At 41.5% G+C, this 121,896-nt stretch overlaps 1 protein-coding gene across 4 annotated transcripts; it reads right to left on the minus strand.

Moving 5' to 3' along the window:
• Positions 1-62,032: 62,032 nt before the first annotated feature.
• Positions 62,033-120,817, minus strand: OPA1 (OPA1 mitochondrial dynamin like GTPase). 4 transcript variants are annotated; one of them, XM_059822977.1, is made up of 31 exons: positions 120,789-120,817; positions 117,406-117,724; positions 117,003-117,099; positions 115,694-115,801; positions 114,422-114,475; positions 113,711-113,778; positions 108,511-108,621; positions 103,760-103,813; positions 101,028-101,132; positions 99,963-100,049; positions 98,936-99,049; positions 98,525-98,605; positions 98,044-98,118; positions 97,641-97,712; positions 97,394-97,493; positions 96,736-96,866; positions 96,121-96,193; positions 95,957-96,029; positions 95,076-95,191; positions 94,407-94,471; positions 93,701-93,777; positions 90,686-90,851; positions 90,023-90,175; positions 89,290-89,398; positions 88,574-88,653; positions 87,259-87,399; positions 85,773-85,889; positions 83,814-83,907; positions 82,388-82,498; positions 64,499-64,576; positions 62,033-63,971 (listed from the first exon to the last, which is right to left on the minus strand). In XM_059822977.1, the coding sequence occupies exons 1-30, from the start codon at positions 120,815-120,817 to the stop codon at positions 64,512-64,514; spliced, it is 3,045 nt and encodes a 1,014-aa protein (XP_059678960.1). In that variant the 3' UTR covers positions 62,033-63,971; positions 64,499-64,511. The 4 variants fall into 4 exon arrangements, with proteins under 4 accessions (XP_059678960.1, XP_059678961.1, XP_059678962.1 ...); XM_059822978.1 differs by lacking the exon at positions 114,422-114,475; XM_059822979.1 differs by lacking the exon at positions 108,511-108,621.
• Positions 120,818-121,896: the final 1,079 nt, after the last annotated feature.

Here is a 121,896-nt window from a genome sequence, read left to right on the forward strand (position 1 = left end):
TTTCCCTCTCCCCTAGAAATTATTAAATCATTAAAATGATTAAAAAAATACCAAGGCAGATGTCTGGCCCGTTTGATCTTGAGCCTGAATATGGAAGAAAAAGGAGTCAAGACTCTGATTATGGAAAAAAAAGTAGAAGAGAGAAAAAAAAAAATTGTAACAGGAAAGTCATGAAGGAGAAGATTTGGCTTTGATCTCCACAACGCACCGGCTTCGCTGAGCGGGGGGGCTCTGCTCAGCAAAGCTGGGCTGTTGTGCGACTGCTTCGCAGGATCACAGGGGCAACACTTTACACCATCTACTCAAAGGAAAACAAGTCACTCTGAGCGAAGTTGCCATCCTTCAGGTATGAGAAAGCAAGCAAAATATGGATTTGATGTGTGTAGAATGAAGATAGACCTCAAATCAGGGGTGCTGTTTTGACTTCTATGCAACTGGCCTCCTTCAGCTGAAGGAGACTGATTAACAGGCTGCCAGCCTTGGCTGGCTCATTCGGTTTAATTCCTAATTTGTATACCCGCCTATTTGCCTTGCTGCAGGGAATCCAGAGCTTAGGAAATGGCCATTAAAAATTGGAGCAACAGCAGCAGAGAGCATTAGCAGGCATGCAAAGCTAACCTGCTCACACCACTCTCGGTAATTTTCAACAGTAAAAAGCAAGCTGGGAATGACAAGGAGTTTTTCTCATGTACTCGCTGCTAGCACAGTCTCTAGGTATGTTGGAGGAAGATTGAGATTTCGCCTGTTTACATTTTCACCAGAACTCCGTTGGTCCTTTGCCTTTGTGGACTTGCCATTTAAATCACAGTCTCCAAAGGCTGTTTCAGTTGCTTTCTAGCTTGAGGGAAAATGATAAATCCTAAAGATGGCCTGGGAGCAGGATGTATTACTCAAATCCCTCCAGAATTTGGCATTTCTGATAAAAATATGAAGCGGTACCATGGTGTGTTTGGGATTGCAAGTTCCCCCCATACCTCCAACCTCAAAGCACCACCAACGCACTCCAGCCCTTTCCTTAGAGAGACAGGGTGACCCTGGCCAGAAAGCCAGGACAGGAACTATTCCCTGGACCTGTTTTCTGTTTGTCTGAGAAGCAGTTATAATCAGAGGAGACTGTAGTGAAAATAGTCCAATCTTATCACACTTACTCCTTCCTGGACTAGGGGTTTTACCTGCTGCTTGCAGACATCTCCCATGCAGGTCAGGCCCACAGCTTGCCCTCTGAGAGCCCAGCTCAGATGTTTCAGGAGAAAAAAGTCTCACAAAATGTGGAGGTGAGGAAATCTACCACACACAGATCCCGCCTGAATTACTGGCAGTGACTGACTCAAGCTGTGAGGCATGTAGCTTCATATGTCTTCAAGGCATCTTTTAGGATTAAGCAGGTTGAAGTCTACATGGCTGAAAACAGTGGATTTCTTCTCTGCCCGGACATCAAGGCAGCTCCAGGGGACACAGGAGCATGCTGTGATGTCCTGGTCACCAACACCCTACTGAACTTGTTTCTGACAGCAAAACTTCTGTGGGTGGTGACTATAGAAAGAGCTATGGGTGTCTGCATCCATGCAGGACTCCTAGAGAAAAATTCTTCTTTTCAAACACTTGTGTTGAGCCAGTTGCCAGGAGATGATGCTATGGAAGAATAATCCTCCAGCGGGATCCACGTTACCCAAACTGTTCTGCCCTTCGGGTGTTGGATGCAAGCAGCTCCACGCTAGCTGTCCCACCAGCCGTGGCTGCCTCTCTGCATGTTGGAAAATTTGCCCTTAGGAGTTTGAATGGGAACAGACCTGGCCTGAAAATCTGCCATTTGGAGTATACCAGGCATCTCATTTTCCAACTGGAAAAGTGTTTTACTTTAGCCCTGCTGATGAAAATTAATTGAAGACACATGTTCACAAGACCCAGAGGACATCTGTGTAAGCATTCAGTGAGAAGATCAAGACTAACTCACACCAAGAAGTCATGTGCTTAACCAGCATCACCTGTACTGCTGACTGCAGACATGTAGGAGGTGGCCTTGGGGTGCCAGGACACTCAGCTTTCATCTTACCCGTGCGGGGAACAGCCATGACTGTCCTCGGGTACGTTTTCAGCCGTCATCTCCGTTGACGGGCAGCCACCCCGGAGCAGACAGTGGCACTTGCTGAACAGCAGAAGCAGCCCCCGAGCGGAGAGGGAGCCCATATCTACTGGGATAGGCAATGAGATGAGCAGGATTCAAAAGCAGGCAGCCAATACAAAAGATGAGCAAAGCACACAATAATTACAGCTATGCAGAGCTGTAGTGGCTGGGAGACATTTCCAGGCTCGATGTAGACTGTGGTGAGACTTTCAGAGAGATGACACATGGCAGCCAGCTCCCTTTCCCCTGACCGCGTGTCCCAGCCGCAGCTGCAGCGGGAGGGTCCTACAGCCGAGCATCGGCCGGGGCAGTGCTGATACCCCCTGCAAGGCGGCAGCCATGTAAAGGGCCCCTCCAGAAGGTCAGAGTAGGGGCAGATGGGAAACGATCATTTTTAGCTTGGAAATCTTTCCTTTTGGGTGGATCTAACATAAAGGTGGGGTGTTTTTTTTTTTTTTACTGCTTTCCAAAACAAGGCAGCAAACAGAACAAAACTAAAGTAAGAAAACCACAATCACACCTGGTCAAACAGGACATTAAACTCAATCCAAGAGAAAAGATTTTGTTTCCCTTTCATGTGTTTCACTTACGCTTTTTTTTTTTAAATAGTAAGCTCATTCATTCATTCAAAAATAGTAAATTCGACATTTCACAGTGGAACAGCAATCAATAGAACTTTCTTGATTCAAAGTATGTTTGTTATACTCTTTTTTTACTTCTATTCTCCATCTTTTTTCCTCCCAAATTACCCACTGAATGTGATCCCAGCTCATAAAAGGTTTCAGCCGCTGCGAGCTTTGGCTATGCTGCCTTTCCACTGAATCAACGACCAGCTCACAATGTCAACCAGCACTACTGCTGCCGCTGAGAAAAAGTATCCTCTTATATTTCATCAGCATTTCTGACACCATCTGAGAAGTTTGCCTACTGCCATGCCCAAGGTGAGACCAAATTTTTCAAACCTGAGGGCCCCAAATCAGGCTTTTGGGTAGAGTTTTGGGCAGCTGAAGAGAACATCCTACAGCCAGGGCTGTGAGGGCGGATGAGCAAGCGCTGACGTGCTGCGGCAGCCTCGGTCCTGCTGGTGGGTGCTTCCCACGAGGGGAAAGAGCAGGTAGAAAACACAGAGTTTGCCCCATCAAGGCTCACCAGAGCTCATCTGGAGGCATCCTTGAGCAGTCTGAAGGACCTGTCTACTTCGAGCTAGTTTGCATGTGGAAGTTAAAGCAAGTTAAGTCCAAGTGTCAATTTAAAGCGCAGTTGATCAAAGAACAAAAACGCAATGCGGCATTATTCCTAGCTAAGAATTTACCCGCTGTCAAGTGTCCTCCCCAGCACCTCTCCCCGGCACTGTGATCTTTCCGTGGTTGTCACCAGCCGAGAGCCAGAGCACGGAGGGGATCTTCCACTGACAGCGAGTTGAGCACACACTGGTGCTACGAGCATAAGCGAGTCTGAAAATGGAGAAGGCTAGGAGGGAGCACTGGGCAGATCACCCAGCCCTCCTCGCCTCTCGGGCGGCGGGAGCAGCGCTCCTTGCTGCTGCGGGGAACATGTGCTGCACAGACCTGGCTGAAAAATGTGGTGAGAATTCATCCAAAAACTCAGTGCAGAATGGACTGCTTTAAAACTGAGATTTTAAGGGAGTAGTTTCATTGCTTGAAAAGCTTCTAGCCCCGAAACAAGACTTATTGCTCAGTTTTTGTAGGAGAAAGCAGTAAAAGCATTTCTGTGGACAAATCCCAAATGTAGGCTTCATCCAACTATGTTTCTGTAGAAAGTGCTTCTCACTCTCTTGTCTGTTTTGATGTTGAAAATACCTGGTCTTGCTCACTGACAAAACTGCACCTCATGGACCCCCTCTCACTTCCAAGGAAAGCAGCATTTGATACTCAGCCAGGGAGTATCTTAGCACCTCTGTCTCCTGTGGATTTTGCTGCTGGCGTTAAGGGAAGCAAGACCCAGCCCACAGCCCCCAGCACAAGCATTTGGAACCAGTTTGCTCTGCATCCCGCTCCTCACTTGTTAGGGAATAAGAAAGAGAGGCATTTAAAGCTATGGGCCGGTGGGATGAGCTGGGGCTGTCTCTGGGGCGCAGGCAGGAGCGGCTGCAGGCAGCGCGGGGAAGGCAGCCCGGGGAAGGCAGCCCGGCTCTGCAGCACAGCGGGCAGACAGCAGCACTGTCCCTGCCAGCTCTGCGTCCCGCAGCGTGACACTACCCTCTTCTCCCAGGGGTTTATCCTCCAGCTTGGCCTCCAGAAGCCTCCTCTGTGTGCAGGAGGCACCTCTGCCCTGGGGCCATGGGCAGCACAGCCCTTACTTTGGAAAGGAAAGCCCTTACTGTGCCGGCTGGTTTAATGCACGAGAGCCTGCATTTCATGCTACAAAGCTTCTGCTTGAAGGCCTGTTTAATACACTTACATCAACAGCTTTCTCTTGGTTCTCATAGATGCAAGTGATGTAAATGCAGCCCAGCCCAAGGCACAGGAGGGTGTTCTCGGGCCAGAGCAGCTGCGAGTGGTCTCCCAATGCACAGATAAAGCCTGAACCACTTGGACCTCATAGCTGGACCAAAGCCATAAGCAGTTTGGGAAGACCTCAATATCGATGCTTACAGCTGGGCCAAAAGTATGGCAACAGCGTGCTCCTGGCCATGTCCCAAGCAGCACCTTTCCTGAGCAGGGTGAAGGGGCATGGGGCAACATCTCTGTGGAGCTTTGATGGGTGCGCTGGGTGCATTGCAGGCTGGGTGGGAGGTGGTGCTCGGGGCTGCAAGGGTGACTTCTCCTCTCCACAGCGCTTGCCTCCCTTTGGGACCGGAGAACGAGAACTAGGTCCGTCTGTCCACATGCTCCTGCTCCTTCCTCACCTGCTAGCAACCATTCTGCTGTTCAAGGTGGCTTCTGAGCCTGCTTCAGAGCAGAAGCAGAGGCACATGAAAGCTGAGTTATGGAGAGACTCCTGACAGGCTGGCAGCAGTCTCAGTGACTCACTAACTTGTGATTTCCTCCGTGGTGGTTTTCCAGCACAGCTGCTCCCGGCCGCAGCACATGGCGAGCGCTGGCGGAGTGAGCACTGTGTCATTTCTCAGAAGGCCAGGCTATGTGGGCAACCTGCGCGTCGCTCATGCAGATCCCCACAACAAACCCCAGTAATTGCCTTGGAGGATAACAGACCGTAAATCTGGGCAGCTGTACATGTGAGGCACGCATGGTCTGGCTCCTGGAATCAAAGTGCGTGTGTTTTTGCTGTTTGCAGTGGCTGAATGTGTTTCTCATTCTGGATTCCCCTTTTCAGAGGAAACTCCCTCCATCCCCCTCACTTCTCTCATCCTCTTTACAAGAGGACCCCAGGCACTCTGGAAACGTGGGAGAGGTTTATACCACTCCTGTGAGATGTCTTGCAACTGCTTAGTGCCACTTGACACACGAGGGAACTGCACACAGAGCAATGGTGTCATTTTCTACACAGAGCTTGCAGGAGATGCTGGAGTAAATTGTAATTCTCTGGCTTCCCAGCCCCATCTTTTTTCTCTAGGTTTGAAATCAGAGCAGTTTTGTTGTCCGCAAATTTGATTACAAAATGCCCAGACTGCTTGGGTTACAGGTTTATTTGCAAACCTGAAACTTAGCTCTAGGGCCACAGACCTATTTTGCGCCAACTCAAGGCTAAGGTTTGAGCAAAAGAAGAAAGAAATCTTTTTCTTCATAACTCCATGGAGGAAAAAAAAAGAAATTTAAAGAGGCTTTGTCAAACAAAACATTACCTGTCCGGTCCAGGTACCCCACACAAAGGGGCATTGTGCTCTGCTTGAGAAATAGCGAGTCCAGTCTGTCAAGACTATGTCCTATGCTGCCAGCGAGTTCAAGAAAGCTGCACTCGGGTAGCCAAATAACCTGATGACTTCATGTCTGAGAGCTGGGTAAAAAGCATCTTCCTGCCTCCCTTCCCTTCCCTTCCCACTTCTTTATGGAAGGAACTCGGTGGGACAGATCAGACTGCAAACACAGCTGGTAGGAGCACGAGGGAAAACAGACTTAGGGGAGCACAGCCAAGAACAAACCCAGCTAGTGGGACTGATCAGCAGTGAAACTGCTGTCGGGGGGGACCTGCTTACCCACAGGTATGACCAACTATGAACATGGGGAGCAGGAGCAATCAGAAAAAAAAGCACGGTTGTTGAGATCGGCAACTGAGAGCAACAAATGCACTGGGATGCCTCTATCCAGCGGCAGAGCAGCCCAAAGCTGCAATACACCGTCGTGCCCCAGGAGCCATCCCTAGGGTGGGCACTCGGAGGTGTCCAGCTTGCTGCTCCTAGGAGTGCGGGCAGACCAGGGTGAGCAAGGTGCAAGCGAGGGGAGCTGAGCATGACTGCCTGGGCTGTTGTTCACAGCTGCCAGCGGCAGCACGCTCAGGGAGTACTGCCTGTGCACTCTGGAGGATGCCACTCTTATTTCTGAAGGACTACTAATCTTTCCTGACTTCATATGCTATTGCATTGCCCTCTCTCCCCAACATCTAGCAATACATGCTGTTGCAGCTCATATATTTCATCTGCTGCCTGAGAGTAGAGGGCACTGTTCACTGAGAACCCAGAAAACACTGATCAGTTCGCCAGGTCTCTTAGTGGGGGCTTGCATATAAGTGCCTTAATAAGGAGCCCTAGGAGTGGACTCTGCCCCTTGGAAGCAAATCAGCGCCTGTTCCCATTTGACAGCGAAACCAAACCAGAGCAAACAAAAGCAGCGGCTCAGATCCCGATGCAGCATGTCTGCACATCACCTGTATGGCATCCATACAGTCTCTTACCAGCATCCCGGGAACCTGCAGTGGGCAAAGGGCTGCCAGCATCAAGATTTCTCAGTCCAGCCCATTGCAAAGACCCTCAAGCAAAACAAGTGATCTCCCAGAGCTGCAAGCGGCATGTGGTCTGGTCTCTCTCACCCACCGTGCTGATTTCCCATAACATACCTGAGACTTCAAGCCATGCTTCAAAAAAAACCAGCTGTTTTGACCACATACAAGGAGGCAGGGAACCCAGACACACTTTTCCAGCCGTGGAAACCACATGAAAAGCTCTGCAAGCAACTTTCTCCAGCATTCCCACTCTCCTTCATACAGGCCAATCCCAAGGATGGCTTGGCCAGAAAAAGGAGATTTGCAGAGCTGCATGTCATAAATCCAGGGTTTCACTAACATTCGCCAAAGGATTTTCTCTCTTCTAGGAGGATGCCTGAATCATCCTTGATGTGGGGTTAGGGAACAAAAAAGACCAGGTCTTTATAGGCAACAGTATTTCTTTTCTGTTTCTCCCTGATGAAACTGTTAGTTGGATTTCCAAATCCCTCAGAGGAAGATGCGTCCTTTAGTGCATTTGTCTAAACCCCTCCTATCCCTTACTTTTCATTCTTTCTGGTATTCTTCCCCTTTTGTTTTCAGCTTTTCTTTTGCATTTTACTGCTGTCAAGCACAGCAGAAATACCATTTCATTTATAGCTATAATTACCTCTCTGGTGTCTATAAGAGACTGTTGATCTAGTCTAATTTGTAGTCTGTGAGAAGTCCCCCTAGAACATAGCAGGATGAAACCTGCAGGTTGTACAGGAATGATTTTAACTGTCTAAACAGCTAAACAGTAAACAAAGCCTTTTCTACCAGGTTTTAGAAAAAAAAGCTGCAGCTTTAACAGGGAATTCCATCTCCGTGGATGAATTCATAGGTTGCTTTAAAAATATTATAGGAAAGTAAGCACTCCCTGCTTGGTGTTCCCTGGAATTGAAAGCACTCCCACCACAACCATTTCTCTTACAACTGAGCAAATATTATGGAACTGAAAATCAAGGGCAACTTGTCTGGTCTGGGATATTAACAGGATTAAGGTTTGGGGCTGCAGCAAAACCTGCTGAGAAGATCCTGTATCGTAGCACAAGTAGGGTGGCTATGCAAGACAGAGCTGTGCTGCCAAAGTAACCTCCAGAAGTTTTGGGAAAAAGAACTGGGAGTATGGGCAGGCCAGAGATGGGCTTTCTGGGCTTGATGGGGTGAGGGCACAAGCCACCTGCGCAGCTGAGCAGCATCAGGGCTCGAGAAGAGGTATGGGCTTGATCCCTGGGGGTTTCTCGCGTGGCCCTGGAGGACCCTGGGATGGTGATGCAGATGAAATGCTGCCCTGGTTTTAGCCCCTTGGGAGACCTGCCAAAATGAGAGGCCTCCTCAAGCTTCAGCCTGCGAAGCTTATTGGTGCCTTCTGGAAGACATGGGTCTGCTTCCATCAGGCAAGAGAAGAAAAACAAACAGGCAAGCTAAAGAGATTTCCTCCTGGATGAAGATTTCTCAGAAAGACCTGAAATGATGCTGTGTAGCAAAATATTATCTGCTTAGAGAAGACTTTTGTGCGTCTGGTGAAAATACTGTGTGAGGACTTTCGAACACCCAGCTTAAGAGCTGGCAGGCACTGAGAGGCAGGTGAATATGTGGCAGAAGTTTCCCTTCAGCTAGAAAAAACACAATCTCTTGCAGCTCTGACTCAGCCTTGATTACAAGAACCTGCAGATGGTGCCGGGGATCGTCACCCTCCTCCAGTTCGCTCACCCCTGCCCGTGGGGAGTGGCTGGCAAACTTTTGCTGTGTCCTGGCCCGTACCATGGCTGTTTCCAAAGCCATCTGCGACCTTCGTAAAGGACCTGGATGGACCCATGTAGTCTGGGGGACTTCATTTTGTACCACGCAGGAGGTGGGAAGGACAGCTTTTGTTCAGGCAGCTGGGCTGGCTGGGCATGTGGGTCACACTGTGAGAATGGTGGGCTGCAGGTTGCTGTGCCCTCCCAGGTACCACTCACCTCTCCCATATCAGCCTCCTTGCCACCTGTGCAAAAAAAAAAAAAAAAAAAATCCACCTGTAAAAACCATCCTTTGCTGCTTTAACAAGGCCATTACAGAATAGTTTATTTACTTCATTATGCCCCACTTGCCTTCTCCCTTGCTTTTGGACTGCATTAGTAATTTTTCTCCCTCTGGATTAAAAAGATTTTTCTGGTAGATGCAGAAAAAATGCATTTTGTTCCCACTCTATTATCTGGGCTTCCCATTTGCCATTAAGACTGTTTATCACTTTTAATGGCTGTTCCTTTCTCTCTGCACAACACGACAGATGAGGAGTACTGCCATATCCTGAGCAATTCTGCAGACCAGCAGAGACCCTCCTCTCAGAGCTGTTCCCAGGCCAGGGCTCATCAATAGCTGCCACACTGTGATTGCTGCTCTGTGTCAGCTCATTTCCCCCCTCTTGTGTGTTCAGCCCCTTTCCTACAGCACAGCAGTGCCCTTGGTATCTCTGCTAATACATCCAGGGCTAAAACCCTTCCTTTTTTGCCCCAAACTGGTATTACACAAAGCTGATTCCATGTTTGGATGCAAAACTCATATTCTTCTCCTTGTATTTAAGCTCAGCTGTAAGAAAAGCCTGTAGAAGGTGAATGGGAAAGTGTGACAGCAGTCAGAGTTGCATCCCCTTCAGAAAACCTGGCTTCAGTGTGGTCTCAAGCAGGGCTCAGCCCCCTGCAGTGAGTTGCTCTGCCAGGGCTGGCTTAAAGGATAGACCAAGCAGGCGTCTACCCACCCCCAGGAAAAGCTTGGGCTGCTAGAAAGCAAGCTTGCTGAAGTAAAATATTTATTCTCAATTTCCTGTTAAGTTTGGCAGGAACAATGAATTTTTTCTTGTAGTATTTTATTAGGAGATAGGGATTTAATGGGAAAACGCAGCAAAACATAATCTGCCTTCCCTAGCAAACAGAGTAAGTCCAGGGCCACGTGTCCCTCTCCCAGCTTTAACAAGGACATAGCCCTTGGCTTTACCCTTGGACATTGCAGAGAAACCTCTGATCTGGTGGCTGGAGGCACGACTTCACAGCCAGCAGGTCATTAGCAACAAGCCCCTCAAAAATACCTTGAGGAATGGCATTTAGGGAAATTAACTGCCCCTGGCAAGAGCAGCCGCAGCGCTAAGGTCACCACGTAAGCCAGCTTGCCTGGCGCTGCTCTGGCCTTTGCCAAGCAAGCCAGACTCGCAGCCAAGCTTTCAGACAGCAGCGCAGAAGCAGTCCTGAAACAGCTTCTGGCTCGCGGCAGGCAAAGAGGGCAAAACGCAGTGGCTTATCTTCTAGTTAGAAAAAAGCTAGAGTAAAATACCTTTATGCTGATTTGACAGAACTGGTCAAGTTATTTCTTTTCCCTACTTTCCTTTAAAGCACCAGAATCAAGTTATAGTACAAATGTGCATCAGTGACCTGAGCGCAACAATAGACACTACAGACCTCCCCACTTAGGCTTGGTTGTAAACCTAGTGCTTCATATGAAATATTAGAGTGATTAATCACAGGGTAATTAGGCTTTAATCCAACTGCAGATTTATCCACTCAATGATTAAACCTGTCCTGGTTGCTAAAGACCTCCTAATAACAGAGGCACTGGTGTTTTGCTCTAATTTAGAACATTTAAGTCCCATATCAGGCTATTAACATGAATTGAAGATTGTTTTTTTAAAATAGGGAAATGATATAAAGCTATCAGCATTCAATTTGCATTAGGCAGTGTGAAATCTGTCACATTTACCACCTTGCATGATAGGTCAGCCAAGCACAGAAACTGTGTGCACCCACCAGAACATGGTTCACCTCAGGAAAGCTTTTGATAGCTCCCTGCCTCCTCTTTTCATCCAAGCACATCACCTTCCCCAAACCTTTCTCCTCAGAGCCTTTTCTCTAGGAGGACAAGATTATTTGCAGCACGAGAGGGCCGCGAGCTAGAGGCTCTGTATCTCCAGAGGCACCCGTGAGTCAGTCCTAGGCCAGATGCCACCCATGTAGGTTTATCTCCATTATTCTATTTGGAGCCTCTCATTAGAGTCCATCACTTTTCTGTTGCCCTAAGCCTGACCTCAAAGACTCTCTTCTCACCTGCCTTTCTTCTCAACCCTAACACAGAAGCTCCCATCCCCAGAAGAGCCTTCCTGCCTCAGAGCACCCCATCTCCATCTCCCTTCCAGGCTGCTCCCCCGTCAGCTTTTATAGCCAGGACAGTTGTGTAACTCACCCATCTCAGGTGAGCTCATTTCCCCTTAACGTGACACACTACTGGACCTTGTTTTCCAGCTGCAGTCTCTCTTCTTGGTTTAAATGTAGCCTTACACAGCAGGCACAGCCGAAGGCCAGCAAGATCTGTGCATCCTGTGCTTTCCCAGCACCGAGTGAACCAAGAGCACTGCATGTCTATAAACAGTCACCATGCAGGAGCTCACCGTGCTTACACCATGCAAACACTTTTTCTGCACTAATGGAAAGCTTATTATAGCTTTCCTCAAAAGATCCCACCTTTGAGTTCAGCGTGCAGAGGATGAATGCGGTGAACACAGAGCCCTTTTAGCAAGCAGCCTTATGAATACTGTGGATCCTGCAGAAAATTTGGGGAGCACTGGCAGACGCACAGCACAGGGGGACCAGGATTTACTCGGGAAATGAGCGCCCAGCCCTTCAGCAACCCAGGGGCTGCCAAATACAAGCTCCCTCCACTACCAGGAAAGCAGCTGGCTTGCGCGCAAGGGAGGAAACCTGCTACCTGTGAGCTTTCCGCTCCCTGCTGGGGAAAGCAGCCAGGGCTTTGCACACAGCAAGCCAGACTGTCACTGGGCTCTCTCCTGAATTTCCAGCTGGCATGACCTGAGCCAACATAACTCCATGCCCAGAGCAGCGTGCCTCTGCGGGCAGACTAGCAAGGTCAGGCTGTGCCACCCCTTGCTGGCATCTCTCCTGCCCCTGGGCTCCAGCTCCGGCGAGGAGCAGGGCTGTCTGTGCCCCGGGGTGCCAGTGCCCATGGAGTCAGCTCTCACGGACAGGATTTTTTCACCTTGGATTAGTTTGCCCAAAACCGATCGTGAATACAATGGAAAGTTTCATGCTGTGCAAAAAGCTCCTTCCCATAAAGCAAACATCTACAGATGGAAAGTTTTCATCCAGTCTAATGCCAGAGCTGGGACAGCAGGTCTGCGCAGCCGCACCAGGAAAGAAAACCCTACAAATTGCTGTGCCCTCGATGCAGGGGAGAGGAGGAGACAGTTATATGGGAAGCAAACAAGTGTGGTGGACAGAGACCATCCTACAAAAGTCCCATTTACTCTTGTCATCCAGTACACCCTTACACAGTTCAAAGTGCAGATCTCGGTCTGTGTAACCTGCACGGGCTGATAATATGCCTCCATTTGAAAGGACCCCCCCTTTTCAACTCCATCCATTTTGTGTATTTAATGGCTTCAAAGACACTTGGCTAAATCTTACCTAGTGAACAAGATAACCATCGCTGTGCACCAAAGCCTGCAACAAAGTCAATATTGACAGAGCTGCCCTGGCTGCATCCTGCCTGGCTGGGACTCCCAGGTTTGCAGCGAGGTTCTCCTCCGGGAACCGCTCAGGTGGGGACCAGCGGAGATTAAAAAACAGGAGCCGCAGAGCATGTTAGACAGGAACAGTGACAGCAACATGGGGTTCCGCAGTTCCTCAGACACGAGCAGTTCTGTCAGCTACCAACATATAGGAAAAGTTGTGCGTGTAAATCACTTTCAGGCCAATGTATGCATTATTGGTTTTGGTAATCAGATGCAAATGGAAAGAGCGATCCACTAATTATCCCCATGTTACAAAAAACCACACATAAGCCATAGGACATGACAACTCTGCTGATGGAAGCAGCCTGTAGCTTTATTTTCTCTCTCTGGCTCATGCTATTTTTCACTTGTACCTCTATCCCAAACATATGTTCACCTTCCAAGTGCTCTGAGCCTTTCTTTGCAAAACTCCCAGGCTGAAAGGCAAGTCCCCAGGGGCGCGGACAGTCCCACTAGAGCTGGTATCAGCCCCCAACCTGAACATCACACTTGGCTGTGGTTCACCTCTCACTAGTCACTCAGCACACTGCTCATAGGCGGTGCTTAAGGGCTTGTGGTCCTGAAGCACGCTGGAAATTCTACGCCAGGGTCAGACATGAAACAACTACAAACAGGAGCTCTGGGGTCAACCCCAGCTCTCCCAGAAGCGTGTTGTGTGGTGCAGGGGTCTCGTGCACAGTCAGAAAGGAAGGACAATGTCGGGTGGTTTAAGTGAGGGATTACACACTGCAAATACCAAACTTCCAGAAAAGCAGCTGCTACAAATAGTTTGCAAGCAGCTTCTGCACTGAAACAGCACTTGAGCAGTCCCGAATGATAAATGTTGAAAGGAAAAGTCAGTTCAAAGAGAAACACTGATCCTCCCACAGGAATAAAAACCCTGGGGGGGAAAGAGAGATAAAGATCAGAAACAATTAAAGAGCAATGGTTATTGAATACACTACCCCTGTGATTAGGGCTCCTGAATCTGTTTATCAGGAGTGGGATGGGTGCAATGAATACGGCATAGCCAGAAGCACCCAAACTGCTCTGTCAAAATGGCACTTGTCTACAAATGGAAATCCTGGTGTCCCTATCATTATTTGCTGCTCCAAACAGGAACCCTTTAGTGTGAATTTCATGGTAAACATCTATCTCCAGCATTTAGTTCTGGCCTTCAGAGTGAAGACAGGAGAAGTGAGTTTGTTCAGCCAGAGCCTTTTCTGAGTCCACTGTGGAGAACAGGATTTGTGATGAGATCTGTTTTCAGGCTGGACTCAATGGTTAACCAGTCAGATTAATAAATGCCAGAAGGAGGAAATAACAGGCAAGTTAAACAGAGGAAAAAAATGTCTCCCCACCTGGCTAGATAGCAAAAGTTTACAAGAATTCTGTGCCTTATGGATAATTCTCCCCAGCTCTTATTTAACATTGTTTTAGAAGAGGCGATCGCAGCATCTTTCCAGTACTAAGGTGGTGGGGTTTTCCGTGTCAGTATGTTCCTGGAGGATCCCAGCCATTTCCTTCTCTCTCCCCACTTCCTGGTGGAAATGAAAGATGGGACACATGCCAGCTGGCAGGAGCTCTTACTTCAGCAGTATTATCTGATGAAGGATGGTTGGTTATAAAATAACATTTCTTTGTTTCATGCGTAAGTATTATATTTTTATCTACTTCTTGTTGAAATTTTGAAAATCTTTTAAGTATTTCACAACTTCTCATGGGAAATATCTCCCGTTTTTTCAGCTGCTGCAGAACAGAGGTACCTGAGCACTTGTCTGGGTTTGTAAGGCGCTGGAGAGCTGTGTCCTGCAGAAAGGAAGGGCGATTCTATGTACGTGCAAGAAAACCAGTGGAACATCCAGTGGATGGAGGGTTAGGGGAAGCTTTTTGTTCCTGTGATCCACACTAACCCGTCTGCTGCCTTTATGTGAGGATGCATTTGAGTATTTAGATAATAAAACCTCTGTTCTTCACGCTTGGGAACAGAGGCCAAAATAGTTACGCAGAGCATGCCTACGCTGAAGCTGACTACATGACTATGTGGCGATGCAGGGACACTCATGATGCTGTCAAACTCCCTAGCTCAGATATCACCAGGGACAGATGAAGGTCCTCCTGGGCCATCTGTACTGGTAATTACCTTGTGTTTTGGGAGCACGGTGCTGTGCTCTGTGCTGCAGTGACAGGCCCACTAACAGCAGTTCCCCATTTCAAGCTATCCAGTGTATTCACACACACTGCCGTCACAGCACTGCCTACAACACAGAGCATAAAGATTTAGTGACACTGTTAATCAGGTTAAAGTCATGCAGGTAAACAGTGATTTAGTTCTTACACATATATACCATCTTTCAATTTTGTTGCAAGAGTCTCTGTATAAAAAGCTGGAAAAGCAAGAGACTAACATGAAACTGAGCCTGTTCCTGCTAAAATTCCTGGTGAGTTTAGACTAGTGGAAATGTGAAAATATGCTCCATGAAATGGAAAAAAAATCTGCTACTTTCTAGAGATTATTCTCCCTACACTGCCTACTTTTGAGTATTTCAGTCTTCTCTCCCAGGCCAGACTAACAGATGGCTTCTAAGACACATTGCTGACTCTACCCACCGAGCTACTGAAACTGATGAACCAAAGGAAAGCCAGTGGGAAGTAATTCTGGGACTCTGTGGGCTATTTCTGCTACACAAAAGCCTATTGCTCCAGCTCCATCCTTAACACAAACGCAGCATGCCCCATCCCTGCATCCAGCAGCCGCCACGTGCTCTCCCCACACAGAGGATGATGGCTTGTGCCCGGCGGGTGCAGGGGGGACAGGCTCCTTGCTGGGACAGGCTCAATAAGGCTCTTGTCTTATTCAGGCTTGTGCTCAGTTGTGTCCTGGAGGTCTGGAGCCCTCTGCTTACCCTGACACAAACCTGGGAATTAAAAAAGATGACAAGGACATTTTTCTGTATGAGCAGAAAGGATGTGGGGATTATACTATGCTCTTCCAGCTCAGAGAAAGCTGCTAAGAAGTGAAAGGATAGAAAGTGTTTAATAACTGCTCTTTACTGAGGCCCCAAATATATAACAATAAACTCAACAGTAAAGGCAAAAAGGCAAAACTCAAGGTATGTTACCTGCACTATCAGCTGTTACAGCACATAGAGAGACAACGCTGGGTGTTTTAACAGGGAGATGATGCTGACCTTTAATGCTGCTGAAAAAAGTGATTGTTCCATAAATAAGAAAGCTGCTGAGTAAAATTTTCAGTGATTTTTTTTCTCTTTTCCTCTTAATGTATGTAAACAGATTTTGATTTTTTTTTTGTGCATCTATTTGAAATATTTCTGTAGTCTGACTGAGCCTCGGTTTGGAAACAGTTTTTCAAGTTCAGTGCAAACACTGAATTCAAAATTGGAGCAGCCTGGTTATGTTGGATTGGTCACATAAGTCAGGTATCATGATTTCTTTGGCCACATGAATGCAAATCTTGGAAACACTTCAAATAGTCTTTTTTGTAGGTTTCAAACTCACTTTAGGTAAACATTTGCTAATGACTTCAAATTGACCATGCCGGTAAGCTCATTTGCTAAAACTGCAACAGAAAATAAATACAAAAAGACTGCAAGTACTGCAGTCGGCTGAAATGCAGACCTGAGCAGACTTTGACACTATGAAGATCTCTGTCTGGCTGCACAAAAATTCAAGAGTGTCCTTTCAACAGGACTCATGGTTTCCTTAGCCTGTCATTGCCACAATGTGCTGAAATCTGCAGCGTGTCTAAGTCACACAGCTCTGAGTGTTGTGCAGCTCTATCATCACATACTGTTATCACATTGGATGTACCAAGCAACAGTGAAAATGCATAGGGCCTGCAACAGGAAGGTAGTCCTGCATCAGAGTGTGCTCGCGAACTCATCTTTTCTTTCAAACAGATTAATCCAAAGTATTAGTCACTCTTGCCAAAGTATCGATCTGCTCTGCTACTGGTGACACGCATATGCTTGGGAAGCATGAACTCCAGTCCTGCAGTAGTGCCTGGATATCACCTTGCAGGCTGCAGCTCTTCCATGTTATCCAGAAATTTTGCTCACTGTAGCTATAGGCACCTTGCCTGCCTTTCATTTCAGTGACAGCACCTACCTCACTAATGCTCCACATCGCTATACCCCTCACCCAGTCCTATGGCTGAACAGGACCTACACCAGCAATGAACCATGAGCCAGGAGTTACAGAGGTACTCATACAGTGAATGAACATTTTACATTTTCAGCCTAAAAATATATTTGTGCCAAAGTCCCTTTGAGGCTCTTTTCCATAAGCACTGTTTGCTCCCCATTGCCTGGCTGGAAGGGAAGGAGGGGAAGCTCATGCAAACATGAGATGACAGGATCTACTATGCTCATGCAGTGCTGCAGCTCTTTCCATAAGCACCAAAAAACCCACGGACAATCTGTAGGAACTTTCCAATGACAGAAAATAAAGGAGCAAAACTGCAAGAGCAATGAAAAGCTGCAAGATCTCTGAAGGAAAAAAGCCTGCCCTCCTCAGAGCCTCCGTCCTAAACTGCCCATGTCCTCCGCAACCCCTCAGTGCTGGTCCCTAGCAGCTGAGCACATCAGTGCAAGGGAGAACAGTTCCTCATAAGAAAGGGACTGTAGCCTGGCCCCGGCTGTCACCCCTCATCCAGAAGGGTGATGCTCAGGGCCCAGATGGCTCCATTCATACAGCCCCTGGCTGGCCCTTAGTGACATACAGGGCCAGACGCATCAGGGAGAGGACCTGTAGGTGCGGCAAAGGCCACATTTGTAATAAAATCTTCTAAGCACACATTTTATCTCTCAGTCATAACAACAAGCTCCTTTCCTTAGACACCTACTTTTTTTTTTTTCAGTCTATCTGTAAAAACATGAAGTCTTTTTTGTGACACAGTGGAAACGAAAGCACAGACCCTGATATTTAAAGGTTAAGATATATTGGCTTAATCCTGTCAGAACTTTAATGTAGATTATATAGGGACAAGCAATGAGCAGAGGGAGGGAGAGAGGTGTAAATAATCCAGAGGAGTGTGGACTTGTTGGCAGGGTGGATTTATGCCCTGTCTTAATAAAGTGCCCTTTCATCTCTGGAACCTGGGCTCAGAAGCCAGTCTAGACAGGAATTAATGGGGCTCCTTCTGCACTTACAGTTCTCAAGGTTTCCCAACACCCAGTGTTCTCAAATACAGCAGGGAAGCGCAGATTTAAAGGATACACCGTGAGCTCAATCAGCCATGGATACTACTTTTTGCAGTGAGCTTTTAAACACAAGCTCTGACCATTCACCCAAGAGGGTCTGCTGCTATGCCAGGAGACAAATGAAATCCACTTACTACGGCCTCTTCATGTGATTGCCGCCCTAAGATAAAGCCAAGCAATTGGGAGCCTGTTGTAAAGAGATGGACTAGGGCATGCCAAGAAAAGAAAATACTAGTGTGCATTGCTTGGGATCAGGATTTGGTTCTGCCTGGACACCATGCCTAGGAACATGAGTTACTCAAGGCAATACAGCACTAGGGCCTGCAGATGCAGAATTGTATAAAGCCTCCTGTGATGAAGGAAAATCGCTGACTTCTTTTCCGCTTGCAGTGAACCTTCCCTTCTGTTTGCTTGTCCCCTTTAGGAGTCCAAAAGTGTAGGTGGGGATGGAGCATTCACAAGCATTTCTCAGTGAAGGATCTGGGATTTCGCTGGAGTGTCCAGTCAAAAGAAGCAAGGAGAGCTATGAGCAAAAATGCAGACATCCAGTGTGATTTAAAGTATTTAAGCAAAATTCTTTGGAGAAAGGTTTGTTAGGGATTATCATTTTTTGAACTCTTCAGTCGCTATTCCTGCAGAAAGGGCACATCTTAAACTCTCATCTCCAGCTATGCACAAGGACCCCCAGATGCAGAGACATTCAGCTCCTAATTTTACATCTGTTTAATTTTCAGCAACAGGAGACAGGGAGCAGCAGGATGCACTGCCGGCTATTAGGAAGCCCTTTTATTATGCAAAATTTGCATCTTGTCTAAGTACAAGGACTCCAACAAGTAAAGACAGAGCCAGTTAAAGAAAAGGAATTGGAGAACAAAGTGGTCTCTAAAGGCACAGCAAGAGGTAAGAGCCTGCTGTATTCAGTGGTGGACAGTGTGACAGGTTCTCTTCCCAGGGTATTTCTCCTACAGACATTTGGACAGTACAGATGGAGGTGGCCAAAGAACTTACTTCTAGGAACTCAGTAGCTGTCTGCTAGGCAGAAAGGCTAGCCCAGGACTATGTGATTCGTAAACTCTTAAATTAAGACATGCAAAAGTCACAGGCACTATATAAGCACTCCGCTGCATGATATTTTACTCTGTCTATGAAGCCTGGCACTCAGATTGAAAAAACATTGACCTTCCTTAGTGATAGGTGCCCTGGGCTGCCCAGCATCATACCCAGGGCAGCAGGAGCCCTCTTCTTCCTTTTCTCTTCCCTGCAGGGTCAGTTTTGTACAAAAGCTCACGGCACTGCTCCATGAGGCTCCCATGCCTAGGGAATTAAGGGTGGCAGCAGCTTTGTGTTTGAGGAATGATGGCTGTGGGAGCATGAGTGATATGCATAGCTCCATCAGTTAGATAGCAATTGCCCTCTTTGTCCCAACCCAGGAATCTCCTGGGACTGCCTCACAAAGAGGGGCTGCTACCAGAGAATTTGATTTAAATGAGCTCCAGGCCAAAATGCAAGCTAGCTCCTGGCCTGGTGAAGAGCAATGTTTCCTCCCCATGCAAGAACCAGCAGTGAGGTCTTGGGAAAGGAAGCACCCAGGCTCAGCTAGCTTGCTTCAGGGGTACGCGCTTTTTGCCACCTGCTGAGTTGTGCTGTCTGTCCCAGGTGGGACTCCTCAGCTACAGCAGGAAATGTTAGAGGGGTTAGAAGTAAGGAAGGGCGTGGAAGCAGATCAAGGGCTTCTTTGTCATGCAGGGTTTTGCGCATTAGAATTCATTAGTGGAGTCTGATAATAAAGAACAGTAATAAAGTGCATTAGACCACCTCTGCGCCTCCAGAGCGGTGCAAAGCCAGCCTGTGGCAGGGTGCAGCTTTAGGCTCACTTAGCTCATAACTCAGTCTGCAGCCAGAGCCCAGCGTTTGCCTGGTAGGCCCAAAACAGATGAAGCCTTTCTGTCCTAAGCAGAACTAATGTCAACCAGTACAACCCCGTTCTCCCAGCTGTGTTCTACCAAGCCGCTCACCTGGGTCAGGCGTGACTAAGCTGCAGCACAAAGGAGTGCAGGCAGTAATGCATGTGCAGGGTGACCCTCACCTCTCACTGCTTCAGTCCCAAACCTTTGCCACCTCCATGGAGGCAGGCTGTGCTTCTTTCTGCCAGGTCCCACTCCACAGACAATTTATAAGCTGGTACAGACTCTTCTGAGGTCGTACCATGAATGCCCTGGTGTGTTTTGGGCTCTGTGCTGGCCAGCTTTTGGTTCCCAGCTTCCATCTTGCCCAGGGCTGGGTGCTGTGGTGTGGGAAGAGCAGAGCCAGGGAGGCAACGGAGGTCTGTAGGACAGAGGGAAAGTCCTCCATTATAGACCCCCTCCTAGGAGCTTCTCCCCTCTGTGCTCACATGGCAATTTAAAACTGCTCACTCCCTGTAAGGTAAGGAAGACACAGAGAAGTGGATGGGAGGTGGATGGCATGTCATGCAGCGGGGCAGGCGGGAAAGCCCCAGAGCCTGCCCTGGCCCAGCACCCCGTGGGTAGCACAACCGACTGCGCTGTGTGCGGCTGATGAAGGTCTTGCAGTTCCCCCACAACTCCTCACTGCTCTGCAGCCCTTTCCATCCACTCAGGAAGATTTGATGCTGTCTTGGGGATGTGTTAGTAAAGGACCAGCCTGCATGGTCTCTATTTACAACCCTTTTGACACCTGCAGCTTTTCTCTGCTGGGCAAGAGAAGGTGCCAGGGACAAGACCTAGGGCACTTTTTCACACCACCATCTCTGCAGTTTTTGAGCCCAAGTGGCTGCCATTAGCACGTGCAGGCAAGGCAGCCTTTCCCCTGTCACTGCCGATGGGAAGCTGTCACCCGGTACTCCAGCACTGCTGACGTGCTGTCCCCATCTGCCCTGCTCCCTGCAGCTCTGCCACCCGCTCAGCGCAGGGCTGAGGGGCTGTGCTGGGGGTGAGCGGGGGCAGGAGGGGCTGGACTTTCCATGGAGCAATTTGCGCTTATGGCCCCCCAGAGCGCATGGGCAATTTGCACAACTGAGCAAGATGCCGGCCATTGTGGGGCAGAAGGGGCCGGCTGGGGCTCTTCCTCCCACCTGCACTGTCCCCTCCAGCGCCTTGCAGATGCTAATCCACTGCAGGGGAAGGCTGCCTCCAGACCCAGGGATGTGCTGCAGTGAATTTTCCTGGCTCCCTCAGCTCCGACAGGCATCCATCAAGCAAGACTCAGGGCTATGTGTCCCCAGGGGCTGCAGGTGTATGGACCCCAGCTCCTGTGTTGGACCCAGTGCTGCTGGGCTCTTGGTGTACTTGTAGGGAGGACAAGGGAAAGATACGGAGTGAGGAAATGTGAAGACATCTAAAAAGTGTGATAAACCTGGGGTTGGATGGGATGGACCCTACACTGTAATGAGACAAACATGGCCTGTGCCCTGGGAGCAAACCTAGCCCCGCAGAGGTGGCTGCTCTTTTCTGGGTTGGCCAGGAGCAGAAGTGAGAGGTGCTGCAAAAGCCATGATGCTCTAGAAACCCTGCATACTCACAGCCCTCTACCCACCAGACCAAGGTAAAGGGACCCGGGGGCACAGGAGTCCCATGTCCACTTTCTGTACAATCCCTTAACAGCCCTGGCACTGCAGTCCCACTGCTAACTGCCCACTGCCTTTGAGGACAGTCACCACTGACTCCCACTTTCAAACAAATGAAAGGTGTCAGAGTGTGCCAAGGAGGGGTGGGTGCTTGCTGGCGGTGTCCTTCAGGCTTCACAGGGTGCCATTCCAGTGCTGGCCTGCTGCCTTGAGCACAGCATAATGACAAGGCAGGATCCCAGCTCAGGGGAAGGGGATTTGGGTTATCCGGGGAGGGAGAGACATGGTTAATACCAGAGTTTGAAAAAGGAGCATGGAGCCATGGATCCACAGCACGTGGGCAGCAGTGGGGTCTCCCCAGAGGGACCTGCCTTCAGCCAGCTGTAGTTGAACCTTTGGTCCCAAAGGAGCGACTATTTCAGGAGCTTGAACCAATGCAAGTTAAAAATTACTGTTGATTACTGACCCCTGTAATGCTGAAAGTGCCGTGTAATGGAGGAGGTGTGTGCATGAAACAAAAGCCTACAATTCAATTCCAACAGTCATTAAACTGGTGGAGGTTGTGTCCTGTAATGCAGCATTATGGAAGACAAGGCAAACAAGATTAACCCACATTGACAAGGCATTTATCCACAGCTAAGAAGAGACCCACGCCACAGCACCTCTGTCCCACAAGTTTACACCAGCCCACAAGAGTCTAATCCCTCATGGCCTGTCAAGCTATTAGGCAAATCTCTGGCTCTCATTTGCCTAATCCAATAGCCCCCAGCTTCATAAGAAAGACCTCCTAGGGGGCCTTAACAACCATGTTTGTTAGGCTTTATATAAGTAAACAAAGCTCTGAAAGCCAAAGAGCTTCCTCTTCCATCTGGGATCTCAACATCCTCTTAACCTGGAGATAAAACTAACCACACTCAAGAAAGAAGGGTGTGTTCATAACAGGTTGAATTCTGCCTCCACAATAAACAGCACCAGAAGGATTTTATCATTAGTAGCTCCACACTTAACACTCGCTGCAGAGGTGCCAGGTGCCTGATTTCATCCCAGAGCCTTTGTATCATCAGGGATTTATTGCACAGCTGATGGGATCGCAGTGCTCATTCCCTTTTCTGCCAGCTTCAGTGGAGGAATAAGCAGTGTTAAAGCATCCTTTCAAGACCAAGATGCTTTGTTTGCATGTGTGAGCATTGCCAGCAGACCAGATACTTTCACGGGCTTGTACACCCAAATCTACAAATGCTTTCTTGGAAGCCCTCTAAATATTTTTCTGAATCCGACCACTGGCAGTGATACCTCTGGCATTAAATGGAGTGTAGGTGTTTTCTAGTCCTTGGATTTTAAGACACCACCACCTCTGCTCTAGGGATATATGCCTCCCTGGTGCTTTGGCCAAGGATCCCCGTCTCAAGGTTCTCTGGATCTCCCAGGGATGAGAGCTACTCTTATCTCTGACACATCGTTAACAATGCCCTTGACAATGTTGTTTGCTCCACAGACGGGCAAATCTTCAGGGAGGGTTCAGGCAGATGACTAGTCACTCAAGGCTTGGCTGCCTACCAATCTTAACCAGACCTCTGGGGGTTTGGAAACTAAGCTGAAGATATCACAGAAAAAGGTTTCCTAAGGGGCCTTCCCATACAGCTCAAGTGAGGCTGGGGTCAGGAAGCCTTTCCACAAAGTGCGGCACAGCAGACAGAGTCCACTTCAAGGAGAAACACATGGCCAACAGTACAGAGAGGTCCGGTGAACAGGAACACAAGGACAAACACCTAGATGGAGGAGAACCCATAGACTGATACAGACTGCCTGTAGTCACTCTGTAGGGACAGAGAGCCCTCAGGCTCTCCTGGCTTCCCGCTGCCTCCCCTGACCCTGGGCAACTTGGAGATGAATGGGTTGTGGAGGTAGAAGAGCTGCTTTTGCTATGCCGTCAGTACTATCCCTCTCCATGCAACTGCCTTGGCACTGTACAGGCACAGAGGGTGCACACGTATTTCCAGATGTGTGTGTGGGCTGGCAAATCCATAGGGCTATGGAGTCCTGGCAGTCAAAGCCCGGCTGCCCTGGGCATGATGGAGGTAGGCTGGCTGGGTCCTCACCTCTGTGGTTCATCTCGTACACACAGCACCATCTCTCTGGGCACTGACACAGGTCTGTGCAACACATGGGGAGTAAAAAAGCACTTCACTCTTCCACCACATGCATGATAATTTCAAGGGAGAGGGCAAGACTGAAAAGTGAGCACTTTAACTTTAAAATGCAAAAAGGTTTCAAGACGTTTTTTGGCCATCTGAACCACCAACCTCTGCCCCTGCCCAAGCCCCAGGCATGTAGGTATGAAACATTACGTGTGTTCCAGCAGTGGTGTTCCTTCGGAGGCTGGTGGTGGGCAGGGACCTGATCCAGAACTGTAAATCCTTCACATCCACCAGTTGAACAGCTGTTCAGGTTAGGTCTCATTTACATGCAAAGCAGTTCAGCCATCAGCAAGGATCTCTAATGATGCAAATCAGTCGTGTGTCATCCTAGCAATGAAAGTCAAGGGAGCCCTTACTTGCTTGAATCCAGCACATTTCAGCAAAAGTGCCATTTAGTTAAAGAAAGGGGATTTTTACTGTGGAGTATAGCCCACCACCCTCAGTCACTTTCCAGCTGAGATCACAGCTAAATCGCTTATCTTTACATTTTCATACAAATCTGATTATCCTTGCACAGCTAATTGTTTCATAAGTGTCACTTGGAAGCTATCCATTTCCAGCACAAGTAAAGAAATTGCACTATAAAACTGTCTACCTTTACCATGAGTCACTTTAGCACATAGGATGAATATTTGGCACTCTTCACTTTTTCAGATTAACTCACATATTTATTTTGGAAGAAGAAAATGGATGGCTTTAATTCTTTCCCCTCAGAATTCCTCATATTTGCTTAGCTTATTGAAACTTTTTTAATAGATCTTACAGTATGTATGTTATACAGTGACTGCTGATGAAGGAGACATTCACATCTCCTTTCATGTAAAAAAAAAGCAGAAAAATATCTATGAGAGCGTTTGATACTATGTTAAGAGAGTCAGTAAACTCTAGACTATGTCACCTGCCATGAAGAAAGGTTTCATCCCTTTGGCTGAGGCCATGGAAACATCAAGAGAGGACTTAAATTCAGTGTTTCCTGGATGAAGCATGTGTTTCTCTTCCAAAGAGAAATTCTAACATGTTGCAATTAAATTTCTTAAAGATCTGTTCTGAGCTGGGCTGGGAAAACCCCTGAGAAAGAAAAGAAGGTTTTGGTCTTCAGAAAGCAAGTCAGTTTTCCAAGGACGGGAGTCAGTAGTAAAATCCTTGTAAACTATAATCAAATTATCATTTCCATATTACTGCAAAATGTTTTTCCCTGTATAAAACAGGTATTTCCTCGGCTGTTTGCTCAGTCTGATGAGAAAGGAGTTAAACACCTTTGCAAAAGGATATCGCTTAGCCCGTGGAAAAAATTTCTATCTATTCTCCCAAGCATGCAACCACATACATTAGCTAAAGTTTAAAAAAACAACCAAATTTAGCTCAGCATCACTTAATTATACAGCTTGTTAACATCTTTGGAGCACTATCTAAAACTAAGGTAATGTTCTTCTAGGTGGGCCTGAGCTAAATGTCATATCCAGGAGCTGAAACCAAGAGCTCTGATTTTAGTTTTGATTTTTGCCAACTAAAATCCTGCAGGGTGGAGGGACTGCAGGAAGAAGAAACAGCAAAAGTTGTGGGCATCTCCAAAGTGCCACTGGAGATCCAGGATGAGGAACGTGCCTTTTTCCTTCGTGCTATGTATGTATGGTCAAGTCACTTATCCCAGTCTGCAAAATGTGGCATTAAATAATGAATGGCCAATGAAGACATTGCAGAGCAATATAAGCAAGTGGTGTATCATTACGAGAAAGCCTTCTATCAAAAGCCAATGTTTTTGTAAATGTAGGTGAAATGGACCTATCCAATAACTTGAGAGGACTTGAAAGCTATAGGAAATCAGAGGTACTTCATGCAGGCAGGATCCCATGGTGCTAAAAGACTCTGCCTCTGCAAGGAGCTACGTGCCCTCCATTCCTATCAACTGAAATGAGGGCTGTGGGTGCTCCTCCTTCCCTAGGTTGAAGCCTTAAAAATTGTCAATTAAGAAAACAAATGTAGGTACTAGACATGTTTTTGTGAGTGTCAGTTCAGCAATCACTTTATTACAAGTAATTTTAGTATTGAACATAGTGCAATTTCAGTAATTTAGCAAAGTGCAATGATGGATTATAGTGACTGGTGATAAACGTTTATTTCACCTCCTGAAACACAATTATTATGCACTTTACTCAATAATAGTGTCTTGTTCCAACTAAAATACACGTTGTGTAATTCTTTAAGCTGTGGAATCATAGCAATTAGAGGGGGAAATGGCAGATTAGGTCACTGATTCCAGCCTGTTGCCAGCCCGTGATTGCTCCCTGCCCCGTCGCATTGGCTAGAGTTTCACCCAAACTCCTTGCGTTTACATGCTTCAGTGATGGTGATATTGATGAAAAAGAATTAATATGGAGGCTTCAACCACAGGTGAAAGATTCAGCCTTCTACTGCAGAAAATCCTGCGTATTCACAGTGGGAAGGGTCTGATGGGTTGTCACCTCCTTCTTATGGCAGATAGCTGAAATACTTTCAACCACAATGTTCTTCGATAACCTTTTTCCATGGAAGCGGTTTTGCTGAAAAAATTTCCCAGTTTCCCTTCTAAATGAAAACTATAGGTCCTGCTTTTCAGTCTGAAATTCCTCTCACTACTTTTTGCCTAATAGACAGCTCAATATTTAGCATTTTCTAAAACAGAAATGAAAGGAAAGTTAAGGCTGATTGAAATTTTACTCAAGAAAAGCCACAGTTCCTGACCTGTACTGGCAGAGTTGTGGTTGGGATGTGGTTTCAACTGCTCTTTTTAGGAAGCTCAGCCTCCCAAGCCGTCTCACTGCTCTGGAGACCAAGGCCCTCTCTGCTGTCAGAGGCTGGGTGCTCCTCACCGCATCCCAAAGCAGAGGAACAGAGCAGATACCCAGAGTCTAGCATTTTATTACATGTATAGATATACCTGCCTTCATTTCCCATGGAAACTGCACTTGTGGTGCTGGATTTGTGCCTACTCCGTGTTTACCCTTGGGTAGTATCCTTGAGAGCAGGTGCAACGTATGGAAACAGCACATTTTAAACAAATAAAAGAGAATGTCTTGAGAAAGCAAGCAAGCCAGAAAAATCTGCACTGTAGAGCTGCACTCATCGAAACATTGAAAAGACAGACCAGCAGGGAGCTGCACGTGCAGTCAAGACCACAGTGGTGTGGCCATCCCTTACAAGTGTTGCCCAGCTGTGGATGGGCCAGCGAGGCATTGCCCAGGCTTGGCAGTCCCAGCTGTCGGCTCAGGGTTTGCCACGCAGCCAGCACCGACAGAGGACATGATGTTCAGACATAGAATAGGGCAAGTTCTCCCATCACGGATAAGCTCAATTAATGAGTTAAAAAAGAAAGAAATGCATGATTCTTCTGGACAACTCAACCCAGCAACCAAAGCCACAGCATATATCATCCATCCATAAGCCCAATCCTCACTCCATTGTCCAGCTCAGGAAGCAGCTTATTACATACTATTGAAGTCAACAGACTATTGGTGTAAAATACTCTTCTGTGCAAGCTGGTATTAAGCTCAGCCCTATGATGTGCTTTTCACCTCTATCTCACCAGCTCCCTGAGCCTTCCTGCCTGGTTATCCTCCATTAAGGCTATCCTGTAACTGAGCTGCACACAGAAACACGAGTACAAAGATGCACTGGTACAGCTGACCCAAAATTAAGCACCAAACTACTCCTGTGGAATTTCAGGGGTTCTGAAGCTTTAGCCACACTGTGAATGCCTGCGAATCTGGAGATTGGGGGAAAAAAATCCCCTGGTGCAACTGTCGGGTGCCATTCAGCTCCAGCCACGAAATCACAACATTTACTTTGTAGGGCTGTGCCTGTGTCTTGTCAGACGCCCAGCCTCTCACAGCACAGGAACAGGCTCTGTTCCCAGCTCTACCACAGACTTCCCGCATCTGTCTGGAAGAAAATCACCAAGAAGCACATCTGAAAAAATGTTACACGTTCAGCTCTAGACATTTGATCTAACACCTGGCCTAGCTCTCAGCGGCACTGGACACTGCAAACACTGTTGGCTTCAACTGGGGCACTTCTAAAATCCAGACCTGATGGGCAACGGGGATGGAGGGAACATCTGCTTCTTCACTGCGCTACACAGACTTCACACTAAGGTACCTTTTCAACGGAGCTGTGTACAAGTCAAACCAGTTAAACCAGTGAACAGTTGCTCTTTGTTCTGCACACATGCCAGAACATTAAAAACTCTCACAGTTTGGCACCAAAAAGACAGAGACCCAAAGCTAGCGACTGCTTTTGAAAACAGGAGCCATAAACTCTATTACTTCTGTTTTCCCACGTGTAGACAGGGGATGCCAATTCCTGCCTGCTACTTAGGACTCCCAGGCATTTGCAAAGCACTGGGGGCATCCCGTAGACAACATAAAAGCAGCCTGCAGTACCAGGGGTTAAACCATGACACTATGTCAAGAACAAAATAAGATACTGTTGCACATGCTATAAAGTAAATTACTGTTGACCATGCTGAATACAGTGGCTGCTTTTTGACATTTCACCCCAGTGCATTATATTCTATCCTATACAAGGAGTAAGTGTGTAGAAATAGTTGAACACTTGAGATTGTATTTCTCTCCTTTTAAAGCTAAGTTTGAAAACTGTTTCTCTGCCTTGCCAGGCTTTTTGCACATAGCTCTCTCTCTAGAAGTTTTGAGGAGGAATTCGCCTGTGATAGTATTTGCATTTGACAGGTGCCTTGTTGCAGCAGCATATCTGTGTTGCATGCACTGCTATGCACACATGCAGAGCCGACCACGCTGCTCTGCAGCGATGGTCTGTAAGAAATGAGCATGGGACCTCACGCTCCAGTCGGTATCGGCGGTCTGCATGTGTCATCTCAGCTAAGTAGGCAGAAACACGCTGGTTATTCACCGCTGATCAGTCCCGATGACGTGATTTTGCCAGAGCCCAAGGAGCCATATCTTCCACTACAAGAGACCTGGGAACAGGCTTGATAGGCGATGTCTGCTGTTGTGGGGAGAAGAGTGATCTCAGAGCTCCTTCTGCACAGGGGCAATTGCAGGCAGCAAGGATGGGGTGAGAAAGCGTGCCTGTCGCTCCCCACCTCCCCGGGGGCGAGTCAGACAGCATATGTCCCTCACTGTCACACTCCACCAAGTCTGCTGGGACATGCCACGGCCAGGGATCACTCCTCACCGGGGCTTTTTCAAATAAGCAAAAAAAAGTGAAATGTCAAATAAAATAGAGTAAGAAAAGAAAAGTAGCATCTTGTGTTCCTCTGGTCTCCTTCATTCCCAGGAGTCTCTGATGCCTTGAAAGAGTGGCGACGTTTCTGAAAGCAAAACTTTTTGATAAATGATGCAGTTATTTATTTTGCAGAAAGCCAAGATTTGTCATGATGCCGTTTTCAAAGTAACACAGCATCTAACAAAGAGAATCATAGGCAATTTACTGCATGACACCCCATTCGTCTCAGAGGGAGAAAGACCTTGTTTGACCCTCTCAGGATTTGAACCTGTAATTCCACTGAACCAAGGGCTTTGAAACCTGAAGCTCAGCAGTTTTCTCCCTGAAGATAAGACTAGGTTTTCCTGTTCCCCATGAATCACCACAACCCTGCAGACTGCTGTGGAACATGAATTCCCCACTGCACAGGAAACACCAGCATCTGTACATCCCATCAGCAAAAGGTGACCAACGCAACTGTGCAGCCACCCATGACACCACCCGCTCCTGCTGGTGCTCCCAGGTTGGATGCTGAGAATGGGGGAATGAGATCTTGCGTATGGGATGAATGTTGTCTTCAAAGTGCTGTACACTTGCAAGCTGCTCCACTGTTTATGTCCACTTCAGCTTCCCCTGAGGCGACAGGCAAACAGAGGTTTTTTCCTTGCCTAAAAAAACCAGCTTTGCCCCATGCTACCTGTCTAGGGTACGCTTTATTGATTCACCAGGCGCAACGTGCGTGCATCCAGAAGCAAGCGCGGGGCCACCAGTGCCATCCCAGATTTGCATGATTTTAAACAGAAGATGACAAACTTGGAGCTGACGTGGGAGCCTTGCTTAGGCTAAATCCCTTCTGCCCACCCCAGGACCCTGGCACTTCTCCTCCAGCTGAAAATGCAAATGCAAACAGAGACAAACGCAAACTTTACAGTCTGAATCAGCACCTTACCTCCTCCAGGGAGCATGACCCCATCGGTCTGACTGTCAGTTCTGATGTAACAGCCAGGCATTGCACTAGCGAGGACTTAAGAGACAAGCCCCAGGGCTGCACTATCGTTATGAGATAAACACATTGAATTGCTCAATAGATCCTATGATGATCTCAAGGTGGAAGGACCTCGCTTTCATTTGCTGCTCTGCTGAATATCACACCCACGACCAGCAAACCCATGCTGACGTGAAAGGATTGCAGCCGCTCGGGGCATGGCGGCCGTCCTCGGAGGGAGCGACCCTGAGCTGGGCTGCATGCAGGCATCCCTGTGCTGCGAGGGAGGGCTCTGGAAACCCAGCTACTCCCTCAGCTGCTGGTAGTGCCAAATTGTGGCAGTGAGCTGAGCCCAGAAAAGCACTCCGGGGTTTCTGAGGAGAGAAGCGTGCAGTTGTTGACAGCATTTTCCCCAAGTGTTACCCAAGTCTGCAACGAGTCGTAACAGGCTTGTCATAAATTTGCCCTGTCAAACCCTCCCTGGAAGAGTCTCTCCTGACACCCAGGAGAGCAGAGCTCCCTCCCTGGAGAGGAGGGAAGGAGGCTGAGGTGGGTAACCAGACACTTCTTCGCTGTCTCTTCCCTCTGCCACGTGTTCAAAGCAGCCTCCCATGGGCATGTCTTCGGAGGTCGGACACCTTGGGAGGATGGCCGCTGGCCAGGCAGGCTGTGGGAGCTGGGCTCTCACCCAAAACAAGGCCACTGGGAAGGAGAGGCTGTCTCCTGCCCTGGGTGCTAAACCCCCTGGCTTTCCCCAGCTCCCTTGGGCAGCGGCTCCGCCATACCACCCGTGCTGTGGTTCACAGGCCCCCTCTGTAGGCCCAGAGGCAGAAAACCCATTTTCCATCCTCAGGGAGAAGTGCTGCCCTCACACACAATTACGAGAGCGACTGTCTTCATCCTGCCTGCAGGTTGCTTTAAAGATCACAGGTTCACACCAAACAGCCTTGGAAGTGGGGAAGAGGGACCAGGCAGGTTGTATCAGGCTTTACTCTGCAAGAGAAGGCAGCGGTTGTGGTTAGAGGACAGGATGGGGAATTAGGACATCCAGGGTGGCATCTCTGCCGACAGACCGGGCAGCCCAGCAGGCATGGTGGCAAACCCGTGTCTGCGTGTGCTTGATCCTGCCTAGCTCAAAGCCTCTCTGGTGAGGTCTCCTGTGCTGCGCTGATGCTGTCACACTGGCATAGTGTGTCTGTGGGGGATCTGCAAATCGGCTCTGAAAACAGACTTATTTTCCCTACCAACTGCCCCACTTTTTACAGCCAAGCTGAAGTAAAACATTTCCTGATATTCTGGTGTGGGGAAACGACATTCTCCTTCCCATTTTGGTGGTCAAAAGCACTGGAAATACCAAAGAAACACAGGTAGCTCCCAGAAGATTTTCAGCTGGAGAAGCGGCAAGGTCCTGGGGTGGGGAGTGGGGATTCAGGCCAAGCAGGGCTGCCAGATCAGCTCCGTGTGCTCCAGAGAAGAGCATCCAAGCCAGACGTGAACTGCAGTGTGGAAGCAATTTGCAAAGCACACAGAGAGCAACTAGCTCTACTTCAGCATAGAGACGGAGGAGTACCCAAGCACACAACCTGCCAGGCAGGTGCCAGCAGCGTCACCCCTCCTTCTCCCCCTCTGCCCCCTCCGCTAGCATCATCTCCTGCCCAAGCAGGTGAGCAAGAGCAGGGTGAACTCCTGCATCTGCCAACCCCCCGAACCTGGGGTCAGACCTAGCTGCTGTGAGATAGCTGTGCCTGCCCTGCCCCAGGCCCCCAGCACTGCTGCCCGCAGCAGAGCCAAACCAGGGCATGCTGGTTACTGGCAGGGCTTTAGCAGCAGGAAGAATTAGCAGAGAAGCTTTTGTGGCCTTGGATCTTAATGAGATTCTTTTCCAAAAAAGCCCAGGGTCTCACTGCAGTTTCCAAGCAGAAAGGGATCACCTGAGGACTTTGAAAGGGGAAGAAGAGGTACTTCATTAGCACTACAAGAGCAGAGCTCTGCAGGAAGGGAGAGCGGAGAGTTGAGCCCAGGCCACGCACATGGCAGGGCAGCGTTTTGCTCCACCCTCGAGTATGCTGGATTCCAGGTTAAAGGAATATGCACTTGTGCATATTCTTCTATAAGCAAGTGCGGTGCCACTTAAAGGTGACACTGAAACTGGTCTCTCTGTGATTCCCTAGGAGTAAAATAGGATTTGTGGCTATAGCAATTAAAGAAAAAAATTACCAGAATTGCTGTTTAGGCTGCATATAGCCTGGGATCTGGTTTCAGGGGCTTTGCAGGGACATTCCATGCCACTTCCAAGGACTTGTTAAAAAATACTTCATACCAGCAGAGTTCTGTGGTATTTTTTTCCAGCTAGTCCTGCAGGCTACCATGGGGAAATTCACTAGCAGGATTTCTGTAGAACTCTGACTCACACAGGAACTTTTATTACTGCTTTTAAATATTTGACTGCCTTTTGGCTGCTGGCAGAAAAGTTATTAAATGTTTTACCAGACGTGGCCAGAAACTCTTTATAAAAACATCTTGGCCTGGCATAAAGCATATGTCTCTACTTATCTCCGTAGCATGTGCTCAAAGCTTTCACATGTCCCCTGGCAGTGGAAGAAACTTGGGACCTTCACGTTTCCAGGCTGTGGATAAACAGAGCATCCAATGTCCTGTGCTCGTGTGAGTAAATCTTCTGGTATGCAAATAGTCCTGCTGCAATAAGCAAGATATATCAAATTTGCAGGACTGAAGAGTCTGGGGCCCCAGTACAGACTCTAGGTTATGGTCCATATGCACAGCTCTGTGGCCCGATCCTGCCAGGATCCGTCTGCTCAGCCACTCAACCCTGACTCAAGGGATTAAATTGAGTGAGGAGCTCTTACTCTTGCAAGTAGTCCTGTTAATGTCACTAGGTCGGGTGGCATTTTCAGTACCGTGTGACACATTGTTTCTTTGCTCAAAGCCCTTTCCCCTCCATCACTGTTTTTTCTGCCTTCATCTTCCTCACACAAATTAAGATGAAACAAAGAGAAAGCATCCCACAAAACAGACCAGAGATGAACTTTGTCCTAGTGCTGCATGGAAGAAAGTAGGAATAAAATCACTACCTGTTTCTGCTTTCACAACAGCAGTAAATCAGGATGTTTTACTAAAGGGGCTGTTCATCAGTACTTGTGCCGGTATTTTGTTGCTCTTGCTCCCTGCTTATTTTGCCATGTGATATAGCGATCAATTACCTTGGAAGTGGGGAAGAGGGACCAGGGTTATCACTAAAAGTGCCTGCTGCTTACCTGCTTAGGTAGCTGTGCTTCAGGAAAGTAACAAATACAGCTTCAACTTCTCTGCATCCCTCCGTGGGCAGCCTGGAGCTGAACGCACCTGCAGCGGTGATAAACACAAGTGGGTAAGTGGAAGGAGAGGGGATCTGCACGTCAGGGGCAGAGCAGGCTGGAAGCAGCCCCATTCCTTCTGGAGCAGGGGTATGCCTAGACTGCCCCCCGCTTTACAAGGGTTGCCTCTAAAAGGACCACCTCCGGTACTGCTAACCACCTAACCGCAGCAGCTCAGATGTGCTGGAGATTTCATGCTCAAGCAGCCAGCTGCTTTGGGCTCCTTCCTATTCTGGCACCAGTGCGGGAGTGGAGCAGCTTGGAGCTAGCTCAGGGCTGTCCCTGCGGGCTTCGCTGTAGGCAGATCTCGCATGTTACACAGCTGTCAGGGAGGCTGAACTCCGCTGTAATGTGCGGGAGATTCAGGCGCAGCCTCCCATCCGCACCAGTTCGTTGCCGATTAACCTCAAATTCCCACGTTTCAGTGGCTTCTGCTTGGGTGCAGGCGGCAGGATCGGGCCCCGCTGGGCTGGAGGTGCAGGATGACCATCTGAGGACTCAAAAAGGCTCATCACAGGGGCCCTCCCGGGCGCGAGCCCTCCCTGCGCCCCGGCACCGACACGCACCTTCACCAGCCGCACCCAGGCCCTGCCTCTTCGCTCGCGCGCGCGCGGTGCCGCGAACACCCACGCAGGCCGCGTGGGAGCGAGGCGCGAGCCCCGCCGCGTCCGTGTACCGAAACCCGCGGCGCAGGGAGGGCTTGGGCTGCGGGCTGTTCCCTCCCGCAGCTCCGAAAGCGCCCGGGGCAGCCCTGCACGTCCCGGGGAGCCGGGCAGGGCAGAGCCCGGCATTAGCAAGGGCCGCTGGTGCCCTCTGTTGTCACAAAAAAATACAGGAGCTGCTGAGAGCACGAGTGGGACATGCCACCCAGGACGGGGTGCAGGGCACCCGCCTCTTTGGGCTGCAGGTGTTGGGACAGGGCTGGGCCTGGCAGCTCCCAGGGAAGAGCCCGGCTGACTGCAGTGAGAGCTCAATGGGTTTAGCTTTGGGTTTGGGTGCCGTTGGCACCCACATAGGGGGAGAACGGCTGCTTCTCGCTTAACTCCTTCATCTCCTAAGGGATCTGCTGCATCAGCCAGGGGGTCTCGGAATATCTCAGGATATTGTTTCTGCCTTCCTCAGTAGTTGCAGGGATGCATCTGAAACAGTCCACGGAAATCACGTTCAGGTTTCCCAACTAAATAGTACATATGCAAAAGAATCCACTTTTTCTTTAGAGAAGGAGTGCAGCACTGCGTTGGGTGAGGGCTGGTGCCTCGGTACATGCAGTGGCACTGAGTAACCTCTGCTGAGAACAGGGTTCAGCCCCTGCTGCCCAGCTCAGTGAACAGCTGCCAATTCACACATCCCTTTTCACAGTGCAAAATACCAGCACATTCCAGCACCGCCTGGTCTGAGCATTTCCCTGGGCTGGCCCCAGGATCACACAAGTACCTGCAGGGCTGTAAGTGCTGCTAGCAGGGAACCTCACCCACAGCCCTGGTGCTGCTCTGTCCCCTCCCACCTTCACCCTGCAAGCCAGGCCACCAGCCATAGGGACAGGCAGCACTTTCCTGGGCTGGCTGTGGCATTTCAGAGTGCCTTCCTGGTCACCCACATCTCAGTGCACTTGCCCACCATCAGCTGGTCCCACCATCTGCTGGGTGAGGCTGCGTAGGGAGAGGACCGGCAGGCAAATCAGGGCTGCGTTAGGGTGGTGGGGCCAAGTCTGAGTTCAGCTACTCAAAGGGCAGAGCCGCCTTTTGTCAAAGGTACTGGAATCTCCAAGGCAGGGGGCTAAAAGGGGGAGAATGTGCCTAGAAAACCTCATCCTAAATATGTGTCTTGTGATTTTCTTATGATCCTGGCCCGGAGACCCACAGTTTGGGCTCTGCAGCCTGTGGCCCCAAAAGACACATCTGACAATCCAGCTTAGAGCACAACTTCCCCCCATCCTCTCGAGGGGCAGCATGCCTCGCACCAGCCTCCAAGCAACAGCAGAGCCCCAGGCATTGCTCAAGCACAAGGTTTTGGGCTCCGTGAAGCCAGGTCGCAGCCTCCCACCCCATTCCCGGTACAGCAGGGAGCTTGCATTCCCTACTCACCTACTAACAGGGGCCCAGCCCTGCTGAACAGACATCCGTGTGTCTTTGAGAGTCCTCAGGCTCAGTTGCATTCCAAGGCTTGCAAATGATGTGATGATACAGCCATCACCTTAAAAATTAATATATGAAAACAGGGCCTTAACTGGAGCAGACAGATTTGACTCTGTTCAGAGCAGAACAGACATCAGTAAGCAGTGGCTGGTTTCCACCTCCACAGTAATGGTCAGCTGTAATTTGTGTGCACATCACAGAGCAGCACTGGGCAATTTATTTAAACAAAAAACCTCCTTATGGTCTATAAATGTTTGTGTAATTAAGTCTTAACATTAATTGTTATTGGAGATGAAAGAAAAAATGCTACCTGGTCAACACAGTATAAATTTTACTCTTTGTAAGTTATTTCTGGAGAGATGCAATTTCTCACTATTTGTTATTAAAAATAGCTGCACCAACTGCAACCTCTGATTGCTTGTTAACTTTTTGCTAATAACGCAGCTCAGGAGTTTCACATGTAGCAGTTATATGCTATATTCCTGCAGTTTGGGAATGGTATTAACGACATACAGGAAACCTCTCCTAAAAATTGCATTGCTTCCTTCAAACCCCACAAACAGTCCTGCCTCCAAAGACCTCATCCTGAATATCTGTGCGAATTACAAGCTAAGGAGTGACAGACACAGCTGGGGCAACTCACCAAGCCCAGGGAACGAATATCAATCACATACTGGGCAGTGCTGTGCCTTGAGCACAGATGACCCTCCCTAGAAGTCAGAGTCTTATCTGAGAGGGCAACAGGACTCAGTTTTTCACCAAAGGCAAGTTTTTCACTCAGGCTGTCTTAAATTCTGCCTCGTTGCTCGAGCATTCAGTCACACAGCAGAAATGCAAGGTAATACAGCGATCTGGCCTGTTCTCTGGGTTCTCATCAGAATAACAGAGAGCAGACCTTACATTTGTCATGCCGGCTGCTAGACTGGACCCCAGCCCTGCAAGGTGCTCCCTGCAGACAGAGCCTCTCTGCATGGGCAGCACTTCTCGCGGCAGAGGCGAGCTCTGTCAGCCTGCACAGCCTGCCTTAGGAACTCCTAGATCACCACAGTCTATTTTATTTAACAATCCCATTTCCTTTTCCTGAATTTCTGGAAAGAGCCTGGCATGGCTCCAGGTTTTTCTCTCTAAAGCACAGCCTACACATGGAAATAAAAACATTTAGAAAGGGATTGGCCACGCTAATTGGCTGAACACTGCCAGCAGGACCGAGATGCTCCAGGAATGGAAAGAGGTGTGGAGCTTCACACCTTCTCCTGTAACCGCAAAGACAGTCTGTTTCCAGTGTGAGGTATGTTTGCTCGTGTGTTGTCTCCCTCAGATGCCTCTATCAGTCTGCATCGATCCCCCGCGGGGCTGCGGGCAGGGACTGCCTGAGCGCCCAGGCCAGACAGAGCTGCACACACGCAGAGGGATAACGAGGTTTAGGAAGGATCGATTTCATGACAAACACTGTGTAGGAGCACGGCACGTGCAGTGCTCTGCCCACTGTAGACCACACAGATATGCAGAACTCCTTGCAGTGGCCCCAATATAATTTAGATCAAGTAAATGCTAATATAAAAAATAACAAGTAACTTAATTGCATTGTGGAAATGGGGGGCCTGATCTTTTAACAAAATCCTTGCGGACACCCCCATGCATCTGCATAAACCAGGTAGGACCAGGCAAACTGCTCCAAGGATCCTGTTGTGGTGTTACAATAGCATCTTCAGGATGTCTGTGGCTCCATCTGGATCCACATCCCCTGAAAGTGCATTGGAAACGTCTCCTCCAAAGGGCTCATACACTGCAATAATTTACAGAGGGGAGATGACAGAGGAGAGCAAAACCCTGGCTAGAACAGTGCAAAGACTGACCCAAAGTCGGCTCTTTCATGGTCAAGGTTGCTTTCTGTGGTTTGTTTGAACTTTCAGGGACTTTCAGAGGCTGAGGGAGCTGGGACAGTTCAGCCTGGGAAAGAGAAGGCTCGGAGGGATCTTATCAATGTGTAAAAATACCTGATATGAGGGTGTAGAGCAGACAGAGCCAGGCTCTTCTCAGTGATGCCCTGTGAAAGGACAAGAGGCAATTGCACAAATTGAAGCACAGTTTCCACTTAAACATAAGTAAACACTTCTTTACTGTGAGGGTGGCCAGACACTGGATTACATTGCCCAGAGGGGTTGTGGAGTCTCCATCCTTGGAGGTATTCAAAACCCAACTGGACACAGTCCTGGGCAACCTGCCCTAGCTGACCTTTCTTTGAGCAGGGGGTTGGAATAGGCAATCTCCAGAAGTACCTTCAACCTCAACCATCCTGTGATTCTACAAGTAGAGACTGAAATTAGAGTTAAAGGAAAATAAAAATATCACAAAAAATTGGAAGAAGCTGTTGAACAAGGCATGTCACAGATACTTCAATGGATTCTTAAGTGAAATGTTCTTGGCATACAGATGTTACAAGATAACTGCGCTGTGCTTTTCTGCGTCCCAAAAGCCAAACAAGGGGCCAGAGGGAAGCCAAAAAAAGGAAGCTGGTAGTCATCAAGCAGAGTATTTTCACCTCCCAGGATGCTTTCCTTCTGAATGGGACAGTCAGACCAAGCTATTGCTAAACATACATTTTTAGGATGATGATCCTGAAAATTGTATTTTTCCAAATAAAATTTCATTTTACCAGGAATATTTATCGTATGCTTCTTTCAAAGTAACATAAATATAGCCTTTAGCCAGTGTAGTTTATTCTGTTTGATCCTGTATTTCTCCTAGAAAGTAGGATTTATACCCAAATGCAACGCTTTTGTGGGCTTTTAGATTCACAGGTTAAACACACAGTAAAACCAGATATCTCCCCATTGCAGGTAGAGAAAAGCACAGAATTCTTGGCATTTTAATCACCCCATGAAGATCAATGGATGATTTTATGCTTTTTTGTGGAGAAGGACAGGGGGAAAAAAAAAAAAAATCACATATATCGATTCTCAGGCATCAGTGAAATGAATAATAGGGTGAAATGTCCTACGTAAGTTCTTTGCAGGTCTTGTGAAAGCTGCCTGCCAAGGAAATGTAGCTGTGCATGTAGGTTGTGATTATGCTAAAGAGGCACTAAATTAGTACATTACATGCCCCATTTAGCACTACTGTGCAAAATCTGAGAGTGCTAATACATTTTGTTTCTAGGGTCAAGAATCATTAAAGAATGGATTCATGGTCATTCATTAGCCAGGAAATTAAAGTTTGACAGCTGCTTTTCAGTTCTGATTTCTCTTAAATGGCAGTATTATATTAGAAGGCTTTCTTTTTTTTTTTAAACCTTCCAGGCGGTAGAATGGTGGGTGAGTGTCATCCCTAAAGCACAGTATCCCCAAGTCATCCAGCCAGACTTACTTCGTAAGAGTGCTATATGGCTTCAGGGATTTCTTACAGGGGCTGACAATGTTGCTATGTGCTATTGAGAGTGGTTTTGTTTAGCTATATGGTTGTAAATGATCCGGGTTTGGAGTTGTAAGTCCGCTTCTGCTAGGTTTGCATTACAAAGGGATCATACATTGTGCCAGCAGAAAACAAGGCCCTGCGGTCCTCTGTGGGCCACCAGTCCCCCGGAGAGCAAATGGAAGTTATGCATGTGTATTTAGAGAGAATGAACCCTTTCATTAAAGCAAAAGGAGCAAGTAAACCTACAGCCCTCTCAACTCTCAGCAGGGCTCAAGGTAGGAGAAACCCTGCTTGCCCACTAAGGTAGGAACAGGGCTCAGCGAAAGTCCTTAGTAACCCCAATAAAATTCCTTGGATTAGGGTCTCCATTCTGCAAAAGCCTCTGCACGTGAGAAGCCTCCCTGGACTCAACGGTACAACTCACGTGAGTACATGCCATGTTGCAGACACTAGTGTTTGCCAAACTGCCATCCAGCTGACGAAACACATAGTCTAAGGGGGAGATTAGCTGACACTCGAGATGGCTTTGTTCCCCGCTCTGTATCAGCAGCCACTGCAAATACATAAGCAGAGACATCCCCCTTTTCTGTTTTGCAGTTTGCTCCTACTAAATTTATATCAACAATAGGAAGGGTCTTGCTTGCCCCACACAAGAGCCATGATAATGAGAGCCATGTTTTACACCTCCGTAGCATTGTTCTTCCTGACATGCCTCAAAGCATTTCCTACACTACAGCCAACATAGGAGCATCCTAACTGTCCTACAGAGCTAACCCCGATTTCCTCTGTGAATACAGCTAGTTACGTGCTGGTCTCTCTGAAGAACTGGTACCTCTCTCTGTAAAAAAGCAGCACTGAAATGGCAGCTTTGCATGGGAGAAAAGTTTAAGGAGGGAGGGGAAAAAAAGATATTCTCAGAAAAAATAAAAAAAAAGAAAAAAAGAGAAAACCCAGCAGCCTGGAGCCTTCTATTGATCAGAGCCCATGGGCTGCCTTTGATTAATAATCTCTGCATCAATACCACAACTGATGTAATACCCAAATACGTTGCATTATAAATGTCAACATCCAATTGGATTGATCTTTTTATTTGTACTACAAGAGACACTCAGTCCCAGTCAGAAGAATAGCGATATGATTGACTGTATTGCTAAATAGGAAAACTTAGAAAAAAGTTATTTCATATTCAACTCACCACAAAACACTGTCCCTCCTAGGCAGGCTAGCAAATAACCCCCCAAACATACTAAGTACATCTGAAAAACTAGGACACTTACAGAGCAGAAACAGACTAAATCCAATAATTTATTCATTAGAAATTATTTCCTCTCATAAATTGGTAGAATCAAAAGGCCATATTTTATAGTGATAAAGCATTGCTCAGTTCTAAAGATCCTGTGCTCTTTGATAAATTTATGCTGAATGCATTTCCCTTTTGCTGAAATGTTGCTGTCCCCAGAGAGCAGAGCAGCAGACATGGAGCACTACCAGCCTGACTTGGGGTTTAAGTGCTTTACCCAGTCCTGTCTTGGAGGTTTTCTGCACCAGAACGACCTGCCTCTACCCTCGAGGATTATTCAGCTGCCATAATACACCTTGCTGTTACTGTGCTCCCAGCCTCAAGGGTGACAAGAGCATGGTCTGGTTAGAAGGAGCTCAGTGGGGATCCTGCCTCCGTGTGATGACATCCCAGGGTACCTTCAGTGGGCACCTCAGAGCCTTCATGGTGTGCAATGTTTCTTGGACCTCATGAATATATTTCCACAAAATGCAGCTGATGGTTTGCCATAACCAAGTGACCCCAGGAGTTGCAGCCCTCCTGAGAACACACGAGCACCCACAAAAACCACAAATATCCAGATCCTCAACCAAAACCACAGAGAGCTGCTGACATGCAGCTTTGGTGCTGGCAGCCTAGACGCTGCTTTTTCAGTCCCTGCTCAACTCCCAGTTGTACTTGCTGGTACAAACACGATTGAGCAGAGATGGGGACCCAGACAGCCCTGCTGTGCTGGGACCAGCCCGCACAGCCCCACGGTTGGGTATGGACATGTTGTGCCCTTTCCTGTTGCTGCTTTCTGCCACTAGCCCCATCACAGCCATCCCACTCCGACAGCATCTCCGAGCCACGTCTCACAACGCTGGCAATTATTCTTTTGCCAGGCTGCAAAAAAACCAACTCTAATTAATGTCTTCTGGAGAAACCCCCTCCCTGCCACCCTAGAAAAGATGCTGCAGGAGGCAGATGTGCAAGCCCAAGGCGGCGGGGTGGAGAGGAGGGTGCTTGAAAACACTCATGAGTCTCCTGGGCCGAGTGTTATCTCCCATTTCCTTTGAGAGCTCACAAGAGACGGCCTTCCCAAAGCAACCTCTGAGGTGGCCTGTTCGGCTTTTGTCTCCCTCAGCAAAAAAATTTCTGCCCCAGCGGCTCTGAACAAGGCTTCCATTAACTCCGTCCCCGCGAGGGCAGCACGTGGGACAAAAAGCCCAACACTGCGTCCCGGCCCTCAGACAAGCCTGGAAACAAACGTTGCAGGAATTTGTCAGAATAAAATCACCCGCTCGGTGTCACCGCATACATTTACCTACCTCAGCGCCTATTCAGGGCCCTTCCAAAAAGGCAATATTAACAGAGAGAGATCGGACACCATCTCTATAGCAACACCACCCCGGAAAAATTACGGTTGCCCCAGCAAAGGGAATCCCTGTTTTAGGAGCCCCGCCAAGTCTAGGCGTTGGTCCTGATTTTAAAAACAATTCCCCTCTGACTTACTTTTGTTCCTTGCGATAAGCAACAAGAGAGAGGCAACCTGAGCGGAAGGAGGGCGATCGGAGGATGCCTGGTGTGGAAGGGATGTAGCAGAGCTGCGGTGCAGCGCTGCAACATGCACGTCTGTCAACAAAGTAAACCACCAGCCCGCTGCTGCGGGGAGCTTGCAGGCAGGGAGAGCTTTGCTGGTGCTATTAGACCCGCAGCAAATCCCAGGCTGCAAAAGTTATAAGGATACTGCACCTGAAAACTAGGATGAAAAGCATAGGTAAGAGTTCCAGTTTTCATTGAATCAATAATCACCTCTTTCCCCTCCAAAAAAGTTCTTGACATTAAATGAAGCGCCTTTAAATTGTGGGGAAAAGAAAGGCGAGGAGAGCAAAGAAAGCTGTTAGAGAGCATGAACTGCAGGAGGAAAGGAGTACTCATTGAAAGGAGAGCTTGATACTGCAGACGATATTAAAGCCAATCTAGCCAGTGATCCTTTAACTCCTTAAATCAAGGGGGCAGTTCTGCTATATGTGGGCTGAACGAGAATTTAAGTAAGTCCCAAACTAAATGATCACAATGCCCCAGTTGGTGCATACAGAGATGTGAGCCTGAGAGCAGTGACTGGGTGACTAATGGGAATGAGCATGAGAAACACTGTCATTTGGGGAAATCAGCCCACACAGCCTCCACGCAGGGTTTATACATTGCAGAGCCAGCAGCAACTCCATCTGCATGCTTTTTATGCTAGTGGAATGATCCAACCTTTAGCCTCTGGTAATGCTTTCAGTGTTGGAAAGCATTCCAAACACTTGGAAGTTTGGGTCTCAGGTGATGAATTTCTAAATTTAATATGCAAGAAGCAGTTCTGGAAGGCAGATGGTCCACCAGCCTCACAGACACTTTCACTTCATGATTCTTGACAATTTACGACATTGATCTGCATTAAAACCAAAGGAGAAAGCTTGAAATAGCCCCATAATTAAGCTGCAGAGAAGCCTTAGATGACCTTCCATTAACACCTGCACTGCACTAAATGCTGAGCATCAATTCACACTAAGGTGAAAACTGGGCTTGTAGCTACGTTTAGTATGACAGAGTGCTCAGGACCGCACTGCTACCCTGGCTGCAGATTTGTCCACCTGCACACCAATATCCTAGTGAAGGTATCCTGAATGATGGGAAAGGCTCAACAAGCTCTGCTAGAGGGGTGTTTGGGTGAACATCTGGAAGGAAGACCCTGAAGTATGGATCTGAGCTGTGGCTGCACACAATGACTTTCTCCCACTGAAGGAAAGACTTCCAGATCTGGAACTATCATAATCTACTTGGGGCTAATATGCCTGTCCAAGCTGAAAAGTAAACTTGTCCAGCTGAAATATCGCTGGAAAGGTTATTGCTTAGCAAAAGTGTTCAAGTCCTGGGAAGGCAGGAGCAAAGTCAGTTCAGATAAGTAAGGGGAAGTCTACTTCTAAGATACATTTGTACAGTTATATAGTTGTACAGTTATACAGTATGCTTGCAAATAATATGTACTGTGGGATGGCTTCAATAAGCAAAAAAGAAAAATTGTAATATATTTGCACCTGATGGTGTCACTAGGGACAGCATGCAGAGGTGCCTTCTCTTCTCCACGGCTCCTTATTTTCGCAGTTACACCAGATTCCTCCCTCTGCTTGCTCCTCCACCCTTCCCAGGGCTCTGGGCTCCCCCAGCTCCATAGCACTGGGCCCAGCATCAGCAAGCTCCTTGCCTGGAGCTCTAGGATCCCCCCAGGAGACAGAGTGGAAAAGGTAGAAAAACACTCCAGTAGAAAACCCCACTGCATGGCTCATAAGACCTCATATCCATGGCCAATGCACAACCACAGTCCATAACAGTAAACAGCCCCCTCTAGATACCTGCCAAAAGCTTTTAGGGACCAGTACGGTCCGAAGGCATGCTCCCTTCTTGGTCTCTGTTTCTGCCCTGCCAGATTTACTGGATAACCTTCTCTGCAAAGTGATTCTCTCAGTCCCAATGGTAAGAAATATTTAGAGGCTGATGCTGCATGTGATAAACAGCACAACCCTTGGCAGCAGTAAGACAGACCCTTCCCCTCAGCTGTGACCACAGCTTCTCCTTATTAAGCTCTTTATGTCATTAAGTGGCCCCACTGGGAACAGCAGAAAGCACAACTGGGAACATTAATGAAGATCTACAGCATTACAAGAAAAAGCTCAATGAATCAATGCCTCGTGCCTTATTCCCATGGCTGTGACCTGTCCCCATTAGTAACAGGAGAGGGTTTGAAATGGGAGAGACCTCCCTTTCTCCTCTTTCTCCCTTGAGAGGTCTGTACCGCTCAGCACCGATAGCTGCTTGCAGGCAACAAAGGTGATTCTGGCTGACTTGTTGCCCTCATGCATCCCTCGTGTCAGTCCTCAGCCAAATGGTGCAGACACCAGCAGCTGGGACCAACACTGGCTCTGTCACACATCTCTTCTGTCAGCTGGCGGCAGCTATGTTCACTAGAAAAGCAAACACCCACCTTCTCTTGTGACAAAAATGAGCCATCAGTGGGCACCAGGGCTCAGGAGTGCAACCCGCAGGAAATATGAGGCAGAAAGGGAGGATTAGGAGATTTTAGGCTGCTTTAGAAAAACCCAAAATGCATGCATAAGACACTCGCTTGCACAGGTGAGAAGCAGCTCTTACCTCCCGAAATGAAGATCTGAGGCACATGTTCAAAGTGTACCATAGGAACACAGGTGCATGACCAGGGGATTAGGAAAGGGCTTTACACCTGCCCACGTTCACTCCCAGCTGGCTTCATACACTGATCAAACAGCGCGTAGCAGCAGGAGGGATTGCGCGAAGGAAGGGGTTGGGGGATGAAGCTTTGTGGCCGTTGCAAGGTGATTAAGACAGACCCGCCTCAGACACAGCCATGAGCAGTCGTGCTCTGCGACTGCCACCAGCATCTCTCATCCAGGTCCCCTATCCTGCTGCATAGCCCCAGGGAATGACAGCTACTTGAGCGGTTCCTGCACCAATACTCTGAGGGCAAGGACTGTCTGCAGGAACAGACCTATGCTTTTCTGCACTGGGTCACACCATAGGGACATATGGGTTTCTATCTAGAGGAATAAAGATTGGTGAAAAACTTGGAAACTTGATCACATATTGCCCATATTTCACATACGTGCTTGGCAAATGAACCAGCAACCCTCAATTGCTCAATTATGTTAAATTCTATACTTAGGGTCGTTCAGCCACAGGGTAGGCAGGAATATGCATGTACCTATCCATGGCACAAAAGCAGCTCCAAGGCTGTGTGCAGGGAGTTATTCTGCTACACAGACCTTGGTTTTCCCTTGTTCTTCTTAGTAGCTAGTACAGTATTTTTCCCCCGAGAGTAGTGGCAAGCACTATGAAATGAAATATTTTTGCATTTCTTTGCAAGGGATTTTTATTTTAGGGGTAAGAGTCCCCTCTCCAGCAATGGTAATACGAGAGCTCAATGTTCATGTAGGACAGCGCTGAGGGGATGGCAGCAGTAATAAGGCTTATACAGAGGGTAGATCAAAGAGGCTGTGGACCTTTAGACCTTTCTAGCAGGCTTGGCAGGAATCTTTATGGCACACTTGACACAGGTCCCAGGACACTGATAATGATGCTGACACTGGTACCAATCAATCCTATCCACCTTTCCCTGAGATCCTGCTTTTCTGCAAAAAGGATTACCAATAACAGTTGCCTGTGGCAAGGAAGAAAAAAAAATTATGGATTTGTCTGAGCTCCCTATGAATGTATGTCAGGCAGTCACAGCCATCCCCTCCTAGGCCTGCTATGGTTTTGATAGCAGAAAAAAGAAAGGGGAGTTGGGCTATTTGGCTGCCTTGTGAGCCTGCTTACGCCCCACAGCAAGGTAACAATTTACCTGTGAAAACACTGAACACTTCTCCACCTTGCCTTTCCGTAGGCACAAACCACAGCTCCTGCTCTCTCCTAATCCTTCTCCTCCTCACCAGCCCATCAGTGCCCCTTAGTCCTCCAGGCTTCTCCTCCTGGCCCCCACGGGTGACCAGCACCATGCAGTCAGCCTTGACATGGGCAGGATGGTCTCCTGCCACTTGACCCAGTGTTACTGACACGGTGGCTATGTCTGTTCCTCACAAGAGAGCTTTCCCCTGTCTAGTGACTTGCTCAGCCAATATCAGGGAGCTGCAGCTAGGGACTCTCCGGAACCACACAAACATTTATCCAAGTGTCTGTGAGGGGCTTGTCCTGGCCTTGCCACCAGGCAGTTTAACCTCAGGGATTTAAAACCTTAGAGAGCATCAGCCTGACAGTACCTTCCCCTCAGGTGGAAAATCCCAGAACAAGACGGTGCAAAGCAATCCCCTTCAGCAGTCAGCAGCTCCCAGTCCAGGAGGGCCACAAATCTCCCTAGAAGGAGAGAACATAGCAGGGACTTAATCTGTTTTGGCCTCTCTGCTGAAAACCACAATGGAAGAGCCCGTTAGCAACAGCGCATGTCAAAATCTGCCTTGAACACCACTACAGTGACCAGTGCTGCTAGCAGCGGTACGACACCACCACAGTGACCAGTGCTGTTAGCAGCGGTCCCCCTGCCCCTTCATAAACACCTCGAGAACGAAGTGCAATGCCGGGTCCAGGAGCCCAGCTCCAGCTCATGCTGCCTCATTATTTTCTCAGCCTTGTTTAGTCTTTGTCTCTAATGTAGATGGTAAACTCTCAGGGGCAGTGACCATGACTTCGTTCACCGAGTGCCAGACAACTGCTGGAGCTCAGTTAATGATGAGACAACTCCCATAGGCCCATTGTCTTAAGTGGGAGTTTTGGCTAAGTGAAGACTTCAGGGATTTGCCCAATAATAAGTCAGTAATTCAGGATGCACTTAAAGACACATTCAATGTGCCTTTGCAGCAACATCCTTGGGAAGTGAGCATTTGTACTCCAGAGCACAACTGCGAGGAAGTCTAATATTAATTAGGAAGCAAACTCAAGGGCCCTGAATAGGCCCTTATAACAAAAGATCTTTTATTGAATAACTGTAGAGGAGTGCAATGCCAAAGTTTTCATGCCAAAGTAACAATAAACGAACTGCAATTAATGCCTTTAGGACCAGTCTGTAAATTCAATCTTAGCTTAAACAAAACAAGGAGCTTCTAAAAACTGTAAGAGGAAAAAAGAATGAATAAACTTAAATAAAATACACAGGTTGATTCAACCTGTTTCAGCTGATAAACGGCGTGGTACTTGTTCTGTGCCAAAGTGACACTTGACCTCTATATATCTTCTTAATGAAGTCAGCAGAGTAAGACACCCAGTGAGCCTTTGTAACACTGCAAGCGAGTTGCAAGCTGGGCTTCACTAATGGGAGCTGTCACTTGGTTTTTTCCAGGTCACAAACTAAGAAGAGCAATTAAATCAAATTGGAGGCTGTACAGATTGGAGCAACCCTCAATAGACCAGGTACCTAAATCATTAAAGACATAGTTCTTTTCCATGATAAATTGTTGAGGAGAGTGAAACATGCTGCTGGTCATTAATCTAGGCTAATCAGCTTGAAAGCTGGGTTGTTTTATTTAGTAATTAACTGGTTATTTGAAAAAAATGATACATGGTCTATAGAGCTGCCATCCAGCAGATAATAATGCAGAGCAGTGGGGAATCTCTTGAGGGCAATTCATGCCTTTTCAATTATAGCCATTGGCAAACTCTGAAAAATGGCTCTAGGTTTGTATTGACACACAGTAAAGAAACACACTCCAATGAACATAGCAGGCATCTTGTTGCATGCTGGTAATTGCTCTGGCCTGCCCCTTACACAAACTGCACTAAAGCAAATCAAACATTTTGGAGGTGTCCTTCTGCCCATCCCTTGGATTTAGAGTTAGTGTTTGTCAGACCCTTCTGCTGGAACTGGGGGAAAAGAGCTGCTGTGTGTGGATGGTCAAGCCTGCAATAAAGGGGGCCCCAGTGTAGGGGGGCCTTTCATACACCCCTTTCACAGGTAAGGGCTGCATCTCCCCACACCAATGCATACCAACCAGTCTGGACTTCTCCAGAAGTGCTCCATGGGATCTCCAAATGGCTGAGACCGAATACAGACTAAGCAAAGAAGCTGAAGCCTATTTCCTGGGGAACCTGCTGAGCAGGGACACCAGTCCATCAATCCCTGCTGTCCCACACGTTTATTGATGGACAAAATACACAGGACTGGCTGTCTATCTTTGTGCTGCAGCAAAACCGGAGCGAGAAAGTCTCTTTGCAAGAACATACTGTAGGAACGGCGTGGTAATCGTCTAACTGAGAGGAACTAGCCAGTCCCATCTGCCACACCAGTGAAAGGTCAGTGTCTCCCAGACCCAGCCACAGCTGTGACAGGGGTTTTTTCACACTCAGCCCTTCCATTCATTTTGCACAGGGGCACCTAACTCCTTTGCTCTAGTCATGGGTGTATAAACAAACAGCTTTCCTTTGGTGACTGAGACAGGTCTTTTAGCCTCACCAACAATTGCTTCCAGGTGTCCACAAAAAGCCACTCAAATGCAGGGATCATGTAAGTGAACCACAGGTCCCCAGAATGGATTTTTGTCCTTTGTTAAATACAAAGGACAGGAGAGAGGTTAAAATTCTGCTGGCAAAAAGCCTCTGGACATAGAAGCAAACTCCATTAAGTTATATTGAATATGTAGACAACAGGTCTGGCCCAAAAAGCTCCTGAACCACGAATTGCTGGCAGACCACACCGGAGTATCATGCACCCTTGTCCTGTTATTCACTCTACCCTAGGCATGTGCTGCTGGCAAATGTTGGAGACAGGATACTGGGTTACCCAGACCACTGGTCTGATGCAGCATGACTGCTCTTTTGTTGCGTATGTTCTCTCTCTTAAGATTCAGAGGAAAATAAATGTGTGGCTGACACAGCAGCGATAGGAATCCAGGCTGGAGGGAAGGGCAGTACTATTAGCAGGCAGGTATGCACTGTGCGGATGGATGGGCTTGTTGCTCAGCCACCATATCTAACCAACTGTACTTCAGAAAATATTTCCTCTTTTGAGAGCCTTTGATGGAGATTTTGGAGGCAGGAGGAGAAAAGAAAGAGCTTGTTCAATGTGGCAGGAAACAGCATCCACCCTGCAGAAGCAGCATCCACCACGCACACAAAGCTCGCAAATACAGGCCACGCAGGGTTATTAAACCTGGTTGCGGGGGTCAGGAGAGCCGCAGAGCCAGCAGCATCCCACAAAGCAAGCAAAGCAAGCTCCAGCCAGCTTAAAAAAGCACCCGTTAATGAAAAACTTTACCAGGAAAGCAGATCACATCAAGGCCACACAGAAGCCTCAGATCCTTTAAGCTGCACTTTGAAGACCAGTGGTGACAGACCGACAGATAAAGGCAAGGTCACAGGCCATCAAGACCCCCTCCAACACACCGTGCAGCTGAGTTGGAAAAAAGAAGAAAAATCATTGTTGCTATTTGACTAAACATTATAAACTAAAAATAGCTGAATATCTCTGATTAGGAGAATTCCAAGGGCTTACAATCCTTGCCACTTGGAGTCCAATTTTTCTCTCTTTTATTATGGGCATTAGGTTTTGGACAATACCAGGGCTACAGAGGGCGTATGTTAAGTTAGTCTAAGACTGCACCACGCGAACCTTTGCACCCTGTAGGTTACTTTGTCGAGTATTTCTGTCTCCAAATGAGCTGTAAAGGTTGCAGTTTTTCTGGCAGCAGCCAGCACAGCTCCCATTAACACATGTTTCACGAGTATAATTTTCAACAGTATTAATAATTGTCCTCATAAAAGTCCATGAGAGGAACTTAATGGACTAGACTGTTTTTATTTCCGTGAAATTCCTGCTCTTTTAAAAGCTCTCCATGCCTGGATTTAATATTTTCTACTTTCAGACCTCGACCAACTGTTTCCAGGCATAAACTTTCTTACTTCAAGTGTGCTAATGCCAAATGAAAAGCAAAGTGATCTAAAGTTTCTGCCAGACCCTGTAAGTTGAGTTGAAAAAGTCAAAGATGAAAGGGGTGCACCTGCCAGTCACCCTCAGATGACCAGGGTGGGACTCTGGGCAATCATTAGCTCTAAGCAAGGATTTCTTCACTGCACCAAAGACCCCATCAGCCTTCGGGAATGCCCACTGCAAGGTCTAGCCCACAAGGGATGGCAACCAGCCGGATACGGCCACAACAGATGTAAAACCATGACCCAGTTCCAGACCAGGATCTTGGGCCTGGAGTCAGGCAGTGGAGGGGCAGCAGCCAGGATTGCTGAGCTGCGTTTGCATGTTTGGCTCATTCAGCCATTCTTAGTTTCCATCAGCAAAGCAGGGTACCATCTCTGCAGGCACAGAATACTCCGATCATTGAAGAGCAACAGCACAAAGTATTCTGGCCGAAGCTGGGAAAGTCTGCTTAGAAACCCAGCTTCAATACCTTTGCTTAGGCAAGGAGGGAGCAGAATTACTAACCTCCAAGTTCAACATTCAGTCATAATTAACACTCTGGGGAAACACGTCCAATTCAAGACAGCTCCTAATTCAGCAGAACGAGATCTCAGTGCTGGAAGCTACAGCACAAACTTAGTCAAAGTAGGGTGGTAATGTTTATCAATGACTGTAATAAGCTTAGCAAACATACCTGGCAACAAGATTCATCCCAGAGGATTGGTAGATCTGCCCTCAATGTTTCTTTATTGCAGGTCTCTTTTAGCCCAGCCAGAAGTTAGAAGTTTGGTACAGATGATCAAGTGACCCATTCTGGTCTTACCACCTAGAAATACCAAGCAGTAGGAATTGAAACACTTGTAACAAACTGCTTACAAGCAGGTAATGGATTTTTACTTGTTCCCTGATGTCTCTAAATTGCCCAAGACAATCCATTATAAGAAAATAAGGAAGAAATCTAAGGTGTAAACATACTTTTCTTTATGAAGTATTTATCTTGCACTGGAAAATGGCCTTGTCAAAACAAACAATCAAACAAGAAAAAGCACAAAAACTGAGACTGGTTCAAATACATCACGCCAAGGATCACTGAACTCCTTTGATTTCCAGTGTCAGTGGAAACAAACAGCAGGAAAAACTTCACTTGAGTCAGAGGACCCCTACCCAAGCAATATCAAGCAACCTTGAAAATCCAAGATTAATGTTGACAGAAAAAACAAAGATTATCATCAGTGTGCATTGTACCTCAGAATCTCTCTCCTGTTGACCAAGCAAACACCTCACCTCAGGTGTATGTTAGACCTAACAGGTCTGTTTTCAGCTTATTATAAATGAAACCAATGTGTGTTATCTTGAAAATGTTTGCTTGAAAAGTTATACAGCTAACTGGCCAACCCTTTTCTCTTTATTATCACCTGAAGTCCTCAGTTTTGCATGTGGGTGTTTGACTGGGACAATCTTTTCTGAGTTAATTCTGCCCCTGTTTTTCATTAGAGTAATTGCAAGGAAACACCACAGCAATGTGGAATCACAGTGAGGACTGAGCAAAACATAACTAATAGGAATGACCTTCTGGAGGACGTGAAAACTGGCAAAATTACTGAAGAGGAATTCCACAAACACTTGAGAATTTATGCTATAGTTCTCCCAAAATGTTTTTGACTTTGCACACCCCTTCAGTCATCTGCCATCTAACAAGATGCGATTCTGAGGGGATCCTTTTGTCTCTTGACTCTAAATTAAGCCTTACATACAGGAAAGATATTTCCAGAAGGACTCAGCGAAAGGGGATTTCAGACCCAGCATACTTCAACAGTGAGGCATTTCCAGAGAAAAAGGTCATACCAAAGCACTGGATTTACAAGTCTAATAAGCAAAAAAGCCACCTTTCTATTTCTCATCAGCCACGTGGGTTTGCACAATTAAAACACAATAGTTTCTTCCAGGGCTTTGCTGAGGTCCGGAATAGCCCTATGTAAGTGTGCAGTGTGGCATACCATGCCTATTCTCTTCTCTCTGCAGGTCTGTCTGCCCATGGCAGCTCCTCTGCTCCACGCAAACCTGTTTCTCCCTGGCTGTTGGAAAGGAGTTGTGGTTTTACTTTGCTGTGCTTGAGCAGTGTTTCTGATAATGTCTAGGATGAGGTGTTGGCAAACTCCAGGAAATACTTAGTTCAGGTCACAATGAAGCCTTTGTTCAGTGAGTATTTCCTTAAAGCAGAAGGCAATTTTCACGTTAGTATTTATTGTAAAACTATCAGGCCCAAGGAACCTGACAAATTCTGGAAAAACCCTCTTGCCGTACATTTTGGAGGTGCGTGAATAAACATTTTTGATAGAGAAAAGGTCTTAATCAGGGATATTTAGCTACTTCTCATCCTAAAATCAACTGTGCAGGTAACAACCAGTGCAGCCAACAGTTCCGAGCTGAATGCTCACAATACACTCTGAATATGGCTTAATGCACATTTCCATTTTCTCTGAGGTGGAGTTGATGGAGGCTACTTAGAGCCTCAGTGGCTAAAAAAATATTACCAAGATGTAACTGTTCATGATAAAATTTCTAATGCTAGCTGGCCGATCCCAGATGATTTCATTGTTGCTGTTGAATAGAAAGTGAAAGTGCTGAGAATATCTAGAGCTTCTTTACTTAGGAACTGGACTTCATATTTATTAGGAGAAAAGTCTAGTTCTCAAATATTTTCTTAACAAAAAATTGACCTTTTTGGGGTTAAGATACAGTTTTGGATTATTTTGAAGAATATATTTGAAGCCAACAGTTTCTAAAGGACCAGAGATAGTGAACTGACGCTAAGTTACTTGCAAGCCTCACTCCTAGCATAGAGTGCATAGGGATGTATATCATCTAAAAGCAAGTAGCACATGAGCTGAGCTTATTGTATAAAAAGGGACAGTATCAGCTTTGAACACGTGAAAAACCCAGACACCTGAACTGGGTAGCAGCTGGGAAATCAGCTTCTGCTGTACATGACTTTGGCTGGCTCGGCCAGAACAACAGCCAATTCTGCCATCCACATTTGCAGGTGGACGCAAAAATACTGCAGCTTTATGGGATGGACAGGCTCTTCTCTCTCATAGGGCTGATGGCTGCTAACTTTCTTTGTCCGTTTCACAGCTATTGCTGCAAATAAAAAAAAAAAAAAGAAAAGGAAAGAAAAGAAAAAAAGCTTGCTTTTGCAAAAGCAAGAAACAGGTCTGACTTCTCCCTCCTGGCTGGGATTTCAGTCAAGGCCAGCACAGTGAAGGCCTTGTTCTCCCCTGGAAGTTCAAGGCAGTTTTGTTTAGGGGAAATAGAGGCTTCAGCAGCTGCTTTTTGATAAAAGGAACCTTATAGACAATCGGTGCATCATCCCCAAAAGCAGTCACTTGACATCAGCCACAAAAGCTTCCAGCCTCATGATCAACGAGCCTCTCTGAACTAATATAGGAAGAATTACGGTGGTATTTTCCTGAAGCGTGAAGCTTCACCTCTCCCTTTTTGCTGGGAACACAATTACAATCCCATCTCCCACTCTTTTCAGCTCTGAATTACCCAAGACAAGTCTGCAACATGGCAAAATGTGAACAGTGGATCATAGGACTTGTCCCATCTCAGCACCTGGTGGTGAAATCCATGCTGGCCTCTTCCTTTTTCTTTGACCTTAGACTTCTTTTTAGCATGTGACTGCACCAACCTCAAAGGCAAAGCTGTTGTTTTTTTCAAAGGAAAAGGAAGCACCATTAGTTCAACCCAAAAAGGCAATAAACAGCACATGCTATACCTATTTGTGTGTCCACTGAGGGTATAAAAAGCTGTGGATTGATTTTTGAATACATCTATGGGGGGGACCAATCCTACAAGCTGTTGGGCACCAGTCTAGAGAAGCCGGGTCCAACTGTCTGCAAAGGCTCTTTATTGCAGGTTCACCTCCTAACAGTGTTTGGGTTAATGTTTCATACAGAATATCGTAACTGCAGATGTGCAGCTAGACACTTTTCAAACATTCATTGTGAATTTAGGTTCTCTACCATTTTAGCTTGCAAACTGGCCTAAATAAAGATTCCATGCAATTTACACGCAAAACAAACTGTAGGTGAAAGTGGAGGTGTGAAGCAAAGGAAAGGCAGATCTGCTTTAATCTTCACCCTTGACCTAAATATGAAATAAACAACAAAGCTGTAGTGAACAAAGAGCAAAGGTAGCATGGAAAAAAAAATCTTTGTTAATGACACCATTCTTCTGGGGCATGTCCCCACTGAATTGCACACCGCTGAATTACTCCAGTCTGATCCAGAGTGATGACTCACATTAGCAAACGAGTGAGCCAGAAATGCTAGTGAAGCAGAAGGGAGAGACCATGAATTAAACTATGGAGGCTGGGACTCAAATGACCCAGGACCTTCACAGAAGTCATGAGGAGGTTTAATTTTGGAGAGGACAAGGAAGAGGCAAGGAACAGTGCTCTGCTCAGGTAACAGGATATACGCGATGGATATTTTTGTCACCTGTGTTTTGGTTCATAACCATTTTGTCTCTTCTACACATGCTGTCATGGAAAAGAAAGAACTGATAGTGGGTTTGCAACACAGCATTTCCTTTCCAGAGGGACTAGCGTTAATTGTACTAATCCACAGTGATTTTTTTCTGCCAAGTATTATTCTTCACTTTCAGACTCTTGAAGCCTAGTCTGGACTCCTCAACATAAACCTGCAGCTTAGTAAAGGAGGGTGGTACAGATAGCTTTCCAAAAGAGAAAAGAGCTTCTTCAACAGCAGCCATGCCCTTCACCCTCCAGGGTTTTCGGGAAGAGAGTGACTTGTTTCAGTATCAGTTTGAAGTAACCATGGCTGAGACAGGATGTTTGGTTTCAGAGAGCAGGCAGTAAGTTTATATTGTCAGAGCAAACACTTGGGACTCCAGATCACAACATCCCTTGTTGTTTACAGAGTGTGTTATGCCAGAATCCGATGCAAAGATGCACTTCACTTAACAAAAGAGGACAATGCCATTATCCTGCAATTGTCAACAGTGTTACAGTGCTGAAGACTTTAGTTCAATATTTGCCAAGCCGTAAAATGAGCAATGCCTGTCAGCTTGTTGACCTAGATGCATCAGTTACTAGAAAAACTATATTGAGCAGACAGCAGCTCGGTTTCAATTGTTGGGAACCAAATTCTAGCTACAGAACTAAGTGCTATCGAGTTACATTCAGATTAACAAGAAAACTGTTGAAATCTTGTTCGGATGCTGTCACCAGGACACAACAAGCAAGCGCCCTTATCTTGAGACACTTTCAAACCAAGTGTAACAACAGTTTTGTCAGAGCCAGGCTCTACAACTCTTGCAAACTGAAATTCCAAGGGGGATTTAAAATCCTGTAAACATCCTTCCTGGAAAGGCTGAAAACCTTAAAAAAAGGTACTTTCACCGTAATGCAGAGTGATCGCTGTGGCTTCATTGACAGACGTTCTGCAAGTTTTAGGCTGCAGTAAATGTTGGCACAGTGGTACATTTGTACTTCTGTTCAGTCACCTGTGTCTCAGCAGAGCCAGAAAGGCTTCAGCTGGCTATTCCTGCTGGGAAGGCTGATGGACCTGGGAAAGAGCCTGCCCTTGACTTACACCAGGGCAGATGCAGGGAGGATTAGTACTCCAGTTGCACCCAGTCCTGGGTAAGTAGCACAGACCCCAGACTGACAGCAGCCTAAATGTCCTTCCCTTGCATTCAGTGTGACACCTTCCACTGCCAAATCACTATTACTGATCTGTGGCTCCAATCCATGCACACGAGCATGACAAGCCATTAGAATGGGCTTGTGCTAGATCACAGGGCAGAGTGAACAATACATTTCTGCAGAGAAAAAGCATGCAACGACACTGAGTTAAAGCAAAAATCAAGCGTGTTCTCCTCTGCAGACACTGTTTCAGGCCTCAAAGGGCTGACAATGCTCAGGCTTCAGCTAAAGAGCTGACAATCATCCCTACCCCACTATGCTGAACATGCAACTTCATGCCTGCAGGTAAAGTCTGTCAGAATCAGGACAGGATCAGCATTCACGAGAATCCCTCTTTGCCCACACCACAGTGAAAGAGCGAGACAATTTTGCAAAAGCTTGATTGGTGAAACCTGCTATAGACCGTGCCTTTGTGCTTCACTTGGGAGAAGCTGGCAAAATACTTCTCCCCATCTTGCCCAAGGAATCTACCTCTCACAGAGCATCCCCTGCCACTCACCCTCCTGTAACAGTGTCCTGCATCAATCACATACTGTGACTGCTTCTAACTGCATCGACTCTACGTACTGCGTGTTTACTAACTAGCAAGCACACCAGAACAGGCATGACAAATACCTTGTATATTAAAGGCAGAGGCCCACCAGTTGGCTTCAGCCTATGCTTTCCTAAGACAATGTACATATGTCACAGAGATTCCTCTCCAGCTTATCCAAGCTCTCAGAAAGGCTTTTCTTTACATTTTAAAAGAGATCTCGGATGCTAAAATACCATTCTGCTTTCTTAAGTAATGTCACAAGACTTCTGGTTCGGCCACACAGTTGCTCTTTAGAAATGAAAAGGAGAGTCCGTGCTTCTGCTTGGGACAAGTGGCAAAAACACTGCAATCTTTTTTAGAAAGAATGGAGGGGAAAAAAAAGAGGAGAAAAAAAAAAGATCAGGAACTGAGTTCAGTCACTCTGGGAACCCAGCCTTTATGTACTGTTTACCAAAAGGATGAGCTGGGGAAAGGGGTGAGGGGCAAATGTATGCATTAGGTCTCACCTGCTGATTCTCAGGAGTCATGAATATTCTTATAATCCGCATCTCTGGGCCCAACAGGCTACAAGCCTTTTCATCACAAAGCTTGATTTCAGTGAAGATCTGGGAGTTGCTCTAAGCTTCAGCAAGTGGTATAATATTCCCTTGTTTCCACATGAAAACAGCCTCTTGCCACAAACCACTCTCCAATGTTTCTTCTCTGTTATTCATCTACTGATAGCATTTGTCTTTCAGACTGTATTAGATACTTAAATAAATTCTGTTCTGGGCTATGCAGAGACCAGTCAGCAAGTCATGATTTTGGAGGTAGTCAGCATGTTTTTTTCATTCCATACATACACATACATAGTATATACGTTGAGATACAAGTGTATTTATAAAACATGCTACACACTTGTAGCTAAAACCAAGACACCAGGAACAAAACTGAAAAGGGATGTGAGCAGTAGTGGGAATTATACCGTATATTTTTCAAGCTAGACAGCACTGTTGTAAGCATCTAATGTGACCTTCAGCACATCACAGGCCAGAGAATGTCACCTGGTGTGGCTGTAATTTACATGCCAATAGGGCAGAGGAGGACAGGGAAGGAGGTTGTGCTGGCCCCAAAAGCAAACCGGGTGTGTAAAATCATTTAACAAAGCAGTGTACAGAGATAAACCTTCACAAGATAACCTATGGCCAGCTGTACTTCCATAAGCCTTGTTGAATTCTAATTTTCAGGCACCGGGCAATGGAAAATTATTTTCTTTTACTGCAAAGGGAAGTGCTATCTCCTCCAGCTGAAGGGACAGACTATACATAAACTGACAGGAGGGAAAAAGGCCTTTTTAAACGGGAAGCTCTTATTTTCCTTATGGCAATAGTAACCAGTGGCAACCAATCTTGGGCCATGAAACAAACATTCCTTGCAAAAAGATCTGATTGATCAGAGCTGCCAGATAAAAGTCAAGATAAAAATTAATCTTCTGTCCACTGGTTAGAGCAGAGGTACTGTATGATAAGAACAAAAGGGATAGCATTGCTTTCCTGGTTATTGGTGAGGGATTTTTTAAATTTTTAGTTATTTATATACTTTTTAAAGGGCCTCATACAGTTAATATTCATGCTGGTCTTGCTTGTGAGAAAGGAGGAAAGGCCTCACACAAAGCTATACATCATCACTACTGGAACCCTGTGAAAGTATAAAGCAAGAAATCCGAGGGGTGGGGCAAGGAAGCTATTCTATTTGGATAAAATATTTAGTCCACAATTAGTCCTAAACTACAAAATAATTTGCACATGCAAACAGCTTTCACATTAGGTGGGTTTGAGATTACAACTGTTAGATGAACTCATCTTCCACCTGGGATATACAAACATACCACAGAGGAATCATAAACGAAGCATGCACAGAGTTTGCTTTGGGGATGCCCTGAATCTGTGCAGGATGTGGAATTTTGCTTTTCAGGCTTAATACTACTTATTTCATAACATGTCATTATCATGTAGTTCTGTAAGTGCATGCAGAAAATATGTTAATATGCACAGGCATTAATATGATAGACAATATCTTTTATGTCTGTACTTTCAAGCTATAGTCCACCAACATAAAATCATTACTATATCTACATTTTTTTTAAGGCAACACCCTTACCTGCGATATGACCATCCTCTTTCATCCCCTTTATGTCTGTGTTTGTCATACCAACTCTGAGGCCTGATGCTCTTGCAGATTTGTCCCAATGTCTGCTTTGGCTTATGGAAGCCTTCTGTAAAGCATACATGCAACACAAAGTGATGAGCCCGAACAATACACAGGCCTCTTGCTAGATTTCTACTGGGCTAAGTAGATGGAGATTGTTGTGCATCTCCCATTTTCCTCCCAGATGTATGCTGCTGTAGCAGTTCAAGTTATCCACAACATTCCTCTTCAGCAGAACACCTCCATGAATATTGAGAGTGAAATAATGTACATGAAATAATGTAGACTGGTTCCTGTTGTTGTTTACTTATGATTTTACACTTCAGATACTGCAAACTTACTGCTATGTACAATTAAAACCTGGAGGGAGTAATATTTCTGTGTTATGTCTGACGCCTTAGGAATCTATTACTCAGGAGGTAAGAATGACCATGCATGGCACTGACAGCTCAGAGGGCAAACTTACAGCTATTCAGGATAGCTGTGGTGGTATTCCCACCTCACATTTTGCTGCTGGTTGCATTCCTCCAGTCTTCCTTCTACAAAAGTATATTCAACGATGCACAGCTCTGGCAACTCGCTCCTAAGATTCAGTCCTGATATGCAGGAAACCATTGCTTTCCCTACCATCAAACACATGATCCAATATCAATCCCTAAACAAACCAACATGACTCTCTTCAAACCTAAGAAGTGCTTGGCCAATTTCAGGTAGGTCTGAAATACTCCTTTACAATCCACTGTTGTTTAATATATGCTGTACTCAGCTTTTGCCTCAGCCTCAACTTCTTCCCAACTAAAACACATAACACTGGGCTGGCTGTTCAAAGGTTGTTCTTTGTTTGCTTCTTGTCTGCTCTTAAGACAGATGTTTCAAGGCATGAGAGAGGATATAAACACATGCACACCGGGGGATAAAAAAAAAAAAAAGGTGTCCAGGTGTTTAAGCAATGCCAAATCTGAAAGAATTCCAATTCACTGCTTTCTCCTTTAATCTGGCAATTCCAAGGGACCAAGCGTGTCACAACTTGTACCCAGAACACTTTCCGCTCGGGTAAGTTCAGACAAGGTCTGCATTAACTTCCCAACCTGCAAGAAAATTATTTGAAACAAAAGGTTCAGATATGTCCCTTTCCCTCCAACAAGCCTGGAAACAAATGGTACAGGAATGAGGTCAGAAAGGAATCATCCGCCTACCATACCGCTGAATTCATTTACCTACCTCAGAGCCCATTCAAGGAAAGGGGTGGGATGGGGAACAAGGGGTGAGATAAAGCAGAATGAAGCTCTGGGGTCGCTCGCTACATTACAAGATTTGACAGGCCTTTGCCAGCCTTCAGCTTCTTTGTGTCTTTCACATAATAGAGAAACACAAACTGAGCAGCCTGTGATCTGGGGGTTGCACTATTAGACGGAGCAAACCCTTTGCAAATGCTAATAGTATTGTAGCATCCTGTCAGGCAGCAACACAAAAAAGGATGTTGATTTTCACATGAACCAGAACAGACTCATTGTAAGGAAGGTTGCAATGAATGTTCCATCTCTAAACATCAAAAGCCATAGGCAATTGGCGTGTGGAGATGAGGCAAAATGCTGCTTCAAATGTTCTTAAATATAGAGGACATACTGTTACCTTAACGCTTATTTCATGATGCCAGCAAAGAGACAACAGTTGCTTGAAATGGAAGTGAAAATCATCTTTGGTTACGATTTCTGTAGCGAAATAATTTCTAGATCTAAAGAGGCTTTTGTTGTGCAATCTACTGTATTCCAGCAGTCTGGAAGAGATGCTCCTTTATGAAACATGAATGTATAGGTTCAGTCAAGGGTAGAGTTTATGTCATTTCCAAATGGTAAGGTTGACAGTAGTAGAGCACAAACAGAACGTGCTTGTCCTTTGCAGTTCTAAGGATGTGGCAGCTGTCAGTCTTGTCCAGTGATGCCCAGCTCTTTCCTGAAAAAAAGTTTCTACAGTGTTGAAGAGGATACAACACTTAAGTTATTTCTGTTATAAAACTTATTATAAAATACCCTTTTAATTCAAACTTCACATCTTCCCCTATATTAGGAATGGTATAACCCAAGTTGTTAATAAATGCACCACTCTGATTAACCTTCAAAAAGTTCATCGTTGCCCTTTGGGTGAAAAACTTGAACAAAGCTCATCTTGTTGGTTGTCACTACCAAGGATAATTCAGAAATCCATTTTAAAGTCAGAATATGAAATTACCACACAGGTCAGGACGCACTGCTCTTGAAGCCCTCTTAGACCCTACAGACATCCAACAGCAGCAAATAAACACAATGCAAACACACAACCGTTTGTAGCTATGCACAGTAAACAGCTTTTCAGCAGAAATGGCTTGAAATACTTCTGGAATTGGCTCTAGAACAGCACCCAGAGCCAATTCCAGAATCAGTCCCACAGTCAATGGCAGGGTCTCCTGCCATTCATCTCCGGAACCATGCCTAGAACACCACTGAGAGTCAATTTGAGAAACACTACAATAGCTGCTAGACTCAACTCTCAGCCTTACTGCCACAATCGCTTCTAGAGCAGCTTCTGGAAAAATTCGCCCATTGATGGCACCAACCCAAGAAACTTATCTAGAGTAATTTCCAGAAAGGTTTCTAGAACAGTTTCGGAGGTTAGCTCTAGAGTTGTTTCACAAGCCATTCCAGAAGCCTTTTCAGAACTATTTCCTGAATCACTTCTACAGTCAAAACTAAAACCATGCCTGTGATTTTTAGAATTTCTTACAGAACAACAGCTTGGATAATTTCACCTTCTGATGCGCTACAGCACTGAGGTGATGGCAGATGCAAGCAAGATTTGCATACACAGAAATATGCATGGGTTTGCCATTCCAGCACCGCAGCATAGTTATTACAATCGTTGTATCCTTTCAGATTCTTCCCTTTGTTTCTGTATAGTATTTTATACTGAAAAATTCTTGACGACAGCGTTGTTCTGTAAAAGGTCTGTGATCACAGCCATATAGAACATACAGCACTTCTGACAAACTACAGCTTTATCTCACTACATAGGACCTATCTTGCAAGGGCTTTACAATGCATTTTATTTTTCTTAGCAAATAAAAACTAGCAAGTGATTGATCATGGTCTGTGATTTCTACAAGGAAAGATGGATTACTGAACTAATTACAAAACAGAACAGGATCCAATAGCTCTAAACTGACATAAAAATTAAAATAAATGAGTACCTTGGAGATGGTAAGTCACTACAAGGGCATCCTACCAAGGAAAGTAATCCTTCAAGATTTAAGACTGCTTGAAATCTTCACGTCAAGATGAAAGTTTTTTTTTTTTTCCTTTAAGCCAATTATTAAGCTCTACAGAAAAATATATTGATTTCCATTATGTAGGTGATCAGAGAGTGTTCATAAAACGTCTCCTAGCCTGGAAATCAAGCATCAAGAACCATGTCTGTACACAAGACAGCAGTAACTGGAAATACGGTAGTTTAGTCTAGCATGTTAGTTTGTAATCAGAACTGTAGTCAAACCTCTACTTTCTCTCCAGACTTCGGAAATGGGCAGGTTTCTACTTCTCAGTCAATGGAGTTCTCTAGTCAGATGCTTCAATGAGGAAATGAAAGTAAAAGGAAAATATGGGACGCTAGTTTATTAGCTGCTGTTTTTTCAGATAGCGTTACATGCTAAGTTCTGGTGAGGTACCCCAATATCTGAGTAATCTTCACCACTGTACATCCCAGCCGTGTGAGGAAGCGTAATTGGAACAGTTCCTAAACCACCTCAACACCTAGAAACACATTCCAAATAGTCAAAAAACCGCTCATGCTGCAACTCTGCAAAACCACTGAGGTATCATCACAGACTGAGTTCAAATGGCAACACCTTCACTGACATAAAAATATCCCATAGACTTCTCCAGGACCAAATCCTACCAAGAACAAAGAGTTCTAACCGAGTCAAGGGGCCCTGGGTCAGACTTAGAGATCCCATATTTCAACATTTCTCAACTGAGGAAGTGATGAAATCTCTTGCAACTTTTTAAATAGAATTGTTAAGAGTTACTAAGTTATATTTAAGATACACGAAAATTAAATTCTCTAAACTTTAGCACTGGAAATACATCATAACTCAGTTTAGGTTCAATATATCCTTGATGGTGAAATAGAGCATATCAGTACATTTGTAATAACGTTTTATTATTCCTTCAGTTACATTTTTATTCAATAAATACCTAGTTTTCATGGAATACATCATGCTAAGTCTTAGATGAGCAGCACAGGAGAAGTCTGAACTAAAACTATAGGAACATCACACTAAAAGAGATGAATGCTGGGCCACTGGATGTGACATTTTGCAACATTTACATTACACAGAAGTTTCAAACAGTGATCTCTAGGTAAATGCAAAAGTTCTTTTTTTTGTTGGTTTTCTTGTTAGTTTGTTTTTTACAAAGAGGGATTTAACACAAGTACAGACTTATTTCACTTGATATACAATTTAAGGACTCAGCCTTCAGAATTGTGCAAACTTACATTTCTGAAGTTATCTTCAGAGAATGATGATGATACAAGCCATTTTTTCATTCTTCCATTCTCAAACACTCATTTTCAGGAAGTAATTTTAAACAGAAAATCCCAAAACATTCAGTTAGATTACCTTGAAATATTTAACCTTTCAACACCATTTTATGAATAGCTCTATGTTAACTTTTTGTCCACTTGACTAAATATTTTATGTTTGAACATTTGGGGAACATCTTACCAAATTTTGTATTGTTTCCTCTGAGAGCAAACAGAAACAGTATCTGTTGGAAAATGTTCAGATTCCTCTCTTTTAAATAGCCACACATCAAAATCAATAGCCTTTTCAAAATGGAAAAATGAACTTAGGTCAATTTTCAACGTACATAATCAGACAACTGCAAAACAGTTTCAGGCCTAATATCTTCTGTCACAGAAGTATATCCAGATCACTTGTGGCAAAGTGTGGGCAGAAAAATATGGTGGTGATTAATCACCAGGCACCTATGATAGAGCCTATATCATGCTTAAATTGTTGAAAGTGACATTTCTATGATAAAACTGAAAGGCAGTAAAAGAAAGACTACTTACTATTTTTACTATACTGAATGATAGAAATCGAGTGGGTGTGGAAGGACCTTGTGCACAACATTCTTATAAGAGCGATTTTTGTCTTACAATTGCTATTAGAAAAATTAAATTAATTACATTTTTCCTTTTTTAGTTAAGGAGGTTGGACAAGTTGGAATTGTACAGGGTATCTTCTACATTTCACACGTACTCAATCAGGTTACTTTGTACCTGTGGTGAAGGGAGGAGTTAACATGGAAATCTGAATCTGTGCAATCCCAAGTGAAATGTAATCGGCTATGATTCAAGAATAACAACATATATTAGGAAAGAACGGGTGAAAGGAGCAGCTGCTGACATTATTTCCTGAGCCAAACCTTTTAAGGTGTCAGTGAACAGCAGTCTGTACTTTCACTTGAAAGCACTACAAGAATTGCTTGGATGATGCCTCTCAAGAGTTTAGGAGTTTAACAAAATCCACAACTTCCTCTCAAGATCCCAATACAATGCTTTTAAATCTGTACCAGAGTGATCAGAGAACACTTCAACACAGAGCATAACAAATACAAATGGCATTACTTAGAAGGGCGTTTTAATGTACATACAAATATTAAAACTTTATGTCAAACTCCCAGGATCATTTGCAGGCAAGAAAGAGACAACAGATAAAATCATTTTATGAATTTGATCCAGCTCTACCATACAAGACAGATCCCCAAAATAAAAGCTTTTTTTCTCTTCAGGGAAAAATCACCTTAAATGTACAACTTCAGCAAGCTCCCAACCTATCTCATTGACACACAAGTCAGATTCTTCCGTCACGTGCATGTTAGCTTCAAAAATTAAAAGAGCAGGTGGATTTTAACTGAACTTCTCAATCCCATGAAACATTATTTTCTTTCTCCTCCAACACTTCAGGATGCTCCCCAAAAGATAGGAAAGAGAATGGGACACAAAAGCCATTTCTGTTCCGTCTTCTTTGTGCAAGGTATCCTGGAAAAGGCTGCATTCTTGTGTGAAGTTGCTGTTGAAACAGAAAGGAGATTATTTTAAAATGGGTGCAAACATATGACAGCACCTCGGCTTGTTTTTTGAGAATTAATATAGAAGACATTTGGAAATTACCTTAATGCAAGTATTTCTGCTAACAATTCATAGTGCCTTTAAGGAAACGAAAGAATCAAAATGCTTTTATAGACAAGAAAAGTGTTCCCTTAATTTTGATTCCAGCTAGTTATGCCTTCTTTCTCTTAACACAGATAAAAATAATGAACTGAGAGTAATCAAATAGCCTACAGTGTTTCACAATATCTGAATAACTAGCTAGTAACTGTATTTCTACTAAGTTTCAGCTTCTATGCTGCAAGCAGATATGAAAGTATAGTTCTGCAGATTAGAAGCAAGAAGCAGCAGCAGCCAGGCACTGGAATAAAACAAAAAGGATTTTTCACAAAGTCTGTATGAAAACATGTGCATCTAAAAGAGATGGCTAATAATCTTATATTGAAAAATGAGAAAATTGTAGCAATCTTTTGAGATAAACATGATTACCTGCTTGAACAATCTACTTTTCTTGATGGAGGGCTTCTATGAAGGCTTCAAGTTTTTCCTGGATTTCCCGAACTTTTTCTGGAGGAATTAATAAGATCACCATTCAAATATCTACTCCTTAATTGAGGACATGCCCACAAAGGAAAAAATAAAAACCAACCACCAAACAACCTGCAAACATGAACAAAGCCTAACGCTGTCATCAACATTACCGTCTGCATTTAGTCTCTTAATTACTAAGGTTTCAAGCATTTTTCTACATCAGAAGAAATGACACCCTGTCCCATCTGAAGAAATTCTACAAACATATTTTATGATTATCATGCTAATTTAATAATTCAAAAGTTTACCAAAGCAATCCAATACTAGAAATGTTGTATTTAAAAAAATTTCCATTAGATCATGCACAGTAGAATTACTGTACACCTGTTAGATGTAGGGAGTTGTTATCTTTTAAATAATGCCCACTAGTCCCTTTCTCTTTTAACCAAATATCCTTATTCTTCACAGCAAGTGTCACAAACACTACTAATCATTCTAAAAACAGTTGAAAGCTAGTGCCCTTTCAGCAGGGAAAATTTCAGGGAACCAAACGTCAATATTCAAGACATCTATTCAAAAGGGCACACGCACTGTTAAGAATGTTTAAAACTTGCACTTGATTTCCTTGCATTTCAGCAGTAACCAGATGGATGTGGGCAGCTTCTTATTTTATAGAAATACTAAAGCTGGGAGTTTATTTCTCTACAAAAACATGACTTGAACACAACTACAAATAGTTACTAAGAATGAAAAGGCAACATTGATTTGGAACAATTCAGGGGTTTAGGCATTTTTCCACTCTTTTCTCAATTCCATACAACACTTGTCATTATATAACCTATTTGATTTATTGAATTGCTTATGAAGCAAGATTTAGAACGTAGCTGGAATACAAAGTCTGTGATATTTCCTGCTTCTCTGTCACCACATCCTCATTTGAAGCTCCTTCTGTGTGTGATTATAGCCATGAAAAACACACACTTCAGAAATATGAAAGAATGGGGGGAGAGCAGTAGGACAGACAAAAATAAGTTAGAAGAGCATAAACACAAAATTTTTTTTTCCCCGAGCTAAAAATAGTCTTGGATTAAAGCTGTATATTCCCTTGTATGAGATACAAGGTTTGAGCTGCCTTTTTTTTTTTTTTTTTAAAATCTTTTATTAATGTTTTCTTCTCTTTAGCATACCATATGTTACAAACTTGCTTTGCTGAGCTAAAACAGCAGCAAAACAGAAAGAAAAATAAAACAATTAACCTTAAATGGGACACATAAGCATGAGTGGTGGAAAAAAGTTACCTCCAAAGAGAATGCTCTAAGAATGTAGCTAAGGGAACTGAAAGCTCCATCCAGTAACAAAGTGACAATCCCACAGACAGTTATGAAATCCATTTTAGAGTAATTATTATAATAATGATAATAATAAATACACAACAAAACCCTGCAGTCCTGTTCTAAGAGAAGTAGAGAATTTTAGTTAGCATTTGAAATAAAATATGGAAAATGGCCCACACGAGGATGAAGAAATCTCAAACATATTTTATCATGCAATTCTTAGGTGATGAAGAGCAAGCCACTTATACTTTCAACACTTCAGTGTCCCCTTCCCCAGTGGTCCTTATCTGCAAACACAGATGTACAGTGAGGCTGAATCATGCTCTGGGTCCTAAAGAAAACACCAAAGAATTTTCTTGAATTTCAGCTGATTTTGTTTTTTTAAAGTACTTTGATATTAAATGAAGATTACAGACTGTGTCAGGGCAAAAGCTGTATCTTGGAAGTTAAGAAACAGCAGTAGCTGATTTTTATCAGGAAAAAAAAAAATTAAAAAAAATCCTCGATTCAGTTCAGCAGAGAGAATCTTTGAAAGCTGCCAATGAAAAAAAAAAGTAGTCCCACGAACACTTTTCCTTACTAAGCACATTCAAAGTGTTTTCATTACTATCTTTTTAAATAAAAAAAGAGTATTGTTTGCATGTCAGTATATAAACTTCTCATGTAATGAAAACATTAATTCTATGGCATTTATTTAGGCAACTACTTAGCTCGGCTTCCAATACTGATGCTCTATGTAAGTTTACAAAATTAGCCTTTGAAATAATGTCCTATTATCTTGGACAGAGTTGACATATTTTTGGAAATTATTAATCCTGGACCTCACTCTCCAAAATGAGCAGCAGTTGCCAGTGATAACTGCAGATTATATCTCACGATCAAGAAGATCTCTTAATAAAGCTTTCAATAGCTTTATTTTTGATGTGGATTTTTTTTTTTTTAATTGCTACATGCTTTCCCCAAGTATGTTCTTTATATTGATCAGGCCATTAGACTCAGTGAAAGCAGGCAGATTTAGCAGTATTAAATGCAAATATTTTCCCTTTTCAACCTCTTGCTAATGAAATATTCCAGTGCTGAAAATTAATAGCATCAGCAAAAATCTGTAATTATTATTTCACCCTTAAAAAAAGTTGGTGCCAACAAAATCTATTTTAATTTTCTGATTAGGCGTATTAAAATAACAGGATAGCAAATATGTATTCCACCAGAATATACTGAATCTGCTGTGTTTGCTCAGAGAACAGACATACTAAAATTGCCACCATATTATGAGCACTTTATTAGTTTTTATACTTGGACTGAATTGAAATGATTGCTTAACTGTAATAATTATGAGGTCTTGAGGTAATTTAATACTTTGAAAAAACATGCTGGCTATTCTTAAAAAAGATCAGTCACAATGACTGCCAAATAGCTGCAATTATTCATGCTATGCCCTGTATTCTTAGCAGCAGTAAAGCCTTTTGCAGCAGCAGACCCCAGCCAACCTGTAACATTTTCCCACAAGTCCATTCTGTAGCACAGAGAAGCAGTCTGCTAAACTGGTTTACTTTTTAAATAGGCTAATGGCAGAGTTATGCATTTACACAACACACATCTTAATAAACCAGTATCTATAAATGGTCAGGCAGAACTCTTCTAATGAGTGCAAGTGCAGGGTCTGCAATTCTGGGATAACTGCCCATAGTTTCATCAGCACCATGTGATATTGCATTTGGAACAACAATTAATTGTTACAAATTCAAGAGTCAGATGTTACCCATCTTTATTTGGGGAAGTTCTCTCCTCTGTGAAATGCACAAGCTGTGTACCCCCATTTGCAGGGTTTTGATTGACACCTAGATCAAAATATTAGTGACTTACACTTGTACATTATAGTACATTTTGTTTTGAGGAAGGTTTATCAACATGCCAAACCCAGAACTTCATTTGGGTTTCAGATAAGAATACTTACTATGTAAGTAAATTAAGGGATAGACAAAGGTGACCTGTTGCTCTTTCTAGGTTTTGTGATACTGTGTTTTTTCATGTACAAGCCAGTCACATATTAAAAGCATTCAGCTTGCTAGCAAATTATTTTTGTAACAGGTTGAGCTACCTCACCACTGTTATACAATGCTCCAATAGCACAGAAGGCTGTTAAAGTCCTACACTGTTATTACACAGAACTGCAGAAGTTTAAGTATATACTATCGCTTACATTGGATCTTTGGCAGTTTTAATGCAGACCTGAAGTTACAAATACATAATTCTTCCAGCACCTGTTAAACAGCGATCAAAAATCAAATGAAATGAATGAAGAATAACTGAAACTAAACCCTTGTTTCCATCTTTAGAACAGTAAAATTCACAGGCCTAGGGGCAATGAATGGCTATTCTACTTCCCATTTACCCCATGTTTACCTAAAAGATAAGCTGGTTCATACATCAACTCATTATGCCTCTTGATCTGGTCATGAATATTCCCATAATCCTCACTCCATATCCCATAAAACTTCACTGATAGAACAAGGAAATTCTTTATTCAGATGTCTTGAGATCCTCATTCATGCCTAGTCTCTGCTTATCTCCACATGAAATGATATTGCATCCCACTCATTTTCTTTTCATTAATCCTGTGATCCTAAATCTGAAAGGCTCAAAACCAGACTAATTGATCTGTAATGAGGATTTGGATACACCGTGAACACAGAAAGACACAGCCACAGATGAAGTTTGCTTTTCCTAATATCATAAGCTGGTCAGAAGGGAAACCCCTGAAAAGTTCAGTCTTACAAGGACTGCTTGCTTACTGATTGCTGCCTTAGATAGCCGAGCTTATCTACTAATTAACTGTGCAAAAGCTGGGGAGTCATTGCTAAAATCAAACAGCTAAAGTAAGTTATCAAACAAATCTCCTGAGGTAAGGCGAAATAATCTCAAAAAAATATTAAACACAAATTACAAAAGCAAAGTACATTACTGATTTTTTTCAACCATGCTCTAAGTAGCAAGAAAAAGTTTTCTAGATATTTTCCAACTGCATTAATTGGTTTAATAACAGAAGTGGCCTCTGCCCACAAAACCTGTCTTGCTCATGCTTCTGAAGACAAATGAATTTTGAGACATTCAAATCATACATACTTACCTGTAAAAAACCAATGGTTTTAGCACAGAATTTTAAAGATGTTCATCTCTGTCTGTACCACAACAGGGAGAAAACTGCGTGAGTATTTTAGCCAAATCAAAAAGCTCTCCCTTCCCCTGTTTACAAGTTTGCCCATATTACATCAAATTTCAGCTGCAGCATCAAGGAAAACTGTAGAATCTTTCTGGACACAGATCCATCTTTATTTTGTACTTTGATGAAACTTACAGCATGAAATAACCACGATAAAGATGTGCTAATACCTCATTATAAATCCCCCTGTTCTACATTAAAGTGATTTCTACCTCCAACTAATAAAGCTCATGGTTGTTACTCCTTTTGCTCTGAATTGTGCCTAGACTTTAGTCATCGTGTCCACCCCCCCCTTTTTTTTTTTTTTTTTAAATCTTGCTTCTTTTCTTAATCCCTTCCTTGCCTATAAACATTCTCACTGCTTGCTGTGCTACTTCTATGTTACGGTTAATTAACCATAGAGGCAGAAATGTTGAATTTACTGCTGTGAATGCATCATCTTTCCTCTAGTAAAAAGGGAAGCTCAGTCTGTAGTCAGATTTCATCAGAATGCCCAGAAGCACACCATTAAAAACTGGAAATGTCGATCCGCAGTTTCCTATTGAGAGCTGAATTTTAGCTTAGGGCTACCTAAGACACAAACCCCATAGTTGTATACAGCCCTCTATGAACAGTCAGGTGGAGAAGGGAGGGAGAAAAAAATCTCTTCAGAGTTCAGCCTTTTTTACCACATTACTGGATTTTCTAAGGGCCATGCAAAAGCTTTACTTCTTGCTGAAGCAGCCGGAGGCAGCATGCTCACAGCCATTCCAAATAACGCCCCAGAAAGCAGACTTTCCACGCAGTTACAAGACCTGTATCAACGTGCTTTCTCATGTCCCACACAACCACAGCCTAACAGCTACTATAATTTACTGATCATCGCAAGGTCACGTCCTGCTGAATTTTAGAAAATCCTTTGAAACTACCCATCACATTTTTTGCCAGTTTCCTCTTGTTCACATACCATATTTTCCTCTGGATGAGGCCAAAAGGAAAGCTAAAGTTCTAAGAGAAAAAAAAGGCAAAACCACCCAGGCTGCCCTTAAAGAGACAGAACATCATTTATCAGCTGCAAAGACAGATTTATAAGTAGAGGGCCCCCTCTGTTCCTTTAAGGCTGCAAAACAGATGGGAAGTGAATGGACAGTCAAAGGGTCAAGAAAACACATGGGAGGTGCTGCTTGTCTGCTGTATATATGTTCCCAGCATAAGAAAGAGGTCAAGATTGTAACTGCATGGCTGGGTGCTGGAAAGGCCTTTTCTTTAAGCTGTTACAAAGACAAACGCTGTTCCTCATCCTGCTGTCAAACTGCTATAAATATTGGTTTGTCAAGAGAGTTTCAGCAGCTAAAAGTTTTTTAAAAAAGGCTGAGCAGGAGGATGAATCATGTGAATGATTCTTAAACAATTAGCTCATTAGTGTAATAAAAGCACTGCAGAACCCTGAAAAGTTTAAATGGAATTTATAATAGTTCATGTAGTAAATCCATGAATCATTAAAAATATACAGCCTTTAAAATGCAAGCTTGCAGAAAATAGCTAGCATACTCTTTAGTTACTAGTAGTTAGACTGAATGAAGACGCTAACTGATGCTACATCGTAGTAGCTTTCCTTTATTGTTACAAAATGTTTCTTAGGTGTATTGCAATGAGATTTGAATTTGCAGCCAGTTTAATTGAGTTCTTTCTATAAATTCTGACTTCAAAGTATGCTCACTAGAATGGGATAATTATGATACAAAAATGTTGTAAATACATTTATAAATCAGACTTCCCCTTTCAGACATATACAGCTAGATATCCACTATTATATTCAGAGTTACTGACAACTTTTTTACTTGCCTTAAATCCCTTTGCCATCCTGAGATAAAAGGTATTTTAATCTGAGCAACATCTAGAATACCTGTACTCCAGTTATCAGTTTCAGAAAGACAATGAGAAGGATGGGGACATGCTCTAACTACGCAAGTGCATCAGGTGAGATGCTTTCATTATTAAATAGATGAAGATAATATTTCAGTGTCCTTTCAGAAATATTTATTTTAAATCCTAGAACAAGACAAGGCGTTAAACATGTTATTTTAATATCACTATTAAAATTCCAAGGGTCAGTCAACATATCAATTTCATGGATATGAGTTCATGAACAACTGCCTGCTGGTGACCTGGTTGAAAAATCTCCTTTTGCATGGCATGAACAAGAGAAAACACCAAGGAGCCTGTTTCCTACAAAGACATATATATAGTGTACATTTTTTTTTCTTTTCCCTTTTGTAGGCCACTCCACCTCTAAAACAGGAAAAGATCACCTCCAGATTGTATATTTAGCCTGCTGTAGAAACATAATAAAATCGCAGTCTTAAGAAGTCATTTTAGACAGGGAAAAAATAAAATAAAATCACAGCTATCACTGAAGTAACTTTTGTTGCAAGTATTAGTATCCTATTAATTATTAATCCCCTGCATATCATATCTGAGCAAAGCTATCAGCTGCCCGTACAAAACAGCATCACCTTTATTTCAGACAAAAGATAACCAGGCAGCAATAGAAGAGAGCTTGTCTGAAAACACTTCAGCTATTTTTACAAGGTATTGAGCATTAGAACATTATTTTAGCATTACTAATAATGCATTTTAGCATTACTAATAATGCATTTTAGCACCAGAAACAAGGAATTGTGCATTGTGCTGATGAAATTGTAGATTACTAATCAATCAACGTCTTGACCTATAGCTGCCCCAGATTCACAAGCGAGACCTCTGTAGCTTAATGAAACGGCTTCGGCAATACATTTCTCCCCTCCTCAGCTGAACAGCACAGAAGCTGACCATTTCTTGGAGCAGTCTCCGGGGCCCCTCAGGCTGGCAAGCACAAAGTCTTTCTCTCTCTGACAGAGCATATGAGAACTGAAGTATAGGGCTCAAGCAAAACTGACAACTATGTAGACTTCTGACTTTGTGTAAGATATGTTTCTACGGGCTATTACCCATCAGCCCTGCTTGTCTACAGAAACGAAACTAAATATTACCAAATCGTCATGTGAGGTCACAAACTAGTATACATTTCTATACTGTCAGTAAGGTTAGCTTAATGTACAAATGATTATTAATCTATATTAAGCTGCAAGTTTGTAAGAGTCACAGTGTCTGCAATAGCAAGGTAGGACTTCAGCACCTTTCAATCCTCTGTCTCTACCTTACATTTTTAATTAAAAACTGTTCTAATAACTCAATCTTTCAACAGGATTTAGCTGTGCTGCTTACTGGACAGCTAGAAGGAGCTTAGTAGCAGAATGACAACGCAACCTCATAGAACAGACTCACATCTTGAATCAGACTTACAAACACAGAAAGTTTTAATGTCAAAATCAAAACTGTTAAGCTAGAATGAATCAGAACATGATGATGCCCATTATTTTGGTTGGAAACAGTGAAAAGTACAAAGGCAAACTAGAAATATTACCCAGTGATTTATCCAGTGTAAAAAAAATAATTAACTTTTTCTTATGCAGAAAGGACATATACAGCTATAAAGGTAAATTAGTCATGTAAAGGCTACTGTAACCTTAAGGCTATAAAACTGTAGAGACTTTAACATAAGAAATAACTGGTGTATGTTAGTTCTCCACCCAAAATAAAGCATACCCATTAGTTAGCTAGATAATAAAATAATATGCTATCAGGACTATTTACGTGAAAGTCTCTCTATAATATGATGTCAGAAAATGAAATGGTGATGAGAAATTTTTAGATTATAATAATAATAAACTTCATTTTTGATAGTCAGAAACTTAAGTCATCATGCCCTGAAAAAAACCAGGTTGTTCTAGCATTTTTTCTTAGTTTGTTATCATTCCTAGCTGAACATATTTCCTTCCCTTTTGTTTTTATATAGACTTCCAAGTTAGAAGCAAAGTGGAGTCCACTACACTAACAATGTGTAACATACATGACACTGACTTCTCCAGCCTTTGGGAATGTGAATGTTACACTCCACAGTTCCATGAGAGTTCAAAACAAATACATACATTGGTCAGTTTAAACATTTGCATTTATACAAATAGTAATCTTTCTATAATAAGTATTTATTTAAATTTTGATTAATAGGTACCCTCCTAAGCAACCAGTACTAAAAAGAAAATAGCATCCAATTAGATGTTTTGATCCTTGCATCATTAAGAAAATTTTAGGAAAAAAATAAATTTGGCAGACAACACCAGAATGACCCTCAAGTACAAGAGACATGGGTCTAGGGTAAGATCAACAGGCATTAAATATGTCATTACTCATGTAGCAGTTTATCATTATTTTTCAATGTCAACTTTAAGTGATAGGCTTCGCTTAGTCAGTGACAAATGTGCTGAACTTTGTAAGGATCCATTTTAGAACCTGGACATCAGTGCCTAACTCTTCATCAATAACTTTAAGAAATCACAGCAGACAGACTCTGGTCATCTGGGATTCTTAAGTTAAGTAAACCATCACTCCATCACAGGAGGTTTACAAGTGATGTATGTTCTCCCTTGAGGATTGCTTCCCTCTCTGAGAAGACGCAGCTTTTTAAAGCACTTTCTACCATGACACAAAGCAGGAACTACCTTATCTGCACTTTGACACAGACCGTCCTACACATTCTTCTGGTTTTAATTCATTAGTTTCATGCAGCTGCCCCAAAACTCAGAGAGGAAGAAAAAAACCCCCAAAACTTAAACGTTCAACCAGTCTTTCATGTCAAAGCACACTTGCTCGGCTTAATTTCATAAATTATCTACATGGAATTAAAAACATGATAATCATGCAAAAACAATTAATTTACATTCTAACAGAGTACCAGAAAGTTAGCAAATCTACTAAAAATAACAGGATGCATTGTTGTTGACTTGCTCGTGTTCAAAGGTAGGGGAAACTGAAGACACGACCACACAGGCTGATTCCAAGCATGTTGCCCTCTGACTTCCTGCGCCACAGAGCACCAGGACCTCTACAGAGCTCAAAGGGTACACAGGAGTCATACTGCCACCAGCACACCGGTTACACCAGCACAAGCTTGAACTGGTTAGACACAGATGGCCCATGTGAGCACTTTGACTGATTGAGATTTTGGCAGAAATGAATGTGCTCTAAATGACAGCCAGGCTCTGATAAGATGCAGACCATATTAACGTCCTAGGGGAAGCTGCTGGCAGGGGACTGCAAAGATAGCAGCTACCCTGCACACGCTTATCAGAAGTCAGAGATGTGTTCGGTGATTCCCAGAGGGAAGCGGCCAGTCTGCTTTTGTCTGGTTAGAAGGCCACAACATCTCCTGATGTAACCTTCTGCCAACTTGGGATCAGACTATAACTGAGTGCTCCTCACTGCTACGACCAGCTGAAAGGATCAAAGCAAGACTGCTTCCACTTCTGTAAATTGTCTTGCAACTATGAAGTGATCATATTTTTACTTATGTAGCTTCTAGAACTCCAGTATTTAGGCATCATGGAAGAAATGAGAACACAAAATAACCGTAATTCTACATATTCTAATAAAATTACTCATCCATTTGGATTTCCTAGGATGCTTTCCTCTTTCTTATGTCTGTCTTTGAGCAGCGGGGCAACATCTGGGCTCTACATTCAAATATCTTTGTTGTGAACAAACACCTTAACCATTAACTTAAGGACTACTAACCAATGCCTTTTGAGCTGTTTTGTCTGCCTCTGGTTTCTAGGGGAAAATTATTTAAGATCTGTTTATTTGAGAGATCTTTCCTCCTACAGCTGAGTTTTGCCCCCTGTGAAACACTGTCACCTTTTAAAAAAGTTGAAGCTCATAACAGAAGAGAAAATGGAAGCAAAGGCTTTAGGAGGCCAAGTCAAAGCATGATTTTAAGGAGCACACGTAATCAACAATGTCATGTAGGACAGATGACAAATCAAAACAGCAACAACAGTCATCTCAAGGGACTGAAATTTAATTAGGCTACAGTGATGACCACAATATAGGATTAGTTTCACACAATATTTTTATTCTGCAGCTAACAGTAATGAAAGAAAAAAAACAAGTAACCACAGAGCAAGTCATTACCTGCAAAGTACTGCTCTCAGACTTTATCCCCAGCTTTACATAAATGCATAACAAAAAAGGAGACTGCTTGGATTTAAATCAGTTTGTTACATAGGACAGATATGACAGAGCCCACTCAGCTTAGCCAAATACATCACAGGAATTCCAGATCCTGAGTCAGCAACTTGCATATGGAAGTACCAACCTTAGCTAACATTAGCTTTCTAACTCCATTAAAATGGCAAGTTTATTATATTCATATATGATATTAAATCATTCACGCTCAAAGTTTGCAAAAGGTTTACATTCAACACTAATGGATTCAACACAAGAGAAAAAGTTAAGAATTTCATGCAGTGACTTTAAAGCAATGACTTTAGATATAAAACTTGAAAGTATTTTACTGTAACACTGTTTTATTTAGTTTTCATATGTTTTAGTCTTTACAAGAAAATAATTAAGTTCTGAAAACTGTTATATTTCATACCTTACAAATGTATGACAGTATTTAAATAAATGGCCCTAAGCTATCTTTTCTTCATGTGAGGGCTCACTCCTCAAAAGTTTCAAAAAGCTTTTGTGCAAAATGAAGTCTCAGCTAGCCCACAACACCTGTCCAGGTGTCAATATTACTGACAAACCAACTTGGAGGCTGACCCCTTCACATTCATACCTGGTAATTTCAGGATCAAGTTTCCACAGGCATTCTGCAAGTCCCTTCCCACCTCCTGCCAATGACTCTCCCTGTGTAAATGCGCATGGTTTTACGTATAATTTGGTGAAGTTCTGGGTTTTCTTTTCCTTTTTTAGCTTGTGAGGAAACAGGATATTGAATGAATACTATGCTGACCTAGGAAAGATGCTTTGCATGTACTATCCTTATATGCATTTACCCTGTGCACATAAAAGATGCCTTTGCAACATTCATAGTTTAGCTGTTTAAAAGGAATAAAGCAGAAGAAATAAGTGAAGATAAAGCATGTGTATTTCTTTGGGGTCTACGAAATTTCACCTCTAGTGAAGTCAATGGCAAAGCTCCTGCTGACTGCCCGAAGCTAGGATTCACCTTACGTATTCAATGTACACGTGCACCACCTAGCATGTTTTAAATGCTACTGCAATATGAATATATGTAGCCTAGGTTTAGGATAAGGATAAGACACTAGAAGATTCCATTTCCTTTCCAAAGTGATTAAAGCATGCAGTTCATAACATTTTTTTAGTAACAAAGCTTAATAAACTAATACTTTCCATGCTGTTGCTAATGAGAAATGTGTAACTGAGAAAAAATGACCATCCCTTACAATCTTCATAAATTATGTCATACAAACAAACAAAAAACCACAGTGAGTGGAGAACAAGAGGGACAAGGCTAGGCAAGTGCATCTTCCTCCCAGAGGAAACAAACCTAACATCCAAGAAACTAATGCCTACTGTCTAAGCCATGCTCATGCATCAGAAAGCAAGAAATAGTAACCAGAGACAGGAGGCTTGGCACCAGCTCTGCTGCATGCTCATCCTCCCCACTCCTCCTATAAAGGCCATTCATTGCCACCTTGTGTTGGAAAGCTGTACGGCAACTTGATTACTGTACAAAGTTCACACTATTGACAAAGTTTGCTTTGGCGCGTTGTATAAAAAGAGCAAGTCCAGCAGAGTGGAATTCTGGAAACAATTAGGTAGTTCTGGGAAGCCCTTCACTGGGGGTTCAACATTAAAAAAAAATTGCCATGTTAAAAAGTAGTCTACAGAAAGTTAAGATTTATCCACATGCTATCAATTTTTCATAGAACTATAGAGTATTTCTGCTGAAATTACTGCTTTATCATTTGTGTTAAAAATAAAACAGCAGAAAAGATATTACTTATCTTGAAATAAAATTATTTCACCTATGTACTGATTTTTTTTCCAGAAAAAAATGTATTACCCAATACTGAAAAACATAACTAAAAAGATATAGTTCTAGGGAAGGTGTGACTTCAAAGAATTGTCTTTTATAAATAATCAACCCACTTTAGCACTGCCATCAAAAAGATCCTGAAACTCAGCAGATGCCAGCAGTTTTGCTTTAACAAATTTTGCAGAAAAACCTCCCATTTTAAAATATATTTAAAATTTAAAAACTTTCAATAAGTTCAGAGGCAGCCTGTATGAATGTTCAATGTCAGTCACTTCAGAAAAGTTAAACACGAATACAGGAGAAAACAGTATGAACTAGTAAATACTATAAAAGATTACTGATAGAATTAGAAGATACATACTGACTGATCCATCTTCCAAGGTATTGTAGAAACAAAGGGTAATTAATAATTTAAAAAAGAGAAAGTGGAAAAGCTTTGTGTACAGCTACACGCATGTGCATAACACAGCTGTAGGCATTTGAAGGGACTGACTTGCCACCATTATATACCAGATTTTCCCTCCAGCCACAAGCAGTGCCTTAAAGCCTGCAACAGAAAACAGGGCAGTCCTGACACACAGAATCACAGAATCACTAAGGTTGGAAAAGACCTGTAAGATCATAAAGTCCAACCATAAAATAACACAAGGCATTTTTATAAGTGGAAATTTTCCTTTTAAAAAAATTAACATTTACCATTGTAGTTTTAGCTCCTTCTACCCCATTTTACATCTTACAGAACCTAGCACGTGGTATATTTAAGATAGTATTTTACTATATGCTTAGTTAAATCAGTAAGTTGTGTGCAATATAAGACAAAATATTTTGTCCTTCAGCAATCAAGATGCACATGCCAACCGGAAAGTAAATGTAATTCAATTCCTGTTGCTGATGAGGCTATCCAAAATAGGGTAAAAGACCTGGGTAAGTTCAACTGACAGACAACTTTGGCGGAGAACTTCGATATGAATAATGCACCAGAGTTGCGAGGGAGGTTGTACACAACTGCATTAAAACAGGTTCCTACCAATTGCTGAATATGCCTAAAGTACCCAGTTAGACATGTAAGAGACAGACAGCAATTTCCTTTTGTTTATGCATCCACAGCAAAACAATAAATATATCTCAACTGTCCCTACAGTTTAAAAACACGGCATGGAAAATGAGTAGGCTGACGGGCTCTGAACTGGCTGTTACTTCTCACAAAAGAACTTGGAGTTGTAGCAGATAGTCCAGTGCAGCCATCAGCTCACTGCTCAGCAACAGGCAAAAAAGGAAATGGACTACAAGGAATTACTGTAACAAGACCAGATTAAAAAACAGAAAGCAGCATAATGCAACTGTATAAATCCATAATGCAGATACATTTCTAATATTGTGTGCAGTTCTGCTCTTTTATCTCAAAAAGGGTTTAGTAGGACTAAAAAAGGGGAGAAGAGCGGCAAGGCTGATTGAAGCTATGAAACAATGTCCATGCAAGGAGCAACTACACAGAGAACTTTTCAAGTCAGGAAAAAGAAGAGCAAATGCGGGTAGCATAAACATTTATGAAGTCATGAGTGGCACAAAAAATGAATAGAGAAAGATTACTGAATGTTTTTCAGTGCAAGAACTAAGGAGAACCAAATGAAACTGGCAGGTGGCTCAAAAACAAACAAAAGGAAGTACTTTCTCACACAATGTGTAGTTAAACTCTGGAACTAATTGCCACAAGATGTTGCAGATGCCAAAGTTTACATGAGTTCAAAAAGCAATTAGAGAAATTCACAGGAGGAAAAAAAATAATCCATGAATGGCTTTTAATCACAAAGATTTTACCTCAGGATTAGGAAATGTTGGAACCACAGATTGTTGGATGCTGAGAGAGCACACCAGGCAAGTACTACTGTGTGCTTAACCTGTTCCCTAACTACCCATGCCTGCTCATTGCCAGGGACAGGACAGTGGGATACACTGACCACAGGGCTCTTTCAGTGCAGGTATCCTTATGGATTGATTGCATTTTAGGACATTTTTAAAGTCACTTTTTCCAATTCAGTTATTCATCTTCTGCTCTGCCCCTCTTTGTATCTTACAATCCTTTCTTCCAGGTGCTGTCTAGTCATAGGGTTTCTTTATTTCCAGAAACTTAGTAACTGTTCACTGGTACAAGTATCATGATGATACTTAATGATAAGGAGTATATTTACATTACATTTAAAGCCTTTTTTTTGAAGAAGTAACCTTCAGTACATTATAAAATACATAATTTGTTAAAAACCGTTCAAAAGATCTGTTTACACTCTTTAAAATATCTAGAATAAAACCTGAGAAGTAAACATCGAGAAGCAGCAAGACTCAAGGCCTAAAGGTCATCAAGGAACATTCATATACAGGGTTAAGATACCATTCCAGGATGTAGAACACAGATAACAAACCCTGCTCAAATAAGTTTTGAGTCTTATACGAGCTCTCATTGTGAGACTGGGTCACCCATGTTAGAAACAGTTTGACATTAACTAGTATCCTGAGAAAACAATAAAACACCTCCAGTGCTTCAGCATTAAAAGACTGATGTAACAGAAGTGACACAGTCTTGCTGTTATCATCAGCATCAAGAGGAAGCATCCCAACCTCAGGTATATAAATAATTTAGATTTACAAGTACAGTTTCCAATCAGGAAGTGAATCCCAGCCTCGTGTTTACAAATTTAGACTGGAAATTAAAAGACCATTTGTAGCCATTAGAGGAATGATGTCCTGGAACATGTTTTCAGTATGAATAGTGAGTCCCAACAAGTTAACTGCTTTAAAGATGGAGCTCAAGATATGTGAATGAGCTGGGTTATATAAACACAGCTGCCTGGAACAGAGAGAGACTGGACTTCCTGATTCAGAAGATCCCTTGCATTCCATTCCTAATTAAAATACAAATACTTTATGAACGTGTGTTGTGGGGGTCAGGATTTTCTTTCCTTAAGCAGAGTCCTGATTATCACTAAATGCTGTAAGAAGGAAATTACTTGTACAGCCACCTGAGAGTTCAATGCTCTACGCTATCAAAGTCTGTCTTGGGAGTATAAAAAAAACGTGCATTACAAAAAAGCACTCTGTTCACTAGGGGAAAGGCAAAGAAGAAATCCCTTTTTCATGTCATTTTCCCATTAAAAAAAATACAACCATTTAGCAATAAAAGCATGCAGAAAGTAGGGAGAATATTGCTGATTTGACTACAGAGCTAAGCAGTGGTTGTTTTAAAATCTTCCCATAGGCAAAATAAAACAGAACATATCATCATACATTGTTTTGTACTGAATAACAATTATTTCCTTAGAAAGATGTGTATGGGATCTGTGATCTCCTGAATCTAAATAAACACAGTGCAGTAACGTTGTTTCAACTACACAGTAATTTATGAAACACATACTACAAACTTGAAGCATATACACTAATACACAGATACCTAAGATGATAAACACACAGGCAGGCTGTTCTTACAGGTCTAGTCTTAGTTTACAAAATAACGACCCCAGCTGTTACTGCTTGGAAATGGGAGGCTACTCCTAATGCTGGTGAGAAGCAAAATTGACAATGCAAAAATTCCGAGTAGATTTCAGTGCAAAATAAAGACAGATGAACTTAAACATTATGCTTTTTCTAGTGCTCCTTTACTTTGTCTTGAAACGCAGAATATTTAAGGATAAATCAAGTTTCACTCTATGCCAATATTTGCTCAAGAAAAATATTAATATCCAGCATCAAAGCAAGAAAGCAAGCAGCACTGCTCACTAATAAAAGGAGATAACTTCCTCATTAAATATCTGTGTCCCACTATGCAGGTTACCACTAGTTTTACCTCAACATACATATACAGAAAGGAAAAAAGACTGATTTTGTAAAACACACTCCACCCATTCTAAAAGAATGGCTACATGAAGGTTGGTACAGGGTTTCAAAGGCCACACAAGATGTTTGGAGAGAATTATGAACCTATAATAAAAATTATATAGTCATACCAGCTGTTTCAGAGATCAGCCAAAAAAATCCAGACAATTTGCTCTAGATTCACTAAAACCCCCACTCACAATTCCAAAATGTTATACCAACACTTTCGAAAGGATAACAAATACTATAACTGACTGGGGTTTTAACAACAATACTTCCAATAATAAGATAACACCTCCAATGTAACCAAACCAGCACTATCAAAAATAAGTCCTTGGATTTTGAGTTTATTGTAAGCAAACCATTTTTTAATATTTTAAATAAAAGAAGAAACACTGACCACAGCATTCATTATTCTGAATTAAATATCCATAAGTCATATTTTAAGACAAAATTAGCTGCTACATCAAACACAAAACAAACGTATAAGAAGAAAGGTCACCTGTGACCTCAAGATGCAGATATTTATGTATCTACATGCAATTTGTTTATCACAAGCTTTTTTTCTTTTCCCTTTTGCACAGCATTGGTTTCTTCCCCTACTGCTCCAGGTGTTCAGCTGGGGTTTAAGTGGAAGTCTCACAGAATAATAGCAGAACGAGCCAAAAAAACAACAATATATGTGCAAGAGCAAGCCCCATCAGCTAAAAGTCAGTGTAAACCTTATTGGATGTGCAGGTAGACAACAGGATTATCACCTCAGCCCGGACTGTCTCCTTAAAAACTTTCATGGTTTAAAATCTTACTATATTAACCATAAAACCCTTAACACTTTCTGAGTGACTCAAAGCATTAAACTACTGCAATCCTTCTGAAAGGTTAAATCTGCTAGGTTTTCTTCCTTGTTAAATCTCTTAACATAATGGTCATCTCAGCTTAATAAACACAACATATCAGATCTTCATGTCTGACAGGTTTTGCTTCTGTATACATGGCCTAAAATGAGTTGGCCAGTAAGTCACAGGCATTTCTGGCTAATCTGTATTAAAAGTCAGTATTATCTGTGGGAAGGCTGTGTATTTCACCCAATAATTAAGAAAAGATGGGATCAAAACCTCCTTACACAGTCAACTGTGATTCATACTGAATCAACCAGAGACAGGTCTCTGAGGTATGGATTAACCATGTTGTACTAGAAAAACAAGAACTTCCCTTTACAATATTACTCTGTTTTAAGTACATTTTTCAATATACTGATGCAATATATTTATATCAGTGAATTTACATCTAGTGTAAATTATGTTGTTTTAATCACACTATACTACCCTTTAAATCAGTAACATCTGACCATATTTAAGAAAAATTCCATTTGTGATATTAATGAAGTGCTAGCACATGAACAACCCATAGAGCATTAAATGTTCTCAAGGTCAGTGGTCAGAATTTGCTTCATTTCAAGCTAGTAGCTAGTTCCAAAACACTATAGAGTAGGTACTTACTGAGATCCTCTGCAAGCTGGACCCTCTTCCCAGTTAGGAGCTTCACCTTTTTTTCATTGTCCTCAGCAAAATCTTCGAGCACTTCCTTTACATTCTTCTCCAAGCGCCTTACTGCAAAACAACAAACCAACCAAAAAGAAGTGAGTGGTAACACTTCTGCACCTGTAGTGACCTAAGGACAAAATTTTCCGGAGGTCTGTGGGAGATGTAGTATATGTTACCGGACTAACTAATCTGGTTGGAGAAAAGGCAAACTTCTGAACACGTAAGTCCCTTGTTTGAGCCATTAAGACAGGAAATTATTTGAGAAATTTGTTTAAATTTCAAAGGATATTTTCTCTCTGAATTAAATTATTATTGGATGGCTTTTTTAGGAGGAGATACCAATATCTGTAGACTGCTTTGCTGTCTATTAAATTCAGCAGTTTCTTCTTTGAGACTGAGGGTCCAATAACTCTTTTATTCTAAGCATCCTTGCTGCCTTCTTCTTAACAGTTACATTTTCACTATCAACATCACCCTCATCAGATGAATCAAAGCCAAGTCAATTAAAGGTGAAAGACAGAAAAAGAAGTTAATGATAACAGCAGAGTGTGGTATTGAAGGACTGATGACGCACGGAGGGGTGTTGCTGTATATACAAAGCCAAGAGGAATCAAAAGCTCCTTAAAGCAGTATTATGTCCATCTTAACACTCATATCCTTGCCCTTCATACTTAGAGGGAATACCTCCTAATGAAACTTCCTGATTTTCAGCCCAGCAGTTGCCAATGAGGTAGGTGGTTTGAAGAAAGAGGACCTAGCTTTCTACATTCAGGGGCAATTTCTTCTCCATGGAGGGTGACTTGCATCACATGACAAGGTTCAAACCTTTTACTTGCACCTTCTTCAAGAAGCAGGTTGAAAACTATTTTACAGATCAAAGATCATTATTAGTAGTTGTACCATGGCACCAGCAGATTTCTACATAAATGATACTTTATAAGGAAGCTGCTGTTGTATAAGCTTGTCTATATACTACATGGCACATTTTGCATGGCTTTAAAAAAAATCCATTAGAATTGATTTTTTATATCACACATTTTAAAATTAAGATCTACAGCCAGATTGACCTGAGACAAAAGAATATAGTCACTATTTATTGAAATTTTTTCTGCTTGGAAAAAGATACTGACAATTGGCATCATGTAAGCTGAAAATATTTTAAACTGGAGAGTGTCTTAATTATTTGACATTCTATTTACACTAAATCATTTAATGTAAATAGAACGTCAAACTCTATTACTCTACATCTTTTAATTACCTAACCAGGACACAAAAATCAGCCAGCCATGCTAAGCATGAAAGGAACACACAGCTAGAGGAATACCAGAAAATTTCTAAACAATTTTTTGATTCAAACACCTCAACTCACCATGAGCCTTACCTTCAGTGTTAGTAAGCTGCTGCCTCAGCGTATTTGCTGTAATTGCCAGCATTCGCTGTATTCGCCAGAAGAGGACAATATCATTACATTCGAGCTGAAATGAGTGAAGTTGTAGTGTCAGTCCTCTGATGTCCAGTGAACATCCTACACTTAGAAGAATCTCTTGACACTTTTAGCTGCAACTGTAAACTCACGTATACATACCCTGATCTTGCACAAAAATCCCACAGAATAGCTGCTGTTAAGTAACAAGGAAACACACCAAAAAAACTTCAAGAACCGTGTCAGCCCTATTTAATACCCTGCATCCCATGTTATTTTCAACAGAAAGAGCCGTATCAAGGGATATCACAGAAAAACAATTTGCACACACTATATGCAGGCTGGTGAGTATAACCTAACGCTTACTGAAACACCACGCTTGTCTTTCAATGTGTTTGCTATAAACAATAGCTGAACCCCATATTGTGACTCCTTGTCTGACAAATGCTTCTGAAGACAGTGTTGGGCCAAGGGCTGTATTTGTTAACAACACAAGAGACAGTTTCTACACCTGCAAAGTTGGCAGGAGGGAGCACTAACTTCACATTAGGACACCTTAAAAAGACAGTAACAAGAATAGGAGGTTAAGTGTTATGGAGAGGCAGTTTTCCACTCTGTGATCTCATTCTCTCTTATCTCTTACAGGCAAAGGTATTTCTGCAGTAGTAAAGATTTCTGGCTCCATGGGGATCACTGTTTCTCATCAAATAGAAAAGCAAACTCCACAGAAAGTGAAGAGCTCTACCTTTCCAGTAATTTCTTTTTGATTTAAAATGTAATGGTAAGAAACCTGTGTATTCTTTTCTTTGTGCGACTTTGTGCATACCTTCATTTGTTGCGCAAGCTTGGGTTTACAAAACTGGAAGGTCATTTAAAATATCTGTTTGTAAGCTCCATAGTTGTTTGTGGGGTTTTTTTGTGTTGATCACATGTGGTTCCAAACATTAATTCTAAACACCTACTTATCATACTTATTCCATAAAAATCTCTTACTTAATGGTTTCTGAATTTTTTGTGTCAGTGAGGTAAATAAATATCAGTGGCAAAGTGGGAGAAATGGATACCAACAAGATATCGATAGCTGTACAATATTGCTTTTAACAATGCATTTTCAATACACAACGATAAGTAACAGATGTTCAGGTCGTGGCTGATACCTAGTGGTCATTTTATATAATTACCACCAGGATGGCATTTTATCAATTACAAGCCTCATGTAAAACATATCTAAGATCACAGAATCACTAAGGTTGGAAAAGACCTGTAAGATCATCAAGTCCAATCATCAACCAAAAAAAAAGAAAAAAAAAACCCCACCACCATGCCCATTAACCCATGTCCCACAATGCCATGTCACAGAATCACAGAATCACTAAGGTTGGAAAAGACCTGTAAGATCATCAAGTCCAACCAAAAAAAAAAAAAAAAACCACCAAAAAAACCCAAACAAACCACACCACACAACAACAACAAACCACAACACACCAAAACCCAACCCACCCAACACCACACAGCTCCATGCCCATTAAGCTACATCCCACAATGCCACAACCACACGCTCCTTGAATACCTCCAGGGAGGGTGACTCTACCACCTCCCTGGGCAGCCTATTCCAATGTTTCACTACTCTCTCAGTAAAGAACTTTTTCCTAATATCCAGCCTGAACCTCCCCTGGTGCAACTTGAGGCCATTTCCTCTAGTCCTGTCACTAGTCACTTGGGAGAAGAGACCAGCACCCACCTCTCTGCAACCCCCTTTCAGGTAATTGTAGAGAGATTGTAGATCACCAGCTATTTCAAGGTAAAGTATATAAAAGAAAGATTAGGCTAGTTTAAAGTATTTGTAGATTTTTTTTTTTTCAACTGAGATGGAAATACTAAGGCAAAACACCAGTGTATATCTGTTATTCAATTTACCTCTGAGTCCACAAAATGCCTCTGATAATAATAGAAGCCTCGTCGACATAGATTGCAGTGGTTCAAAGCGGTCTTCAGGAAATATCTTCTATAAATTTGGTGCCATGTGTCTTTAATCTAGGAAAACAGTACTTACATTTGACTAAATAAATACATACACTCATTATCGTGCATAGTTTAATGATCACATTTAATTTTAAAATATAACTCCAAATTCCACTACCACTGTCACGTAGCATGTTTAAATATTTCTCAGCAATTTGTCTGCAACTGCGATATGATTAATGTGTTAGTTACATTTGGCAAACATTACAAGATGATTGTCAATTTAAAAATCTACTCTTTTCAGGCTCGTAACGTAACTGAATGCTTAAAAATATTGTCTGCAGCCAAAATACATTCAAATTATATACTAGAAAACAGGACAAATTGTTCTGCTCTTGGCATGCTGCAATTTTCACATTAACAACGAGAATACATTTTTGAGTGGTACCAATTAATTTATCAGTTAAACCAGATTAAAGCATAGGGAAGTATTTAATGGCTCTTATGTAAACAAACATTTGTAACTTTTCTTGATTAGGCTTATTTGTGTTCTGGTTCTTCAAAACTAAATATGTATATAGATATGGCTCTTCAAAAAAATCATAGCATAAAATTAGGAAAATCAGTTGCCTAGCTAGAAAGGAAACTCAATTTGCACTCAGTCTCCTCATGTACAGGATGTGGATCACTACTCTGACCTTTACAAAAACTATGGTAAGTGCTGTATAGGAAAGAGGCAGCAGGTATTTAAATAACTCTTCTACCTTGAATAAGTACATGTATTAATGTTGAAAAGGTAGACAAAGTTACTGCGGAAAATAAATCACTGTTAAAGCACATCTACATCTATTACTTATTAATGTTTGAATTCTCATTTATTTAAAATCTTACATTTATTTATATAAAAGGTCTAATTATGGTTAAGAGCCTTACACTGCAACGATACAAATAATTTTCTAGAACATTTTAAACATACAATACATTTCCTCAGGGCACTCTAAAGAACCCTGCCTTCTTCCAAGTATTTTTACAAAATTCCTCTCTCTTCAATGTACCTATGAACTTCAAACTGCACATACAACTACACCGAAAGCTTAGGAATGCACAATGTTTTTATTGTACCTTGCTTACAAAGGCCTTGATTCCGCTATATAACATCTGAACAATTTTAAACAAGTCTTGTCATAATGCAGGCAAGCAAATCTGCTCAGCAGATTCTGATTTCAGTCTAAACTGACAGATTCCAAAGTTTTATACTGTATTTGTCTGACAGCCAACAGAACTGTGTGAATTGCGTGCAAGCAGTCATTTAGTAATTCATCTGGAAACATCTGGATTACAAATTCAGTATTTAGATGGAGTCTTTTGTATGCTATCTAGAAAGAACATTCAAATGTTCACAGGGGACCTCCATATGTTTTGTTACAATTCTGCATCTTACCAGACATGGGTCCACTGTTATTCCTCTTGCTTCAAGATTCTTTCTTACAGTCGTCACTTCATCATTTGCTAGATAAGCTGCATGTTCTTCATTGCATTTGATTAATTTCTCAAGTTCATTTTTTGTTTCATTACGAATATTCTAGGATAAGAAAAATTAAAATTAATTATTATAGACTCAGAGATCATCAGCACCTCCTCAATAAACAGTCTACCTGCTTAATAATCCAAAACAGAAAATACTTGTGACACTATTAACTATTATATTTAAGTGACTCAAAAGGGTATTTGTGCAAAGACATCTCAAATATAGTATTTTTAAATGGATAATTCCCTGTCAATTTTTCATATATTTTTTTTTCATGATGCACAGAAATGCTGAAGAGGAAGAGTAGGGTGGAAAAAAAAAAATAATCATAGGTGTTAGCCTCCTTTCCCCTCCATGAACATCTGCTAGCGGGGTTCACGTTCACATATCACCTGTGACACTGATAAGAACTGTAATTTTTGCCTAACAGCTAGCAAGAACTCTCCATGGATTCATACCTTTAAGTTGCTGTTCATTAAATTCAAGTAAGATACTTTGAAGTCACTATCGTTCTCCCATACCTGGCTGCATACAGTTGACTGTACAACTCCCTCCTCTGAAACAATTACTTTCTACTGTATTCTTTTAAACTCTACTTACTTCTTTAAAGTATGATTCTGTATGAGAAATATCTAGAAAAAGTGACATAGAAAGTCCATCATCTCTGGGCATTGAATGGTAGGTGCTATGTAAATTCAAAAGAAATTTCCAAAAGCTATGAGCAAATGAGAAGAGAGGTTATGATGAAAACGGTCAATCAGAAGATACAACTGTGACTAGAATGCTAAGATAATGCTATCACATACTAATTAAATCCAAATGGAGCATGATAGGAAACTGCACGTGACTTCTGCTTAAAAGGTATGCTTGGAAAGTATAGAAGAGAATAGCCCAGTTTCCACCCTGTTTTCATCAATTTCTTTTTCCTGGAAGAACTTTAATATTGAGGTCAATGGCATAATAGTAAAGATGTAATTCAACTGAAGAATGGAATACAGTTTACAAACCATTATGTATCTGCAATATGAAAAAAGTATATGGAATTCTCTGTGGTGTAATATTTAAAACAATGAACGGTAAAAGTAAAGTATTTAAAAGATTTTTTTTTTTTTTGCAATCATCTAAATCATGTGAAGAGGGTTGCTATTTTTGAAAATTTACTGAGTAATAATAAAAGTTTTCTAAAGATAGCGAACTACAAATTATTTACAATTTTTTTTCCTTTTACCTGTTCTTTGGTGCGGCCTATCCAGTATAACCACCTTTTTTTCCAGTCTGGACCCACCATATCCTCAATAACAGATTCAGCTAAAAAAGGAAACATGATGTTAAGTGTCACTCAAAACATATGTAATCAGCCAAATTTATAGTTCTAAAATTAGGTATAAAACCAAGAAGGGACATTTTATGCCTAAGAACATAAGATATGCCATACTGAGTCGAGTTAGATGTCTTTTACTTAAAGCAACAGTTGATGCCTTTTACTAAAATTTAAAAATGACTGCCAACCGGTAGATACTTCAAGGAAGTATATAAAAAAACATAGCATCCATCCACTGAGACAACCCTCTAGGTTCCAAGTCAGGCATTTAAAAATCTTACCTTCTTGGAACTTGCATCAAAATTAATTATGCTTGATAACCATAAATGGACCAACTACTTTCCCTGAACATATCCTATTCTTCTACCTCTGTGTCTGTACCATTTTTTGACTCTACAGATCTCTATTACTTATCTTTCTGTTGCCTCACTGCAAGAGCAAGAGCACTAGCTTTTGAGGCTGTATTTTGCTAAACATTTCTATCAGTATTGGTACCATCTTAAACTGTCACCACTGTCTCAGTTGTGCTGATAGAAAAGCTTGCACTACAGTGAAATGAACTAGATATGGAAATTGGCCCAGATTAAAAAGCACACAAGAGTGGAATACATCACACAACTCACTGTCTTTGAGACGACTTTGGAGAGTCTCTTCCATAAAATGAATAGCTGCATCCCACTGCTGTTTATCAGATATTGACCGATCTTCTAAGGCATTGTGCTGGATCACTCGCTGTGATACAGAACATAGTTTTAGCATACAATAAATCATTTATTCGGGATTTAGTAAAAAAAAAGATTTCTCACATTATTTTCATTTTCTGGTGTCTATATAAACAGCATTTACTGGGCACACAGGATTTATTCAAGAGGTGCATTTTCAAAGCATTGCCAAAAATATTTTCTTGTGCCTTTAATTTGACTCTCTTCTATAGCCTTAGCATGAATTATGTAAAAAAACGCAGCAAACAGTATAAAATCCTGCCGGATTACAGAATCTATAAAGATGGCAATGAAATGTTATTATTTTATGTGGCTACACTTAACAGAACAAATGAGCTGCTGCTAAACAAGTCTCACAAGGCTGTCCTTGGGCAGCCAGTGGATTATGGAGGACTTTTTCCTGAACCAACCAAAACAATTTTATTAGATGTTATTTAGGGAAATAATTAACAAAAGGTAATAATAAAATAAGAAACACTGAATTAAAACATTACATAGAAAAGGAGAGATGGACACATCTCCCTATCATTTTATGATCGCGTTAAAAGAATGCAAAAATACTGAATATACAACTTCAGTAAAAAGATTTCAACAGCACTTAGTCAACAATGCAAAAAAACCCACTACATTGTACCAGGCTATCCTCCGCTCTCTCATTCCATTTATGTCGTTTAATACTTTCTTCTTTGACAGCTTGTTTCAGTTTATCAAAGATATCATCATGTTCTTTTCCTTTTTGTTCTGTCATGAAACGGGAAAATTCTTCTTGCAAGGTCTCCCATGCCACCTAGAAAGTTAGCGAACAACACCTACTGAAACGGACCATTATACCATGCACCAGCTGGTAAAGGAATATTTATGACAACTCTTGCAAGTATGAAAATTTGCATACTTTCTGAAAACAACGTACAAACATAAGAGTAACTAATGGACTCTTCCTTGGCTGCCTTATCCATTCCTAATAAAGCCAACACTAAACTTTGCTTCGCTATGTTGTAGCAAGTAGAATTCTGTTAAACTTGCATAAATCTATTAAATATGAACACACCTAGCTTGAAGGATTTTTTCTGGTCTTTAATAGGGAAAATTCACCAGAAGAGCAAAATACAAAGTTCCTGCCGTATATGCTTCTCAACATCAAGATCTTGCTAGCCTTTTCTGACATGTAAGCTGGTTAGAAGAACTGCAGTCAGCCCTTCAAACCACCATCTTATTTCTCTGGAGCTATGCTTTCATTTGAAGAGGCTTTGCACACATTTTTTTAATTTTTTTTTTTTTAAAATAACTAAATTCTCACCTCTACTGCTTTATTAGGCAGTTGCTTGTCTGTCCACTGCTTCAGTTTGATGTCCACAGTGGTGTTAAATGTCCCTGAGTTCATAGTCTGTGCTGCTGGAAGGTAGATATTCTCAATCACATGAGTAGATACCCTCTCCCATAAAGTTTTCTGAAGAATCTCCTCCCTAAATAGAAAGTTGTAACACATATGATGGTTTCCAATACAAAAGTGTCTAACAAGTATGCATTCAACTGTTAGAAACACTGAGAAAACAATACTACAGCACACAGGAAACACTCCTTAACATCAAGACACAACTTCAACCAAAATCCGCTTGGATCTAAGGACACAAATACACAATGTTTTCAGCAAAGACAGCTTCAGAAGTTGGCCTCTACAAATCTTATGGCTGCCACTGGCACTACACAACACAACAGTTCCTTGCAGTCTTTAATTATACCAGTATAACCATGCAGAGCTGTGTGTGCATATGCATGGCAGATGGAGGAACGACAAGGGGGCAGACTGTAAAGTATTGAAATTATTTGACTAAAAAGTCCACACTCTCAAAAAAGCATGTGGGATTTGTTTCTGTAGTATTCTGATTTGTTTGTTGGAACATGCTGTAGTTTTCCATCTGGGATTTTCATTGTTTATCAAATCTGTGAACAATCAATGAAGCAAGTTGAGAAGTCCAACCTTTTACCAAAATGTGTACTGACATTCATTTATAAACATGCCTCACATCACTATAAAACTAAGCACCACTTTCCTATTTATGATGTGTTTCAAGAAGTAACAATGGAAACAATCTAACTTTAACCTTTTTAAATGACAATAAACTTACTCAGGAAACTTTGCAGCTGCAGCAAGACAACTCAGCTGAGCCAGCGTAACATGCAGCCGGTACTCACAGAGGCAGTCATGCTCCTTCTGCTCCTGCCACAGTTCTCCAGTACAGGTTGTGGGTTTCTTGCGGGTTAATTTTATGCTAGCTCAAATGCTCAATCAGCTTACCAACAGGTCATATGAAAGCCAGATTTGGCAGAGTGGTGAGAACTAAGAGCCAAAGAATAAAGACTGCCTTTTTTTGGTGGTACAAGACTATTGGATTCACTCAAACCCTTTTCCTCCAAGTGGGCTGAAGTTCAGGACACAAGCCTCATCCCTAATAATGCCCCTACTCTAACTAAGCCATCTGTGGACAAAAACTGAAGAACTTCTCATAAATATCACTCCTCCCCCTGTTTCAAAAATGGCATAATTGAAAATTTCTCTTTTGTGTTTAAAGCATCCTTCTTTGAGATTTAAAAATTTTGAAGCTGTCCGTCTGATATACCAGTATAAATGGGGATCAAAGCCACTAGTTTTTCTACTGTTGGAACAGATCTTTGGCATATTTAGGATAGTAAAAGTATTTATACAAAATTAAAAGGAACTCAAGCATTTAAATGTTGAAATAATTCACTATAAATAAAAATTAATACTGCAACCAGTAAAAAAATGTTTTCCTTAAAAAGCTTTGTTCAAAATACGATGATTTGGCTAGCGTTCAAAGAAGGACAAATTACTGATCATTCTTGATCACCATTAAAAGAACTGGAGATGTGGCAAATTAATTTCACTTACAGGGTGTGCTGGAAATCATCTGTTATGGATTTTGCCACTTACAAATGCACTGTAGGAGAAGGGCAGTCCTCCAATTAAGAACAAATGCAATCTCATTCCTTCTTTATTGATGTGTCAATAAAAATTACACTTTTGCTTTGCTTAATTCAGTCAAACTTAATTGGAAGGAATGGAAATTTTAAACAGGATAGAAACATTTGCATTCATCAAATACCCTGCTGGTTTTAGGCTGCATGTAATGGCTAACAGAAGCATTTTTTCATGACTTCGGTTTCCCGCTCTACTTCATAGCTCGTTAAGTGTTCTAAAACTAGAATCACCACTGTATCTTAACTTGCAAAAGAAATGCACAGAAACATTCATGTTATGCACCCACCTGCTCCACAACATAAAATGAAGCAGACTAGACATGGGCCAGGGTACTTCAGTGTCTACTACAGAGCAAACAGCAGCAAACACCACAATGGCAAAGCTGCGTTACATTTGGACTAGAACATAACTTCAGACTCATACACTGCCTGCAACACTTTGAATACATCCACATGCCCAGAATTATTCTAATGTCATTAAGAGTCAGACATTTTATCTTGGTTTTTAATCTATGACCAATTAACAGTTCAATTCGCTGAAGGCAAAGGTATTAAATCTTTTTTTCACAGTTCTCAGTTGTGGTACAGACTGTCATCAAAGTAATCCTTTACATTGGCTATTCTCCTCTCAGCCTGCATCTACAGTGGCTTTAGTATACAGTGATGCTACACTGTTAAAATACTTAAACTAAGCTCGCTCTCTCACACCTATGTCTGCCTTACAAAGAAGTAGGGCAGCATAGCATGGTGCTACTTGGTTGAGGCTACCAAGGAGATCCACACGTAGGATGAAGTTCTCAAACATCTAGATCAGCCCTTTTTACAGCCAGGAATTACATAATCTTTAAACTTCCAAATCTCTGATTCAGACACACAAAACTTCTTTCTTTGCAAGGTCATTTCTATTATTTTGATATGCACAATGATAATCCCCAAACATCAAGGTAAGAGGAATTACTGATTCATACTTCAAATGAACATCTGAAAATATCTGTATTATGACTGTTCCTTTTCATTTTTGAGGACTATCTATTGTTCATTATACTGTATAAAACTAGAAGAAAACACAAACTGACATAATATAATTTTTGTCAAGGGATTATACAAGTATTTGCTGATTCAGAATAATAAACAAACATAGACTACTTCTACAGGGACAAAGGACATAACAATACATTGTCCTAAGAAAAACAGTTCCTTACTTATATTTGAGAATTCTGTTTACTAAAACTCTTTATATTTTAAAGGTAAACTTCTGCTAGTTAATTTAAAAAAAAAAGGGGGGAAAAAAAGAAAAAAGAAAAAATTACCATACCAGTGCTTTGGTGTGACCTGAGTCAAACTTATGACCTCATCAAGAATCTCATTCTTTGCTTTTTCAAACAGTTCATTCTATGCAAAAGGAAAAATATGAAATAAGATTTTAAGTACAGTTTGATCATGTTTCCATACAAAGAGTAAAAAACCAAAATCTTTTTCTTACAGCCTTTAAGCCTAAAATGGTACCTTCTGGTCAGGTTCTGGACAACGTACGTGCCTGTCATAAGCTACCCTGGTTTACCATACATCTTCCCACCCATCTCTTGCATGCCTCTGCCCAGGCATAGCATTTGAATATTCAGGATCCCTATAAAAGAATTAGAGAATGGGATCATAATTGTTTTATTACTCTATCTGTCTGAAAGACCAGGGAATGTAATTTCTCTTTGCCAATTCTGTCATGATCACAAAGAAACACTGACCTATTCCTGTGGCCAAGTTAGGTCAGTTAACTGTATACTAGAAGAGTGAAGGACTTGTTAAGCATTGAAGTATCACAATTTTGAAGCACACTATTTCATAAAACAGAGAGCTCAGTATTTCCTTCCCCTAAAATAATTTACACTGTCCTCACATTTTAAAATGTCAGTACTTTATGTTAACTTTAAGAAACCTTTGCAAATGAGATTATGGATTAAAGTTTATGCCATTTAATCTTCAACACTTTGTAGCACACAAATTAAAGCTGTAATGTAGTTTACCCTGTCAAGCTCTCGCAACCGGGGATAATTGTTCTTCCATTCAGTCTCAAGATTGAAACGTGTGGCTGCAAAAATCAGAAACAAGGTCTTAATTTTTTTAATTGTCTACATGCACTTCATGACTATCTTAAAAGTTTAGCAGCTCCTAAAATTGCCGCAAATCTTGCTTATGACAAACTCTTCAAGAACTTCAAGGGACTGTGCAAATGAGCAAATTGTTTTGCTGTCTATGCTTAGATATTATGTATGCAAATCGCAGGATTCATGCATTGAAAAAATGTAGTGGAAAGAGAGCCATTCAACTTCCAGCTCTGTACAAATCAGTCCTGCCCTGGCTGATCAGATGGTATCTTTATAGAGGAAGCCATTTTAAACAACATCTGAATCCAGTGGAAGAATTGTGTTTTGCCCATTAAAAAAACCTGAATTTTCTTCATACTTATTTACTCCTTTGGCTTTTAGAGCAAATGGGGCCTTCATACCATGAATTATTTTTTATGTTTTTTATAAAGATTAACTGCAGCAATTACCAATTCACGACAAATTATGATCATGTAAAACACATAAAACACAATCGCCCAAGCATGCTGGCAAAACAGTGTTATGCGTATGTGGAAGAACTAACTGTTTAACAGCCAGTTGCTACTTCACTTTTGAAAATATGTTTACCTTTAAAAGCATCTGCTTGCTGCTCCACAGACTCTCTCACCATTTTCCAAAAGCAATCTGACACAGCAAGACTTAAGTTCTTTGTTGTTACCTGGTGTGCCTTCAGCATACATGTCCTGTAAAGAAAGACAGCCAGAGGAAATTCTTCTATGTACACCCATGCTTTGTGGCCCCCATTTTCTCCTCACAAGAATAAAGCTTTGCTTTTTATAACAGAGTAACATGCCAGTCTGCACCTAACCCAAATTCCAGTCTCTTCCTCCAAAATACTCAATGCAGATAATCACCAAAGCAAGGGGGAAAAACCCAACAAAAAACAACACCAAAAACCCCACCACAAATAATTTTTTTTCCTAGAGGTGGCAGTGCAGGTACTGCAGTCCTAAATACCATGCAGCTTACTTTCCTGAGAAAGACAAGCCTGTGAAATCAAAACTCTGCTCAATGAATTTCCAGCAGAACACACAAGCTAACCCTTTGAATACAACATTGTTGTCACACCAAGACAACTGATATTTGGGCTGGATTCACTTCCCCCTGCTGTATCAAGTGCCTAGACATAGGCTGAGAAGTTAGTTGTTCTAGAGCCAACGGAGAGATACAGAAACCTCTGAATAGAGGCTCAGAACTGCAGTGGGATCACTTGCTGCCTGAAGATGCCTGTCTCTCTCCACTGACTTACAGCAAGCATTAGGAGAGCAGGCTAACTTGGTCACCTCAACAAGATACTTAATTTGCTTAAATTTGAGATTAATATTTGAGATTAAATCTCAAATAGTGTTTCCACACTGCAATCCTTTTTTTAAGTTCAATAAGAAAAACTGATGCTAGCATTTACCAACACAGCCTCATTTTAGTACAAGGAATAAATAGCAACATACTTCAACAGCTTTGAATTTTGAAAAAATTCCTCTTCATATTCTTTGATAGATTCAATGCTTTCACTGCTGTTTCCTGCAGAAAGAAGAGAGTGCTGCAACAGTTCGATTTAGACAGCTTTCTCTGCTATCAAGGAGAAAATAAGCAGAGCCAGAGTTCTCTTTACCTTTTCCAGTAACAACTGCAAAATAACCCAGAGCTTTCATTGGGAAGAGTTTGCCTTCAATTATTTGCTGGATCTATGAAAATAAAGGATTAAAAAAACACGGTTAACTTTGCACAGAGACATTCTTTTCTTCAGCTCAGTTTTAAAGCCAGACCTAGTTGGACCTATGCATAGACTACTATAAGAAGCAATTTGTCATGGGAATGAGTTCTACCGATGTTTAAAAGAAAAAAAAAAAAAAATATATATAAAGGCATAAACCAAATAAGGCACAACACAGCAAAACACAAAATGTGAAAATGCCTATTCCAGAATATCCTAAAGCCTCCTCAGGAAGTGGAACTTGCTCAGGTCACCTGCATGAAAGGAATCAGTATTATAGCAAGCTGTAGCCAAGCTGTGACTGAACTCATGTAGCTGATCACTAAAAACAAAGACTGAGAGAGAGTAAAACAACCATCACCCCCCAAAAAGAAAAGTCATACTGAATCAGAAATAAGCACTCAAAAACATCTAGAACAGGTAGGTAAGGTCCAGTATTTCCGACAGCATCTGAAATATTTTTTCAAATGTGACTTTAGCCATCACAATATGAGAAAAATAGTTTCAGCTCACCCTGCTTGGGCTAGCCACATTTTTCTCAGCAAGATCAACTTTAGTCAACACAAAAATTGTCCTTTTTCCTTGGGGATCCATTTGACTGACTAAGTCTGTGACAATACTGCGTTCTGCATCCACTGATCCATCTAAAATAAACAAAAACAAAGTTACATTTTCAGGACAAGGTAATCTAACATGCAGTACTGAAGATATAGTAGGCATCAAATAAGTTTCATGTTACAACTGAAAAACAGTAAAATTACACCTATATTCAATTTTTAGGTATACACAGTGAAAATTTGCTTTATGCCCAGTATCATAAAATAAATTAGTTTGTTGCAGTTGTGTAAGTTTTGAACAAGTACCAGCTTGCTCAAAATATTAAACTCTATTATTGTCTGTTGCCTCCAAAATCACTTTTGAAGAAATCTTGAATTTTATTTTAATGATAAAAAAACTCTTCTCAAAAAGTTGCTTTTTGCCACAGATACCAAAGGGCCTTAATTTATAAATAGACATTCCACAGCATGCTGTTTTGCACACCATACAAATTACCACAAATGGAAAAAAAAAAAAAATTATAAATCAGGAGAGTCCCCAGAGTCACATAAGAATCAGAATTAAAAAAATTAAAAAATCCTGCCAGTTGGATAATCATCTAGACTTTTATTACCTTGAATACAAAGGATGATGGCATTAGGATTCTGCATGTAGGCCTTGCTGATGCTAAAAATAGTTTCCTTCGTATCTGGAGCCATACCTGATGTCACAGTCTAATACGCATATGGAGATATATATTTAAAGGAAAAAAGAAAACAAAGATGTAAAAAAGAAAAACAACAGCTAATGTTCTCACCAATAACACTACCTCAGTTTCATGCCTTAAAGATGTGGTTTTTTTTTATTTATTGCATACTTACACTAATGACTCCAGGTAAATCAACCAATACCATTCTCTGCAAACCAGGACCTTTCACACTTAAGGAGATGGTCTGTGAAGTAAAATTGAAATTTAAGGTTTATACACACACCCACTTTGTGTGTAATTACATACACAAACACACCTATATAAAATTATATAAACACATATTTACACACACATAGGCTTTAAATCAGCAACGGCCTGTAATTTTAAATAGGAAGTCCAATCTTATGTGCATGTAATTGTGGTATAAAACTGATTTTAACAGTCCAAATACACTTTGTGGTGAATCCAGTTTGTGTATACTCAATATTTTGCACTATACAGTCTCCTATTTGAAGAATACCTACAAAAGATACACACATACAGATATTTGCCATTAAATATTAGACAAGTCTTACCTCAGTGCTAACAGTGCATCCTTCCTTCACACTATTTCTCATTCTGATTTCTATTTCATTTCTCAAAGCTGCAAGCTGTTTTGAGAAAAGCACAATATCAAACTCCTTATAATCACGCTAGAAGAAAAATCACTAACATAAGTAAAAAAGTTGACTTAGGGATTAAGATCTCTGTTTATAAATACTGTCTCAAACGCATGTTGAATAACTAAGCCCAGTAAATGGGGCGCTAAACAACAGATTACCTGCAGACCCCTGCATACTCCAAAAAACGTCTTGGCACAAGAGCTCCTCCTACATTTTACCCACTTCAGTTGCCAGCCAAAAACCATACTAAGAGATAATTTAATAACTAATACAATGCCTTGCCCCACTAAATATGTTTCACTCTAATTAAACAGAGGCTAACAGCCTACAAAGACACAAAATTTTTCAGAGAATTAATAAAAGTCACATTAACTTCCAGTCACTTTATACTTACATCCTCTTCCTTGGTCAGATCAAACTCCCGAGAGCTGTCTTTGAATAAAGCCACATGGTGGGGACCTTCACTAAGAGTTACCTAAATGGTAAAAGCCTTATATGAGAAAATATGGTAAATCTAACACAGAGAAACATGAGAAGTACATAGCATACATATACTTCACACTGCAGACATACAGCTGTATGTAAAGCTTATTTAGCACAGGACTACTTGCAGTGGGAACTACTACTACTCTGATAGTATATGTGGATCATACATAGGCCTGCAGAAGTTTTGGCATAGACTGCAACAATTCACTTCCTTAGAGGCCATTTTATAAACGAATGTTCACATATACTTCAATTAATGGCATAATCAGAAGGAGAACAATACAGCAAATGCTGATTCAGAGATTATGATGTTTCTTACCTTAACAGGGGAACGTGTCATCATCTCCCCAGACCCTCGAGGGAATATGCGGGCTTGGGCAATCATCTCCAACACACTGGTTTTTCCTGCACTTTGATCTCCAACCACCACCACCTTAAGTGAAAGTTTAAACAGCTATTGGCTTTCAGCAGGATGTTTTGGAAGCTTAGACAAAAGCTGACTAAGCAGATGTTACTCTGTATCAACACTGGCTGTATTATGTTTGACAATAAATGCATTGGTTTAGATATGGAATCCTTGAATAAATGCTAACTTCTAGTCATGCAAAAAAATTGACTTGCGCTTAAGACAGCACAGTCCACCAAGCACCCTACAGGCCTAACCTGCCAGGCCACCTAACGAAGAGAGGAAGGGCTTGCTGTTCTTGTGGCAGGCAGTTCTTCTCTCCTTGTACAAAATCCTTGCAGCAGGCAAAACACTGAAGACTACTCATCTGGTAGATGCTGCTTCTGCCTGGAGAAGGCTGAATTCTGATGTAGTTACTGGCACTTGCCCATCTTACTGGCTTCCTACAGAAGTCACCAGTACTACAGGTGGTTGTGCAAGCAGGAAGCACACCTGGCTCTCCCCAACACCAGCAGTCAGGCTAGTGAAACCCCTTCTCATGCTCCCCCCTCCAACAGCAGCACTACTGTGGAGAGTTAGCTGAGGCATCTTACTTTCTCAGCTCCGCTGGTACACACCGGGAAACAATAGTCATTTTACACTGCTGAGAAGGCTGAGGTGCTCTCACTGAAACCATTTAAAATGAAAGGCTGAGCACAGCAGCAATATCTGTATCTAGATATGGTTTTATCTATGAGCCAAGGCAGACTTAAAGTTACATTGATTATTCTCAAAATTCTCATTGCATTGAAAATGGAGAACATGTCTTAAGCAAAAACCCTGGAGTTACAAGAAAATAGCCTAGCCCTAGCTTTGGATTATTCTGGAATATAATTATATGTTCTATTCAATTATAAGACTGGTGTTTCAGTAAAAAGCCTTGAATTCTTTATCTGCTTACTCGAGGTAGGTGATCTTGAGTGTTATAACTGGCATCATAATCAGACAGGATGTCAAGTACTTCAGAATACATATCAATCAAGGATTTCTACAAAAAAAAAGTACAGAGAGAAAACACAGCCAATTAACAGAACAAAGATTGGTTTCAGACTACTTCATCTGTATATTCTGTAACCTCATCACATGTTTATTCTCCCCTGATGGTTTGAAACCTAAACTATCTATACTGCAGCACACATATCTGTTTTATGAAGCACAATACCAAGTAAAGTCATCCGTTGCCTTCTGTGGATGAAAATACTACAGCTGCAGATGCATCTTGCTGAAAGAGCGAAATGAGAGCTCTTACATACAGCAAAGGAGAACAGCGCTCAGACTTCAGTTTCTAAGTTAGGAAGCTGAATTAAGTTTCTTCCATTAAACATCTAGACTTATATTTTCAGCTTGATGAACAGTAAACATTAAAAGGGTATAGAACCATCAACCTCATTGTGTAAAAATAAGAACTCCTTATCTTCCAGTGCCCAGAGGAAAGAGGAAGATCCATACTGGTCAGCAAGTGATGGAGAGAGAGGCAGAAAATGTCCGTTTTTAGAATGCTCAGGATGTTGGCAGACAAAAGCAAAAGCATACTTAGTTCAACCTCTGTGGATTTATATAGGACCATCAAAAGATGTTTCCTGATCCCATAACTATATTCCTACCAAACTCAGTAAGACCCATGACAAAGCACAAGAGTATCAGACTGTGTGTAAGAAGAGTTGTAAGCATATTTATTAGCAAATACAGTGAAGCTACATCAAAAAACCCAATCCACATTTCCCACTTAAGTCATTTAGTTAGACCTGGTAACCCATTTGGGCTCTTCAACTGAAGCCCTTTTCTAAAGTTATATAGTTAAAAAAAACAAGAGAGAGATGTATAAAAGCCTTAACATGTCAAAAAATTAGCAGAGATGTAACAAATGTTAAAAGTTAATCTATGAATTAACAAATACAATTTAGAATAGCATCATGGAAAATATGGCATAATTATATTTCTATGCTGATTTGTAACACATAAGTACCTTTAACTTCCTCTGATGAATTCCCTTGTCATCTCTTTGCAGTACCAATTTTCTTAATTCTTTGTTCTCCTTCTCTAATCGCTCAAGCATTCTTTGGTATTTGAGCTACAAAACAGTGGTACAAATATACTCTTGACATTACGGAAATAGTACTCATATCAGCAAAATTTTACCTATCAAAAATACTTTATCCTTCAGGCAACTTTTTCAAAAATATAGAAACCTTTGTAATCACTACAGTTTATTAAAATACAAGGCCATCGAGAGAAGACTGTTAGAATTTTTTTTTTCCCCCACAACACATCTTTACTTCAAAAAATTTAAGACGACCACAATGTTCAAACTTGTGAATACATAAATCAATCTTTAAGTATCTTAAATGAACATCATTTGCAAAGGAGCTACACATATGCAGTCAGACAGAAATTAACATCAGTGGGAACTGGCTATTCAATCAAAAAGATCACTGGGCTTAAATGTGAATTTGCAAGTCTAGTTTAGACCCTTTCTCCAGTACACAACCTCAGTTCAAGAAACAACTGTACCAGCTCAGTCCTGTTTAGAAGGAGATTATGATAGTCCTCTGAAGATGAGACATGAATATAGTTTTGATACGTACTCTGAAAACTGTTTTCTATGACATGGAAATGTATTTGGCCTGAGTGTACTTTTAAGAACAAATCAGATTTCAAGCTGTTATAAAAAAGGTAATAAATGCTTTCAAGACTAGCAAATATATAAAGAGGTTACAAACCCCCATATAAAACAAAAATTGGCTGAGCCAAAGAGCCAATCAATTTAGAAGCCTACAGATAGAACAAAAGATTAATTGTACATTAACTTAAGAAAAGTAAGCAAGCAAACCAAAGTAATGACTAATATGCATCAACCCTGAAAAAAGTCTAGCTCAAAAATAACTAGTTTTGCCTTGCTAGTTAAGGACACTAAAACTTTGTTGGAATGAAACTTGTTGGAATGAAATGAAGTTCAAGTCAACTCATGAGACAGGAAGGAGTCCCATCTTCGACCACATTTGCACTGAAAAGCCCCATTAAGGTATAGTATAAGAAACCCTTACAAGTTTGCTGTAAGGCAACACACCTAGGAGGAAAAACTGCTGCTGTCTAAACAAAGAACTGTAAGTCATATAGCTGAGGAATCATGATTCCTGCTCTGCAAGGACTGCCTATGGGATGAAATATTTCTTTGTAATCCAGATCTGCAGCTGCACACTGCGTTGCCCAGCATTATGAAAGCTACCCCCTAGAAGGGCTGGAAATGGTCCTTGTGAGCCGATGCAGTGAATTTTTGAATTAGCTACTAATGCAAGACCAGATTTCGGAGAATGTGAAAACGGTTTTATTTTTGTGACTTTGTTCTTAAGTAACGAATGCTCCTATGTACTTGCACCCTTGATAAAATATACTAGATTTATTACTATTTTAACATTCTCAAGTTTTAAGTATAGGTTTTACGTAAGTGAAACAATGTAACACGTATGCATTCACTATATACAGAAATTCATATTAAAAAGGGGCTTTCCAAATGTCTGTTATTGAACTCCTAGGTCCTCTGAAGTTAGGCCACGCAATTCTAAAAAGCCCAGTTTGAAAAGCAGTGATCCTAAAGCTGATCTCTGCAGATCTTTTCCTTTTCTGCCAGCTAATGAAGCAGGCTTCTCGAACAGAAGTAACAGAGGAGATACTGAAAACAGGATTTCACTTGCAAAAGCGTATCTTTTCTCTGACCATATTAAATTACAATAACTGAACTAGACGGAAGACATTCAGAAATTGAAAGTGGCTTGGGTTTTGTGAAGCAATGTTTTTTAGAAACGTATATTAAGAAATCCTACCAACAGCTGTCATTATTGTTCAAATTTTCACTTTTTGATTTTTTTTTTAAAAGGACATCACTCTGAACAGCACCATCCTCTGCAGTTTCTTAAAGGGATTAAAAGTTCTCTTAAATCCCAAAGAGAGGGCAGAGAAAAAGCTTTCAATCTGTCCATAACAATTTTTATACCAAATAGTCCAATCATAGAAACAGCTTTCATTGGAAGAACTGCTTACTGCTTCACAAAACAGATTTTGATGAACACTGCATCGTTTATATACAACTCTAGCATTGTAACTGCAATTATTTTTCTTGACGGAAGAAAACCAAAAAGATACTTTGGTTCTCCTGAATGTCAGTGTATTATAATCTGAACACCTCACCCCACATATCCCATACGATGTCCATCTTGGTCCTCTTGGACCTCTGATATTTGGTCAGCAAATGCACTTAAAAACTTCTTTACTTTAGCAGAAATTATGTTTCCTAGATTAAGAGATTAAAATGTAACTCCTTAATCAGTAAACTAATTTTCCTTCTGCAACAAATGTGCCATTTAAACATACAAGACATCACAGATCTATTTAGTAGCATTGAAGTTATAAAAGATATAGAGCATTAAAGGCAAGGAAGGTATTTTGGGAAAGTATGATTACATATTTCCCCTATTCTTACACTCCCCTCTTTCACTCTGTCAGTCAATGTCAGCAAAATAACAGACTAGACTGACCTTTGGTCTGTGCCAACACAGTCAACTCTGTATTGATAAACTCAGATTGAAAAGATCACTGCATTTTTGCCAAATGTCTTATATTTCAGGTGTGCTTTTGTCTAGTAAATCTGAGTGTGCTGCACATAAACCTATACTTAAGACATCAGTAACTCAGAAAAGTTACCTGAGTGCGCAAAAGTTCTTCTTGAAGTTGATCAATCTTCTCTTTGTCAGAAGCCTACAAAGAAAAATAATCATGTCTACTAACACATTGTTTAGTTTAGTTTACACCTCAAGTAACCAAATCACAAACTGAAAGCTTCATTCCACATAAGAAAATTGACTTTACGTGCATTTTAAAGCAAGTAAAACTCTTCAGCATTTGAGATTTAATGCTGATGGAAAGTTCCATCTGCAACAGGAGATTCACATAAAAAAAAAAGTCTAAATTCCAGTACATGCAAATGCAAAAATTAACCCTTCAAGACTTAATACTAGAAAAGTGCGCTCAGGGAAAAGCAAAACTCTATATGGTGCTCAGTTTTCTGGCCACTGCCCTAAATGTAATTTTAGTGGTCAAACTCCGAGGATCTCGTTTGTTCATCTCCTGAATTAGCATGATCTTAATGGGATACAATCACTAAAACACCTGCTTGCTATAGAAACTACTTTCAGGTGAGTATTCACTATTTCTGAAGCTTCAAGGGGATTCTTATTTCATATGTGTTTTTCACAATTATAATCCTAAACATGTATGCAAAACTTCATAAATTGTAGTTAGTCAGGACAGTCTTGAAGGGTTATTTTAGAATTATTTAAATTACATTAAAACCTGGAAAAATTAGGATATTATAATACGAAACATTTTGAAGTTCAATGCATAAATGTAATAAGATCAGGCAATTAGAGCCATTCTTAGTCAAATATTCTTAAAATAGGTTCATCAAGATGTCATTAACACTTGTTCAAAACAATCCCTTTTGAATAACACAAAGGCAAGACAAAAGCATAAATGGTGCAATACAAATTCATATGACGTAAATATTTACAAACAACAAAATCTAATGGTTGATGAAATATTAAATTTAGAAAAAAATTATAATCTAAACAATTACTGGAAGAATGATATAGGTAAAAGCTTCAAGACTTAAATAAAGCTCATGTGACATTTACAACTCAAGTTAGCTTCATAAAAGAAAGAGCATATTACCTAACATGCAGAGGACAGCTGTCATTTAGACACAAATCAGTTTAGTTACTATAATTTCACACTGGCTGTTACAGATTTAACAAGAAAACCATTCACAGTTATTCATAGTGACTGATATTATTTAGCTATTAAACCTGTAATATACAGCATCATGCCTGCACTTTACAGAAAGCAATCCAAGCTGACACTTCTGTCTATATCCAATTATTTTCTTATTCATAAACAGCAAAGAGGAAGTGCTGTAAATTGACTTCCTTTTCATTTCTGTTAATTAGTTCAGTGATAGCAAAAGCGCATCAGAAACACAGTTAGTTCAGCACATAGACAACCTGATGCATGCAGCCACAGGGTGGTGTATATATAAATAAATATTTACATATACACACACTTTAAATGCCTCAGAGACATAAGGGGAAAATAAAAATAGAAGGGCAAAAGAGAATGACCTAGAGAGTCAGAAGAAGCAAGAAAATAAAGGAAAGAAAAGTAAAACAAAGTGTTTTCACGCGATGCAGATTTACAAAGCAGTTAACGTTTTCCCCGCTCTCCGCTCTTAAGCAAGCTGTTCCCGAAAGCACTTCTGGGGCCTTGATCCATCTTTGAAGTACGTACTTATACACAGATTACCTCTAACCACATGAGTACTGTCTTTTATGTACAGTATACTTAAGTTAAACACAGTAAGGAAAAATATTGCACACAGCTACATGTTGCAAGATCTGAAGCAAAGAATTATCTAGCACTAGATAATTAATTCTAACAAGGACAATTAGGTAAGTTATGTCAAAAATAAGAAACAGCTCTAGAATGATGTATATGCTTCAGCACTTGGTTCAGGTGTGCTTTGAACATTTAGCTGCAGTTAGCACATACAGTATTTTGAAAACGTAATTCACAATATTGCTAAAAATTTTTAAGGTGCCAATAAAAGCTAAAACTATCATAACAATCTGAAGAACTAAGAGTCACATGACTAATTTATGATCTATGATTTCTACTCACAAAAAAACCCCCAAAAACTATTAAAATATCTCTATATAGGCACATCAATATTTGTTTAATCCACTTCAGCATGGTTTGTACATCAAGATGCCTCCTTCTTCCCCCATTGCCACCATTAAAGAGTTTTGAGAAAAGAAAACTGTGGGGCCATTTTTAATCAAGGGTTCCTGCACACAAAGTTGTAGATACCTGCTTACTAAGACTACCTGAACCTTCTTATAGAGATACTCATTTTGCACAGCGGTTGCTTTCCAGAAACCTTTGTCACACATTGTATAAAATAAGTATGTGCCTCTGCAAATTCAGTACCTTTGAAAACACAGTTACTTGTTTTGTGTATTCTCTAACCAGACTAAAAATAATTCTACAAATAAATTTATAAATCTACAAAAGAACTACAATGATTTCCAATAATATAAATGAAAATATCAAGGCCCAGACAAAATGCATATAAGAAGCAGCCATGCACAGTGCAGCTATACAAGACCAATTGATTATACTGCTAAATATTTATCAGAAGGCTGACAAAAAAAAAAATCAACAGGAAACAATCACATTATTTTTAATACCCTCTCCTGATTGTGAGACAGTTCTTACTACTATTCAATTTACAACTGAAGTAGATTTAATATTGAGTAATTACATTAAAATGGAAAATGTGCAAGTAAATTGGGCAACAGAAATTCCAAGAATGGAAATTAAATGATCATGTTCTCCAGTAGACAGGCAAGCAAGCCAACTAAGTTAAAATATAAACAAGGTTAGTTTATGCCCTGTCAAAAGGGCATGCAATGACTTATTTCAATGACAGTAACAATTTCTTCTTCCAAAGGAGAATTTGGATCAATGATTTGAATCTTTAAGTTATATCCTCATATCAAGATATTAAAGAAAATAGTTTACCATCTCTTTCAATTTATTTCAAGCAAAAAGATTAGTGTGACAAAAACATGTGCCTTGTCATTAGGCATGTATGCCACACAGCACACTTGAATGCTAAATTAAAACTTCTTATATGCAAGGACAGTTAGACTTTCAACACTCAGAAGACACAGAGTACCTGCCTTTGAGGTCAGGATAACAATTACAAAGACAGCCCTCACAGCTATTGCACAGCTTGGGAATTGCAGAATTAGTTGCAAGAAAGTATGGAGACAAGGTAGAATTTCAATCAGAAACAAATGTAATATCAAGCTAATGTTTTTTTTCCTGATTGTGTTTACTAGGCTGATACATTTTTATATATCTAATATTGTATTGCCTTTCCGTTTTTTTTTTACATCTTCATATACCTTATTATAAACTTCAAGATACTATTCCATACTTCAACTCTCTCAATAAACTGTATACAATCTGACAGAGGCTGAAGGAGTTCCCTTTATTAAAAAAGGGTAACTGGACAAAGAATATTCAGACCACTGAAGACATCTTTAGTCTTCTACTAAAATACACATCTGGAAGGGAATGAATGAGGACATTTGTAGGACACCTTTTGAGATAAAATAATCTTAAGTAATTGCATTTCCATTATATTTTGTTTTACAATGCCTAGATTCATAACTAAGGACAGAATACATCAGTGTTATTTTAAATCCGGAGAGAATACCAACTAAATAAATTTGAAAAATGGAATATGAAGAAAAATTGCCTTTTACCAGCTTTTTTTTTTTTAAATTAAAGGAAGATTAACAGTTTAGAGTGGCCAGGGACTGTAACTCTAAACCATAAAAAAATAATCTGGCAAGAAAGTAAAATATTTAAATTTAAAATGCTACTTTAGTTTCAGAGAACAAACTGATTTACTCTGTTGACGGACTAAGAAGCATGACAATTGCAGCTATGCAACTATGTCTGAAAGTTTAATTCACATTTCCTGTGTTCCTCTTTCTGTGGGAGTTATCTTTAGCTGTACAGAAGATTAAGTTCTGTATCCAGTGCTCAATTCCAAAGCTGTTAAAAAATATGGATAATCAGAAAGATTTTTGAGGACACAGAAGCAGCCAACAACGCAATGCGGTTAAAAATTACAGGTTGTAACAGATTAGGCAACTAAAATATCCCAATTTAGGAAGCATTTCCAATTCATCTCAGCAATATAATAATGAATAAAATGATCAGAGATTAAATTAAGCAAGTAAAGTGATGTGCAGATGTTCAACAACCACAGCATATCAGTACAAACTGTGCTTTAAGAGGGAAAATAGACAAAGGAATACCTTTGATGAATATACAGTAGAGACTGTTATTAACAGCAATATTTAATTGTCTGTGCAAAACCGTTTCTAAGGTGCTTCTGTCATTTTCAGATTGGTAACAGTATAAAGCAGGAAAAAAATGTTCCCAGAGATATATTGCCTGTAAATAGCCATACTCTTACAAGATAGAGCTGCTGTAAGCAAGCAACAGTAGAGAAAACAGACTTCACGTTTATTCACATACTTTCCTTAAATGCATTTTTAATGTATGAACTTTAAATAACAGTTTTTATAGAGGCAGAGAACATACAATTTCAAAGTGACACAAAGTACCTGTTCTGCTTTTAACACCATGCTTTAAACGCAACTTGGTTAAACTGAAACAGGACTATACATCTGTAGATAAGTTGGCTGTAATAATTATTTGGGCCCTTGATTTAATTAGTTAGTTTTTTCCTAGTTCAAATGCAGAAAGCTGAAGTATTTGATTAGTGTGAATACAGTACATATTGTCCCTTAAGCCATCACCTTTCGCTTCTGCTGGGAAGAGCCCATGTTATATTGGCCAGCGGCTCTGCGTGCTTCCTCTTCGTGCTGCTGGATTTGTTGTTGTAACAGAATGAGTTCACCAAGCAGGCCCTGCCATGAGTTTATAATAAAAAGGAGAGGAAAAATTTGGGGTGTAAGGAGAACAAAGTTAAACCAAAGGGCACAACAAAGACAGATGAAAAACAGGTATGAATGGGTCAGTTCAAACAAAAGTGAAATTTCATTAACAACATCTATTGCTAGCTAGCTGGTAGTGGATATAGCCAGCAAAACCATGCTTTTTGCAAATCCAGGTAGAACAAAACAATAAACATTTAGCTACATTTTATAATTATATTCAACTTTAACTAAGAATCTAAATCTGAAAAAAATTCAACTATCTTGGCTTTAAAATATTCTCAAAGGTTTGAGGATTTCATTTCAATTATTCATACCAGAAGTTCTCAAGTATCAGCAATTTTTTACAACTTAACCATGCATGTATTCAGAGTGTTTTGGATAGTGTACACAAAGTTGTGCGCAACAGCTAATCGGCTCAACTTTGTCAGTAATGTAAAAATTCTCATTTTGTTCTTATTCCCAGCAACACAGACAGTTTATAGAAAGATGATTTTGCCTGCTACTTAACTTTCTCAAACTAGGAGAAGCAAAATAGTTTCTAGAACATAAAGATAGAAAAAGCTCCCTCTCCACTCCTGTAACACGCTGTGGTTTAAATTCATGCTGTCATAATCCTTCCTGATCACTTCAAAATCCTTGCAACTTGGTGTTTATTCCTTTACTTATTCAACATTTCCACAAAGCTTAGTTTTCTTCTCGCCTCCCTCCACGCCAAATATTCTTGAAATGGTAATCTGTCTTTCAAAATTGGCTTAGAGATACTATGCCAGCATCTACTGGAACTTTATGTACAATTTATTTCAGAGAACGTAGACAAAAGTATTAACAAACTATTTAAATAAAGCTCTTTAAAAAATATTACATCTTCTTCTAAGAAAACATTCAGTGAAATGAAAGGTTTCAAAAATGCACTTCAGAAATCAGAACAAACCCTGAAATAGAACTTTGGTGTAATAATTCAGGACATCTATCATCAAGTTATACATTTGTTGCATGAAATACACACACAGGCATGTACACATAAGGATAAACAACACAGAGGAGAATGGATAAAAGAAGAGAGACAATCAAATGACCAAATATAAACATTTGTTAAATAGTGATTTGTATAACATTTCAAGGATAGAAAAATCTTGACATTTGTATTTTACTGAACCACTTTAAGATTTATTGGATTTCTATATTGCCAGACTAGAAACGCATTAGAGCTGTGCCAAGAACTCAGGCAAAAAAAGAGATTTCATTTCTATACAGCAGCAAGGAGAGATAGCCTCAAGGCTACACTTAGTACTAGAGGAACAATAATATTTTGCCATTTCGCAAACAAGGAAACTCTCAATGCGACCTGACACAGTCCTTTTAAACATTATGCTATGGGTCAAGAAAATACAAGAAAAAAATCACTGAACAAAACTGGCCATGAAGGCCTTTTAGCATTTAAACAGGAACTGTAACAAATGTTTCAAGTCACCAAATCTAATTATTTAATGTGCAATTACTTTCTAAGACATCTGATCCATATGACTTTTACTCCACAGTAAAGTATGAAAAGCCCTTTCCAACTACAGTTACCCCATTTAATGAAATATTCAAGTAAAAAATACAGTGTTTTAAAAGGCTTCTCAATAACACTTTCTTTGTATGTATCAGTCAATAATCTTATTTCCTTTACTTTCTATTTCTTACTTTATAGGTTTGAATTAAAAAAAAAATGGAAAAAAAAAAAATCAAGAACCTTAAATAGCACAGAAATATATGCACAATACCCAGGCTGGTATGAACCAGGACATGAACAAAAATGTTTACATCTCTCTGTCATTGGACATTACCACTGTTTCCCCCCGCAAAAAAGTCAAACATTCCAGTGTAAAACTGTATTTATTTTAAATAATTTTATCTAGGAGAAAATAATAATCCACATTGATCAATTAATGGGATTTCAACAGGTTGTTTACAATCATTATATTATTTTCATTATCAAAGAAACAATGTAAAGGGGAATAACACTAGTTGACAAACACAGTGGAACAAACCCTGCAAAGTCATCATGAGATTCTGAGTGCACAATAAATAAAAACAGGCAAAACAAGTGCTGACATTGTTACTCCATATGATTTAAAAAAAATACAAAAATTTTACATTAAAAGTTAATCATACTCAACTGAAGTACAGCATATTTAAAGTTCCTCATGACTAAAGTATTTGTGTCTCATTTGCAGGAGCAACCAAAGCCCTGTCTTTTCGCGTGTCTTGACTCTTTCCACTATTTCTCCCTGACTTCAGTGCGATTGTTCATGAGAAAAGCTGAGCCACAGTAAGTCCTTGCAGGAAAAGTAATGCTGAGGGATTTAAAGGGGTGGAAACTATGAGGAAGGTAACGAGATCCATTTCTAAGAATTTGAATAAATGTCACATTTTTATCCAGAGTACCTATAACATGAAACTGGGAATTAAGTTGGGAATATAATGGTGCTATGAATAGAAAAGAGATAATTATGGAAACTTTATTGCGTAACTTGCAAGAAAGAACGAAACAAACTAGAATGTTGCGGGGGGGGGGGGGGGGAGAAGATCAGAGTTAAGCGATATTCCTTACTAAAGCCTCCTTTTCACTCTCCAGCTGTAGCTGTAGAGTTACTGTGCCGCCTCTTACACCAACTGAAGGTGACCCTGTGTTGGCTGAACAGGGCAGTCTACACACTGCTAATTCCTCAACAGTGCATCAGGTTCTTCAAGGCATGAGATTTTCTCAAAATACCAAAGGCAGAGAAAGGACTGTATGGTTGGTTTTGAATTATTTATCTGGCTTCTAATCCCCAAATCAATACTAGAGTCACATTTTTCACACCCACTTCATCACAGCTATAACCACTATAAATTTTCTTTAGAATTTGGGCTAAGCTTTGGAATTTACTTGCTTTAACAGGAAGCTGAAACTCTTTAGGAAATTTTTTAGAGACAGACAATTGTGCAAGATAATTTTCTAAGAAGGTAACACTGCCATATCAAGTGCAAGCCTGAGCTAGTCCCACACATACAATACAATAAAATATTTTACTACTCTATAGCTTTTAAAACTCTCTTCTCTCCTCTTTCTCCAAGAACAAAATTTCTTACTTAATCCCAGTAGAAACAGATTTAAACTCCATTTATTTAAATTACTTATCTGAACACTCCAGTAATTTTAATTTCGTTTTCTTTTCAAAAAGTTGTACCTTTTGTATTAAATGAGAGATTATGAGATAAACACCACATTAGCTGGCAAGAAGCAGTACAGCCTGATTCAGAGTTTGGGACAACATTCACTCTCTCAAAGTTATCTTTTAGACTAACTAGTTTCTCAGTCATTCTACAGGAAGTTTTTAGAGACTCATCTGAAGACCATGCCCAATAACTGTTCTACAGAACATTCCTCCAAATGAGCAATTCCTAGATCTTTACCAGTTACTTATCTTTTCACAAGGACACAAAGAAAACCAGCTTACCAGCCATCAGACATATTTAATGCCATGCTACAGCACTTTACGCATCCATACAATCACAATTCTTTAACTAGTATTGACTGGCAATGGAAAGCATTGAATGAAAAAAGGCCATCTAACCTATTGTCTAGAAAATAATAATTTTGCTTGCCAATAAACCAAGTGATTATGATATGTTAGCTATTCATATGTGCCTTGTTTGAAATATTACAACCAAAATTGATCATATAAATTAGCAAAACAACACTTTCTAAGCGTAACATATCAGATATAACTGGAGCACCAAAAATTACTACACCAGACTAAATTTTATGAATCATACTGGTTTAATATGGGCTGGTATTTTCTGTACCACAGCCAAAGTTTTGTTGGCAACATTAAAATGCAGTTGTCACTGCATCTGAAAAACCAGAATAAGTATTAGTGATATTACTGGTACTCAGTAAAAATCTCAGTGAATTTAGTTATCAAAGACAGTAAATTAAGATGGCCATTTCCCCACAAATCAATAGTAAAGTATTTTTTATGTTTTAAACAGTGAAACCTGTGCTAAACAATCACTCAAGAGAAAGTAAAACAACATATAATAAATAGACAGTTTACTGACAAAGGCAAAACAAAAAGCTAATTTTTTTTCTCATTTAGAAATCCATCACTGTTCCAAAGGGAAGAAACTAATTATAAAAAGTGAGCTTTGTACAGGTTTCACTATATATTGCCATGCAGAACTAACGTAGAAGAAATGTATACATGCCTGCATATTCAGAAGTGTCTTATGTAAAAGCCCCAGTTATAGTTCAGACACTAGGTTTTCAGTTTCAAAAATAAATATTTAATAATTTACAAATTCCTGATACTTATTGTTTTCCTTTCATTTTTTTAAAGAAGTTTTTTAAATATACACAGGAAAAATTAAAAGCTTCTAAAGAATGAACAACATTAGAATTTAGGAATTTAATAGAAATGAGATCTACTACTCACAAAAGCAAAAAATTAAACTTCACCTTCTTTACTTCAAAGAAAAATGCTAAACCTTTTAGTTAACAAAATACAGTAACATTTTTTTCCAGAAGATAGTAACAAAAATGTGATGTACACTTTCTAAATAAAGAGAGTAAAAACACAAACTGCTTTAAGTTGAAGTTCTTTATTAAGGCAGAGATCCTTAAGTAAGAATCACAACTGTGAAAATGTCAACAGAAATGAGGCTGCAAGCAGAAATACTTGAAAATAACCATAAAAGCCTAAACCAACTTCAGTAATAAACTATAAGCTCAAATGCCACTGAGAACATGCCCGAAAAAACAGCAAATGCACAAAAAAATACCTAAAATTTCATTCTTACTACAGACCAAGTTTCTTAAGAATGCAATTCCTAAAGATTTTTATGACTGCCTTGTATTTTCCTTACACCAAAATGTTTATTATCATTGTACTGTGTATATATTAAAACCAGCAGTGCATACTCAAGTCATTTTCAAGATGCTTCAAATAAACATCTACAACTAGCTATTGAAGCACTTTTAAAAAAATTACCTGTTGTCCAGATATTTTTAGTTTTGCAAGAGAGTAATTACCTTCTTGTACTGTTTGTCATTGTCATATCCCTGGTCAGTAGCTCTGAATGCTGTTTCTCCTGGAGAACCTAGGACATAATTACAGAAACTCATTGTAGCATGCAAAAGGCACTTAAAAATTCTCAAACTACACCTAATATAAAATTGAAGTTTCAATGCCTATGCATTATTAATTCAATAATCTTTGAAGTTGCTATCAAGCAAAAAAGGTTCACCATAAGAAACTGAAAAAGAAATTGTTTAAAATTCATCTGAAAATTTTATAAGTAGTTTGTAACTCAAATTAGTTATGTCATAAGGGAATAGGCAGCTTCAATTAGATGACTAAATTTCTGAAAACTTTTTAAAAATTAATTATTTCTGATAGACATGAAAGTATAATACAAATTCCATTGGTATTATTGTAACAAGAAAAAAAATATGATAGTCTTTCCTACTGTAATGACATAGGTTTTCAAAACAAGCTCCTGGAAAATGCCTGAAATAAAAAGCATCTGCTAAGGACTCTGGCAGAGAAATATCAACTATTCATCTATTCATTCTCACAGGGGTGGATCTAAGTATTTTTAAAATAATTGGAATGTATTTGTAGTTCAATATTAAATTGCTGTAAATAGTTGTGTTTACATTGATATTCACTCCTCTTAGTATAGTTTTAAGAGTTTGTTTTAAAGAGGCAGGTTAAGGGCAGTAAAAAGGGCTTTTACACACCTAACAACAGAAGTAGATCAGAAGCTCCTATGACTTCACTAACCAAATTGTAACCTGTGAAAAATCAGCAGAAGAGGGGAAATAAAAATTATAAATACAAAACAAAATGCAAAACAAAGATGAGGGATCTTTGTCTCATTTGGAGGACCACACAACCATAAATGTCAACTATGTCCTTGTGAGTATGATAACAAATAAAAGGTGACATCTCACGATACCAGCCAATAACACCACAACTTCAAACAGTCAAAATACATAGGAGATTGTAATCTACTTGTCACTTTGTTGAACTTCATCCCTACTTAGTTGCTCACTCAGTTTATAATATGAATAAACTAGTTCCACCATTAACGGTATTTTAAGAAAATGAAAATATGCTTCTTATGCACACTGACATGGAAATATTTTCAAACACACTTAGAGCAACGACTGTGACACCTCACGGATATAATCTTTCACAAATACAAATGTATATGGTTTGGTGATTATTAAGGTATATAATAGGAAGAATCTTTCACTCTAATACAAGAATGGCTGGGTGAAGTTTTGAGCTGTGCTAAAGAGCAAGTCAGACATGATGATGAAATCAATAATTTTTTAGTTTTAAGAAGGCCACCAATCAAAAATGTCTTATTTAAATATCTCCCAAAACCTGAAAACCACTAAGCCTAGGCACACTGAATCGAAAAACCACCCCCCTGCTTTCTGTGAAGCATTTAGAACTCCTACCTACTCCTTTGAAACACAGCCCCTACCTAAGCTAAATCTTCAAGCAAGTTCTTCTGGAGCTATGTCCAGATGACAAATACCACTCAACCCAAAAGAATACCTTTGTCACAAATCTCTTATTTCACATGCTTGCAACATTAAGAATCACCATTCTTAATAATCAAACTCTTTTCTCCCGTAACAGCTGTGGTACTGTTACTGTCCAGTGCCATTCTCACCTTCCCCAAATTCCAGCTGGACAAGTCCAGCTTTTATGACTCACTGAAGCAACCTAGCTTTCAGTCTCTTTGTTTGGAGTTGTAGAAGAACTCTAGTTTTCTATACAATTTCACATTTTGGTTCTCACTACTTGCTACTAGAATTCTTGCTTTTAAAAATACATTACACTTACCTGTGTCCATAACACTTTCAGACGAGATATTCAATGAAAAGGCATGCATTTTCAGGAACCGCTTTCTTTTAGTGTCTAAGGACATATCTGTAACCTCACCTTGTAATAGCTTATGTTTTCAAAATTAAAACTAAGCTGAAAAATGCTCTCACCAGGAGAAAAAAATCCTTTCAGTGAAGTGAAGCTCTCTCCAATCTTGTCAAAGTCAGGCAGAAGTTTGGCAATGTCATCTGCATCAGGAAGGGCTTTGATAAGCTTTTCTGGAAAAACAGTACAACAGCTAATGAGTATTTTTGCTTTCTTATTCGTGAATAAAAATGGCTTAGGCTGTAAAACCTAGCAACTGTTTCAGGACATGGCTTTTTAATTTTGTTTTAATAAAGAATTAAAAAGTTTCTTTCTACATGCACCTCCCCCCCTTAGTGTTGGGAAAGATTATCAGATCTGAAAAACCAATTGCATTTTTAGACTTTGAACCTCCTGATAAGTTGGTTGCTTCAGGTACTTTAAAATACTCTAAAACATATTGCTGCATTTCACCACATTTTATGCATTATTCTCTCACATACTTTGTAGAGGATGTTTTAAAATTACACAACACTGTAACTATGCCCACCTCTTGTACATTTTAAGAAAAGATTATTTTTCAATTTCATAAATAAGCCAATTTTGTAATCCTTAAAAAAAAAACTTATTAGCTATAGAGCACTATAAAAATGTAGTGTCCACTAGCAACAAAAACAAGAAAACATTTGTCTCAGTTATTCAATCTCTGCATTTATCTATGCAATGCTCATACATGTAGTAAAATCTTTATAAACTTTTGTTTTTAAAAAAGAACACCACCTTACTACCCTGCACATATAAAAGTAGTAACTCGGTGCTTGTTTTTTTGATTTCTGTCTTTCATCTGGAAATATGCCTACTGTAACCAGAAGGTTCAGGAAAAGAGAGTCTATATTTTACATTTTCTTTTTTCTGTATCTTCAAGATAATTTTGTAGATAGGTAGGTTCACTATTCTGCATTTTCAGTTGGTCTTTTAATCATACATAGCTTTTACTTCTCTATTTATATTATTTACATTTAACTGTCATTCATATAGAAAGAAAGAAGTTTGTGCATAATACTACAGAAACCTATTTAAGTCCCCTTGATTGTGTTGCAAGTCTCTTTTCAATATGGGATTACATGACCACACGAAAGGACCAAGAACATTCTCAAATGAAAGGATGAATTACGCAATATCAATGCTAAACAATGTTTAATTTCTTCCTACAAACACACTGACACAAATACTTTGTTAAGACACCCACCCAAACTCCAGCAATACAAGTTCACTCAAATTACAGCTATAAAGATACTACTGCATTGGAGAGAGGCACTAAGGACCTACACCCTTATGTTTAAGTTGTACATATGCTAGTCTTTAGATAGAATAGCATTTTAGCTTTTGTGATACCGAAATCAATATGTTCATCAAGCTCCCAAATGAAGTCAGGAACAATCCACTTATATTCATCGAGATCTGGCATCATGTCCTTCCACTGATCATATGTCTAATACAAAAAGGAAAAAAATATAGTAGAAATAGAAAAAGAAATGTATGGAGATAAGCATATGAGAAATCCATTGAAAAGTAATACCTACATAAAAAACACAGTAACCCACCATCTTTTAGATATGAATAATACTACTTGGGTCTTCTAAAATCTATACTAGTTCTCTAAACAATCTGTTTTCCATTTTCAGTCATCTTTATTGTCATCCTGTAATGATATCCTGCAATTTTTGTGGATATTTGTTCTGAAACATATAATAACAACAAAGACAAAATGCATAAAATATCTTCCACAGATAAATACCTTCTTAGCTGTATAACCACCACCTACAGCAGATCCTAATATAAGATAGCGAAGTTTGAGAAGCCTTGATGCTAGTCTAGTTAGCCAAAAGTTCCTGTGGGACTGGTATCCATATTTTACATCTAAAAGTTTTGTTTTACGTAGGGGAAGACGATTAAGAGAAGAGAACAGCTGAATGGATATCCTTAATGGAGGTCTTTGAAATTTTGAACTTGGGTAGTAGGGGTGATGTATACTTCGGGAAACAAGATGCAAGTTTTGAAGTGGTGATTTTCTTTTTATTCCATAGCTGCTATTTGCTAGACTCCGGCAGATGACACTAAAAGAAAGAAATAAAAAATCTAAGTTACAGATTTCCTCAACACACCATTAACTCAATAACCTCTTAAGAAGCAATTCACAAATTAGAGCATCACTCTGAATGCACAATTTCCAGCTATCACTGCTATGCTACCAGGAAAATAAAAAGCTGTAAACAGTGTTAATGGGTGTAGCTTTTTTAGTGATTACAGAAATAAAATGTTAAATACCATCTATGAAGTCTGTTATGAATTAAATTTAACTTCAACACTGGATTAAGGCAAGTAACAAGTCTGTGGTAAAACACAGTTTGGGCAAACAGGAGCTAAGAGTCCACAGAAGACTATGATCAACTTGCAACATAAAAGAAAACTTGACAGTTTGGCCTATCTTGTTGTTCAAAACAAACTTTTAGAAAACATTAAGTCTGTAGAGGATTTTCATATTTCAAAAACCAAATTCCTTTGCAAAATACATTTGTCCTTTTCCGGCAAAGTGGATTCTCCTTTGCAGCTGAAGCATGTACTTAATGACATCTTTCTGTTCCTTTCACTCTAATATTCTGCAGCTCTAGGATTACAGCATTATTGTTTTGTCTTAGGTCATGCATAGACAATACTACTTCTGGACATGGCTGCACCACGTTTGCTGAAGACTTCAATAAATTAATTCAGATTTATGCAAGAGTGAAAATTTAAGTCTGAAAGATTGGACTCTGAAAACAGAGCTCAGTCATGAAAAGCGCATTTTAAAACACAGGAACCTTATCAATCCTGCCTATATTAAAGCACATGCCTAGGTTGGAATACAGCTCCTCGTATACCTTCAATTACACTATCAAAATGTTGAAACATTTTGAGGTGGCTTTGCTAGTTTAGGGAAAAGACAACAGCTCTGGAAAAAACAATTCTGCAACTTTTTAGTCTCACCATCATATCAGAATGGTTAATATTAAATCATTTACTAGATGCAAAATATAAGTGAAGTTACAGTTCTTAAAATTAATGCTTGTTCCTTGATGCTTTTTTCAGGGTTTTCAATATTAACAAGTGTATTTGCTTACAAAGGGGACAAATACAAAAGAATAAAAGTGCTTCACACTATTGAGAAAGCAAATTATTCACCCCGTAACCCTAAATCATTTAAAATTAACAGATCTTAAAGACAATAAGTGAATCATATAAAATAGAAAATATTACAGCATTTTCTAATAACATGCTCTATAATTGAGATTGCATTGAGATTTTCCACGTACTAGAGATAACATTGTCTATGACAGGCATATTCTTCTTTACACTACCTAGAAGGCTGTGCCTTTGCAGTAACAAACTTAGTATCTAGAAAGAGCATAACAAGCAGGAGCAGAATAATCCCTAGAGTAGTGACAAGTTTCTCCTCTTTGACACGGAATTACAAGAGGCTCAGAAATTAGCCACAGATAGTACCAATACAAAAGCAGCTACATAACTATAAAAAAAAAAAGAAAGTGCCTCCACACTAGAAATGTTTTAATTCCTGCATTTGAAGACAGTTTTTAAAATCAGGGTGTGGCAAGCCTGTACACAGCAAGCTGATGACTGGGCCGTTATTTATTTTGTTTTGCAGTCACTATCATTACACAGGTATTTCATATTTTCAGCAGAGACCAAGAGGTGGTAGTATATACTATGGCAGACACTTATTATTAGTCTTCACCTAGGCTAAAGGCATTTTAAAATATATAATTTTCTTCTCTGTGATTGTTCTTTTAAAATACACTGTCTTTTATAGCATTCATTCTGTATGATTAAACTGAAGAAAAACTGAGTTCCAGTGAGTTCATAGCAAGAACTTGATTAACAATTGCCTTTTAAGTGCTATTGCATATTTCAAACCCTACCTGCTTTAATTGTACATCTAAAATCTTGTATTTCATTAAAAAAACCCAAACCCTATTCCATCAGTATACCAAAACTTTCATTTTGTCCTTCCTTCTCTCTTCCCACTGCTAAAAACTACTAATGAATGCTGACCAAAAAAATCACTGTAAGATCTTCACTGAAAAGTGCAGTTAGACTGAAAAGGGTTCCAAAACAACACTATTAAATTAAGTATTTAGTAAGTTCCAAATTTAAAGCCTCTGGAAAGCCATTTTTACCACCACCACCAAAAATTAGCCTTCCAGATATGAGGAGCTCTGCCATTAGAACGTGTCTGATTACAGGCCTGCAACCTGACTACTCTTGTATGGCACTGAGATTATAGATACCTTGTAAATGAAGAAAACGTGGTCTCTTACTGTTGATAGCCAAGCATTCCACCTGGAAGTCATACCTAACATTTAACACATATTGCTCCAGTTTAAGAGTTCATAAAATCCCCATCTCCGCTGGGACAAATTTTCTATAAAGATAGCTTATATACACTTTGAATAGCTATAACTGCGAAACACTCTCTCAAATGTAACCCAGCAAAAAGCACTGTGATATTTTCTTTTTCATTCTGTACTAGACAACATTTATTTTCCTAGTGCTGCCCCCAAATCTGCCAAGGAACATTGTGAGATTACTGGCCATTCAGTGTCACTGCCACTGTCTGGAATCGTGTACAAAAACAATGACAAACAAGAGGAACGTAGGGAAGCTGCTGGGGAGGTCCAACGTCTGGACGCGAAGGTGGCCGGCACTCCGCTGGGCAAATGTGGGAGACGCAGCTCCCTTCCACCTCGCACCCCCAGGTCCCGCGGGAGCTGGAGGATGGGGAATTTGCCCGCCTGAGAGCAGCAGCCCCACCCCAACAGGCCTCAGGCTCACTCCTGCGCCATTCACGCACACACACACCCGCCTCGTCCCCCGACCCGCTATACGGCTCCGGCCTCCCCGGCGGGCAGCCCCGTTCCCACGGGTGCCCCGGGCCTGCTCAGCCGGGACGGGTGGTACAACCGACACCGCGTCCCGGGCAGAGGCCCCGAGGTCAGAAGAGGAGGGAGAGGGTCGCGGCTCCTGGCGGCCGCTCGCTCCGCACAGCCGCCGCGCCCCAGGGGCCAGGCCCGCCGGCGGCCCGCCGCGCCCGCCCTGACCCCTGCCACGGCCCGCCCCGCTCACCAAGCCGCCGCCGCCCGCGTCCGCCACATCCTAACGGCCGGGAGGTGCCCGGAGGAGGAGCCGCACGCACCGCGGCCGCCGGCCGGGGCTCCGCCGCCGCGCCTGGGGCTCCGGGCTGCCGCGCGCAAGGGCAGGTGGAGCCGCCGCGGCCGCCGGCTGACAGGGCTGCCGCCGCTTCCGGGCACCGCGGTCCGTTGCGGCCGGCCCGGCTGGAAACTGCGCCTGCCCGCGCAAAGGTTCCGGGCGCAGCGGCGGCAAGGGAGGGTTTTGAGGGAGCACCGCTGGGGGTTTGCCCGGCCAGGAGGAGCGGAGGCGCAGGGGGGCTGTGGTTCCTCCACAGCCGGGCCTTGTGTTTCCCTCTCCCACCCCAGCGACGGCAGGGCCAGGCCTCAGCGCCTCACCCCTGTGCCCCCGGGCTGGCCCAGAGCACTCCCGGCTGTTGTCAGCGAGGGTGGAGGCAGCCAGGGCAGCCTGGGCTCGCCTCCACGGCCTGGCCCACCCCTCGGGGCTGGAGGGGGCAGTGAGGGGGCCCGGCCCCGAGTCGAGGCCTGTGGTTGTACTAGGGTCTTCCACGCAATCTTAAATAAGATTCCCAGATGAGTTCCCAGCTGTTACGCTGAAGAAGTGTGTGAAATGGGTGGCCGTGTTGCCTTGAAAGCTGGAAAACAAGGTGTGTCCCAATGGGCTTCTGTGAGTTGTTGGGTTGTTGGTGGGTTTTTGCTGGCAGGACCACATGGAATTCTGAGGCAGCAGAGGAACCAGGAGAGTTCAGCAGATCTGTCCATTTGCCCTCTGACAGAATCGCCTCTAGTTATGTCATTTCTGAGAGGTGCATGCCTCACTTGTCAGCTAAGACCTCAGGCATTGGAGTGTTCACCTGGCAATGCCAGTGCTTGCTAACATTAATGGCAAGTTTTCCCTCATGCCTGATTTGAATCTTTCTTGCAGCAAGTTAATTCTATCCAGAGTGGACACAGAGAATATTATTTTCTCCATTTACATGTTTGAAAACTTGTCATGAACCCTCTCAGTCTTCTTTTCTTTACCTTAAACAACCCTAAGTCCCTCTTCCATGTCTTCTGACTCCTTTGTCATTCTTCTCTGTACT

Source organism: Gavia stellata, chromosome 11 (assembly GCF_030936135.1).
Source record: "Gavia stellata isolate bGavSte3 chromosome 11, bGavSte3.hap2, whole genome shotgun sequence".
Taxonomy (NCBI): Eukaryota; Metazoa; Chordata; class Aves; order Gaviiformes; family Gaviidae; genus Gavia; species Gavia stellata.

Bases quoted from the DNA above. Each gene is read 5' to 3' on its own strand.
- OPA1 (XM_059822977.1), bottom strand. From the start codon at position 120,817: ATGTGGCGGACGCGGGCGGCGGCGGCTTG. The intron at 117,725-120,788 runs GTGAGCGGGGCG...TCTTTCTTTTAG, and splicing joins ACGCGGGCGGCGGCGGCTTG to TGTCATCTGCCGGAGTCTAG. The intron at 90,852-93,700 runs GTATGGTAATTT...CTTTCTATTTAG, and splicing joins CAGGTCACACCAAAGCACTG to GGAGGAGATTCTTCAGAAAA.